Here is a 115,818-nt window from a genome sequence, read left to right on the forward strand (position 1 = left end):
AAAATTTCCCTAAAATGTTTATAGTTTGTTTAAAGTCATCTTCCATCCCCATTATCAAGGGATTCCCGAAGGAAGTCAGTGGCCCTAACTTCCTCATTGCCGGCTGCTGCACCAGTGTGGAGTGAACAGCTTGTTTCAGTCACGTAATCTAAATATTCACTGATTCTTTTCCTACTTGTTTTAGAAGGGAAGATTTTAGGGGAAAGAGACGTATTTGGTCACGAAATAATCACTTTTATTTAAGGATTGTCCTTTTTTTTTTAAAGTAGATCTTTCTAAAAACAAATAATTATGAATCTAAAAGTAAAACAGCAAATTGACTCACATTTTTTGCTGATGTGGGTTTAACCAATATTTGAGGAAGTAGATCTTGAAATTTAGGTTTAAAGAATGTTTAGTGCTGTAATCCTTAGCCTGTTTGTTTTCAGAGAGATCCAAACTCAATAAGAAGTTCCTCCTTCCTACCCCCTCCGCAAAGCTGAACTAACTGGGTATTTGGTTTTATTCACCAAACATTTTGCTTACTGGGTGCCTCTTATGACTCTGGCCCGAGGGCAGTCCTTGGATTCCGTGAAGAATAAAACATGACCCTGAGCCCCCGGGCTTCCAGGTTGGTAGGGAAGGAAGACCCATCAACGGAGACATTCAATGCAATCTGGCAAGGGTGGGAAGGACAGAGGGTGTCCTGGGTGTTGTGGGAGCCTCGGAGAGGGTCCCCCGGCCCTGGGGGATGGGGCAGGATGGGGCTGGCTGGAGGAATCCAGCAGCTGGCTGTATCTCTCTGTGGTAGCTGGAAGGATGATGAACTGACGAGTTAGAGCATTTCCATTGGGTATTTACGACTCTTCTCTATCCACCCAACTGCTAAATGCTGTGTTTTCTTAACAACGACAGAAGAGTTTCTGTCCTACAGCCCTGGCTATCTCTGGACCTCCCCCTAACCGTCTAATGTAGGCATCATATACTTAAATTTCTCTCCACGTCTACCACCGACATGTGTTTCAGAAGCACCAGGTTTTGTGAAATCTGATCTAACAAAAACCACACACACATACTCACAAATACCAATTCCTCATCCTCTTCCTAACCTTATGGATCCAGCCTCCTACTTGGTCAGAAATAATCAAATCTCTGGTTTTTTTTTTTTTTTTTTTCTTCCACAGCAAATTGGTTTTCCTGAAAGCGTTTTCCATTTCCAGGATTTTAGGGGTTTTTTTTTCCTTTTAAGAGAAGAGTAAAATAAATCGAATGACCAGTTGAACTCCCCCCCGATTTCTCACCCCCACATTATAGCAAATTATCCCTCCTGGTGGAGATAATGTTTGAAAATGAGCGTTTAGGCATGTTCCTGATGGAAAGTTGTGGCACGTCAAGCAGGTTTCCTCAGCCACGAGAGAGGGGCATTTCGAGAACCTCCTGAGGCTGTGATAATCTGTGGCTCCCTATGGCTCACGCAGCTGACACAGCCGCTTCTGCTGGCCCGCAGCCAGCGCCCGGGCTGTCTGTGATTTTTCGACCATGGGGACTGCTCTCCGCTCATAAGGATTATTTGTTTCATGGACTGAACACAGGACAGAACCTGGATTTCCTTTATTAAAAAAAAAAAAAAAGGCAAAACAAAGCCAACCTGGAAAATTTTCTTCTTGCTGTTCATGGAAAACCAGGGGCGGTAAACTTTCTGTAAAGTGCCAGACAGAAAAGGTTTTAGGCTTTGTGGCTACACAATCTCGATTACAGCTACTCACCTCTGTCATTGCCAACAAAAACAGCCAGACGCAATACGTAAAGGAACGAGCGAGGCTGAGCGCCAATAAAACTTTATTTGTGGACACTAAAGCTTCGATTTCATGTAATTTTCATGTGTCATAAAAGATTGTTCACTTTTTAATTTTTTTCAACTATTAAAAAGTGTACACACCGTTCTTAGCTCGTGGTGTACAAAAGTAGAGGTGGGCTGGGGTTGGCCGACCCTTGATTTAGAGGAATACAAGGATGCATCACCCAGCTGGTCTCCGAGCACCCCAGGCCTCCATCCAGCACAGGAGCTGCTCTGTGTTCTGTGGGCTGTGTGATGGTATGTGACCGAGGACTCTGAAAGGCAATCCTAGAATCCTCAAGAGGGAAGGGGGCTTGGAGAACACTGAAATAAAACAGCCCGTTTTTACGGATGAACAAAGGGAGTCTGGGAGAGGTTAACTGGCTGATCTGTGCTTAGGTGAGTAGTTGGCACCAGAATACTGGTGTTCTGACTCTCTAATCGAGGAGTTTTCCTACTAATCCACATTTTTGAGAATGAAAGATAATTGATAGGAAAATAACATTTGAGTGGCGCTGTCACCCTCCATGCGTCACAGTGACCAACAGGATGAATGTGCATCATAGCCTCATTTATTACTGTGACAAGACTCAGGATTTGGCGGTATAAGCTATGAAATCAAAAGCCCCACGGACACTGCAAAGGCTTGGGCCCCTTCACTTGCCTCCACCCCACAGGGGAAGGGAAGAAAAATAGCAATAATAGTAATAATAGCTACCATTTACTAAATACATTTCCTAGAGGCAATATAGCATAGATGTTAAAAGCATGATCTCCAAAGTCAAACTGCCTGGATTCACGTGCCGTTCCTACCACGTGCTCCCTGCTGGGACCCTGGCGAGTTCTTTATCCTCTCCGTACATCATGAGTTCCTACTGTAAGGTGCTTAAGCTAGTACTTGGCACACTGTAGGTTTGTGCTCTCTCCATCCTCCTCGGAATGACTCTTAAAGGCAGGTGTCACATGTAAGGACACCAAGGCTCGGGACAGTTCCCTTCCATGGGAACTGAAGCCCGGTCTGTGCATTCTCTTAACTGTGATGTTGCCCTGTGTCTTCAGAAGGGAAAGACAGGGGGAGATGCAGAGGGACGCCATGGAATAATACCCCCTCTGCTCTCCTGTGCTCTGTTATGGCTCCTCTCTTAATGATTACTGTTTTAGCAACGATACTGACAAGGCTACTTCCTGTGCTTGATAAAATGTGGAGAGCCCTTCTTGGACTCTGTCCTGGCACTGAGAGTCCAGCTTTGGATGCTGTGATTCCATTTTATCTACTTTCCTTTATTTTGATGGGCTATATATGATGGCAACAAAATGCAGCAGGAGTGGCCCGTGATTATAGGACTCTCACCCTCTGATGCCTCATCTTCACACAAACAATACACTAAAGAGCCCACAGCAAGTCCATTGTTCACACCAAGAACTGAACACAAAGCCCAAGCAGGTGGCGCTCCAACAAGCTCAGGGGGGCCTCCTGGGGAGAAGAGGTGCCAGGCAGCCACGTCCTGCCTCAGACCCTCGAAGATGAGATGTCCTGGGAGGCAGATCCTGTGGTCTGAGTTAAAAGAAGCTAATGAAGAAAGGAGAGCCAGGAGGAATTAAAGGAACAGTTTGCCCCTGGTTGGCTGGCTTGTCGAGGCCGGGCTGGGCAGGCTGTCTGCACTGGCCAAGAGGGCTCTGTCTCAGGGCTCAGGTGTGTCCCGTGGGGAGCCTTGGGAAGGTCAAGGTGTCCCTCCTGATCCCTAAAAGAAGCAAGTTTCCATATTAGGAAGAGTCATCCAGGTGAAGTCAATACCACCTGGAAATGAGATAACTCATATGTGCTGGGGTGGCCGGCACCATGCCTGGCTCCTTGGGAAGGCTGCTTCTGTCCCTTGCACTGGGTCAGTAGTCATCTATCACGTCGGACCCCCCACCACTTCTCTGTAACAGATATTTTTAAAACCCCCTCCCCCTTACTGGCCTGAAGTGAAGCAGTATAACCTTCCTTTGCACATAATTTCTTAAGAAATAATCAATATAATCTCTCAATTATACCATCAAGGAGAAATAAAAGGAAGATAACGGATAAGAAAAAACCCACTTATTTCCACCTGGAAATGCCCGAGCATGACTATTCTAAAAGACTAGAAAGCGGTCTGATTTTCGTACCTACAGGTAGAATCTGAATCCCACAGAGATTACGCTATTAGTAGCATGATCCAGGAGCATGAGATGAGCGAGGTAAACATCCCCAGCAGCATTTGGATAGGAGGCTTTCTCAAAGTCATGAAAACTCTTGGCAAATCTGGTGGCAGATCTGAACAAACCAAAGCTCAGTCCTCCCTTGATGTCAACATTGAGTTTTCACATCCTGGAAAACTCAGTGTGTATTAATTCTGTACAAAAAAAATTATTTGGATTGATTGGCTTTCAGTTTATCTGTTCAGATCATTATAAAAAGGGTTTACCTGAATGTGGTTGCCTGGCGGGACATTGGAGAGTCCAGCTGAATCAGAGCGGTCTTCGTTGTGCGAGGCTGGCCCCCATGTTGGAGGACATCAGCTTCTCTGTCCCTCCCCTGTTATTCTATGGAATAGGAAGGAGTTCTTTCGAAACACGGCCATTTGGAGTGCCCCATAGATATTTCTGCTTGAGCAACTTCAAAACGGTTCTATCTCTTTGCTTAAAAACACCCACTAAAAGTCACCCCGCTCCTTGTGCCTCGGTGTTTTATGTACTTCCCTCCCTCGTCAGGATGAGCCATAGCCCCGGCGTGTTTCCTACGATCATCCCACAAGTACGAACGCTCATAAAGAGAACATCAGGCAGATCAAAACTGGCACCAGTTAGTGTCCCAGCCCTGAAATTCCAGCTCAGGTGGGTGTAGAACGGGCATGTGATTTTATTTTATCTTCTTTCCATTATCTTTGATGGACTCTACGGCGATAACAAAATCACAGTCCATCTGGCACATGAGTCCGTGACTTTCACACTCTGTTGCCACATCTCCCTATGCACACAACACATAAAAACACGGCATATTATCTCAGAGGCTGAAATCAAGAAAGTCACCAAGAGCTCATGCTTCTCTGGAATTAGTATACTTTAAGGAGAAGCCCAGCATCGCTATAGGATACACCTGAAGGATCAACGTCAGTAACCCCTTCTATTCAAACTCTACTCACCAGCGAGCCCTATGTTAATCACTTTGTTTGAAGACCTGACAGTTGGACAAAGGGTGTAGGCAGAATAAACCCCTTATTAGGACTAAATTAAATAATGAAAAAAAATCTGACAAGAGGAATTGGAGTGTTATCAGATGGCTAGATGGTTAATAGTATGTGCTTAATTAAACTTTATAAATTGCATGCAAAGTCACAGATAGTCTTTTTATCAGTTGGGAATATTATTTTACAGGGGAAATCCTGCAAATGACAGAAAGTTCCTGGGATTCTTCCTGTGTCAGACTGATCACAAATTGGACTTTCACAGGATACTCAGTGACAGGAAACTATGTGGGGCTCCTTGCTGCCGCCCCAGGGCCTGGCTCATGTCTTGCTCAGAAGGGGCACTCCGTGGCATATTCAACACATAAATGAGTCAATTGGGGCACTCAAAGGGTATGGACACTACAGAAAATGACACTTGTGTATTTGAAGAACAGAGAATCCAGGAGCCCAACTGGGTTTTTCTACAATAAAAATTTTCAAAATAGACTTTATTTTTTCAGAGAAGGTTTTGGTTCACGCAGAAGGTACACAGATTTCTCATATACCTCCTGCCCCCAATCATGCAGAGACCCCACGCCATTATCATCCTCCTCCACCAGAATGGTATGTTTGCTGCAACTGATGAACCTACACTAACACAGCATTATCATTGTTCATAGTTTACATTAGGGTTCACTCTATTTTTTAGGGTTTGCTCTTGATGTTGTACATTCTAAGGATTTGGACAGATTTACAATGACATATATCCACCATTAGAGTATCATACAGAGTACTTCTGCTGCCCCTAAAAGTCCTCTGTATTCATCTCTTGCTTCTTCCTAACCCCTGACAACTATTGATATCTTTCCTGTCTCCCCAGTTTTGCCTTTTCCAGAATGTCATGTAATTGGAATCATATAGCATATAGTCTTTTCAGATTGGCTTCTTTCTTTTTTAAGATTTTATTTATTTATTCATGAGAGAGAGAGAGAGAGGCAGAGGCAGAGGGAGAAGCAGGTTCCCCACGGAGCAGGGAGCCTGATGCGGGGCTTGATCCCAGGATCCCAGGATCACAACCTGAGCCGAAGGCAGATGCTTAACCAAGTGAGCCACCCAGGTGTCCCAAGGTTGGCTTGTTTCACTTAGTAATATGTGTGTAGTTTCTCTGATGTATTTTCATGGCTTGGTAGCTCATTTCTTTTTAGCCCTGAATAACATTCCATTGTCTGGATAGACCACGGTTTATCCATTCACTTGCTGAAGGACATCTTGGTTGCTTCCAGTACAATACAATTTTTTTCTCTTTCTTATTTCCATCCTCTTTATACACTGTTACCCACCTCTCATTGTTGGCCTACTTCTTTAGTTTTCTATACTTCTGCCATTTTACTCTCTGGTTATGCTATTCAAGCAAGCACACCACCCCCTGCACCCACCAGGATAATTCTTGGTCATGAAAATAATAAACCACAAGGCAGCTTGCGTTCAAAAAATGGACTCTTTCACCTCAAACTGACTACACGAAATGCAAGGGCCAAAACCAAGAACTGGGTTGAGGGCGATTCCTAAAGGCCAGATGAACAGTGTGGATGAGCAGGGCCTGAATGGTGTCCCTCTGTGATTTCCTGGGGAAATCAGCTCGCCCAGGAGCAATTTGCTGAAAACCTATTACATCTTTGCGATCTGGGGCAAAATCATGTCTGATGACCTTGAACCCTTCTTCCTGGTCAACACGGGCTTTTATCTGCCCATGCTCACGTGGATTCCCCCTGCCTGCCCCCAATTAAAGTTGTCTTTTGGACCCTTTTGAACTATTAAAACTTGATTAAAGTCTCCGTGGATCTTTGCCAAGGGAACTCAACTAGTGGGTCCAACACAAACCTAGGCAGATTTCAGTCCATGAAAAGGGCTGAAGAATTCCAGTGTCTTCAAGGGAGCTCTTCCTTCCCAGGGAGGTGAGATGCTTTGATACATCTGAAAACCCACACTTGGAAGGAGAAGGCAGACCAACTTTTCTCTCCCCGTTATTACCTGATATTTTAACAATTAGAAAATATACGGACTTTGAACAGGAAGGGTTAAACAGACTTTAACTGATAAGGGAGAATTCTTCCTGGAAACTCCTTGGAGACACTTGTAATTAATTTGATCTTCTTCAGTCATTAACTCAGACCCATAGTGAGTCCTCTGCACACTGCTCTATTAATTCACTGGAGATCACTTCCTAGGATTCATTTAGTTAAGCAGCACTGCTGGATTACATTTTAAAACCCTTAAAACTGGTTGTAATTGATGTCTGTTTATAGAAGCTTACTTTAATGGAGTCAAAGTGAGATGGAAATGTCGCCTGCCAGCCTGAGATGCTGCCTTACTACATAAAGCCCGGCTCTGGGAGCCCCAAGCGAAATAAAAATCACTGCTGATTAAAATAAATTATTATTTTAACCTGGATAATAGGTTCTAAAATAGGGAGTACTTCAACTGCAACAATATGAATAAGTTATTTAAAACTGCATGCGCCTCTTGAAATGCACATGTAAATGTATATACTTGCCTTGGACTAAACTTTCAAACAGACTAAACGTAAGTGATAACAACATGGGTTAGATTTTATGGGTCTGAGATTCTGTGGGACTCTGGTTTTCTCCCTGAAGGAAGTCGGGGTGGAATGGCAGTAACACCCCATTAAACCTTCCCTGAAGCCAGCCACCCACCCACATCACCCAACAGGCCTGGCTGGCTCTGGGGGTCCAAGCACCCTGACCCCAATCCTGGAGCATACCCCATGGGCCTGGATTTCCCATCCCGAATGCTCAGAGCCAGAGGGTCCCAGTGTTTCCACGAGGCTGCTGAGGGGGTGTCTTTAATTTTTCGATGAAACAGTAAATCACAAACTGCCTGAGGTACACATTCTGACCTTTTTCATGTATTTCACTGGGCCAGCTTTTCTCTGCTTGGCCGACCTTTACCTTTCCTTCAAAGCTCACCTCCAGGCCTAATGACCACTCTCATAACACTTCTCTGGCCACACCTGACAATACGAGCCAATGCTTTTTCGTTGTTGTTGTCTAGACATTTGTAGTTTTTCCAGTCAATTTTGGAAGACCCTCTTGGACTTACTCTTTAGAACCATTCTGCGCGGTATAGACAGAATGTATGTATGTATGTGTATCCACATACACATATCTGTACACAGACACACATACATATACGTACATATACACCCGTACTCTGAACATTGAGACGATTTATTGAACGTATTATTTACTTACTTACTCATTCATTCCACATATATTGAATACTAAATCGGTGGGGGGCACTAGCTAGGTACCAGGGATGCAGACTTATAACACGGAGTGGGGAGCAGATGCGTAAGCGATGGATGACCTTATGGCCGGCCCCCGCATGAGCCCCGCGTGGCCAGGCGAGGCAGAACCAAAGGGTGTGCAGCATTTAGGCACAAACTGGGACTCTCACCACATCCGAAACAACACACTCTGGGAATAATCTTATGGGCCACAAGCCCAGTTTTGGAGTCAGAGAGGCACCCTTCAATCTTCATTATAATGCAGGGATTGAATTTTCTAACCAGGCAATTTACTTTCTTTGAAAATTGCCCAGTTTCCCATGTCCAGGCCTCAATGTCCCATTTGTTACTTACTCTCCAGGGGACGCACACTCCCGTTTGCCTTTCTAGTCCAATGACATTTTCCCAGAAGAGACAGGTTACACAGGGAGTGGAGGTGAGGACAAAAGCCGGGACCAGTCATGGTTGGGTGTCCAAGCCCATGGGAAAAGTGTATCCACCTCTTACTTCTTAACTTCCTCTCTGATTTCCTTTAATAACAGCTGATGCTAATGGAGTCCTTACTACCTGCCAGCCCTTATTCTAAGAGTCTTACGGATATTAAATCACTGAATGGGCCTGGCAGCTGAGAGGCTGCACAGGTAGGACCGGGGAAGTCAGGTCCGGGGCCCGAGCTCCTGACCCTGACACAGAGTGGCCCGCACTTCAGTTCTGGTTTCGATCTCCTAGAGACCTTGGGATTATCGAGCCGTATCTGCCACTGTCAGCCCTTCTGCTAGTGGGCAGAAAATCAGTGAATTGGCCCCAGATCCCAGACCGAGGGGTGGAATGCAGGGCAGGAAGGGACCCTGTCTGTATACCACAAGCACTTGTTGAGGACTTACTATGTGCCAGGCACTGTTTAGGATCCGGAGATGCGGGAGGGAAGGAAACAAGGCCCCTGCCTTCATGCAGGTTACCTTCGGGGGGGGGAGGTGGTGGCAATAGAGGGCAGGGAGGAGGGCTGTAAACAGTGGTATTCGGCATCCTGTCGAGTTGTAATAAGGGCAAATAGGAAATGGGCAGCAGGGCAGATGACATGTGGTTTAGGAATGGAGGACAAGGCCTTTCTGAGGAGGTGACGCTTGACCTGAAGAAACTAAGGCAGGAGCCATGTGAATATGCATGGGAAGAAACTTCCAGGTGGGGGAATAATGAGTACGAAGTCACCAGCATACGTGTGTGTGTGTGTGTGTGTGTGTGATCATGGGCATAGTTAGCAGGTTTCACAACTCAAAAACCAATATAGGGGCACCTGGGTGGCTCAGTCCATTAAGCATCTGACTCTTGGTTTCAGCTCCGGTCATGATCTCAGGGTCCTAGGATCGAGCCCCTCATCGGGCTCCCCACTTGGTGGGGACTCTGCTTGTCTCCCTCTCTCTCTCTCTGCCCCTCCCCCCACTCATGTGCACTCTCTCCAAAATAAATAAATAAATCCTTAAAAAAAAAGACAAATATACATTATATCAGAATTTCTGCTTTTGGCTCTATTTTTCTTTATCCAGTATACTATAGCCAAGAGGTAGCCACATTATACAACCATGGTTATTTTAATGAAACAAATATATCAATCCTCTGATCTATACAGGTCCACTTAAGCTCAAAGCTAAAGGCACAGCTTGAAGAATACATTTAAAATATCATGCTAAATGAAAAAACCCTGGCTCCTATAGAGAGTGGGATTTAAAAATTTTAAGACATAGACTATATAGGTGTGATGAGATAAAACAGCGGAAGGAAAAACACCAAAACATTACTAGTAGTTAACTGAATTCTAAGACTCTGAGTGATTTTAAAACAAATTTTTTATTTTAATAATACTGGAAAGAGAAAGAAGGAAATAAAATCTTCCTTAATCTCATGACAAGTTAGGGGTGATTTTAGTTTCTTTTTTAATATTTTTCTGCATTTTTTGAATTTTCAAATTGTGCATCTATGTCTTTATAATGATGAAAAGCACACAAAAGAGGTCTCTAAAAATGTGATTGAATTTCTGGGGACAGCATGTGGTTTCACAACAAGAAGAAACAAATTGCCACAATCATCTTTAACGTGATCTCATATCAGATGAGCTGAACACCGTACCTTAGGAAACCCATAGAAACTCGGCTGTTTTCAGTCAAATAAAAGTGAAGGGAAATGGTGATTTTCTGAACAATAGCACTCTTGTTGTCAGAAGGGAAGGTAAAAGGAGTTGGGTGCTATTCACAGAAAATGCACTGGGTAATTTTGTTAAGTACATGTTATAGGTGCCAATGCATTTTATATTAAAAAAAAAAGTCTGACTTCATGATTCATGGAGGTTGGGGGAAAAAAAAACGACAACTCTACTATAAATAAAATGCATACTATAAGACTTAAAAGTCAAGAAGTTTATATGTTCTGATCTGAGAATTCTATACCTTTCTGAGCTGATAACTTTAAAGTTTTCCCAGTGTGATGTTGATCAGTGTAATATGATGCTTTTCTTAAGTATTAAAAAAAGTCCTAGTTATTTATAAAAAGGAGCACAAGTTGCTCCCACAAAAAGATGGGTTTGGCATTTGTAGATTAAATAGTTGAATAATGATCCGACATGGATTCCATTAACGACCTCTTATTAATATCCGTGCACACTGAGAAAAGGAATTGGGGTCTAAAGCTGAGTCTAAACAAGCACGTGATAGGACTTGAGCCTATTGTCTCCAGACAACGTGATCCTGGGCACAAGTGCATGGGGGTGGTTCAGAGGCCCCTCGTTCCTGTCCTGCTAAGCTGTGCCTTCCCCAAATCTGACAGTTGGTAGTCGAGTCTCTCCCTCTTGGTGTCCTACTGAGGCCTAAAAACAACCTTATTTTTCTAAGACAAACAGGAATCTTTTGAGCCACCATTTTCAACTCAGTTCTGTCATGTATGAAGCTCATCTTTGGCTTTAAATGTATTTAAGGTGAAAGATTTTGAACCTCGAGAGGTCTCCCCAAACTGATGCCGTTGAGCAGCACTTTCTTGTGTCCAGACCCCCCTTCCATGGTTACTCCACACTTCTGCATTGCTACCTGCAGCAGTCAACTCAGAAAACACATTTCGAGGTCTCCCTCTCACACCGATTCCCATGGGGCCTAAAATCAAGACAAGAGAAAATATTGAATGTGTTTTAAATTTACTGGCTCATTTCCTTTACATCTACTATGTCTTCTTAAAGACGTAAGTACTAGTGTATTTTCTGGTTAAGCCAATCTGCATAAATATGACAAAAATAAAAACTTATTTACCTGACTGGCATAGTATGGAAACATCACAGAACTATACAGATGAACAGGACCTTGGGGATTGCTAGCTCATTTTGCCATTTCTTAGTGGAGACATGGCAGCAGAGGGGAATGTGGTCAGGTCCACGTTCAAATTCTGCCTCTGCCACTTGCCAGTTGAGCGGTCTTGAACAAATTAAAGTTCTGAGCCTCCGTGTTCTCATTGGGAACAAACGCTCCCACCTGAGCAAATCACATCAAGCAAACTGATGAGACCAATGCCTTCTACAAGTGGGTTCCAGACAAGCTCAATTCTCAAGCTAGCCAGAAATCGGAAGTTGGTGCCAAGCAAATAGAGAAATACATATCATGGCTTGGAAAAGTACTAGAAGGTAATCATTAATATTATCTACTTCATAAAGCTACATAAGGAGTTAGCAGAAGTGCTGGGGAGGAATTTGACATTTTGGAGATGCCTGGCTGAATGAAGAAGATAATATGTGTGTGTGTGTGTGTATGTGTGCAAGTGCACGAGCGTGCACGCATTCACGTGCACATGCATGCACCAGGCTCCCAACCCCACTGGCATCCCACCGGGCCTGAGGCTGTAGTTATGCTCATAGGCTGGGGAAGCCCTGGGTATCCAAGCTCTGCACAAGTTATAACAAAGCTGGGAGCTGGGGGTGGGCACACGGCTGAAATGAGTTCTCCACAAATTTCCCTAAGGAGCAGGGGAGGCTGTTAGAGAGTACAAGGAGACAAATAAAGAGCGAGAATCTGAACAGTCTGGTGAAGGGCAGAAAGTTTTAGTACATGCACAAGTATGCGCTTGGCAGGGAAATGCCAGAGGGGGTCGGCGTTGAGGTGGAGGGATGGGGATGTAGTGGTTGGGGAGGAGAAAATCTTTATTCAGAGAAACCCTGGGCAAGCAGAGGAACTCGGGTGGTGCTGAGATGGGCTTTTCCAGGTCTCACACTTCTGCTCTCAGGGCCTGGGAAAATTGGGAATGCACTTGCCACACCACCTGATCATCAGTGACTTCAAAGGAGCAACTTTGCCCTTGGGAGTCCTCAAGGCCGAATTTGGCCCCGACATGGTCAGGGCTGGGCACGTCCCCCAAGCTTGTTGCACACCACTGGGCCATGTCCAGGCTTGCTTCTTGCCTTTGACCTTGCCCACAATCTGAAGGGCCCTGACACCTCCCTACAAGGGCCAGATAGGCCACTGTCTTTCTCCTCAAGGGCAAGTTAGGATGGTCTATTTTCAAGGGCCAGGAAACTTCTCAACAGAGTCAGGCTAAAGAACTCATCTAAGATTACATCCAAAGAAATAGTTAATTGGCTTAAAAAACTGTCCACTGTTAATTTAGATTTTTTTCTCATTACAGGACAATATTGAGACTGGAAAACCAAAATCAGCTGCTCCGAAGTTCATAGACTATACTGTTATGAAGGCATAGTTGGCCGGATTTTTTTTTTCTTTTTAATCCATCTGTGGTCTTTAAATGTCTCTGCTTAACATGGCTTCTAGATAATCATCCAACTTTTGATGGAGTGATTACCAGGTAATGCTATCAAATAACAATCATGATTAAACAAGTTACATGAACCCTCAGGCCCCGAAGCAATTTCTGTGAAGAATGAGTTTGGCCTTCAAATGGCATAATAAGAAAAAAATTAGGTGCAATTCACCCTGAACGATATGTTATGTTGGGAGAAGGATAATGTTTACCCATTCTTAGCAGTTACAAATGGCCTACAATTAGCTTGCTTTCTTTTCAGCTTCCCTTCTTTCCATTTATGTTTTACATTCTTTGTCATATGAAAAGAGCGAGGTAGTTTATGGCTGCCACTGGCAGTTTGTGCCTACCTGGACCCCTTTAGAACATCACAAATTCTGCCCCATTCCTGACCCTCCACCCACCCTAGCCCCCCACCCCCTGCTTTTTACCATCTAGAGTAAATATACACAAAGCAGGCAGAAAACAATTTGTGGCTCTGGGTGATTTTTATACTTGAGATGTCAAAAAGCTGTTAAACATAATTGAGCTCAGTAAGAAATTAGCAAGCAACAATTGTGTTACCACACTACAGATTGTCCTAGATGAGTCTCTATGGATTGAAACGAACAGAAGAAGGATGGGTTGATTGGTTCATTATATGCAAGGTTTAGGCATAAGATTCTTAAAATGTGGAATTTGGGGCTCACGCCAGCTAGCAAAGAGAGAACAGAAAGATGGGAAGCCCAGTGTAAAACCCATATGGAAATCTGATGAAAATCCAAAGCTCCAGAATAAAGGTATTGTTAATATTCCTTTGCATTTTTCTCCTCTGCACCTGGGAAATGTTTTCAAAAAGTAGAAGGCAAATCAGCGCCTGCTGTTGCCTCTGCATGTTTGTTTCTGTTTGGGGAGGCAAACAAATGAAAACAGAAAAATATGTAACTATTGTTTCTGTGAGTTACCGTCATAACCAAGTTGTCCATGCGGAATCCTTTGGAAGTGAATCCCGCCATCCAAGGATAGGAGCAGGGAGAACCTTTGATATCCTCACCTCTGTGCAGTCTCCATTTAAGTGTCCTTTCCACAGCAAATCTGGCACTGGTACCAAACTAGAGGGGGGCGGGGGGGTACATCGGTGGACCCAATAATTTAGTTTCAAAATTGTGCATGTAAATAGCATTCGGCACCGATATTTTCCTTTCAGAATTTTTTTGTTGCCTTTACATAAAAGTTACAGATGTCTGAATGCTGTTATATGCGTGAAAACATGTCTATGGAAGAGAATAAAAACAGAATCAGCGTGGGGGTGCGGGGCACATAGACATTTCCCCTGTTCTCATTCTGCCTCCTAGGCACACAAAGTTTCAGGAATGTGTATTTTCTGAGTGGAATGTGTGATGCTGCATGTGATTTTTATTCCAATGCATAAACATTATCTTTTTATTTGAGGTGTTTAAGCCTTGGGCTTGCAGTTTCAGGTTCTCTTTTAAGCCCATTTCTGCGGCCTTCTTAATTTTGCTCTTTATTTCCCAGGAGGCGTCTTCTCGAAATTCGCTAGGTATACACGGAGTCCAAGGGCATGCCTTTCACACCCACCCGCGGCTGGCTTGGTGGTGCCTGTCATGTGGAGACACTGGGTAGGCAGTTTCAGGAAGGTTGATGATGGTTTTTGTTACTGGATAACGCGTAATGATTTTCAGATGGGCAGCGGGGAGAGGAAAGCCAGTCCAAACAGTAATTTAGAATTTCACTGTGTTAGTAAGATGTTGTCTCCCCTTCAAAAATTGAAAATTCTATCTACGTGTATTAAATTATTTGAAAGTCTAGCTAGGCTTACCAGTGGCTGATATTATCTAGGTCTTTTAGAACTCAAGTTACTCCTGACTCCGGGCATATGCGTTTGCCCTAAAGCATTAGGAGGGATGTCCGTCAGGATATGAGGAAGCGGAAAATCTGCACCTGTACCTTCCCTCGAGAACCCACTCGCCTTTGTTATCTAGGCAACGTTTCCCAAAATATAAATATATGTGGTTGCTGAGCTTAGCTCTGGCTTGGAAACCACCCGATGTGACCGCCTGCATTTGAGGGGATCTGATGGGAGTTCTTCATGAGAGAACCGCTGACCTTTTATGTGCATACGTGCCATTTTGTGATAGACTCCCAGGCATGTATAAGTTTCGCATTTGCTGCTATAACAGATGATGCAAACTTAGCAGTAGAAACAACATGAATTTTGTTATCTTAGATTTCTAGAGGTCAAAAGTCCGAAGTGGGTTTTACTGAGCTAGAATCGTGGTGTTGGCAGAACTGCATTCTTTCTGGAGGCTCGAGGGGAATATCTGCTTATGAGCCTTTTTCCAGCTTCCAGGGAAGCCCAACATTCCTTGGCTCACAGTCCCCTTCCTCCAGCTTCAAAGCCAGCAGCGGTGGGGCAAGTCATCTCTGATCACATTCCCTTCTTTAACTCTGGCTCTGCTTCCACCTTCCTCTTCTGCTTTTGAGGGTCCTCTTGATTGGGTCCACCCAGTAATCCAGTAATCTGCTGTCTTAAAAGTCAGCAGATTAACAACCTTGATTCCATCTGCAACCTTATTTCCTCTTTGCCATGTAACATAACATATTCACAGGTTCCAGGGACTAGGACATACACACCTTTGCAGGGCAGGAGGCATTCTTCTGCCTATTACATGGAGACATAATGTGGAATACATTTGATTCTGGTCTTTCCGGCTCATCTCTTTCCCCTAAAGAATTAGTAACCTCTCTCTTTTTTTCCCTAGTCATATGCCATCCTCTCTGGGGGATTTCTTTTCTTTTCTTTTAAGATTTTATTTTTGAGTAATCTCTACACCCAACATGGGGCCCAAACTCACAACGCTGAGGTCAAGAGCTGCATGCTGTACTGACTGAGCCAGCCAGGTGCTCCCTCTCTTGGGGATTTCAATACCCAGGTCTTCCTTTGCTCTCTGGCCTTTGAGCACATTGTTCTTTGGCTCCATCAGATTCCATCCTTTTTGCTCCTTGTTACTACGTAACTAGTACTTTGGTACTAGGTACTCTTGGTACTTGATACTAGGTATTTGTTGAGGGCCTACTGTGTGCAAGGCCATGTGCTTTATGAAACAGAAGTAGACAATAAGCTGATAGTGATGAAAGTTATGAAAGAGGAAAATGACAGAGACCAGGAAAGAGGAGTACAGCAGATGATCTCAGCGTGGACTGAAGAAGCATCAAAGGGGACTTGAGAGACCTAGTTGGGAAGTGCAGAAATCTTTCTTGTACTTGTAACCCTCTTGAATCCCTCAACCCATTGAAACCCTATTTCATATTCCTAGGTGATTTCTGATCTTGTCCACGTATGGGGCAATCCATTCATTCAGCAAACATGTACTAGGCACTGCACTACAAGGCAGAAAAGCAGAAGGATATACTTGCTCCCCCAAAGGAGCTCACAGTCCAAAAATTGGGGGGGCAGGGAGGGACTGTTTTGAAAGGGGAAGAAGAGGAGGAGACAGATAAACACACACCACCTTCTTCAAATGAAGTCATCTGGAGTCTCCCCGAGCGCCCCCAACTTTAGATGGACACCGGCCTGAAATGTCACTCTTTGCCCAGGAAGATTCTGTCACTTCTAAAGCTAGACAGGTTCCAGACTAACAATGATTTGTCTGGTGATTGGTGAATCTAAACCAGGCATTTAGCTGGTTTAATTTTTAAATAACTTGAGCTAAAACCTTTTTACTTCCCTAAGTAGTTTACATTCTGCTCCATTTCCCAAAATATTAAGACCAGAGTCATTTATTATTAATTTCCCAAACATTTATTGACCACCAAATAAGTGTCAGATTCTGAGCTTCACACCAGACACACAAAGTTGAAAAAGGCTTGCTTCTTTGTCCTGAATTGTAACCCAGAGAATAAAGTGTTTTCTTTCCATTAGGCATGTCTGTTAATTTAGTGCACTGTGTTCTCATCCACTTGGTGAAGATATACTTTTATAATTTAGCTTTTCTATCTAGGCTTTGTAAGACTTTCTTCTAATCTAATAGTTGTGACTTTCTGATTCCCAATGAAAATAAATTTTAACAATAGTAAATGTTTATAATTAAGTGGGAAGGCCACTTGTACTTTTTTAAAAACTACTATTCATTGTCAAAAGTTGTAATAATTTCTTTAAAACCAAAGTCTCATTTCTTAAAGGGTTTCAAACTATTTTTTCTAATTTGTATGCTCAACTGTTAATCAAAGGATGCATTCACACCCTCAACATTTGTCTAGATGTTTTATAAATCTACCATAGTATTGAACTGCTCCATAGATTAATCTGTGCAGTTGTTCTTGGGCTGCAAAATGACCTGGATGGGTCAGGTAGAATTACAACAGGATTTTGAAATGTTCTAGATTTTGAAATGTCTAGAACTTATCCCTCTGCTGGAGCCATGAAGCCTCCACAGTATCCCAGCTCACAATTAAATCTCTCTTAGAAGATGCCTGTGTTGTGGCTCAAATGAATGAGCAGGAGCAACCATATTTCTCTCTGAAATTTGACATTAGGAACTGAAAGAGCTTTAGTGATGGGCACTGAAGCTGAAGTTACCAAAAGGAGTCAGAAAGCAGACGAGGGTGATCTACACGGCCCCAGAAGCTGAAGGTATAGGGGAATTATAAATCACTGGAGTTCTACAGTTTGGAGAGGGACGGCAAGGGCAGCGTGGAGAGAAGCCAGAACGCTGTGAGAAAGAACATACAGGCCACCGGAAGCACACCATGGGCTCCAGACGACTTCTCAAAGTTGGTTCCCAGCGATTCAACTGTTCTGCTGTGTCATGCCTAGATTTGCAAGAGATCCTCGTTCATATTGATATTAGAGTCCCTCTTACTTGAAGCAACTTGAGTGAGCCTCTGCTTCTCACACTAGCATGGAAGTCAGGGGTGAACCTATTCAAGCTCTTTCATTTTAAGTATCTTGATTCTCCCATTTGACAACATTTGGTATGCAAGAGCTGCCCTCTTTTTGGAAGGAATGGTGCAAAGAAGATTATAGCATGGTGGATATTAGGCTGTTGGAAATACCTTAGCCAAAAAAAAAAAAAAAGGAAAGCAAATTTCGTTGTCATTGGCTTCATTCCTCAGTGTTTCATCTTTTCTGCAAATATTTTTGCAAGGGTCTGTGTCAGGGGTCACAAATCCAGAGAGGAACGAGCCAGTGCCCACCCTGGAGATGTCCAGCCTCTGGGAAGGAGGTGGGGAGATTGCACAATGAGGAAATTATGACCCAAAGCAGCACGTGCAACGATGAAGGGAAGCCTAGATTCATGAACACTTCCTTTGTGCCGATTTTCCACTGACCCTAAAGTGTGTCCTGCCTTTGCAATGGGCTCACGGCAACTCCTTGTAGTTCACTGTCAGGTACTTACAAGTGCATTCCAGGCAAGATCAATGTTAGCAAAGCAGTGGGGATGAACCCAGATATAAAGAGGCAGAATTCTGATAACGAGTAAACACTGGGAGAAGAAAACTATGGTTTGGGGACCTCAGTGGAGAAGCATAGTAGGAAACAATTAACTTCATCCTCCACTTAGAAGGGAAAGGAAGTGCGGGTTGCTTCCTAGTGTCCCATTTTCCAAGGTTGCTCTAGGCATCTCTGTGCCTCCTCTCCTCCCTGCTCTGAGCCTCCCTCTACCGGCTCCACCACTTTGCATGAGACTGGGGGCCCCAGCTTCCCAATCCTGAGACCTACATTACATGCTTCTCACTCGGGTGGCTGGCAGTAGTGATGGGCCGTTGTTCTGGGCTGGGTAGCAATTCTGTAATTTCATTCCCTCATTAGAAGGTGTGTGTTTATTTATTAAAGCTGCACACTGCCCAAAGGCAATGAACAAAAACTATAGAAATACCGAAATTAAATAAAGGCTATTATTGCTGTTATTTTATAAAGCTTGTCTATCACAAGCCACTGTGTACCTTTATAGAATAGAGGCTCTGTTAACCAGGCACTCCCTGGCACCTCACTCAGCCAACTTTGCTCCTACCCTGCTTCCTGCCTCTGTCTGTACACAGGCCCTCTTTATCTGACGCTCTCTCGAGAGGCCAAGGGGGCGGCAGACACGTCGAGAGTCTCGCACCTTCTAGGAAATTCTGCAGCCTCCAAACCTCCGTGCCAAGCGGTGTCTCCATGGGGTCTTTCTGCTGAGCTCAAACACCCCGGAGCAGCATCCTAGGGACTGAAGGGACATTTCTGTTCATAAATGGGTCTTTCCTCCGTTGGGTAAAGAAACGCAGGGAACTACTGAGTCTCCTTTTGGTGCACGGCTGTTGATGGAATGCTCATAGAGGGCACCTTCTCTGAAACCGGGAGACCAGAAGACAGCACACACGGTCACGGACCTGCTGGAGCTTACGTGTCATGGGGGAGGCAGAAAATGGACAAATACTCAGGGAAATATATGGCCTGTCACATGGTGTTAGAGCTATGTCTAAGAATAAACCATGGAGAGGGCATCAGGCGTGCCCGTGGGGTTAGAGGGTGCTCTATTCTATACGGTGGCTCAAGAAGGCCTCACTGGGTGGCTCAGTCATTAAGCGTCTGCCTTCGGCTTGGGTCATGATTCCAGGGTCCTGGGATCGAGCCCTGCATCAGGCCCCCTGCTCGGTGGGAGGCCTGCTTCTCCCTCTCCCACTCCCCCTGCTGTATTCCCTCTCTCGCTGTCTCTCTCTCTCTGTCAAATAAATAAATAAAATCTTTAAAAAAAAAAAAAAAGGCCTCACTGAAAAGATGCCATCAGCATATCCCTGGAGGCAGTGAGTAAGAGAGTCATGTGGACATTGGAGGGAAAAGCATTCCAAGGGAAGGGAATAACAAACACAAAGACTCTGAGTACATGCAAACAAAAGCATAGATTTTATGCTTTTCCCAACACCAGTGTTAGCATTTGTAAATATCTAGCTTCCTGTTGGCACTCAATAAACAGTAGTCCCCCCCACCCCACCCCTTTGTCTCTCTCTCTTTTTCTTTCTCTCCTAACACACACACCCCACATCTGGTTGGATCTGGGATCAAAAGAGGCTCTGGGAAGCTGTTTTGGCAGCATCCCATAATGCTCATTCCTAAATACCCATAAAAGCAAGAAAAGTTCTAGGGCTGCTCAAAAGTGTGTGTGTGTGTGTGTGTGTGTTCCTGGTGACTGTGGAGAGCCTATAAAACCTATGGATGCAAACTTTACAACTGGCCTATAGGAGAATCCCAGCCTCCCCCTCTTCGGCTCAGTGGGGCTGGGCCTGCTTTCAGGTAACAGGTAAGGGAAGCCCATTGGCGTATTTGCCCCGGGACGAGAAGCACTGAGAAACCCGCGGAGGGCGGGGCTCATGGGACAGACTCTAGCCACTGGGTCATTTCGTTTCCTTCCCTATTAGGTGCTGATCTCTCTACAGAGACTCAAGGAGAATGAGAGGGGCACAAGGACAGCCAGGCGCTCAGAAGGATGTAGGGCTGGCCATCACATTTCAGACAGGCCACTGAACAGAGGGGAACGATTTTTAGACGCAGGCATGGATTCGAGGCAACAGGCGCTGAAGGGAACCACTGTAGATTTGGCTACCAGACCTTTGATGTCTCTGAGTGTGCTTATTTTTTTCCCTTGGTTATAATCAATTTCTCTGTGGGGGGGGAGAGGGGGGAACAGTGAAAGGAGGGGGAAAAAAGAGAGATGGGAAAGAAAACAAGAAAGAAAAAGACAAGAGGAAGGAGACTTCTTCCTCCCCAGGCTGGTGATCTGGGAAGCAGATTCTGGTTTCTGGGGGGGCACAGTCCTAGACTCTGTCCTGGCCCCCAGGCCTTTGGGACATATCTCCCAGGATCCAGAGTTGAGACTGCATTTTCTAAATTTCCTCCTCGAGAGACGCCCCTCAGAGCGGGAGCTCGGCTGGGCCCAGGAACCATCTTTTCCTTTTTATTTCCTTTTAACGTTAAAACAGCCTCATTTTGACCACTAGGTACTTGAGCCAATTTTCAGGGTAGGAGGCCATCAAATAAAGCATTAGCAAGAAAGTTTAGGATATTCTGCACGGATTTCTAGTTGCCTATAAAGAAGAGACAAGCCTGGCCTTCCTTCCCCCTCACTCTCCAGCCTGAGAACAAACTCTTCTCCAAGCTTGGCTCACCAGTGTCATTTTGCTCATTCTCCTCAGCCAAAACTCATTTCAGAGAACACTGCTCGCTATAATAACTTTGCTTTTAAGTAGAAATATCTCCTGCGATGCCATCAACTGGAAATAAAAAGAATAATTTTCAAAACTCTTTTCAAACAACCAGTAGCACTGATGAAGCCGATCACAGAAAGCAGGTAGCTGCCACGGGCAGGTGGGTAGTAAAAGAATTAAGAATGGTGGAGTCTGTGTCCCATTTCTGAGCAATGGACAAATTCCAGATGAACGCAGGTCCAGTTCTCTTAAAAAAAAAAAAAAATCAGACTGTGCTTACGTTCACCATAAGCTAATGCCTCCTATGTGTGAAGTTGGGAGCCTTTGTAAGATACTGGAGTTTGAAGTGCTTGCTTCCAGCTTTAGCTCCTCTCTTCCCCCAGGTTAGCAAGCTTCAAGGTGAATGTTATTATTGCTATTCCAAATGGTTACACAAAAGGAAAAAGCTAATGCATTTGCAATTATTCATTAGAGCAATTCTGTTTTGCACCGGAATTTTTATTTAACATAAAATGGTGTTCTCCTGGTTGACTCTATCTGGCCCCAACAGGGACTTTTTTTTTTCTTTTAACAGATAATTTCCCTTCCCAGGCCAATTCAACTTGAGAATTCTTCCCATGAGAGAAGTTAATTACATCAAATCGCCGAAGTTCGTGGGAGGGGGCGGGGTAGCTGGGACTACTCTGGGCTAAGGGCTGCTGGGATGAGGGGGCATCAGACCCTTGGTGGGGGGGGGGGGAGATTATACTCGCTTCTTGCTTCCACTGGCACAATCCCCTAACAGAAAGACTGCACTTCACACGGAATGTTTTAAATCATAAGGACACAAGATAGAGAACTATTAATGAATAAGGAGCGCTCCAAGAGGGCCCCGGCAGGTTAAATGGAATGTGGCTATTAAGGAGGTTGGTTTTTTCTTGTACCTGCCTATCAGTGAGCCACATCTTTCGATAAGGTTTTTTTCAGCCCGATACCAGATCTTATCAAATGTTGTTACACACTGTTTAGTCTCCGGGGCCGACACAAAAGAAATGACATCAAGGTCGGATCGCCACCCAGCAACGTGGAGAAAACCGGAGGGAGGTGCGGCAAGCGGGCTGGGTGGCTCTCGCAGGGGTGCTCTCTCCATAAAGCCTAGCGTTCCCCCCCCCCCCAGTGGGTGGAGACCGCCAGACCCGTGTGAGTGAGTGTGCGCGTGTGTGTTGGTTGGGGGGGGGGGGCCGAGGGGGACGCTTGCAGAGAAGGGGATCTGTGAAAAGGCAGGAAGGGAAGGAGAAAATAAAATGGCACGCGGGCTGCCAAGATGGAGATGGGATTTTTTTTCCCTGGCGCAGCCCCCCTGGCCGGGCAGCCCCCACCCCAGCCAGCTTTTGTCCTTCAGAGCCGCGAGAGCCCCCGCTTTAATGCCTGCAGGTTGACCATGCATTGTTATTATACAGTCTTCATGTTCACATCATGTGTCATCTGACCAAAGGAGAGTCTACAAAGTGAAAGGCTCATGCAAAATTTATGCTTATATGGCTGTTTCAGTCAGTGGAAAAATCAATAGTGCAGGCTCGATGCACAGAAATGACTGAGTGCTCTCTGACTGACACTAAAAGCACCGGGAGATTGAGAGCTGCATTTGCTGTCCAAGGAATCGAGTGTATTAGAGCTCTTCTAATAGTCTGCTCACCTTATATTAGCCTTTCCTTGGGATTATTTTTTGATAACAATTATGATTGTGGGGTTTAAGGCAATTACACTATTACAAAGAAAAAGCCGCTTTTTATGTCCTCTAAAGCTGTCATATATTTCACACCGCAACTGCCTTCCAATTATTTTGCTACAATGCACTTTGGAAGCAAAATGTCCTAACTGATATATATTAGTCCTTTATGTTTTATAAATAAAAATCAAAGCCGTAATGTAATCCTTCAAAAGGAGCTTCTCAGTTTCCCCAGACATGATTTTAGAGAGAGCAGAAACGGAGTGGGTGCCGCATGTTTTGAAAGAGACACATTAGACGCACGCTCCGGGGGTGCCGCCGAAGCTAAAGAGAGACACCCCATCCGGACCTGGGTGAAAAATGCTAATAGCATCTGTTAAGAGTAGGTTGGGGGGAGGGTCGCTTACAAGTTGGAATTTAATGATGAAGCCAAAAAACAATCCTTGAAATTAATTCAGTCAGAAAGGACCTCAAAGCCATGTGACAGAACATTCAGGAGCCGGCAACGACACGAATGAGATTTTTCTATTCTCCAAGCCCTTCTGTGATGAAGTTTTTACAGCTACACGGGAGCCCCCCCCACCCCGCCCCGTGTCAGAGGGGTGGGCGCGGGGAGGTGCAGTGACTGGCACCCGGAGACCCAGGTAGAAAAATCATGGACCACAGTGAGTCATGGTAACGAGGATCTGGAGGTTAAACTGTGGCAGGAGAGAGCTCCTTGTTGGTGAGCCATGAAAAACCGTGCTTATGCGTTCTTGTCCCAGGGGAGGGTGGGAAAGGCTATTGTTTCCCATCTCTGAAAACCCTCCAGCAAGCTGGGCAGTCCGCTCAGTGCGGGACAGGAGAGCCCCCTGCGTGGTGACTGACGGAGCTCGCCTGTCTCTTTCACCACGTGACCCATGACTCACCGCGGCTGCCAAGGCAAGTGAGTTCAGCCTCTAAATGAATGGGAGGTATGAAGGCTGCTTTATGTCTGCCTTCCAAAAAATAAACAACAGCATTGCTGAAAACAGGTGGAAGCACACGGGTTATTCTGATGATAAGGATTAAAAATGTGGATGCAACATACACTCTGAATGCATTTCACAAAACTGATCCACCAAAAACCAAAAATTTTACCCACACGCGCATGGAGGAGGCTCTTTGAGGCTTAAAACAGTCAGTTCGGGAAGGATTTCCATGATCCCTCGGCCGCCATGTAGCAGCAGAGAGGCACAGACCCCTGGCAGGCCTGGGAGCATCCTCTCGCTGGAGGTCTGTGATTGGCCGAGGACAGGAAAGCCAAGAGAAGCAGCATGGATCATCTTTCATCCTGTGAGCTGTCCTGAACACATGTCGCCATTTTGAAATACGTTTCTATTGGCTCCCTGGTAAGGATTGTTTCCTCAGGACTCTTTTATTTTTAACCGGGAAGATCCCATTTCCCTTTGCTGAAGCTTAGTCCCAAAGTGAGCTCATTGGCCAGAACTATTTCATCCCATATCCTGTTAAACATCTTGCTGGCACTTGAAATGTCAACAGTATCTTAGTAAGTCAATATGGCCACTTCCCCCGGAGTGGTAACGCCACTGTGCGTTTTGTCCTCAGAAAGAGCACACTTACTGTGAGATCTATCAGAATCAGCACACCACATCTTACCTTTAATTTTTAGTATATTCTGAGGCTTCCATCTGTGACACATGCTAAGGGATTATATGTAGTTTATAATCTCTTAGGAAAACGATCCATCTCAGACTTTGAGGAAATATTTAACCTCTACCCAGAAATAGCAGTGGAAAATAAAAAGATCTAGGGATGCTCAGAAAATTGCAGAGGACTTCCACGCTCTGACAGGGAAACCACCTACTAGATGCCCTGGAATGTTGTGTCAGAAGTGACCTTTAATCTGAAAGTCTGGAACCTCTTGATTTCGGTTGAAGCCAATGGTAGCCCAGGGAAGTGGGTGATTTCTGAAATACCTTCATGGTCTCTTCTGGGAATGAGGCTGGTCATTAAGTAGGTGTTAATGAGTACCTGGTATGTCAGTGAACAGACCGATGCGTGCATGACCACATGAGAGAAGACAGGGCATTGGACTTGAGGTCGGATAGCCTCAGTCTAAATCCTTCTCTGTCATTTATTAGCTGTGTGACACTAAGCAAGCATCTTGAGCTTCTGTGAGCTTCCATTTCCCCATCTGTACAGAAGAAATAATAACCCCTGTTCAACAATGGCTATGAATGAAATCCTAGTGCTCAATGAGGGGGTGCCTGACACAGAGCGTGGACAACTAGCAGGCAGTGAAGAAATGTTTGTTCTTTAACTTGTTCCTCAATCAAAGTGACTCCTGGCTCAAAAAAAAAAAAAAAAGCCATTCTGGATCTGGGGTGAGCTGGAATGTGTCTCAAAACTGAACAGAAAGACCACTTTCAATCTCTCTCTTTCTGGCTAGAAACATCCATGGAACAAATGGCTATAGAAAAACTGAGTGACAAAGACTGTCCTGATGCATGAGATTCTCCGGGTCTCAGCTTCCGACTACTTTTACTACTGGCAAAAACACCAATGATGATGATGATGATGATGATGATGATGATGATGATAGCTGGTATTTATTAAACCATTTATAAAAATTAGCCTTTCTCAGAGAATCATCCCAGCAATTTCATCAGATAAATAGGTTATTTTGCCATCCCAATTTTATGTGAAGGAACCAAGGGTCAGATAGGTTAAGTAACTTACCCAAGGTCAAATAACTAGGACTGGAATTAAGACCCAATACCAGCCAGCCTGGCTTAACCACTCCATCACAATGCCTTCCCAGAATGTTCCCTACATGTCACTTTCAGGAGGTGGTAAACCTGAACTGTTTTAATCTAAATTACACACCCCCTGTTTTCTCTATCCTGAGTGTTTTCCCTCTTCATACTACCGATAGGTAGTACGCTGACCATTCACTTCTTTGGCTAAATGACTGCCCTTTAGTAGAAGGTCCCTGGGGCACCACTGTTTTTTGGGTCCCCCATTATGGTTTCAGTGTCTACCTCATGTCTGGACATAGAAGGGACTCAGTACATATTCTCTGATGGAAGGAAAACATGATTTCATTGATTGTGTTTCTAAAGGTTGACCAACAGCCATCCAATGAGACAATTTTTGAAGGGTGGTGATATCAAGTGGCAAAAAAAGCCTTGGGTTCAGTTTCAATCATGTCAAAATCTTGTTTCTTTCTCTCTTAGCAGTTACCCAAGACTCAGGAATACGCAGTTCCCTGAAACATCGGGGGGGAAAGGGAAGAAGCTGAAACAGGCATCATATTGAAGTTCCTCCTCTGTATCCCCACCTCTTATCTCCAAATGCCATCTTTGTTCCCTTCACCATGTTGGTAGAAAAGGGTTGGAAATGGTGGTGAAGGGAGCAACAAAGACCATCAGGCAAGCTTGGTCAAATCGTTTGGTCTTCCTCCTGATTTTTAAGGATTCTTTCCCCATCAGTGCCCTGTACTGAAAATCTAGCTGGTGCCACGGACAGTCCCTTATGTTACATTGGAGACAACCGAGGATTTTTACTGGGATTGACAACATGATTTCCTGCAAAAACTAAGCTCTTCCTTAGATAGAGGCTTGCATTCATGTTCAATCCGACTCAGCATGTAGAGTTAAGAGACTGCCAGACTTGTGGCAGAGACAGCAGTCTCTTGCTAATAGGTTTAAGGGAGAGGTGAAAAATTGATCAAAAACCAAGTGATAAAGAAAAATTTTCTTTCAAATTGGTAGATACTGCTCCTGAGGCATTATATGGGGCTCATGACTTTGCTAATATTTTCCCAGTGGGTCTGAATAACAAACAGAATGGGGAGACCTTGATGACTTGGTGCAGAAGTGGAGGGGTAGAGGATCACACATCATTTACACCTTTCAGAATCTAAAACTAGAGGAGAACTGGGCAGTCCTCATGAAAATTCTACATGGATCAAGTTTTATGAAGCTGTCTGCTTGCTTTTGAATAAATTAATTTTGATATTATCTTCAGCTCAAGATCTTAAAGGAGGGTCAGATATTTTTCCCCAAGCAAGCTTACCCTTTAAAGATATTTATTTCCATGATTTATAGAACCAAAGTAGACTTTAGCTTTGCTTGATAGTAATTCACTCAACAAAATTCTAATTTCAGTAATTCATTATCTAAGCCCCACATTATTTCTATGAAATACCTGCAAGGTTATAGAATTTGGACATCTTCAGGACACCTTTTCTTTTTTTCCTCATGAGCTGCTGTGAAGTTCAGAGATTCCCAATATTTCTTTGGAAATATTAAAGGCTATTTGGAGTTTTTGTGGCTGCTACTGACTCCTGGCTCATTAAAGCATTTTGATAACCAAATTGTCTACAATGGAAGAATCATTTCTGTGCGAGGACAGCTGTAAAGTAATACTGAGGAAGAACTGATGGCAGATGTCAATCCTCTGAGCTGGAGATGGTGATTCTGTTCATGGTAAGTATAAATGGGAATCATGATTTTAAACACCTGGTTTGGGGGTGCCTGGGTGGCTCAGTCGGTTAAACATCTGCCTTCAGCTCAGGTCATGATCTCAGGGTCCTGGGATCGAGCCCTGCATTGGGCTCCCTGCTCAGCGGGGTGTCTGCTTCTCCCTCTCCCTCTCCCCCTGCTCATGCTCTCTCTCTCTCTCTCAAATAAATAAAATCTTTAAAAAAAATAAATACCTGGCTTGGATTTGGGGTCTTCACATGATAGATAATCTTAGGCTATGATCTTTCTTATATTAACCCTATACAGCTTGTCTGAAACGTATGTGTGTGTGTGTGATGTGTGTGTGTGTGTGTGCGTACAGAATGGATGATTAGTGTTTATGGGATTCTTTGGGATTTCATAATATTAAAATTTTAGGAAAAATAAACTATGAGTAAGTCATTATGAGTAAATCAGTGACTACTGTGTTCAAGGTTCACACACACTAATGTAATTAATCCTCACAACAACCCTAAGTATAAATATTCTTATGTTACTTTACTGATGAAGAAATATGGTCTCAGAGAAGGAAATTCATCGTGGCTCATAGGCAGTGAGTGGGGTAGTACCAAAACCCAGTTCTTGCCCCTAAATCAGACTTCCCACAGTTAACCAAATGTGTATGTGTGGGATTTTTCATAGTACGGGCATATACTGAGGGGTAAGATATTGTTTTCTGTCTTCCTTTTAGAAGCAATTTTAAATATGACTATGCCTTAGAAAGACACAGCACAATTTAAAGATAGCAGTCAAGATTTATTATAAAATCTCACCACAAAATTGTTTTTATTTAGGTTTTAGAGGGTTTTGTTTTTCTACTTCATCTGGAAATCTTACTTAGGAAAGGTTAAGTCAATTAATGGAAATCTATCAAATGTTGTTACCATTTTGATTAAAAAATTTCCTTTCTCAACAAGCATCTTGTTTTAAGAAATTGAAGACCAGCATTGTTAGTCTTGAATTGTCAATGGCCTGAAAACTTTCTGGCCCCCCAAATAGGTCTGACACTCCTACACAACCTCCTACCCCTTCGCTGTCCACAGAGGAATCTTTGCTAGAGCACAGTATCTTGTACCTGTTTCAAAGAAGTTTCCCCGTTAAAAAAAAAAGCAAATTCTCAATTTCCTGACTGACTGAGAGACAAATCAGATAGATTCCAGGGACTTCATTTCTGGGGATTAATGTACTATCCTGACAAAGCTGGGCTTTTCACACTCTTACAATATACAATCTCTAAAAATGTATCCATTTTGATCTAGTAGCACAACCTGCCCAGGTCCCTAGACTAAATTATTGATACTACAATTAGCACCTCTTATCTCTTCTTGGGGAACTCAGCGGAATAACTCTCCTATAGCTGAGCCAAGAAATGAGAAAGGATAAATGGGCTTTTTGTTGTGTTTTTTTGTTTGTTTTCCCTTATCCTTCTGGCTCCATAGAAGTGGTTTCAGAGATGGGTGCTGCCATGCCCTTAAAGGGTGTAAGTGCTCCAAAGAGTGATGCTGGTCTTCCACGGAAACATGGCGTGGAGAGAGTGAGGAAACAGCTTAAATATGCACTGGCTAAGCGAGGAGGGGATGAAGCGGGGCAGGTATGTCTCCTTTCTGTCAGCAGAAGAAGGAATTTGAGACAGAATCACCAAAAATTGATAAAGAACCCTACAGTCTGCCAAGTTTGGGGACCCTGGTCTTGATCCAGTTGGAGAAATAAGAAAGAATATCATCATTATTATTGTCCAAACAATATGGTGTATGTGCTGTACATTGTCGAGAAGAGTTACATTTGATGTCTTTGTCAGACCAGTGTTGATTCTCAGTAGGGATGACTGATGATTTCCTATTGTTTATTAATTTGGTTAATTCACCAACTATTAATGGAGGTGCTTCTAGGAGGGCAGTATTGTGTGGTGGGCAGAGACAGATTACCAGCATTCAAATCCCCCAGCAGCCACTTACTAGCTATATGACTCTAAGTGAGTGATTTTGCTCTCCGTACCTCAGTTTCCCCAGATACAAAACAGGGGAGAGAACTAGAACCCCACAGTGTGATGTGAAGACTAAATAAGTTCATACCTATGAAGGGTGTATGTGTGCCTACATGTGTCTGGGGCATCATAAAATGGTAGAAATCATTGTTTTCACTATGCTGGCAGGCCCAGTGCCAGGTGCTTTCATGTTCATGTCTGTTTGTTAGGACAAATATACCAGCTAGAGATATGCTGCCCATCTCATCGCCTCCTACCTGGCTTGTGTCGTAGCCTCTATCCGATCTTTGCCTCACCAAACACCCTTGTTCCAGACCCAGACTCAACTTTCTAAAGCTTTGCTTTTACCATGTCATGATACAAAAAGAAAAACAAATTAAAACCGTCTCATTAGACACTTTACCAAGGAAAATAAATGGAAGGCGAAGAAGCACATGAAAATGTGCTCAATATTCCTAGCCTTTAGAGAAATGAAAATTAAGGCCACAGTGAGACCCCACTAGACACCTGTCAATAGCTAAACTGAAAAAAGAAAAAAGAAAAAAATAAATAAACCCAAATTGACCATTCCAAATGCTATAAAGATGTGGAGTAATTGGGTCCCTCACACAATGCTGATGGGGATTATAAAATGGTAAAGCCATTTTAGAAGATAATTTAGCAGTTTCTTATACAGTGAAATATATACTTGCCATATGACCCAGTGGTCTCATTCCTAAATATTTACCGAAGAGAAACGAACACTCATGTTCCTAGAAAAACTTGTATGCAAATGTAGTGGCTTTATTTATAATTGCCAGGAAATGAGAAACCATCCAAATACCTTTCAACTGGTAAATGGGTACCCAAACTGTGGTATATCCATATAATAAAATCCCATTCAAATAAAAAGGAACCACTGCTATACACAGCATGGATGAATCTCAGAGGTATGTACTAAGTGGAAGGAGCCACACTCAAAAGACCACATATGACATGCAGAAAACGTCAAAATTATTGGCACAGAAAACAGAGCAGTAGTTGCCAGGGGCTGGGGGCCAGGGAGGAGTTAATTACAAATGGACATGAAGGAAAGTTCTGGAAACTATTCTCTACCTTGATTGTGGTAGTAGTTACACTGGCTGGACGCATTTGTCAAAATTTGTGGAATATATACTAGAAAGGGTGAATTTTACTTTACGTAAAGTACAGCTCAATAAACTTGACCAAAAACCAGTTCTTTCCCATTACCAATAGAATAAAGGCTATTCCAATGGGCCGAGGGTTAAAATCTACTCTTCCAGATTGATCCTTAGTTATTGTCCCCCACCTGAATCTTCCTCTCTTCAGTCTGTCCTCCTTGTCATAACACATGTTTTATGTGTTTCTACTTCCCTACGTTGGATCAAATGGTCCCGACAAATAAAATGACTTCACCAGCCCTTGAGCCATACCAAACCATCCAAGTTCAGGCCATATGCTATGATCTCAGTGGTCTCTTCCTGCTCACACCAACCCCCAGTGACATCTCCAGAAAATTCATTTGGCATTTATTCTTTGGATCACTCATTTGGTTTTTTGTTTGTTTGTTTTTTATCTTGATGCCATTGGTTTCCCTTTTGTTCATTTATTATTTTATTTATTGATCAGATATTTATTAAACAGGTATTTAATACAGGGGTGATCACTATTGGTTGATCACTATGATCAATCTTTTCCTATGTAAACCAATTCCTTTGCTTCCTTCTGTGTAAGACCATCCTGTTTTTGTTTCAGGAGGATAACCATCCCTCCTAAATTATCTAAGACAGCAGGGGTCCCAGACCTCTTGCCAGTGACGGATTAAGGGTGGGCATGTGACCTAATTCTGGTCAATAAGGAATGAGACAAAGTCGGCTGGAATCTTCTGGAAACGGGGACACCTGGAAAGGCTACAACTATTTTGCAACAACAGGTGAGTCAGCTGCGAGAAAGCTAATATGCCAAAGACAATGGAGTACAACGTGGAAGAACACTGGGTCTTTGGTGAGCCTCTTGAGCCCTGACTGAGCCAATACAGATGCTGTCTACCTCTCTAATTCTTATTACATGTAATTTTCCATATGGCTGAAAGTATCTTACCCGTTATTTACAAGAGTCATGAAATAACATAAACGTCATTAGTCTCTATCAAACTATTGCCGCCTCAATACAGATCTAGCATGAAAATCACCGTTCATTCATTCATTCAACAATACTTTTGGAGCACCTACTTTGTGCCACGCACTGTTTTAGATACTGGGAACGCCACAGGACACAAAGCAAAGTCATGTTTTCAAACAACTGTTTTACAAGCTTCCTCACATCTGTCGATCCTTAAGTCATGTCCTATGTAGGATTTTGAAGTGATTGGTAGGAACTGGTTTCTGGCCTTCCAAAATTGAGACCATCGGAAATTCACAGAACTGGGAAAATGTGAGAAATTCATTTCAATCTACAAGATCCCTTCGATTCACAAGTGAGGAAGCTGGGGCACAAAGAGTTTAAGTGGCTCGTCCAACACTGCCCAGCTGGTAGTGTTAGAAGCCAGAGCGGGATTTGGTCCCCAGAGCCAAATACTTCAGTACCCTTTCCGCTAAATCAGGGGCCTCTTCTTTTGATTACTTCTAGGTACGTCCTGACAATCTTTGTGCGGGATCATTTCTGCAATTTGCTTCTCTGGGGAACTTTTCTTTCCCTTGTTCTGACTTGGGGGAATTTCCCGGCTCACTACCCGAGCAAGCAGAGATGTCAGGGACCGTGGAGCCCTTTCAGTGGAATACTTCAAATACACACAGCACAGCAGGAATGCTGGAAATGGTGTGGTTTTAAAACTCAGGCGGAATTAGCACTAGATAAAACCCCTTGCCTAGTCCTTCAGAGAAACCCTCCTACCCTGTTCAAGGACACTTAGCAATTTCTGTCTTAGTGGAAGAAGTCGCCACTTTCAGATGTGGTGGAAAACAGCCTCTCTTAAGAGAGTCCCATTTGTGAAGTTTTCCTGGTGATAATTCAGGGCTTTGCCCCTCTATGAGCTTTCTACCTCTCTCCCATCAAGCTTGCTTCAAGGAAAGTTTATAGGCTATGGGCACTGGAGATTGGGATCATGATGGTTTTCACAGCTGGTATCAACTAGGTCTATGGAAAACAACAGTTACTAGCTTTCCTGGAATGGGAGCAGAGACCACAACTAATATTATTTTTTTTTGTTGGGTGTTTGCATGGTGCTCCTTAGGTGTTACTTTATTTCATTCTCCTAAACTCCATGAAGCAGCTATAACCCCACAATCCCTTACATGAAACCCTTGTGGCAGATGTTTTAGAATTCAGAATTTTTTATAGTTTAAAAAGTTATTATGGAAAAGACGCACTATACATCACTTAACAGCCTCATATGATCTAGGGCAGGATTCCATAATCAAACACATCAATGTTTCTGTAACAAAACCTATTTACTCTTCATACTAAGCAGGATTGTAAGAACTCCAAATATCCTGATACTAGTTCAGCTCAGTTTTGCTGCTACGTGAATTATGAAAACACTTTTGCTTTTCAGAGATGTTTGGGATTTTGGAATTGTAGATGAGGATATTTAGGGCTATACAACTATTTGGCCATTTCACAGTAGAGGAAATTGAGGTTGCCTCAAGTTCCATAACTGGGGCGGTGGTCAGGATTCGGACCCGACAGCCTCCACTCAGAGCATTCTCCCCTCTCTGCTTTATCGCTCTCCTGTCGCCTGCCTCTTTAGTCTCATTGCATTCAGGTACAACATACCAAGTACAGGAAGTGCACTAACTCTAAACATACAGCTCAACAAAGCCTGGCCTACGTCACTACCCACTACCGTCCTGAGCTAAGTGATCAAGGTATTTAGCAGAAGGTTTCCCTTGCACCCCTTTCCAGGGACCTCCCTTTCCTCCATGACTCTGACTTGTATCACCATGAATTAGTTTTGCACGTTCTAGAACTTTATGAAAGGTCGCGGAACTGAATGTGCTCCTTTACACCCAGCCCCCTCTGCCGGACCCATGTTTCTGTGTGTAGCACTAGTCCATCCTTCTCATTGCCGTGTGCCATGTCCCTGTACCAGGGTCTCATGATGTACTCATCCACTTCTCTCTTGATGCACATTTCAGTCCGTTCCAATTTGGAGCCAGAGTCTCAACTATCAGACCTTCCTGCCACCAACTGCCAACATCCAGAGCATCTAATAACTCCAGAGAACTTTTTCTGTAAAGAGCCCAAATAGTAGATACTTTTGGTTTTGCGAGCCATGTAATCTTTATTACAACCCCTCAGCTCTGACATTATAGCCCGAAAGCAGCCACAGACAATCTGTAAACAAATAGGCGTGGTCGTGTGCCAATAAAGCTTTATTTAGAAACGCGGGTGAGGGATCAGCGGGCCCCGCCCTGCTCTGCACTGGCTGACTCTGCTTCCCGGTTAAGGAAGGCAAGCGAACAGGCACAGATGGAACGGTACCACGTGCCAGGTGGAGCCTGTCCTTGTACACATATTGTCTTGTTTCCTCTCCACAACAACCCACTCGGGCGAATACCACCTCCGTGCCCATTTCACAGATGCCCAAACTGAGTTCTGAGAGGCCAAATCACCTGTCCCAGTCTGCGGCTAGTGATCTGAATGCAGTGCTCCTCCCCCTGCATTCAGGGATCCTCAGCTGAAGCTCAGAGCCTCTGTATTATATGCAGACCTCTGCGTGTCCCCGGCGCGTGCATTTTTCTATGGAGAAGATCCATAGCTTTCGTTAGCATCTCAAAGACTTTGCGATCCAAAAAGCAGGAAGAAACAAGGACTAGGGACAGTTTTGTTAACACAAAGAAGGGAGAAAACCAAGTGGCTTGTTGCCTTCTATCTAGTCAAGGTGTTTTCTCAGTGGCCAGAAGTGATGTTCCATTTAAATTCTGTGTCCTAATCCTATGTTCCAGACAGGGACGTTGTTTTTTTTATATATAAAACAATAAGTGAGTTTTCAGTGGAGAGGCATCTCCCCTTTTATGTGAGCACCTCCTGCCAGGCAGACCGGGCTCAGCCGTATTTAGATGCAAATAAGGGTGTCGGATTGAAACCCACTGAAGAACAGTGGTCCTATATAAATAAGAATGCTGGGGCCTCTGTCTATATTTACATCTTTATTTTTATTATTATTTTTTCTTTTGCTTCCAACTGTTTTTATTCGAGCACTTCTAAAACTCTAGGAAAATCCTCTATCTTCCTAAACTATTGCATACTTTTCATAATTTTTTTTTTTTTCCAGAGTAGATTTTTACATCTTTAAATAAGCGCCTGTAACCCTCATCTGTCCACCTGGGTTCCATTCAGCCAAGCTCGTTCCTAGACTAAAGAACAGGGAGACAAGCAACTGTGTAATTGTGAGCTGTATTTCATGGCCACAATTCCTTTGAGAAAGGCCCTAATTAGTCTAAGCCGTGTTTAATGTAAATCAAGTTTCACTTTCAAAATTCCAAGGGCCCCATTCTGACAGAATGTAGATTTTTTTATGCTCCGCATAAAACACGGGTGCTAGTAAAACATGGTAATGACAGGCGGGGAAGAGCAGAAATCAATATATGAAAAGTCACTGAAATTAGGTAGGCCTGACCTCCTGGAGCCGCCTCAGAAAATCATCCTTTAAAAAAAAGACTCTCAAAGGGAGACGCTTGAGCTTTGGTTTTTGTTGTTGTTGTTGTTTGTTTTTTCCCTTTTGTTGTTGTTTATTGTATTGTATTTAAATTCATTAATTAATATATAGTGTGTTACTAGTTTCAGAGGTAGAGTTCGGTGATTCATCAGTTGCATATAACACCCAGTGCTCATTATATCATGTGCCCTTCTTATGCCTATCCCCCAGGTACCCCATCCCCCCACCCACCTCCCCTCCAGCAACCCTCAGTTTGTTTTCTATAGTTAAGAGTCTCTTATGGTTTGTCTCCCTCTCTGATTTGTTTTTCTTGCTCTCCCTTCACAGATGCCTACCTTCTTTCTCCAGCTTAATTCAAACTTCTCAACATGTTGGTTCTGACTCATGGCAGCATTCACAGTAAGGTAACAAAAGGAAAATATTGTAACACTTCCCCTGGTGAGAAGGGCAGCTCCCCAGAACCCTTAAAGCACTGTGGAGATTCCCGACATCCCGATTTATTTCACAGTGTAATTCAATTATTGAAAATAGCATTTTTATATCTTCCAACTTTTTCTTATAGACCAAATCACAAAAGCCAGATCCTTTCTATGAGTGTTTGATAGCATGTGGTTAGCAGGGTTATAAAATAAATAAATAAAGGGTACTTACAGATTTAGTATAAACTATGATTAATATTTATTAAGAGGATACATTTATACATCATAAACCGACAATTTATTTGAAGATCTTTTTTTTTTTTTTTTTCCCTGTGAGTTGGGTACTTCCCCTGGGTGCAGAATGCAGAATTGTATATGAGATATTTGAGTGTCTAAAACGATGTATGATAAATGAAGTAGCATGCTACTTATACGCTTATCATGTTCCCTGACTAGCAACAGGTTCAGCAAAGGGCACAGCCAGTAAATGAAATTTTCCACCAGGACAATATATCATCACAAGAAATAGATGCGCTGGAAACTTACAAGCTTGCTCAAGATGCGGACAAGGTGTGAAATGGTAAAAAATGAAAAACAGAAGCATCATACAGTAAATTTCAAATTCGGCTGCATATTGGTCGGGGCTGATGCTTTAATTGTTTCAAACCACAGGAATGAGGGGGAAAATGCAAATGCCATCTGAAGGTGGAAATAAGTTTCCACTATTACTGAATTTATAAATTATTTTTATCATAGGCACCACTGAAGCAGAGAAAAGTAAGTGGTATGGAAATGTATGTGACTGCCACGGTATTAATTTGAGGGAGAGAGAGACACTTTAGTTATATTTGAGGAGTCTTCACCATGTTTAACCTTGAGCGAATCCCTTAGTCTTTCTGCACCTCGATTTCTTAACTTGCTAAACAGAAGGTGGGAACAAGTAATTTCTAAAGTCTCTCCCACTTAACAAAAGCTCTTTGGTTCTCCGATGAAGCATCAGATAAGATCTTTGAGCGCGCAAAAGGAAATGGTCAGTACAGTCACCGCATTTGCCTGGGTAAAAGATCTATTGAGGGAAGTTCCAGAAAATGCAGATGCTCCTGTCCAGTATTTCATTTCAGTAGTGATCATATCTCAGGAGTTAATCCTCTCTTCTGGCTCCCAAGTCGTCAAAGGATGCTCTTATTGGTGATCCAAGAGGTACAGGCTCATCTTTCCCCACGTAAGGTCGGCTGCATCAGGGGACACCAAGGCCCTCTCCTGATAGGCACCATGCATACAATTTCCCTTTGCTAGCTACTTCTGGTGACAGTGCAAAGTGACAGTTTGCAAGGGTGAATTACCTGCAGCATAGTGTCAATAGGTATAAATTACAATAGACCCAGGTGACAGCTATTCTAAGAAAGGGCTCCCTGTATGTTAAAAAGCTCAGTGGAGACAATGCAAGGGGAATAAAGGGCTAAAACTAATCTGATCTAGACTGAGGTCTTGTCAACACCGAAGACCTCCGAGAGGAGACAGGCTGAAACTTTGACTCCTGGGGGAGAAAACCCAGAGAACTGGAAGGAGGAAGGGCAGTGCGGCAGAGTGGTTAAGGCAGGGAGTCTTTGTTGTGTGTGTGTGTGTGTGTGTGTTTAAGTAACCTCTGTGCCCAACATGGAGCTCAAACTCACGACCCCGAGATCAAGAGTTGCATGCTCTATCAACTGAGCCAGCCAGGCGCCCCGAGACCTTGGTTTTGAATCTCAGCACCACCACTTACTGTGTGACCTTGAACAACTAAGATGACAATAGCTACCTCGCAAATCATGATGTGTATAAATGAGATAATAGGTGGAAAGTCGTGCGCATAGTACCTGATACTTGGGAGCTATTTTTATTACCGATCTGCTTAGATACATCTATTACACTGCTTTTGTCGCTACCTTTATCTTTTATAAAAACGAGTGGCTATAGATCCGGGTTGGATAAAGGTAGGCTGCTAAGAGAGGTGAGCATGTGAGCAGTAGGTATGTATACAGTGAGGAAAGGGAAAGGTGGTATAATATTAATTAGGAAGGTAAGGGTAGCAATCATAGAATGTGAGAGGTTGAACCAGAATCACCACCTTGGTGGTATAGAGTGTAACATCAAAAAGAGAGCAGAGTAGGGATCTACAAGGCATCAGAAATGCAGGAACTAAAAAAAGGAAGATAGATGTTTTTGTTGGATTAGCATGAAAGGATAGGTTTCTGAACACAGCAAGAAAGCCAAGCCCAGGGAGTAATGCGCAAGACAGCTTATATTCACTTAGCAGGCTGGCAAAAAAAAAAAAAAAAAGTTATTTTGTTGGCTGATGCCTTATCTGGATAGTTTTAACTCTGGAAAAAAATGCTGTGTAACAGAAATAGATGGGCCCAATGGCATTAATGATGCGTAGAAAATGCAATGTGTTGGCAAGAAAATTGACATTAGTAGAGAACAAATTTCTTGATAAGTCTCGATTAAGTAGCAGTTTTGCTCATGCGAAAAAGCGGTGAGTGGATTGCAACCAAAGATGTTTTGCACCGAGAGAGAGGTTGTGTATGAGGCGGCCAAAAGACAAGCCAGAACACAAAGAAAAGAGTTTCCAAAGCATCACACTGTGATCTCATTCCTTTACTGTTGGCTTCCTTCCCAGAGATGAACACACAGCAACGTTGCTGCATTTTGTGTTCACCTGAAAATATCACTAAATCCAATAACTGATGGAAATGAATCTTCTGCACATCAAAACTCCTAGAGGCAAAGGCTTCGGAGGACCCGGGCTATAGCATCGCACAACAGCAGGGGGTGCAATTTACACTGTGTTCTACGGGATGAGGGGCCTTCATTGGAACACAGTGAGCACGGTGCTCGCTGATGAGAGGCCCACAAAATTATTCCCATTCAGACTCTTTCCTCCCTCAATAATTTAATTTTAATCATGAGGAATCCTGAGAGTACCATGCTATTTGATATTTGAGCGAACCAATTTCATCATTAAAAGGGAGGCATGCGTTTTGTCCAACAGAAATTTCAACATCCTTGGATTACTTTCCACAGGGTGGAGCTCCCATGGCGCTGTATGCTTAGCATACCCGAAAGATGCAGTTTCCATAAAATTTATACCCAAACAAGCAGGACAGGAGGCCCACATTATATGGGTAGTGGAACATTAAAGATTCAACACTGCCTTTCTCTGTGCTGAATACCATTTAATGAAAAGTCTCTGAGGAAATATCCACATGCCCTGATTTCACAACTGGGAGCCAGGAAAACACAAGAGGGGGACAACTGAGCAGATGGATTGATATAATTAAAGTTATCGGGTTTTATGTGTTTTTTCAAGACCCAGCTACGAAGGAGAAAATGAGTCATCAGGAGGTTCAGTAATGTGACCATATTGTGTGGGGCGATACTCACTTGTCCTCTTTCTTCTGGGGGATTGACTCATGTTCGCAGAACCCTGGCCACTGGCTTTCGTAGTGCGGTCACATGGAGGGGGCGCAGCAAGGAACAAAGAGCCCCAGGTCCTCAGCCTATAACCCAGCTCATCATCCAACCCCTGGACACGCTTTTGTCTCCATGTAATCAGGGAAGGGCAAGGATCATCCTTGGGACAGACCCTCCCTACAACCCCCGAGAATGAGAACAAATAGCATGAGAAGCTTTGCAGTCACAGATTTCTAAAAATAATTATTAGATTGCTGACAATATTGGCAACTCAGGAAGAGCGTTAATGATAATTTTGAGAAAAACTGAATGCTAATTGAGATCGGATACCGCTTAACATGAATACATTTTGGGTAAGACAGAGGAGACCACCATTTATTTAGTTCTCATTTTGTCTCCATAGTCTACTTTTTTTGTTCGTTTGTTTTGAGAGAGAGAGAGAGAGAAAGAGAGAACATGTGCGTGCATGCGCACGTGACCATGAGTTTTGGGGGGGCAGAGGGAGAGGGAGAGAGAGAATCTTGAGCAGGCTCCACGCTCGGCAAGGAGCCCAATGCAGGGCCCAATCCCTCAACCCTGAGAGCATGACCTGAGCCTAAATCAAGAGTCGGAGGCTTAACCGACTGAGTCACCCAGGCGTCCCTATCTCCATATTCTATTAAATTATTTTGTAAATTGCCTGTTTATATGTCTACTTTTCCCGCTAAACTACGAGCTCTGTCTTATTTGTGTTAGAATATCACAACAGTGAGAATTGGGTGAGGTGCTGGGTAACTAGTATCTCCTGAGCACAGCATGGGGTAGTTAATAAAATGTCAGATGCATAAATGAATGAATGAATCAATAGCAAATCATTTGTAAGAAAACATCTTAAACATACAGTGAGGTACAGTGTGATCCACAATAAGCTAAAATATTGTTGCCAATAAGCTTCAAAGCTTAAAGACCAAAAAATCGTCCCCTAAAGAATGAAAATATTTACATGCAAGAGTCAAGAAAATTTGTAGCTGTTCCCGAGAGAGCACAAAACTTCATTTCCTGGGTGAGTCCTCAGATTAATGCCATGGAAATTGATGCCACACTAGAAGTTTCCTCCCTTTTTAGCACATATTTCATTTCAGGCAAATGGCATGAACTGTACCTGCTTCTGATTTTAGCATATCATGGCAACATAAAATGATCGCTGCTGCAACAGTATTTGCTCGATATGTTGAGTTCAGTGAAATCATTGGTAGCAAGAAGTGAAAGGAAACCTACCAACAAAATCAGTATGGGTTTATTGTGTTTAGATCTTAGAATTTTAATAATAGACTACTATTCAGATTCATTCGATACGTATTTGAGTACCTCCTATATGCTTGAGGAAGCTATACATATTCTTATGAAATTGCATCTTTTCTGTTTAGGAGTTCTCAACCTGGCGACCATGGTCAGAGTCTTAGAGACTCTCTTCTTGGTTCCTCAGTTTGGAAATGCAGGGTTTGTCTTCCTACCTGATGGCCTCTACCATTCATCAAGAGTCAGCATTTTAATTTGATTTGGAATAGGAACTGGTAAGCAGCACTTGGTTCTTCCAGTCTAGAAACCTTTTTTCTCTTCTCTCCATGTTTTTTTCTGAAATCTTTGTAACCTATTTACCTGCATTTCGTGCTTGGAAAGTGGAACTTGTAGGTATCTAGTTAACATCTGAGGAACATGTGAACAATAGTGTTTATTCATATGGTAATCATAAAATCATACATTTTTATCTGCTTCTAAAATTGTTGAATATTTATACACTCCATGGCTATATTTGTATCAATTTATGAAATTGTCATAATGAGAAAATTTCAATGATAGCTATATACTTTGAATTTTCTATACAGAAGAAGCACAGAGAAAATTATAGACATCTTTCTCTATCTGTTGCTTGAAAATAATTTGTACTTGTCTTGAAAAGGTTAATAATCATTTATTTGTGGCATAATGTAGTAGACATGAATGGGGGCTTTGGGAACTGAAAAACACAGGTTCAAATTCCAGCTTACTTAATAGCTACTTGTATTAATCAGGGCACATCAATTGCTTCAAGAAACAATCCCAGTTTCTTAATGGCTACATGCAATAGAAGTTTTTTTCTCTGTCACATTAAGGTCCCTTGAGGGGGAGGGGGAGCTCTGCTCCACACAGTCATTCAGGATCCAGGCCATTCCCCAGGACCCCTGGAGTCTTCTACGGATCCTCTGTATCTGGCCAGCAGCTGAGGGAAGAGAGATCACACAAGGGATTACATGGGAGAGATTTTTAGGAGCCAGTCCTGGAAGCTATCTCACTTCACCCATTCCTTTTGCCAGGATCAGTCACAGAGCCCTCCTAAGTGCAAGAAAGGATGGAAAATATGGTCCAGGAGGAAAAGGAAAGAGGGTTTGGTGGACACAGGACTAAATATCTCTGCTATACCACTCCATCTCTCACAAGCCAAAATTTCATCATATATAAAAGGGTAAAATTCTACACATTTCATAGAGTTGTGAGTGTTCAATAAGATGTTTGTAAAGCATGAAGTAAATGCCTGGCATATGGCAGGTGGTCAAAACATACTACTTCTTATCATGGCTGTTTTCCAGGAATTTGACTCCACGGCTGATTGAAATTTCTTATGAGGCTAATCCCATTAAACTATGAAAGATACTGAAATAATTTTTCAATCAAACTAACAATATTAAGACTCTTTTCTTATCTCAAATTCTAGCCAGAACACACTTTCACTTTGAGATCATAAATTCAACCACGTTTCTTTACCCTTTGTCATTTTTTTCCCCTCTAAAATTAATTCTCTAACTCAGGGTTTCTCAATCTTAGCACAATTGATATTTTGGGTCCGATAATCCTTCCTTGTGGGGGCTGTTCTGGGCATTATAGGATGTTGAGCAACATCCTTGGGCTCTACCCTCCGGATGCCCCACCCTCAGTGATAACAAAACTGGTTCCAGAAATTGCCAAATATCTCCTGCTAGGGGTTAGGGGATCTCTCTCAGTAGAGGACCATTGCTTTAATCCTTCATTTAGCATCTTCCTACTCTATTAGCACACTGACTTATTGTGGGGAGGTTTGAATTCTCATTCTAAAATTTCAGCATTAGGGGCGCCTGGGTGGCTCAGTTGTTAAGCATCTGCCTTTGGCTCAGGTCATGATCCCAGGGTCCTGGGATCAAGCCCCGCATCGGGCTCCCTGCTCAGCAGGAAGCCTGCTTCTCCCTCTCCCACTCCCCCTGCTTGTGTTCCTGCTCTCGCTGTCTCTCTCTCTGTCAAATAAATAAATAAAATCTTTAAAAATAAATAAAATAAAATAAATAAAATAAAATTTTAGCAATAATATTCATCAGATACGCACAAAAAGCCACATTAAGAATACTGACCAGTACTGACTGACATTCTTCCTTTGCTTATTTATTTTCAGAATGGCAGAAATTATCTGAATCAGTTCAGATACTTCTGTTGGACCCCTAAGAATTTCCTCCCTTTCTGGATTGACTTAGAAATTCTTCCATTGCTGTGGGAAGAAGAAATGCTGTATTAAGAGGTATGAGGTTGCTCCAGTTAATCAATTCAATTCATTGTTTTACTGAGCACCTACTGCTAGCTCAGCATACTGGGATTATGCAATCCAACCATGCCATCTTGAACTTTTTATAGAGCTTGTGGGAGCCATTTTAAATCTTCCAAACCAATGGCAGGTAAAGACTCCCCAAGTCACGGTAGCATTACAGTGGAAGGAGCAAGGGAGGAGTGGTCAGAGACTTCAAGTTCAAACTTAGACGGGGCTGCTTCCTAGTTGTATTGTTGTGGGAAAATCCCTGAAGCATATCTGTTCCTCAGTTAACTACTGTGCACAGTGAGGAGAATAATGCCCACTCAGAGTGTCTGTGGGAGGGAAGCGAGATGAGTTTTGACAACACTTAGCATTTAGCATATGCTCAATAAATGTGAATCGGATCTGAATCGGAACACCGTCATTAACATCCTCACGATGTTTGCATTAACTCCCCCCTTCCCTCACCATGTCCAGGATCACACCGGCTGCTTAGGGCAAAGATTGCAAGGTAAATAGAGATATAACACGGCTCTTAGAATAACACCCACCTGCTTCCCTAACACATACACTTGGAAAGTGTGGATGAGGATGACATCTTTTGTGTAGATAGTATTTGGATTGTTGTGGAGAAGACTTTGATCAGCAGCAGGTCTTCATATGTCTTACGTATATCAGCTTACACAGTGAGTAATTCAATAAATCAATGATTATAGCAGGTCCTCAATATCTAATATCTCCTTAGTGACGTCAATCAGGCCACAGGATGAGGATATAAGGCGAAGTTGGGTTTTTTTTTTTCCCTCTTCCAAAATAATTCCCAAACCCAGGTGACTGATGCCTGGCTTGTGATTTTGCTGTCTTGTAAGTATTTCTGGAAGCATTATTGGGAAATAATACCTCAAACGTGCAAGTTCATTGGAACCTTTTCCAAGAGGAGGTTTGGTTTGGCCCAGAAGAGAAGGCAGAAGCACCTACCAGCCTGGACAGTAGGAGGAGGGTGAGGAGGGGAGAAAAAAAAAAGAGCATCACTGAAGAGAGCAAAGGAAAATGGAGGGCGCAGAAACAAACTTGGCCTGGTTCACGGTTTGGCCTAGACAAGAGTTGGTTTTCATCTCTTAAAGATGGTGCACTGAAGTAGGCCTCGGGGGTCCCAAACAAAAGCCCTCCTGTGTTCTGTCTTTCGAGTTCTTTATAGGTTCACAGGCAAATGTCAAGAGGGTTGCTGTCTTCCCTCCAGAGCGACCAATCCCCCGGATCAGCGAACATCCAAGTCTCTCTTTCCCAAACAGGAACTGAGGGCCCAAATGGATCATCTCACCCTATTCCGCAGCTACCACTCACCACTTTGTGGTCTGCGATAAGAGAGCTATCTGATCACCAGGGATGTTCTTGTGGTTAGGAAAAGATGGGGGCCAGGAGGCCTTCCCCAGGGTCTGTTTACCTCACTGACACTTTTGGCAGAGCCCAAAGACCCTCCCAGGACCGCGATGGCAAACTCATGCATGTGCCCAGCAGCCAGGGTCCCGGGTTTAACAGCTATTAATTAGGGTAATGATTCCCAGGGCTGCAATTACAAACCCAAAGATCCACTTAGCATCTCCTCTTGAATCTCTTGTTTCTGTAATGCTGATGTCCCTAAAAGATTCATTTGCAACCACTTACTGATTGCATTTACTCCAGTATATTGTTTCGGATGGACGGACAGAAAGCCGATACGGAATATTGACCTCGGCAGCATCCTGTGATTACTCGGGCTGCCCCAGCTATCATTAACCACCCCACTTTATTTTCTGAGTGCCACAAACACTGCTGGTGACAGATCTGTGGCCTTTCCCCTAGAAATGTTATGAACCAAATGCGCCGTAGAAATGACAGGAGGGACGAATGTCAAATGGCTGTTTAAATGCTACGTCAGCACCCACAGCTACGGTCTTGGATTCTGACGTTGGAGGACATTTCGGTGGGGGGGGGGGGGGCTGTTTGCTTTCCACTTGAAGGAAACAACTAAAAACCAAGCAAGAAGAATGGAAACTTTGGGCCATGCTCTGGAAAACAGACACTTCAAGCTAGCTCTCAGGAGGAAGTCATAAGTTTTTTACTCTTTTATTTTAAATCAGAACAGAAATCTCCATTTAAGTCATCAAAAAAACAAAACAAGACCAGATTCAAAGTGTATTTTGAGCATAGGATTGAAAATGCAATTCAATAAATAATGCAGAGGTCTCTTAGAATCTGACTGTATGTATATTTAGGTCAAAATGTACACATCCAAATATTGTGGGTCACATAATGGTTCCTGGACCATAAGAACTGCATGCAGAGGGAAGAGGTGGAGCTGTGTCCCTGGGTAAAGCAAGGGAATCCAGCTCCCTCCTCTTGCCCCACACCTGTGATAGAGTAACCTCACAAGGAGTGTCCCTAGGGCCTGTTCTTACAGACTGTAGGCTGAATGCTGGCTGTGCATTAAGCTCTACTAGGGAGTTTTTAAAAGGTACCAATGTCATCACTGACCCTGGACCCACTAAATCAGAACCTTTCAATGGGACCTAGACATTGACATTTTCTGCAAGGCTTCTGGGTGATTCCGAGCAGCAACCCCGCGTGAGTGCCACCACTCTAGTTACAGGGATAGAAGGTTGCCACTCTGGTTGAAATGAGGATGGTCCAGTTTAATCTACTGAAATAACTAGCTGTTTTCTTATTGAGAAAACAGTGAGGGAAAAAATGAGAAACTTCACAAATGAAAAATACTGGATGAAAATAATTTAAAATAACAGAGGACAATCCAAACTGCCAATCCTAAAAGTAAGATTCCCCACATGTAGTGGATTTATTTAAATACAGTAAAAATAGGCACCAATTTAGCCAAAGACCTTAATCTTTAGAATTTGTAGAAGTTCTACCTACATTCAGCTGTGGTTCCTGGAGCAAGAGATGAAAGGAAAGAAAATAAGAGAGATAGAAATTGGATTTTGAAATTCTAAGGCAAATAATTTCATGGCTTATGCTTTAGTACAGGGTCAACATATTTAAATGATATCAAATGTTTAAGTTACAGTAATCCAGAAACTGTATACTTTCAAAAAGTTATGGCCATCTGTCAAATAGAGTAAATGCAAGGAGAAAAAAAGATTAGCATATGGACTTAAACCCACTAGGTATTCTCCCTTTTAAAATTTATATCCACTAATTAATACTGAAATCTGATGGATGTTTCCTACCCAACAGAAAAAGAAAAGAGTCTTCACCTTTTTGTACCAGAACATACTTCTCTGACCACAGAAACAACAGGGATTGTTTTTACAAAATTGGAAGAGAAAAGGAGGAAATGGACAATTTCTGAATGATTCATTTCTAGGAAGGTATGAATTTCCCATTCTGCTAACAAGCTCTAGGTTTTGGTGAGGTGTTAATTGGAGTTTTGAATCCGCCCCTCACACCTCCCCCCCCCCCCCAAATACCCAGTGTAGGGTGAAAGCTTCACATTCAGTGTCCTTGCTTCTTTTGTGTACATCTTGGAGGTTCTTTCCTGGACGTGACCTAGACAATGCAGAACTAAGCGGAAGTTGCAAGGCTGCTTTGAAATGTGTGGTTAGATTGTATTTGTGAGCGTTTGATGTTCTTCTTTAATAACCTCAAGTAAAAGGCTGAATGCATTCAACAACAGTAGCTGAAAAAAGTGCAATGAGTCATATTATAGGAAAATGGAGAAAAGGATACAGGACTCTCCACTGAACACAATCCTATATTGTAGGCAATCTGTGATAACACCCTTTTCATTTCAGTTCAGTCCCATAAAATTACCACTAACATTACAACTCATGCAGAACACAGATAAATGTAAAAATGTCACAGAATTCTTCCAGATGGGACTTTTAGTTCCACTAGATCACCATCTACTTTTTTACTTGTCTAATATTTCATTACAACCTTCCATAAGTTAATTTTCTTTCCACTGACCATGTAAATCACAAATCAATTTTCATTTAAAATGCCTGACTACAGATTGCTCCTGAAAGCTCAGAGCATATGCTTCAGTGAACTTCTCCAACATCCTTAATGTACATTAGAAAAATGTTGTGTTTTTAAAAGTCTTTTTTAAAAAGAATTAATTTTACATTAAAATCTGCAAGAGACCTGAGGCATCCTATTTTCCTCCTAAAATGCAGATGTATTTCTAAGGCATGAAATCCATGTGGTCAAATATTTGTCATGACAAAATTGGCACATATGGGAATATTTTACACCGGCAAAAAAATACAGAACATTTGCTAAGGAACACACATGTACACACATATGTATTACATACAGAGGCAGTGGCTAGATAGTCTAGTTTTTAAAAATACAATTATAGGGACACCTGGGTGGCTCAGTCGGTGAAGGATCTGCCTTCGGCTCAGGTCATGATCTCGGGGTCCTGGGATCGAGCCCCGCATCGGGCTCCCTGCTCAGTGGGGAGTCTGCTTCTCAGTCTCCCTCTGCCTGCCCCTTCCCCTGCTTGTGCTCTCTCTCTCTCTCTTACTCACTCTCTCTCAAATAAATAAAGAATAAAAAATAAAATCTTTAAAATATAAAATAAAATTATAGATCAGATTTTCGATAAAGTCTTTGTATCTTTCATACCTGATAATTCCACGAATGTTTGGATGCGGAAATTTTGCCTGGATGGGAACGTGCTTTGGAATCTGGGTTTCTCATTAATGGAGAAGAAGGAGTTGAAACTCAGTGCACTGAGATTTTCTCAGAAATATTCAGACCAAACAGGCCACCATACACTTTTGTTATGAGAATATAAAATATCTCGATTACAACAATAATGTGGGAGGGAGTTGGGCAGTTATGGACAAAAACATCATTATGAAACAGGCCTCTTTTCAAGTTTTAGTTCCTTAATTAAATGTTTATTACTTTAATGGTATTCTGAATTGAAGAGATTTTTTTTACATTTGGTAATATTCCTAATTTCTCCCAAGAGCCTGTGAAAGTCAAAGTGCTTTAAAGTTGTTTTTTCATTTAAATTCATAAATGGTATTTCTATGTGAAGACAGTATTGAAATATTTCAGGTGAAAAGTGCTTCAAGTTCTCATTTTTTAAAATACAGTTGACAGATGACTGTAAATAAGTAAATTCACAAGGTCACATAATATTCTGGAACATTCAGGAGGCAAGAACCAACATGGAAGGCTGTCCCAGGTCTCACAGAGAAAACTGCACTTATAGACACAGTCACATTTACTGAGAGACACCCAGAATTTCTGAAAAGCTGTGATGGTGGGTGAGCCCGTCCTTTTTCTGTACCATGTGAGTAAAAGTATGTACTCCGTGACAGAATCTGGGGACTGATCTGGGGACAGATACAGTAAGGCATGTATCTGTGGGTCTAAGATATGTGTGCTGGGGACTCCTGTTAGCATTCTCCTCTAGCATCCTCATCCTCCTCCCCATGAAGGGGGTACTTTACACCTGAGCACACACCTGGCCAGGAACACTGGATAGCTTGATGATTTCATATTTTTATTTCTTTTTCAAGTGGAAAAATGCAATAGCATTAGTGTTTTCAACTGCAAATATTCTCAGAGCAAGCCTCTGGCAGTTGGAAAAGCACTACCTAGGAAACCCGCAACTTTCTGACTGGAATTTGGCCAAAAAATTAATGCTATTTTATGACCCACTCATTAATCTCCTGAAAAAGCGTGCAATACAGTTTTATGAGCACCAGTGACTTGATGATTTTGAGGGGCTTTGGTACACCTGCGCTTTTCTCTGAGGCGAGCTGCCTACCTTATTCCTGTACTCTGTTCTCTGCCAGAGGAGAAGGCAGACTGTGTAGATTATGAAAATGATAAACAGAACAAAACTTGCTGGTGAAGTGTAGCTCTGCTAAGTGTAGTTCACACCTTTTTAAAAAGATTTTTTATTTATTCATTTGGGAGAGAGAGCACAAGCAGGGGGAGAGGCAGAGGGAAAAGCAGACTCCCTGCTGAGCTGGGAGCCTGAAGTGGGGCTTGATCCGGACCCAGAGACCATGATCTGAGGCAAAAGCAGACGCTTCACCAACAGAGCCACCCAGATGCCCCAAGTGTAGATCACACTTGACAAACAATGCCATTTATTGCACATGAAGAGGCACCAGAAATGTCTCAGGAATATATTAGGCATATAAGACTGGACAGAAATGGTAAAGTGGGGAACAAGCTTACTTCTTAAAATAGAACTTGAAGCCTTCAATGATAAAAATTTAGGCTAGAATAGAACAAGAACTAGAGCACAGCATTTACTAGAAAAATAAACATCATCCTCCAAAGGATCTGAGAATGGTTTCTACCAGGCCAAAGCATGAACACGGTAGAAACATTTGTGGCATTCAAAACAGAAAATAAAGCAATGCCCTGGCATGGAAGAGATTCTTATGATTCAGAAAGGTGCTTAGAGAGCTCTCCAAGGTAGGGAACATTTCAAGATTGAAAAAAATGCCACAAAGGAAAAGAGAACTATTGTCTAGGTCCTGAATCTCTTCACAGAGTCCTTCCATCGGATTCCAGCAGTCAGCATCCCAGTGAGTGAGCCACTGCCTGAAAATCTTCAAGGAAAGTTTTCATTCTATCTATAGGTAAATATATTTTTTATTTAATTGTAATGGAAGTCAATAGGCAAAGAACATCTGCACTGAAAGAATTTCTTTCATGACAAATGTTGCTCGTGTTCACCTGCATATGAAATACATGTATATGTACTTGAAAATGTAAATCCAACTGCAATTATACCTATGACTGTACCTATAATATTTACCGTTTGCAGGCCATGAAGCAGAAATAAGGCAACTTCTAAAGTGTACATTCTCTCCTTAGGGTTATTTTCTCCTTAGGTTATTAGGTTATTTGGAATATACCCAAATGTGATTAAGCAGTATAAGGAGAAGTCAGTAGGTAATTAATTATTGTCTCAAAAAGGCTCCTTCAACAACGAGATACCTCTTCATCCCTGTTAGTAGAGCTACTATCAAAACAATACAAGAAAAAAAGCCCCAGAATTTAACAGGTATTAGAGAAGATGTGGAAAATTGTAATGCTGCGCGTCATTGGTGGGAATGTAAAATGGTGCAGTTGCTAAGAAACATGGTATGGCGACTCCTCAAGCAGCTTAAGCATAGAATTACCATATGATCCAGCAGCTCTACTTCTGGCTATGTACCCCAAAGCACTGAAAGCAGGGACAAACAGATTATTTGTACACCCACATTCATGGCAGCATTATTCGCTGTAGTCAAAAGGTGAAAGCAACCCAAGTATCTATTGACAGATGAGTGAATAAATAAAATGTGGCATATACTTACAATGGAAGCTTATTCAGTCTTAGGAAGGAAATTCTGACACGTGTTACAACATGGATGAATCTTGAAGACATTATGTTAAGTGAAATGAGCCAGTCACAAAAGGACAAATGCTGTCTGATTCCAATTAATGAAATATTCAGAGTACTCAAATTCATAGAGCCAGAAAATAGTAGGGTGGTTGCCAGGGGCAGGGAGTAATGGAGTTATTGTTTAATGGGGACAGAGTTTCAATTGCTAAAAATGAAAAAGTTCTAGAGATGATGGTGATGATGATTGCATGATAATGTGAATGTATTTAATGCCCCTGAATAGTGGTTAAAGTGGTAAATTTTATGTTATGTATATTTTAACCATAATAAAAAAAGAAAAAAAAACAACCCACAAAAAACAAAAATGACGGAGGAACATGGGATCTGGGAGTGTTACAAAGACTACTTCAACTGTATTTGTAATATTTTAAAGAAGCAATATGAAGCAAGAAGGGAAAAATGTTAGAATTTGATATAACACTGGGTAGGCACATAGGTATTCACTGTATTCCTCTGTTATGGTTTGAATATTTCAGAATAAAATAAAATGCAGAATCAGTTCAGAATTAATTTCTACATCCTTAATAGATACAAAATTAATTCAATTAATAAATTAAAATTTATTTTAAAATCAAAATCAAAATTTAGAAATATCCTAAAAATAAAAACTAAAGAATACCTTTTATGTTTTTCTGAAACTGAGAAATTTCTTAACTTATTTGTGATCCCTGCTGGTTACTTATTTTGAGACCAAAGTTTAGCTGAATAATCTTGGGAATCCACACAGAATTTGGTTTATTTAATAAGAACCACAGATAGATCTATCACTCAAGAATATCCCAGAGGATTGCAATATTAATATGTGTAATGGTCTTGTTGCTTTCTTTCTCAAAGTTTCCAATAATTCCACAAAGAATATTTACAAATTTCTGGAAGTTCCAGAAAAAATTCAATTTAAATTGCTACCAAGTTTAATAGAATGCTTGAAATGTTTAGGAATTATGTATCTGCTAAGGATTAGTTATCCAGACTTGACCCACCTAGAGAAATTGACAAAAGGGGGAGGAAGAGACTTTTCATGGAAAAATATTTGACCTAGCATGGACAATTTTTCTGCTTCCAATATATAGAAGTTATGCCTAAAATATGTCAAAAATTGGGATACACGGGCAGAAAGGGAAACCCTCAGGCATCAGAAATCAAGAAGAGCAAGAACACTAACTGACACCTTTGCCCTCTGAGGACAGACATGAGTTAGACCTGGCTAGCATGAGGCTGATGTTTGGCCACCAACATAGGGACGGGATCTGGGGACTTGGGCCCGTGTGAGAAGAGCTGTTTGAACTGATACCCTTCTAAAAATCCAGAACCCTGAAAGGGCTGCCCCAACAGTGAAAAGAGATGAGATGAATCCCATTCACTAGCCCAGGGAATTAACAGAGATGTTTGTTTCTGTTAAAGGCCTTGGGTAGGGAAAACTGTATGTGAGAATACTTCATAATGTAGTCCAAATTTATGCTATGTATATGGTGCAGATATCTCCAAACAGAGAGATCATTTATGAAATTTGTTGGGCATTTGGCACAAGCAAATAAATATTTAGCAATACTTATACAACCCAAAGTTTAAAGGAATTCATAGAAAAACTATCTCTGTTTAAAGTGAGTTCAAAATAAAAAATTTCTTACCACATATTGACATATTCCACTATGAATAAGGGAGAGACAGCAATCTTTAATTAGCTCCTCAAGTACTTAAGCTAAAAGGCAGTCTGAAGACGATTATAAAACCAGCATATTTAAAGTGATTAAAAAGAATCTAGAAAAAAACAGAAACCATAAAGGAAAAAAATATGTAACTTCTAGTAGTGAAAAATACAGTCTTTAAAATGAAAAATTTAAAGTGAAACATAATATTAAACATAACTACAGAGAGAATTAGAAAACTGGATGATCGATCTAAGGAAATCACAAAAAAATGCAGGACAAAATATAATGAGAGAGAAAGTATGAAAGGCTCAGAGACATGGAAGACAGTGGACATGTAATAGGAGTTCCTGGAGGAAAGAAGTGAGAGACTGGGAGAGAAGAATGATTGAAATGTGAGGAATCCTAAGTGCCAAGCAGGATAAATAAGAATAAATCCATACCAAAGTCTTTCACAGTACAATTGGTGAATCCCAAAGACAAACATCAGCCATGATTTAAAAAGGCATTTTATCTGTGAAGGAATGACAATTAAACTGACAATATATTTATTATCAGCAAAAAATAGAGCCCAGAAGATAATTTCTTCATCTGCTGAAAATATTAACTATTAACCCGGAATTCTAAATCCAGCTAAATAATAGAAAATAAGGACAGAAGGAGCATTTTTAAAAAGATTTTATTTATTTATTTATTTGAGAGAGAGAGAGAGCATGCACAAGCAGGGGGGAGGGGTAGAGGGGTAGAGGGAGAAGGAGAAGCAGACTCCCCACTGAGCAGGGAGCCTGACACGGGACTTGATCCCAGGACCCTGGGATCATGACCTGAGCCGAAGGCAGATGCTTAAAAGACTGAGCCACCCAGGCGCCCCCAGAAGGAGCATTTTAAACAAATGAAACTCAGTTTATCATTCAAATATAATAAACTTCTATATTCACCAAGCACCTCAGAATCAGAAAGCTCTGAAAGGAAGAAATGGGATATAAGACATAATGAAGGGTAAAGAATTTTGCAAATTTAATGAAAGCTAAGAGAGATTGTAAACACAACAGTATGAAGAATAACTAATGCTGGAGAGTAATAGTATAGAAGATGAGAGGAGGTGATCAAAAAGTTGCAATGTTATTTGGGAGGAAAGATGAAAATACTGATGTGACACCTTGAAACACATTTCCAAATATATGGATAACAACTAAAAGAATAAAAATAGATGTTTAACTTCCAATCCAGTAGGTGGAAAAAAAGAAAACTCAACAAATCCATTAGAATGCAAGAAAGGAGAAAAAGGGCAGAAAAAGCATGATGAAAAAACCCACAAAATAAGATGATCAAAATAAATTCTAATAATTTCTATCTACATGTATCAACATGGACAAACCTCAAAAGCAAAATGCAAGATATAAAAATATATCTAGAGTGTGCTACCGTCATGTAAAATTTTAATACATCCAAAATAATACCATATAATTACAATATACTATATACTGTATAGGTCATGTGTATATATGTGTATATATATATTATATATATATATACAACCATATATATTTAGTAAATTTATAAACACATGCACTGGAGGGGTAGTGGTTACTTCTAGGAGTGGGGAATACTGTGGAATGACTGGAGAGAGGTAGAGGAGGATTTTAGCATTATTTATGATGTTTCATTTTTTTAAGATAAAAGATCTCAGGCAAAGGTGGGAAAATGTTAATAATTGTTAATTCTAGATCATTTTATTATGTATATATATATATTCTCTATAGTTCAAAGTACAAAGTATAATAATTTTTATTTTATTTTATTTTTTTTTTTAAAGATTTTATTTATTTATTCATGAGAGACAGAGAGAGAGAGAGAGAAGCAGGCTCCCAAGGGGCAGGGAGCCTAATGCGGGACTCGATCCCAGGACCCTGGGATCATCACCTGAGCCGAAGGCAGACGCTTAACCATCTGAGCCACCCAGGCGCCCCAAAGTATAATAATTTTTAAAAAGGAAAGAGAACTTTAGATTCTAATCACTGGAAGTTGTTAATAAAAATTATATCCTTGATAGATAGATAGATATAGATAAAAATCCCAAACAGTCCCTAAACTACAGCAGAGAACCTACAAAATTTATTCTAATTTTTGTCACCAAAGCAGATTCTTTGTGATTTTTCTGCTTGAGGTTCCCAAATTTAAATGATGCTAATTATTTTCATTTTTAATGAACACAACTTTTAATTAGTGCCACATGTATATGGGATTTAGGGAGATCCTCCAGACCAGGCAATTGCCATCCAATAGAAACATAATGGGAGCCCCAAATGTGAACCACATAATTTAAAATTTTCTAGTATCTATATTTAAAAACATAAAAAGGAACAGGTGAAATTAATTTTGACAATATATTCTATTTGACCTAATAGGTCCAAAACATCTTTTCAACATGGTATCAAGATAAAAATATTAATGAGGTATTTGCAACCATGTGGATTTTATATCTATAGCATATGTCAATTTGGACTAGCCACCTTTCTTTCTTTCTTCCTTTCTTTCTATTTTTATTTCTTTATTTGACAGAGATTGAGAGAAAGTACAAGCAGGGGGAGCGGTAGGCAGAGGGAGAGGAAGAAGCAGGTTCCCCACTGAGCAGGGAGCTCGATGTGGGGCTCGATCCCAGGACCCCGGGATCATGGCCTGAGCCGAAGGCAGATGCTTAACCGACTGAGCCACACAGGCATCCCTGCACTAGCCACATTTCTAAGGCCTGATAGCCACGTGTGGCTCTTGGGTATCATTTTGGACTTTGCAACTCTAAGTAATAAAAGTATGGTAATCCCCTTTTATTTGCAGTTTTGCTTTCCACAGTTTCTGTTACCCATGGTCAACTGTGGTCTGGAAGCAGATGACCCTCCTTCTGACATGTCATCACAAGGTCAAAAGTGGTCTAATCCTACGTCACAGTGCCTACGTCACAGTGTCTACGTCGTTCACCTCACTTCATCTCATCACACAGTATTTTAACATCTCCTATCAGCACAAGGACAAGTCCTTCAATAAGTAGATACAGTAGATAAAGACAGTACAATACAATAAGATATTTTGAGAGAGAGACCACATTCACACAATTTTTATTACAGTATATTGTTATAATTGTTCTATTTTATAATACTATTGTTAATCCCTTACTGTGCCTAATTTATATATTAAACTTTACCATAGCTAAGTATATATAGGAAAAAGCACTGAATATATAGCATTCAGTACCATCCATGGTTTCAGGCATGCAGTGAGGGGCTTGGAACATACTCCCCATGTATAACGGAGGCCACTGAGTCTGTCATTCGTGTTGCACTTACTAAGTGTCGGGCGCTATGCGAGACATGAGCCACACAGTATCGCACTGAATCATTAAACGACTCTATAAAATATCTGAGGACAGCGGGTCTCCAAGATCACAGTACCCTGCCCAGGTCACGCCACGAGCAAGCTTGTCACCACTGCGCTCAACAGTTGCCTAAGGGCAGAGACTTTCTCCTGATCAAGCCTCCCTTGGCCATTTAGCTTCTATATTCACTCAAATCTTGCTGTCCACCAGGCACGAGGGTTTTCAGTTGGGTCACCTCCCTCCCCCATCTGCTGGGCCCAGAAATGGTGCCAAGGACACCCCTCTTTTTTGCCCATCTCCTGACAAGGGGCAGAAAAATGGGATCTAATATTTGCCCTGACTCAGAATCTCTTCCAAATGAGCCATAACGCAGGAGAGCTGCAACTTGCAAAAGCAAGGGACAGGCAGATAGCATTCAGCTCGGGATGCTCCAGCCATTTCCCATCCTTTTGTCTATATTTGTTGTTCAACTATTTGACAAACTTCTATTTCTAGCCTCTCCATAAAAGTCTCCCTAGCTGGGGAAGTCGTGCACCTTTCATGGTTTCATAATAAACTGGAGGTGAGTACCAGTATGGAATCAAAAGAAATAAAACTCTGGTTGCAGCTGCTGCTAGGCTTGCCTTTTGAACGTGGCTTAGACAATATTTCATCTGTGCTGACACCTTTCACTCTCAATTATTTGGCTGTTGTCAAAACAAATCAATCAAATTATAGCACCGTGTCTTCATGTTACCATTCTATTGTAAGTTAGCAACATTAGCTTTGAAATATATAGAATTATAAATTTTATGTCTATTATTTATTTAATGCAACTTTCTCCCACGTGAGTTATTTTCCAAACACAGCAAACGCAAATTATCTTATGTCAAGTGTTGAATATATGTGTGTTCTGCTAAGAATTTCTAAAATAATGGCACACAGGGGAATGGAGATGCATAAGAATGTTTTAATGGACCTGCAAATTTGTGCTAATCCTAATCCGGTGACAAATGGCAAATGGACTAAGTTTTTCGGGTTTTTTTTTTTTTTTTTGAGCGTTTTGGCCAGAAACTTGGTGAGCATGGTTGATTAATATAATTGGGGTAATGATGACACTAATATCAAAGGAAAGGTTAACGTGGAACCAAAGGATGTTCAGAGAGTAATTTTGCTAGCAACAAGACATAATTTCCCAAGAGAAATAATTTCCAAAAATTAAAATTACATTATCTAAACTGCAGTTTTTCCCAGGCACAGATATCCTCTTCTATCCAAACCCAGCACCCTAGAGCTAAGCCCAACTTGTTCCTTCCTCTGCCCTGAGTGGCTACAATGGACATGACCCAAAGTGCTTTAAAAAGAAGAATGGCAGGGGAGAAACATTTTCATTTTGAGATTTTAAGACTACAACGACGTTTTTAAATAATAGATTTAAATCAATGGAGTTACTTTTCAGCAAAAGAGCAACACTGTTGAAGCTTTTATGTACACACTCTCAAAATAGCTTCTTTATACATGGAAACTTGGCGTGTCTTCAGAAGATAAAGAGCAGACTGACAGATACAATTTGTTGGCTCCTTCTTGTGGCACTCTGGCTATAAAAGGGGTAAGCGACAACCAAAAGCTCCAATGTGAATGTGTAGATTATGTCCAATGAAAGAGTCCAAACATGAAGAATCGCAGAGCTGGTGCAGAACAATCTCATGTGTTGGGACCTCTCTCCTGGGTCTGTTTCTGCGCCTGCATCTTCCTCTTCCAATGGCTTGAACTGTGTTCCTTCCCTAACCTCTTCTTCCCCACAAATTTCTTCCCTCCCTGACTTCAGTCACATACGTTGACAGTCTCTACATCAGGGTCTCCAGTGCCAATCCCATTCTGAGTTTTAGATCCATATATTTCCAACTAGCTCCTGGTCTCTCCATTTAAAATGTCCACAGGAAATGAACTTACATGTCCAACTAAACTACTCATCTCCCTCTCTTGCCTCTTACCCCTCTACATTTAATCCACCACCAAGTCTTACCAAACGCACCTCGTTAATGTTGCCTAAATCAGTCCTCTGTTCTTCCTGTCACCAGGACCCTTTCTCTCCTGGATTGCTACCGTAGCCTCTTTCCTAACTAGACTGGAGTGCTTACCAAAGTGCCTGGCAAAGAGCAGGTGCTTAGTGAGTATTTGTGAAATCGATCAATCAATCTTTGTGCACAGCTCAGGACAGGAAATGAGGTTTAGCTTTGCCCTGGAGGGGCTGAGAAATAATATCTGTGACCTCTCACTGGAAATCTGCCCTGCAAGAATCACACACGTAAGAGAAGACAGGACTTGCCTGGCGAACCTTACCTCTTCATTCTCTGAACGGTGGGCAGAGGGGAACAGCGGACCAGTTCCCATCTCCTTATTCTCAATACCTCCCTCCTCCCTACCTGCCCCTTCCTCACTTCCCTCAGATACAGAAGACTTCTTTATTTTGGTTCCAGAGGAAATTTGAATACATCATCCCAGTTCCCTCTCATCCTTGGTAACGGAGTGAGACTGAGAAGCATTTCGAGCACAGTCTTTTCCTTTGTTTGTGTTCAGTGCCATTCTAGCAGCAGCCATCTTGGAACAGAGCTCTGATGGCTGCCTTGGAATCTAATCCAGTTTGCACATCCTAGTGTAGACACATCGCTGCATACCATCAAGAGCCCTGATGGATTTACAGCCTTATTATGTACAAACGGGGGATCACATTACTTCCCTGCCTTTTGCTTTGAAAATAAATGCTTTGGCTTTGCTTTGACATTTATGTGGCAGCTGGAAACCATTATCCTTTGACAATGCTTTATTCCATTGACAGTATCTCTTAAATACACAGTATACTAGTCGTATTCCTCATTCATGTGCTTCCAGTTTAATCCATACCCCAGTGCCTCAGTGACGCCGGCTTGAAGGATAATGTACTGCAGAACGGGCTCTCCAGGTATTTTAAACAAAAAGTCTGAAGCCTCGGAGATACGGAGGTTTGAAAAACTGCCCAAGTTAAGACACATGCAACAACTTTCATAACTTCTTTATGGTGGATTGGGTATCATTGTACAGTGTGTCATGTGGGTCTCTTCTGAATAACACTGCAAATATGAATTTATGCACTAGGTATTTTTAATATTGGACTTTGTGACAGCAAGCCACCTATCAGAGGCTGAGAAATCATTGCATACTAAAAGCCAGGGTCCATTCTTCTTGTTTCTGTGGCAGGGGCTGCACTGCCCTTTCTGTGGGTGGTATTAGACCCCCGCTCTCATGTTCACGATGCCCCTGGGGATGCAACTTTCTGAGTGGGGGCATCACTCGAATAGCACAAAAGTAAATCATTAGGAAAAGCAGCGCACATGGCCACCTACTGTTTTCTTCTTCAAGAACGCTACCAGCATGCTCAGCACACGCTTCTGCCCCTCACCCACTCCCTGACAATAAATCCTCCTTTGATCAATAAAATCAGGCACATTTAAAGGCAATTTTACTGGTATTAAAGATTGCTCATACATAATGAATGCATAGAGTTGCTTTGTGGTTGTATTGTTAATTTGAGAATTAATCCACTTTGAGTTGAGGGATGCTTTTTTAAAAAGGTGGTTAGAAGGTCAAGACGGCAGACCTATATAGACCTAACCTCGTCAATGCTAATAATGACACTTTGGATATGACTTCTAACCTGAATGAATACAAAGTATTCTGATTTTGGAATAATATTTATTAATGAAGAAATTTTAAGAAGGAAAGCATTCACCCATAATTTCTTACTGTCTAGAGTCTACCAGTAACCCTTTGTCATACGTAGTATTTTTCTTTTCCTCTCTCTGTGGGGTATGCATGTGTTTGGGTTTCTTTCAAACAACTGGGATCGAATTGTGTGCCAGTGAAATCTTTACTATTTTGGGGTTCATTTGTGCATCTGAGGAATAGAGCCATTAACAGTTTAATGGGAGAACCTGAGTCTCTCATCTCCATGAAGCTTTCCCCTGCTTTCACTTCATTAACAGTTTTGTACTTGCATATTCTTTTTTATGTTTTAACATAAGTTGGTATTTTATTGGTATTTTATAAGCACCACACCACCTGCTTCCCTTTTTTTTTTTTAATTGAGGTACATTTTACATAAAGTAAAATTTACCCTTTCCAGCATCCAGTTTTACAAGTTTGACAAACACACAGAGTCACATAACCACCACCATGATCAAGACAAGAGAACGGTTGCATCAGCCCCCCAAATTCCCCTGCACTGCCTTATAGTCAACTCCTTCCCCAAGCCCCCATCCCTGGTCACCACTGATCTCTTTCTGTCCCTATAATTTTGCCTTTTCCTGAATGTTACATAAATGGAGTCATGCTTTTACATGTGTTCACGTGCTATTTTTAAAAGCCCCTAATTGTTCCATCTATTTGTAATCTATTTTTATATTTATCATTTGAATGCCACTACTTTAAGAAATTGTTCATATGTTGTGTTCAAAGGAACCACATGGATAGCCCATGCTACCTCATGGGTTCACCTAATGGAATTGTAGAGTCTCGGTGTTGGAAGGAATCTTCAAGGGGACCTAAGTCAAATATTCAGCCGTGTAACTTCAGTTGAACAATGTAGCACCTTGTAATACAGTTTCTAATTATGTGCTGGAGAAACGCCCTCCCCTTAGGAGTATCCTCATTCCCATTGGCAGGAGGCTTGCGCAGGACCTGAGGGCAAGTGACGTGGGCCACTTCCGAGCCAAAGCTTTGAAAGCCATTGCTGTTCTGTTCTGCTGTTCTTTCTTCCCTCTGTGAAGAGAAAGGCCTATCCCAGGAGGAGGCTGCTTCTTTAGCCTGATCCTAGAATGAATGTGTACAGCAGGGTCACTGTTGACTGTAGCCAACACGTATTATGAAATAAACAAAGACATAAACCTTGGTTGTACCTCACTGAGATTTTGTGCTTGTCTGTTACTATAGTATAACCTAATGAAAGGTCAAAGAGAACCAGTGTCCTGTCCATCGGGTGGTTCCATGTTTCTTCATTGGGAATCTGTGTGATTAACTTTTCTTAGCACCTCCAACTTCAACCCGGGACACTCTTCCTCTAGATATTGTATGGCTTTGTCGCTCATGTCCTTTGGTCTCTGTCCATGTCCCCATCCCTGCCACCCTTCATCCTGTCCGTTTCCTTTACGCCCTACACGAGCACAGAAGTGCCGAGATTCTCTTTATTCTATTTACTGCTATACCTCGAGCTGGTATCATGACCTAATATGCTATGAAAGCTCAGTAAGTATGTGTTGAGTAAATAAATAAAATTAGTGAAAAGCGAAAACAAAAATAAATAAGGCTGTTTCTTGTTAAGCTGGTATTTTCCATTTACTGTCAGATAATTAAAAGTATGGAATGTGATGTGTCTCCCCTTTGACTTGTCCCATTGTTCCAAATCTCCATCTAGGTTTCTTCTTTTTCTAATAACAGTGTTTGGCCTTTCATGCTTCTTATATTACAAGCTGCTTTGAGTCCTTGGAATTACACAGGCATAACATATAAATGCAAACATATATACATGAGAATATCATAGCATAATTGCATCGTCTTTAAGTTTGTTCATTTCTGACACATTGGCCCTACAATGGCCACTCCGCACGCACAGGCAAGGTGTACAAGGCCTTCCAGTATCACCCCTTCCTGTTCCTCTGGTCTGATTTCTTGCCGCCTCTGACTCCTAACCTTCACTTGAACAACAGCCAAAATTGTTCAGAGGACTCTAGATTCCATGCTCCTCATGCCTTCCCTACACTGAATGTTCTCTTTACTTCTTTTCACTTGACTGACTCCTACTTTAAAATCCATCCAATCATCCATCCATCCATCCACCCTTGAGCACTTATTATGAGCCAGTTCTTGGGCCATATCACCAAACCAAGCAAAGATGCCTATTGTAGGGCTTACATTCTAAGGGCAGGACCAGAAAAACACTACGTATTATCAACACACTGTACACAGATATCGTCCCCTAGACCATCAGGGCCAAGCATCACAATGTTGCCACCACTGCCCAATGTGGCTGCAGGAAGCATGACCCAAAGTGCTTATAGAGAAAGAACAAAAAAAGTCTCAGATATTTCTGAGATTTTAAGGCTCTGTAGAAGGTAGTAAGTGTTATGGACAAAGGAAATAAAGGAAAGGAGGTAGGGGGGGAACACCAGTGTTGGAGAGCCATTGCGGGGGAGAAGTAGGCTGATGCTTTCCGGGGAAAAAGTCCTTCAGGCAGAGGAAATGTCCTGTGCAAAGGCCCTTCGGTAGGAGGTCAGAGTGCCCGCACCCCGAGGCCGATTGAGTTGAAAGAGACAAGAGTGGGAGTGACAATGCAAAAATAAATTAGACTGAAGATGTATGCCTCGGAAAAAACTGTGGCACCTGGAACTGACTGAAAGCAAAAAGATCAGGAGCATTCTCGGTTTCTGAGAGAACCACATTTCCAAGGAAGCTACAAATCTTTAACTGTTGGAAATGTCAAGCAACCCTTCGGCCCCCAGAGCTTCCATAAGCCATACATGGACTGAGGAAGTGCTCAAATAAAGGTGTATTTCTCAACTTTCTCTTCAGATGTAGCCAAGAAAGATAATGGACAGGGAAGAATCTTCCAGGGCTAGAGCAAAGGGTCAAGGTGAACTGTGGCCAAGGGTGCTTCCCAAGGGATGTCCAATGGAGGAACCTCTCCCTACCCCCAGGGGAGGGATCTTCACCATGTCTGCCTGCTAAGACATCGGACTGGCTATGGATAAACCAACTGTGGCATATTCTTACAATAGAATGCTGCTCAGAAATGAAAAGAAAGGATCCCCTGACATACACAATGACATGGATGAATCTCAAAAACATGATGCTTAGTGAAAAAAGCCAGACATGAAATCATACATACTGTAGAAATCCATTTATATGAAGTTCTACAACAAACAAAACCAATCAATAGTGATAGAAAGCAGATCAGGGCTGCATGGTTGGAGGGACGGGACTGACCACAAAGGGACACAAGCGAAACTTTTGGGGAAAATGAAATATTTTCTGTATTGGCTGTGGTGGACGGAGGTCGCATGAGTATACACAATTATCAAGACCCATTGAGCTGCGCCCCTAAGATCCATGCATTTTACTGTATGTAAATGATGCCTCAATTCAAACAACAAATACCAACAAAACAAATAAAAAGGAAATGTGATGTGGCTCACATAAGAAATCCCTAAAACCTAAGGCATTCTCACCTACTTTACCCTGTACAGACTTTAATTTGGAGAATGAGAGAAAACCAGGGCAGGTTTCCTGCCAGCATGAAAGGCAGCAAAACCACCCTTGGCCTTGATTTTTCAACTTGCCTTGAACCTAATTGCTTTTCCATGTTCAGGTTAAGCAGCACTCTCTAATGTATTTTTGGTCATTAATTTAAATGTTATGCTTGACTGAACTGGAATGTTCACACTTTGATATAAATCTCCTATGTAGCACATTTATATTCTCCATTTATGTGGCCCACAGTGATTAGTGGGTTATGTCTCAGCCTATGCAATGAGAACAAGTCACTAACTTGAATCATCTGTCCTAGACGTAGGCCCACCTCTGCTGTCCCATTAACCCCTTTGCTGCTTGTTGTCACTTGTTTTGGGGTTCTATTTGTCTACATTTTCTGCCTCAGTCTAAAAAAAAAGCAGAAAACACAACCCATTTGCACGAGTTCCATAATGGGGACTTTATTCTGCCACGTCAAATAATAATCTAGTTCCCACACTAGGACAAATGCAAATTATATTTTTGGCACAGCTATCGGTGTTTCAAAATAGTAAGTAAATGGAAGACTGAATTTTAAAGGAGTTTATAAAGTATGTGACAGAGCACCCTGAGTCATTTTCCTTCTTTAAGCTTCATGGTCATCGTGAGTCTCCTCTCACAGGGTGTGGGTTCGCTGACAATCACCTGAGACCAAATCCCTGTGAGCAAGGGACAGACAAAGGACACAGGAATGGAAGGACCAAGAGTAGTGATGGTGGGAGGTGCTTGGCAGGGGGCAGTGCTCTCAAAGGAGAGAGAAGGGAGAATGCAAAACTGTATCTACTTCATGTAGGAATATAGAGTGTTAAGGAGTAGGTCATTCCTAGATCTCATCTGAGTTTAGAGCACTTCTGGGCTTGAATCCCAGCCAGAACTTCCATAGGCTTCCCCTAAAATATTCAGAACCTAGACCCCACCCATGGCATCTCTGAGTTCAGAGTTGGTCTCCATCTCTGCCCATAGGAGGGCCTCCTGGTCTGTATGGCAATCCCAGTGGACAGGCCAATACCCAGCCTGCTCGTTTGGCGCCCCTTCTACAGACGAGGGAGGCCCTAGCATGTCTCTCAAGCATGTTGCTCATGCTCCGTTCCTCGTCATCCCGGCTCCCCCTTCCACCCACATTACAGCTGACTGGACAGGGATGCATACTTCCACATGGGGCAGTCCATCTCTAGTCTGGCCAGCAACCTACAAGTTAGCCTAGAATGCAAAGTCTCAGCCCATCAGGAATTGGAAATGTTGGGGAGGTTGAGTTTTTGTTGTCATGGAGATGGGGATAAAAATAGAGATGGTAGAGAGAGCAATGGAGTATTCCTAAGAGGTACATGGGTTGGGAAGATGCACAGACTCCAAGAGACAGAGTGAGCTAAAATTAGGGGCTAGTCAAAAGTCAACCAACACAGTAGAGAAGAGTCACGAGGAGGAGCAGGGGAAGACAGGAGACAGGTTAGAAGTGGGACACAGGCCTGCCTCCACAGATGGAACGAGACAGCCCGCAGCTTGGTGGTTCACTGGATTCTCCAATCCCCAAACTCTAATCCCCATTGTCTAATCTCTAATCTCACTGGATTCTCTGATCCCCAAACCTCATGTCCAGGGCCCCTGAGGCTGGTGTTCCTGGGATTCTGCAAGATTTCTAACTCTTAATTCCCAGCTGTTTCCTTACAAGAAGACCCCTTCCTTGACGGCATAGGAGTGCTCTCTTTCCTGCATGGAAGGACCTGAGGAGAAAGGGAAAACAATCCCCAGGCTGTGCAAATGGGTTTTCTGCAGGGCCACATGGTCTCTTTTTCAGCAATGCAAAGCTTCTGCTGGATAAAATCTCAGAGCAAGGGCTTTAATCATGCTTTCATTGTGTAAGAGAATGCCTCTCGGTCTTGGGGACGTGAATGTCCTAAAGGAAGCAGTAAGTTAATTCCTAAATAAGTTACTCCTTTCAGTCCTTATCCTCATTAGAGGCCTGGTTTGGTGAGTTGGAGCAGGAAAGTTAACAAGGGGACTCTCACAGTCACATGGCTCCCCATCACCCTAGGATGCTCAGGATCTGGGGAAGCTGCTGGAGATAGTAGAGGAGTGGCCAAATGGACTTTGGAAAAGCTCCCTAGACCAGGCTTCCTTAAACTTTAGTGTACTATAGGAATCTCCTGGAAATCTTTTAAAATGCAGATTCTGGGGTGGGGCCGAGAGCCTGCATTTCTAACAAGCCCCCAAGCTGGTCTGGGAATGAGGCTCAGAGGAGGAGACAGTGATAGGACCCCTGCTGCCTGAGCGGAGAAAAGCCGCTTAGTGTAACATCATGTCATTAGCACTCATTAAAATACATGCATGAATCATGGCCTCTGAGGGTCTGAGAGCAATTCCGTGTTACTTGATAGTGAACGTAAAGGAACGAGCTACCAATCCCTTCAGTAAAGAAGAAGATACTTGAAAACTTATCCCTGAATTCCAAACCAGTAAGAAACCAATGTCAGTATTTTTCTTTCTTAGCAAATTTGTAGCTTTTGAGCTACGAGGATGGACAGGCTGAAGGGCCGGACAGGAAGGCTGGAGGAGAGTCAGAAATAATGCCAGCTGGGAGGCTTATTTCATGAATAAACCTTAACGGTTCACAATGAGGAAAGGGGGAACCATCCAGAGCTAAGTGCATCATATGGAAACAGGTTCCATTTCACTAGGCGTTTAACACTTAAATCCCTCCCCCTCACGCTGACGGATCACACCTGTTTTATAAAACCATCCAAGAAGTGCTGGGCAGATGTACTGGTGGTTTCAAGATTCTTAAAAGCCTTGGAAGCTACTGTGCTCCTTGTCTAGGGTGGACCATGGGGAGGGGCAGATCATTCTACCCTGTTGACCGCACAAATGTGTGTAAGGACTTCTTCTGGGGTATCGTAGCCCATGAGCCAAATTGTCATCCTCGAAAGAGGATGAGACTGGATTATGTCTAGGATTGGCTCAGTCTCAAAGTCGACCAGGACCCCTGCAGATGGACTGCCAGCTAGCCACCCACCATCCCCGGAGTCTCACCACCTTCTGTCATATAACCTGGAAAACCACACAAGCCATAGACACTGCCTACGGATTGTCAAGGGCTGCAGTAGGCCCCCTAAAAGGGATGAGATCACCCTTGGGTCAGATGCTGGCTGACAAGGTGACCAACTGGCACTGCCCTTCTGGTGGTAAACCCTCATCTTGGGCACCATGGAGATTCAAGACATTTACCTGATTCTCATTGTTATTGCCCCTGGACTTCTGGCAGATGACCAACTCCTTGTTTGCCCGGGACTATCCTGGTTCCAAGAGTGAAAGTCACACATCCCCAGAAAACCCCCAGTCACAAGCAAACTGGGATGGTTGGTTACTTCTCAAACTAGTGAGGTCTGGGTGGTCAAGAAATCACATGGGAAGATATGAAAGGAAGAGAAAAGCCCAAGGGAACTTCTCTGGATCCTAACAGTGACTTAGGAACTAGGATTCGTTCACAAAGTTATTAGAGAACAAAGTGTTGGAGGAGGGGTGTGAGTGTTAAGACTGATGAGGAAGGTTTCCCTATGACAGGCTGACTTGCAACCGGGAGGTGTTTTATTTTAATGCCCTCACCACCTGCCCTCCAACTTAACTGAGATGACAAAGGGAGACAGGGTTCCTTGTGTTTGTGCAGTAGACAAGCGCTTGACCATCAACTCTGATCAATACATTCTGAAGATTAGGCTGTTAAGAAAATGGTGTAAGAAGCCCCAAGGGGTAGGAGGAGCAAGATGGCGGTGGAGTAGGAGAGCTAAATTTCGTCTGGTCCCAGGAATTCAGCTAGATAGGGATCAAACCATTCTGAACACCTACAAACTCAACAGGAAATCGAAGAAAAGAATAGCAGCAACTCTCTGAACAGAAAAGCGACCACTTTCTGGAAGGTAGGATGTGTGGAGAAGTGAATCCAAGGCGATATTCGGGAGGATAGACGGTGGGGGAGGGGGCCTCCATTGGCCGCTTCTGGCAAGTGATAGAGCCGCAGAGCACAAAATCGGAACTTTCAGAAGTCTGCTCCGCTGAGGGATGTCGCTCCAGTGGCTTAGTGGGGGATGGAACCCTCGTGGGACAGTGTGGTCTCAGGACCCTCAGGGTCACAGAAAGACCGGGGGTGCCTGAGTGTGGGAGAGCTCCCAGGTATTGAAGCGGGGAAGCCGGCTGCAGAGACGGAGCTGAGGTGTGGGCTCTCAGCTCGGGGTTGCCATAAACCGTGATCCGCGGCACAGTCGGGCCACTGCTCCTCCAGCAGGGACCCAACAAGCGGCAGATCCAGGGAGACTCCCCTTCCTCCCCGGGGAGGAGCGGCGCAGGAGCACACCACAGGGATCTGCTGGGTTTGGAGACTCCACACAGGGTCGGGAGCCAGAGACAGAAACGCGCGGTCACAGCCCGGGTGAGCACGGAGTGCGGCTGGAGACCGGGGAGACGGGAGTGACTGACTGCTTTTCTCTGGGGGCGCACTGAGGAGCAGGGCCCCGAGTTCTCGGCTCCTCTGGGGCGGAGATTGGGAGGCCGCCATTTTCACTCTCCACCTCCAAAGCTGTAGGGAAAGCTTGCAGGGAACAAAAGCTCCCGAGAGCAAACCCGAGCAGATTACTTAGCCCTGACCGGCAAGGGCGGGGCAATTCCACCTCCACCAAAGACATTTGGGAACCACGGCAACAGGCCCCTCCCCCAAAAGATCAGCGAGAACAGCCAGCCAAGACCAAGTTTACCGATCAATGAGAACGGCAGAACTCCCAGCATTAGGGGAATACAGCACATAGAATTCATGGGTTTTTTACCATGATTCTTTAGTCTTTCAAAGTTAATTTTTTTTAACTTTCTTTTTCTTTTCCTTTTTTTTAAATTTTTCTTTTTCCCATTGTCAACCAACATCTTATCAATCCCTTTTTTAAAAAATCTTTTTTATTTTTCATTTTTAGAGTCATATTCTATCCCTTCGTAGTAGTTAACCTTATTTTTGGTATATATATATAAGTTGTTCTCTCTTTAAAATTTTGGGATACAGTTTCTTCTTACAGACCAAAATATACCCTAAATCTCTAGTGTATGGCTTGGTCAAGTCTCCTGCCTGATCACATTCTCTCCCTTTTTTTTAAAAATCTTCTTCTTTCTTTTTTCAACCAACTTCTTATCTTATCAATTCCTTTTATAAAATCTTTTATAATTTTCATCTTTACAGTCATATTCCATCCCTTCATTGTATTAACCCTTATTTTTCTACATATATAAGTTTTTCTTTCTTTAAAATTTTGGGAGGCACTTACTTCTAACAGACCAAAATACACCCAAAATCTAGTGTGTGGCACTGATCTATGCACCATCCTGATCATCTTTGATCATATTCTGTTTTGTTTTTTTGTTTTTTGTTTTTGTTTTTATCTTTCTCCTTTTCTTTTTTTTTTTCTTTTTTCTTTCTTTCCCTTTCTTTTCTCCCGGTTTTAGGTCTCTTCTGATTTGTTTAGTGTATATTTTCTGGGGACGTTGTTACCCTGTTAGCATTTTGTTTTCTCATTCATCTACTCTCCTCTGGACAAAGTGACAAGATGGAAAAAATCACCTCAAAAAAGAGAACAAGAGGCAGTACCGACTGCCAGGGACCTAATCAATACGGACATTAGTAAGATGTCGGAACTAGAGTTCAAAATGATGATTTTAAAGATACTAGCTGGGCTTGAAAAAAACATGGAAGATATTAGAGAAACCCTTTCTGGAGAAATAAAAGAACTAAAAATCTAACCAAGTCGAAATCAAAAAGACTATTAATGAGGTGCAATAAAAAATGGAGGCTCTCACCACTAGGATAAATGAGGCAAAAGAGAGAATTAGGGATATAGAAGACCAAATGATGGAAAATAAAGAAGCTGAGAAAAAGAGAGAGAAACAACTACTGGATCACAAGGGCAGAATTCTAGAGATAAGTGATACCATAAGACAAAACAATATTAGAATAATTGGGATCCCAGAAGAAGAAGAAAGAGAGAGAGGGGCTGGAGCAAATTATAGCAGAGAACTTCCCTAATCTGGGGAAGGAAACAGGCATCAAAATCCAGGAGGCACAGAGAAACCCCCTTCAAAATCAATAAAAATAGGTCAACACCCTGACATCTAATAGTAAAACTTATGAGTCTCAGAGACAAAAAGAAAATCCTGAAAGCAGCTCAGGAGAAGAAATCTGTAACCTACAATGGTAGAAACATTAGATTGGCAACAGACCTATCCACAGAGACCTGGCAGGCCAGAAAGGACTGGCATGATATATTCAGAGCACTAAATGAGAAAAATATGCAGCCAAGAATACTATATCCAGCTAGGCTGTCATTGAAAATAGAAGGAGAGATAAAGAGCTTCCAGGACAAACAAAAACTAAAGGAATTTGCAAACATGAAACCAGCCCTACAAGAAATCTTGAAAGGGGTCCTCTAAGCAAAGAGAGAGCCTAAAAGCAACATAGACCAGAAAGGAACACAGACAATATACAGTAACAGTCACCTTACAGGCAGTACAATGGCACTAAATTCCTATCTTTCAGTAGTTACCGTGAATGTAAATGGGCTAAATGCCCCAATCAAAAGACACAGGCTATCAGATTGGATAAAAAAACAAGACCCATCGATATGCTGTCTGCAACAGGCTCATTTTAGACCCAAAGACACTCCCAGATTGAAAGTGAGGGGGTGGAAAACCATTTACCATGCTAATGGACACCAAAAGAAAGCTGGGGTGGCAATCCTTATATCAGACAAATTAGATTTTAAACCAAAGACTGTAATAAGAGATGAGGAAGGACACTATATCCTACTTAAAGGGTCTATTGAACAAGAAGATCTAACAATTGTAAATATCTATGCCCCTAACATGGGAGTAGCCAATTATATAAGCCAATTAATAACAAAAACAAAGAAACACATCGACAACAATACAATAATAGTGGGGGACTTTAACACCCCCCTCACTGAAATGGACAGATCATCTAAGCAAAAGATCAACAAGGAAATAAAGACTTTAAATGACATACTGGACCAAATGGACTTCTCAGATATATTCAGAACATTCCATCTCAAAGCAACAGAATATACATTCTTCTCTAGTGCCCATGGAACATTCTCCAGAATAGTTAACATCCTAGGTCATAAATCAGGTCTCAACCGGTACCAAAAGATTGGGATCATTCCCTGCCTATTTTCAGACCACAATGCTTTGAAACTAGAACTCAATCACAAGAAGAAAGTCAGAAAGAACTCAAATACATGGAGGCTAAAGAGCATCCTACTAAAGAATGAATGGGTCAACCAGGAAATTAAAGAAGAATTAAAAAATTCATGGAAACCAATGAAAATGAAAACACAACTGTTCAAAATCTTTGGGATGCAGCAAAGGCTGTCCTAAGAGGAAAGCATATAGCAATACAAGCCTTTCTCAAGAAACAAGAAAGGTCTCAAATACACAACCTAACCCTACACCTAAAGAAGCTGGAGAAAGAACAGTAAATAAAGCCTAAACGCAGCAGGACAAGAGAACTAATAAAGATCAGAGCAGAAATCAATGAAATAGAAACCAAAAGAACAGTAGAACAGATCAATGAAACTAGGAGCTGGTTCTTTGAAAGAATTAAAAAGATTGATAAACCCCTGGCCAGACTTATCAAAAAGAAAAGAGAAATGACCCAAATCAACAAAATCATGAATGAAAGAGGAGAGATCACAACCAACACCAAAGTAATACAAACAATTATAAGAACATATTATGAGCAACTCTATGCCAGCAAATTAGATAATCTGGAAGAAATGGATGCATTCCTAGAGATGTATCAACTACCAAAACTGAACCAGGAAGAAATAGAAAACCTGAACAGACCTATAACCACTAAGGAAATTGAAGCAGTCGTCAAAAATCTCCCAACAAACAAAAGCCCAAGGCCAGATGGCTACGAGGGGAATTCTACCAAACATTTCAAGAAGAATTAATACCTATTCTTCTGAAACTGTTCCAAAAAATAGAAATGGAAGGAAAACTTCCAAACTCATTTTATGAGGCCACCATTACCTTGATCCCCAAACCAGACAAAGACCCCATCAAAAAGGAGAATTACAGACCAATATCCTTGATGAACATGGATGCAAAAATTCTCACCAAACTACTAGCCAATAGGATCCAACAGTACATTCAAAGGATTATTCACCACGACCAAGCGGGATTTATCCCTGCGCTGCAAGTTTGGTTCAACATCCGCAAATCAATCAATATGATACAATACATTAATAAAAGAAAGAACAAGAACCATATGATCCTCTCAATAGATGCAGAAAAAGCATTTGACAAAGTACAGCATCCTTTAAACTCTTCAGAGTATAGGGATAGAGGGTACATACCTCAATATCATAAAAGCCATCTATGAAAAACCCACAGCGAATATCATTCTCAATGGGGAAAAACTGAGAGCTTTCCCCCTAAGGTCAGGAACGTGGCAGGGATGTCCACTATCACCACTGCTATTCAACATAGTATTAGAAGTCCTAGCCACAGCAATCAGACAACAAAAAGAAATCAAAGGCATCCAAATTGGCAAAGAAGAAGTCAAACTCTCACTGTTTGCAGATGATATGAAACTTTATGTGGAAAACCCAAAAGACTCCACCCCAAAACTGCTAGAACTCATACAGGAATTCAGTAAAGTGGCAGGATATAAAATCAATGCACAGAAATCAGTGGCATTCCTATACACCAACAACAAGACAGAAGAAAGAGAAATTAAGGAGTCGATCCCAGTTACAATTGCACCCAAAACCATAAGATACCTAGGAATAAATCTAACCAAAGAGGCAAAGAATCTGTACTCAGAAAACTATAAAATATTCGTGAAAGAAATTGAGGAAGACACAAAGAAATGGAAAAACATCCCATGCTCATGGATTGGAAGAATAAATATTGTGAAGATGTCAATGCTACCTAGAGCAATCTACACATGTAATGCAATCCCTATCAAAATACCATCCACTTTTTTCAAAGAAATGGAGCAAATAATCCTAAAATTTGTATGGAACCGGAAAAGACCCCAAATAGCCAGAGGAATGTTGAAAAAGAAAAGCAAAGCTGGTGGCGTCACAATTCCAGACTTCAAGCTCTATTACAAAGCTGTAATCATCAAGACAGTATTGTACTGGCACAAAAACAGACACATAGATCAATGGAACAGAATAGAGAGCCCAGAAATGGCCCCTCAATTCTATGGTCAACTAATCTTCAACAAAGCAGGAAAGAATGTCCAATGGAAAAAAGACAGTCTCTTCAACAAATGGGTGTTGGGAAAATTGGACAGCCACATGCAGAAGAATGAAACTGGACCATTTCCTTACACCACACACAAAAATAGACTCCAAATGGTTGAAAGACCTCAATGTGAGACAGGAGTCCATCAAAATCCTAAAGGAGAACACAGGCAGCAGCTTCTTTGACCTCAGCCGCAGCAACTTCTTCCTAGAAACCTCGCCAAAGGCAAGGGAAGCAAGGACAAAAATGAACTATTGGGACTTCATCAAGATAAAAAGCTCTTGCACAGCAAAGAAACAGTCAACAAAACCAAAAGACAACCGACATAATGGGAGAAGATATTTGCAAATGATATATCAGATAAAGGGCTAGTATCCAAAATCTATAAAGAACTTCTTAAACTCAACACCCAAAGAACAAATGATCCAATCAAGAAATGGACAGAAGACATGAACAGACATTTTTCCAAAGAAGACATCCAAATGTCCAACAGACACATGAAAAAGTGCTCAGTATCAGTCGGCATCAGAGAAATCCAAATCAAAACCTCAATGAGATACCACCTCACACCAGTCAGAATGACTAAAATTGACAAGTCAGGAAACGACAGATGTTGGCGGGGATGTGGAGAAAGGGGAACCCTCTTACACTGTTGGTGGGAATGCAAGCTGGTGCAACCACTCTGGAAAACAGTATGGAGGTTCCTCAAAAAGTTGAAAATAGAGCTACCATACGATCCAGCAATTGCACTACTGGGTATTTACCCCAAAGATACAAATGTAGGGATCCAAAGGGGTACGTGCACCCCGTTGTTTATAGCAGCAATGTCCACAATAGTCAAACTGTGGAAAGAGCCAAGATGTCCATCAACAGATGAATGGATAAAGAAGAGGTGGTATATATATACAATGGAATATTATGCAGCCATCAAAAGGAATGAGATCTTGCCATTTGCAACGACGTGGAGGGAACTGGAGGGTATTATGCTGAGCGAAATAAGTCAATCAGAGAAAGACATGTATCATGTGACCTCACTGATATGAGGAATTCTTAATCTCAGGAAACAAACTGAGGGTTGCTGGAGTGGTGGGGGGTGGGAAGGATGGGGTGGCTGTGTGATAGACATTGGGGAGGGTATGTGCTACGATGAGTGCTGTGAATTGTGTAAGACTGTTGAATCACAGACCTGTACATCTGAAACAAATAATACATAATATGTTAAAAAGAAGAAGAAGAAGAAGAAGAAGATAGCAGGAAGGGAAGAATGAAAGGGGGGGAATCAGAGGGGGAGATGAACCATGAGAGACTACGGACTCTGAGAAACAAACTGAGGGTTCTAGAGGGGAGCGGGGTGGGTATTAAAGAGGGCACGTACTGCATAGAGCCCTGGGTGTTATACGCAAACAATGAATCATGGAATACTATATCAAAAACTAATGATGTAATGTATGGTGATTAAGATACCATAAAAAAAAAAAAAAAAAGAAGCACCAAGGGGTAAAAAGAGTTAGCACTCTTACTGAACCGAGTTACTCAGGACACAAATCTTAGGATTTCTTTTCTGAAACCAAAGGTGCCAAAAAGAACAAAATTCCAAACTATAAGCTAATCCAAAATTTGATCTTTAAAGAAAAGAGAAAATCTTGATGGAAGTCCACATTCCACATTAGTCCACAGTTGCTAACTTTGAGCCCTTAGAATAACCAGGTACTAAAATCCTAAGAATACCAAACCATAATAAGATACAACAAGCCTGATTTTTTGGACTCTGACTTTGGCATCTATTTTAATGAAGCAAGATTAATTCATGACCTAGGAGCTCTGTGAGCTTATGTTTATTTATAATAGTCAATACTCCCATAAGCACAAAATGTTGCAAATGGAAGGTTGCATTTTGATAATGCCCATTTCTTCATTAAGATTTCATCATCCACCTACATTAGAAAGCCTCTCCCCACACTTTGTTGCTTCTGCTTTCACCTTGTTTATTCCTGCCTTATTTGCTTAATCTTGAGATCCTGGCTACCAGGCACTCTCAAATTTGAAACAAGTAAAGTTTGTGCATTAGTGTGTCCTGGGCATGCATGATTTATGAATGGCAGGTTTCTTGGCACAATTTAATGGTATGAGAGAGACTTCGTTTTAAACATTAAAGAGAAAGTCAAGAAGTGGCAACAATAGGTGGGATATTAGAACATATGGTGTGTAAAATGTTTGGGTCAAGAGTTAACTAGTTTTTATGTGGTTTATTTCTTAATCTTTGGTCTGATGCTCTGACCGTAAGGAGCTCTAACATCTGACCAACTACAGAAAGTACTTTAAATTGTTACTCTGATAACTTACCCCATCAAACTCTCACTCTGCAAAAAAAAAAAAAAAAAAAAAAAATTTTCTTTCTAATTGCTAACATTCATATCAATGGGGAAAACAAACACCTTTGAGCAGCCCAAAACAAATTTGTTTTCTCTTTGTTAGGCATCCTAATCATATCATATTCAGGCCATTTTTCACCATAAAATTCTTCCTTCAACAGAGTCTTTTGTAAATCAGTATTAGCAAATCTTTCCCAGAAAAGTGAAAACCTTTGTAGAACCAGAAGAACTACGCTTCCAGAGTTAAATGAATCCAGCTCTTGTTAAATGCCCACGTAATATAAAGGCTCAATCTACAAGTCTGTTTTTCTCATTACGAAGTATGATCCCAAATAATATACTTTCTGTTTAATAATTATAACTAAAAATACTTAGCAAGAAAACAATAATTAAATTAAGACTTCCGAAGTCTACCTTGTACTGGAGATGTTCCAACCACTTGCCACACAAACAAATCATGTATAACCTTTCTTTGCAGATGGCTACACTGAAGAAGTCATGAGATCATAACCCAGGTCCTCAAATAACAACACAATAATTTTACATCTAAGTTTTCGATGTGTTGTGCAATGAGTGCTCACGGGTGCCTCTAAAAGACCTGAAAGGTTGCAAATCAATGCCAGGACACAAGGACTGATAAAGCCCATGGCTTGAGTAAGGTTGGGATTCACACACAACGTGGAACTTGGCTTCCTATGCAAGCCTTCCATCTCCCTTGCTAGCGGGAGCAGCTCTGAACCACATTCACCATCGGGGGCATGGGAGCAACACAGAGAACACCGGCCATGGATAGAGCCCTACATGGCACACAGAAACAATGGGTTACCTTGTAGATTTTGCAATGGCAGAGTCATAATGCCTCCGGCTGCAGCAGCTGCTACCAGCCCTTGGATGTTGGTGAGATTCGCGGTAGGCAGAGTGAGGACCAGTCCTTGTTGTCCTCCTAGCTGTCCGGCCATGTTGAAGGGGATGAGGATGGGCTGGTTGAGGGCCGGCGTGCCTCCCGGCATGACGCCAGCGACAGCCGAGGCTAACTGTTGTGCTGTCAGAAGTGGCTGCAAGGAAACAGATAATCCTAGCTCACTTTCTAGTGGAACCAAGACATGGCCCTTCAGAGCATTTTCTTCTAGCGGTCTAGTTCTTCTAGCAGGGTCAGAAATTTCCTGAACAAGGAGCAAACACACATGCTCTGTTCCAGAATGAACCAGTAGGGGAAAAAAAATTGAAATCACATTTCATTTATTTCTTTGGAAAATTTCACTGGGTTTGGATTTCTTTTGAGGAACTCAAATACCTTTAAAAGTAATACCTTACACTTATATATTATTCTTCCAATGAATTTCCATTTGATCTTAACCTTACGTATTTGAAATTCTTTGCTAATTTGTTCTCTGTTGTTCCAGAAAGAACTCACTGGCATCAGAGGTGGTTTTTTTTTTGTTGTTTTTGGGGTTTTTTGTTTGTTTTGTTTTGGCTCAAAAGTAGCAATAAAATACTATTTTTATTTATTAGCAGCAAAAATAATGTAAAAGAGTTACAGCACACTGGTAGGTCTTTAGTGACACCATTATGTGGATTTAGGACATATGCACAATCATAAGCCTTTTGGAAAGCAATTTGGAAATCTATATCAAGAGCTGCAGAAATATTCAACCCCTTTTGACTCAGAATATACTCCTGGGATAGAGCCTGAAGATACCATTCAAAAAGACAAAAGATAAATGCATGAAAACATGCATTACATTTAAAAATATATAAATGTTGAAAAATATTTTGTTATAGTACTAAACTCGACAAGGTATTACACAGTCTTTAAAGTGGATCATTATGGCGCATCTTTCAGAAAAATAGAAAATGTTTATAGTACGAGAATACCTAAAATAAACTGGATAATCATTAAGCAATGACAATGAAATCATTAAAATGGTAAAATTGTGTGTGTACATTAAGAGTTCTGAAAAAAGTATAGGAAAACAAAGACATTTGAGGTGGGTAAGTTGGCAAATCTTTTAAAGATGTCTTTTGCTATTACTCTAACATTCTTTGCTCAGTTCATACAAGATTAGAAACAAGGGTTTGTGTCCACTGTTTATCCATTAGCCATTGTTTGATGTGGACAGGCAGCCTCATCGGTGTGCGCTTTGGGCAGTAGGCGGATTTGAGCCCAGATGTGGGCTCTTCACCAGGATGACCTAGGAAGGATTCCTGCGCTGGCCAGGCCACGTGACCGGAAGGGTCATGGGTCTTACAGACCTCGATGCAATGCCTTCATTGCACCCTTTTGGGAACCACGTGACACATAATGCCATGTCCATTTTTCTTCTGGAGGAACCAAGACAAAACTCTCATGGAGGGGTTTCAACTTTTTTGTTTTTGATGCAGCATGATCCTATAAAATAAAAGGTAAGTAAATAGAGGCAGAGCGCAAACCCAGTAAATTATAGGCAGGCACTATTCTAATATTGCCATGGGCGTATGAATGCAGTTGTCCTACCAACAAGATACAGAAGGATTAGTAAGTTGCCCAAAGCCCCATATCTGGTGGGCGTGGGGGGATCATGTCAAGGCAGGCTGCTCCAGAGCCCATGGCTCACCCCTTTCTGGCCATGCCCTCTCATGCACGAACTGATTCAGAGAAGTGGGGCTGCTGTATTTGCAGAATGAGGGGAGGAGGGCTGACCCCGCTCTCGCCGCTGCCTACAGCCTCCCATCACAGCTCCTTCTGGGGAGGCCTTGCAGAAGCCCTGGGACAACAGATGCAGCCTGGTTCTAGACTACTCCAGATTCCACGGGCTTCACTCCTAATCTGTTTGTTAGAGTCTACTAAATTCACATGAAGTAACTGCCTCTCTTTAAAAAAAATAATAAAGCTACTCTAAAGCACAAAACAAACATTTTTTAAGAGTAAGTACAAAATGATAAACTGGTCCTCAGATCACTGATGTTATATCACTGCCCACAGTAATATCATGATAAGGGGGAAGCAAATGGCTGGTTCTCAGACTACGCAGGTCAGAGATTTGGGGGGTTTGGCATGTAGTATTTTTTTTATGGCATGTAGTATTTTTTTAAATTGAATTCTTTGGGTTGAAGCAGGGCATGCACTCTCCAGCTTGTCAAGGTGCCCACCACGTCTCACTGTCTGGGTCTGTCCCGCACTTATCTGACCCAGAGGCATGAGTTCGTCACCCCTGGTATGTTCACACACACACACACACACACACACACACACGCACATGCATGCACTCAAGCGCGCGCGTGCACACACACACAATGTCACAAGCATGAAAGTTTTAGAAAAGGCATAGCCGGGAGATTCCAGCTTCCGAGATTCCCAGTAGAACCCTCTCTGGGCTTCCATAAATGAGCAGACACCTCCCCAGGCTTTCTGTCCTTGAGCACCAAAGACCTGAGACCACAGGGAGACTTGGTTGCTGCAGGAACAAAAGTGAGGACCAACCCAAGCCCTACACTTGGGTTCCCAAGTCTTGAATTGGTGTGCCCTCAAAGTGCTGAAAGTGATTAATTTGCAGGAACAATGACGGCAAAGGGGAGAGACGGGCTCCCATAGTCGCCTCTTCTCCCAGAAAAGCAGGTCAACTCCGAAAGCGTCCCACTAAATGCCAGAGCTAAAACAACCGCAGCCAAGAGCCCAGCTCTTATAATCGTGTTCTACACCTCCGTATAACCACACCAGGCTGCAAAAAACAAATACTGGACTTTAAAAAATAATGAATGTATTTCTTTATTAATGCAAGAGCTGTATGTGATGTACGGTATTGTCAAACCCAATAAGCTGAACTTGCATTAAAATTGCATTAACTTTTTTATATTAAATCACATCCTGTATTTCAAAAATGGCTACAGTAAGGTTGAAATAACTTAATTTTCTTCACACTCCAGTCATTAAAGTTTTACTTTCTAGAAAACTGCATGGTAACCAATGGCACAATGGTAAGTGGGTTTTAAGAAGGGAAAAAAAAAAAGTTTCCTAATGATTAAAACCAACATTGCCTTTAAAAAGAGAGGAGTTCTGCAAACACTTTTTTTTTTCCTTGATGGCATTTAATAAATAATGCAGTCATGCAGTTTCCCACACAAAAATTTATCACCGTGTTTGCTCTGCTGGAGTTGATTGGATTTAACTCATTACTATTTATTTGGTTATTTATATGGTTAAACCATCCTAAATGCAGCCTAATGGAAAAGCAGTTGAGAGATACTGACCTGCGGCCCAACCGGGAAAGGGGGGTGGGTCTGACTGGCCTGGTGTTGGTCAGGAGTGCCTGGGTCTGACAGAGCCGGCTTTCCTCTGGCCCCTGGAATTCAAAAGAGAAGTGCTCCCTTTAATAGAAGATCCAGCCCGGGAACTGCCCATGACCCCATTTTCCTGTGATGTCACATAACATTAAGGTACAGATGACATGCCAGAGTGGTTTATCAATAGCTGCAGTGCTCAAATCACTTGTCAACTGCATAAATTATGCTAACGGATATTCAGGATGGCCAGTCATTCCGGGAGGGAGAAGGCTGTGACGGGGGAAAGTGACACCATCATCAGTCGCGCTAATAGGCTTGCGTGATCCATCAGTTCGCACGGCGTATGCCAATGCGTTGCGCGGGTGGGAAGCCGCATCCTTTATGCACAGGCGGGCAACAGCTAATCTAATTTCCCAAAGCCAGAGAACGCGTGATCTCAGACATGACCAAGTACATCTATATTATCCCTTAATATGGTTGTAGACCCTTAAGCCTTTTCTCCATACCCACTGCAGACACCAACTCGTATGAATGTGTTTTCCTAGAGACAGCTTTTTTCAATGTCACCTTAGGGGATACCCTGGACAGCACAGGGATCTCCTGAAGCAAGTTTCCTGGGCGCTAACGGAAATGGTAGGAATAACACACTAACTCCAGGGAGCCCCGCTGTGCTATGCAGGGGGAACGCAGCTTCCTTCCTGTGCCGGAATCCTGTTGGATGCCAAAGCACGAGAAATGAAATCCTACCAAAACAGCAAGTCTTTCACATCTTCTTAAAACAGTGTAGTTTCTCTGTGTGCGTTTGTGTGCTTTGTTTCAGGACAGACTGGAGCAGGTAGGATAGCGGCAGGAACCATAAACAGATGAATAGGCAAACAAAAAATAACTAAATAGACCCGGCTGCAATTTTTGAGGGGTTTGACTCAGTAGCTTTTGTTTTCTTGGTGGTTGAAATCCAATTCCAAGCCACCCTTAACAAGATCCTCTTTCCTGATGTTTGTCCTATGAATAGCAAGTGGGTGACAATTCAAACCCTGTTTACTGGCATGCCATGGACGACCAAGAAAAAAAGATATGATCCTGTCATGCTTATAAATTTTAAAGAAGGTATTATTGGCTCATTTAAAACAAATTCTTCTATATATTCTCCAAAGGGACAGACTTATAAATAATGGAAATGCGGAAAAAAATATTTCAGCACATTAAGCTACAAATAAAATTGACTGCTACATATTATTCAATTGGCTTCTATCTCCACTGCGATGTGTCAATCATAACAGCATTTTATAATAAGATTAAGCAATAAATGTGCAAAGCCATTATGCAGAAATCTGGAAATCTGATTAATTTGTAATATTTTTTTGTGCAGAAAGTCAGGAATGGACATTGCTTGGGGAATACTTACAAGCATTCTATTGAAATTTCTAAATTGATTTGGAACAAACTAATAAAAACACAGACTTGCTGACATTTTATAAAGTGAATTCTGTCAAAATATGTTTGGCATTTTAATGATTGCTGTCATTTAATAACAAGGGTAAGATGACCCATCATGAGATGCCAACAATTTCCTCATAATGTGCACGAGACCTGTCTTCTAAATTTTTTATATGCAATGTACTCATTATGCTTGAGTAGTAGGGCACTTTAAATGGTGCGCTTTGCTGGGTGAATGTCGTATTTTCTGCTCTTGTATAATCAAGTCCAATTTTGCCTTAAAATTCTCATTAGAGCTTTGTGTACTTTTATAGAGCAAATCCAGGTCCCCAAGGGATGCTTTTGGTCACTTAGATATATTCTGAAATAGCTAAAAACCCACTTTGGTTTAGTTTTTGTAGACAATTTAAAATTTGGGGTGGCTGCCCCATCCCCACTGGGCATGGATTTTGACACTGGACTGCAAAAAGAGAGTTTTACAGAGGGAAACCCCTTCTGCACCATTAAAACACATATATGTCTTAATTTCAAAACACTTCTATACTGTGCCAGGCCCTCCGGGCTCAAATTTTTTTCATGCGCACCAGGCCCACTTTTGGACCTTGTCCTTAAGGATATACCATTGTAACGTTCAGGATCTGTATCAACGAGAAGTTGTTGGTTGCCCCTAACTTTACACAGATTGCATTTGCTTACAATTTATTCTTTGTTGCCGGAGGCCCTCCCCAACACAGGGCAGCTCGTCTTGAGGCTGGTGATTCTCAAAAACCATGTTCAGTGCAGTACAGGGCAAGTCCACACAATTTCATGTGTAAAATGAAGTCTTTCACAGGCTTTAGAGGAGATTATGTATGCTCTCCTGCCTGGATCAAAAAGTAATGTTTCTTCTTAATGCACATCTCCATTTTCCCCCAAACACATGTATCATGCTTAACTTTGTAGGACCATAAAATAATCTGTCTGGTCGGAAGGCAGCTCCCAAGTCAGGGGCCTTCTCGGAGCCAGAGGGGGGAAGCCAGTAGTCAGAATGAATAAATGACGTTGGCTAAGGGTTGCTGAGAGATTCGAAGCAGCATGTAGCTGTGTGTTAGCAGACTCTGAGGTCACCTATTTCCACGACCACAGACGTGAAAACATGAACTTAAACAGGCTGGGCAGGTTCCTCCTGATCAGGATCCTAGGAAACACGTTACCTCTCTGAGATCAGGGATGCCCAGAGAGTTCTCTGGGGCCTGTTGTGAATGTAATAGGCTGCACTTTTCAGGCGCGCCTTTGAGCTTTCATAGAGCAGGACGGTCTCCGCTCTGCACACCCACGCCCTAATGCAAGCAGGGCATTTGCACCGATTGAAATCTTCACTCAATGGAAAGAGAGGTCTGGCTTTTAATCTGGGGGCAGTAGAATTCACAGAAGACAGGTATTGCCATCCACTTGACTCTTTACTCTTGTTTAGTATAAGCCTTGGAAATATCTTTAAATTATTAGCTTATTGGCAAATTCTACCTCGATTCCAATTTAGAGACGAAAGGCGGTTTGGTGTCTGGGTTAAAAGCAAGGGCTCTTTTAAACTTTAAGCTCTGCTTGGGTCTCAGTTTATGCCACTTAACTAGGTATGTGAACTTGGACTTGTTTTCCAACTTCTTTATGCATCAGCTTCCTCCTCTAGAAGTCCAGGATGATAATAGTGCCTCCCTCATAGGGTTGCTGTTTGTAAGGATTAAATGAGCCCAGAGATTTGCAGATTTCATGGGACAGTACAGGTTTGTGCTAATTCTGTTGACTACTTTTATAAGATTTTATTTGTTTTTAATGTATTTAATATTATTTAATTTTTAAAAGATTTATTTATTTGAGAGAGAGAGAACAGAGGGAGAGGGAGCAGCAGACTCCCCACTGAGCAGAGACCTGAAGCAGGGCTCAATCCCAGGACCCTGAGATCAGGACCCAAGCCGGAGGCAGAGGCTTAACTGACTGAGCCATGCAGGTGCCCCAATATTATTTAGTTTGCCCATGACATTCGCCTGCCCCAAGTCAACTTAATATATACTCCCGTCCCTATGTGTGCGGTCCATGTTCCCTCCCATGCTACCCTAACTGTGTATTCCGTATCATTTGATGAATGTATGAAACTGAACCGTAAGAGTCCACAAAGCTAGAGGTTTACACAGAAGGCTTCCTTTAGTCCATGGTAACGTGATCAGGAAATACGACAAAATGATACCGGCAAACAGTTTCCAATTCTCACAGACCAGGGCTTGGACCACGTAGTTCCTACTCAGGATGGAGAATCAGAATCGCTCAGGGAGCCTCTTGAACACAGAGGTTCTCATCACTCATGAGGCTACTGATGGGACCGCATAGGGATGGCGGTGGCTCACATGCATGTTTTCTAAAACCCGCAGTGATTGAGGACCACAGAGGGGACAAGTGGTGTAGATGCTGCCCCCACAAATCCGGATTTCCTTTGTGCTGAGGAACCACGCATGAGTAGTTCCATGAATAGCAGGTGGGGCATGAGCTGGTCTGCCAAGTGCCTGCACCCTAGAGCGTTCTTCCGTCTTATCCTGGTTGACTTCCAGCTTCACAAGGGGAAGAACCATCTCAAATACGTCAATTTTGTAATTAGGATTTGTTCCCAGGTAATTCAAGGGTTGTGAAAACGGATTTTAAAGGGGTTATAATATAAAAATTTCAATAGCTATATAATAGGAGTCAATTCTTAGGAGATACTGGGACCCCTAGTGTAAGTCTGTTACGGAAAGGATGGGTCCCTAAGTGGTGAGACATTGAAAGACTGAGTAGGAGTTATGCTCAGATAAAACTTATTTTGGGGGCGCCTGGGTGGCTCAGATGGTTAAGTGTCTGCCTTCAGCTCAGGTCATGATCCCAGGGTCCTGGGATCGAGTCCCGCATCGGGCTCCCTGCTAGGCGGAGAGCCTGCTTCTCCCTCTGCCTCTGCCTCTCTCTCTCTCTCTCTCTCTGACTCTCATGAATAAATAAATAAAACATTAAAAAAAACCCAAAAACTTATTTTTAATTGTTAAGATGCCTGCTTGTCAGAGCATGGGGTCATTCCACACCATCTTTCCGGTGTTGATCTCATATCTGAAACCTGCCAAGCTGCCTGCAGATCTCTCTGCTCCAGAGAGATAGGACTGTTTGCAGAAATGAGAGACTCTGCAGACTCTGTTCTTCTCCCTTCAGTGCCTTCCTCAAGTAGCCTGGAAAGTTCCACCCTCCCACCCAGCTCAAGGTGGGAGCTCCTGAATGACCTCACTGTGTTCCTTATATCAGGTTCGTTTTCTTTTGCAAATTCTTCTTCTTCTTCTTCCTCTTCCTCTTCCTCTTCTTCTTCTTCTTCTTCTTCTTCTTCTTCTTCTTCTTCTTCTTCTTCTCCTCCTTCCTCTTCCTCTTCCTCTCCCTCCCCTCCCCCCTTCTTCCTCTTCTTCTGCTTCCTCTTCTTCATACAATGTGTTTTCATTAACTAAGGCAAACCCAGGCTTGGCACCTCCCAGTTACTCTACAAGTAACAAAGGTATACAATCTAGTAGAGTATTAAATGCTCCCCGCCACTCCCCACCCCCCCGCAGCCGTTTTGGCGTTTTGGGAGTTGACTTTTCCAAATAAGTAATTTTAAGAAGCAAATATCACATCTTTAATCCTGAGAGGTTATACTCTTTTCTGGAGCCTTATCCTGTTCCTTTGAGAAGGAACCAGAATTGCAAATATGAATTGCTCATCCAGAATAAACCAGTTTCACTTTCTCTCCGGTGCTGGGCATCCCTCCCAGGTTCAATGCCTAAGATTCCCTTGTTAGCGACCGATACATTTTTAACAAACTGGTTTCTTCAGAGAGAGAGAGAGAGTTTGGGTTTCTGTCCTCTATGCGTTAGCACGGATATAATCACATGAAGGTCACAGGGATCGCTCAGCTTTTTCTGGTATTTGGACCTTGCATCCCCACTGTTTGCGGTTTTCACCGGCCAAAGAGGTGATGTCAAGGTTTCTTATTATAAGATGGACAGTTGAAGGCATTATTATTTCATGTTGGGATGTGAACCCAGCTAAGCAGGGCAGAGGCCTCTCTCAATTACACCTCCCTTTCTTCCAATTTCTTCAAGATTACAAAATGCCAAGGAGGGAGTGGGTGTGTCTATAAAAATCTCTTTAGAGCCACTGCCACCGTTTGCCACTGCTTTGGCCAGTTGGCATTTCTTTAGGATGCTGGCCACACACATATTTATGTACAGAACACTACCCAGACCCCTGGTGGAATTGGAGACTTTAGAATAAGAAGCTGCACTTGGAAATTAAACGTTCATTCATTCACGTAAGGGTTTGTGTGTTTTTGCAAGTCCTGTTGACAAGTACTTATAACTTCACTCATCGAAGCCTGGAGAACAGAGGTCTGATGACATTCATGTGAAAAATGAACTTCTTGGTTCTTCTGGCAGGTGAATTCCCCAGCCTTTAGTGGAGGGAAATCCAGTTTTCTCTGAGGGCTGGTCTAGGTGCTCAGTGGTCCTCAAGGCTGATATTTATTTAAAGGCTGCACATATGCATGAGAAGTCAAGGGGAGATTTGAGATATCTCGATAAAGTATAACAAGAAATCCTACAAATCCCTTTTTGGACTTGATTATCTGCAGACTTTTTTGTAATATCTACCAGAATTATTCCAAAGTCGCTTCTGTTCTACCAGCAGACTTAGTCTATGCGTGCTGGAGCATAAAGACATTTTTTTTTCCTTTCTCAGAATTTACTAAATCTCTCTCCAGTCTCCCTGCAACAATTTTTTATCATTTGTTTTCACATCCATCTAATAAAAGCAGAGCTGAACTCCTGTGATATCTAGGCCAGTAAAGGTCTCCACTTCGGTAAATGCTTCCTCTCAGAAAAGAGATGAAAAAAGAGAGAGTCATCAAACACACTTAAGCAAAATTCCACAACATACTATTGGCATATAGGGAGCTTTGGGGTATGGATTATTCCTTGAGTACTGCTATCTCCACAAGAACATAAGTTCTTCCAGGGCAAAGACTCTAACTCACCTTCGCATCTCCTGCAGGCCAGCTCTTTAGTGTGTACATATGTACGACCATATGTAAGCATTTATGTGTGGATGTGAAGATATGCATGCATGTTGGTGTTTATGTATGCTGTAGTGAGTTGGTATCTTTTTAAAGATTTTATTTGACAGAGAGAGAGAGAGAGCACAAGCAGGGGCAGCTGCAGGCAGAGGGAGAAACAGACTCCCCGCTGAGCAGGGAGCCTGATGCGGGACTCGATCCCAGGATCCTGGGATCATGACCCAAGGGGAAGGCAGATGCTTAACTGACGGAGCCACCCAGGTGCCCCATGAATTGGTATTCTTAAAACGATGGAGATATGTATCTAAGTGAACTGAAACCATTTAGACACAGATTTTAAACCACCTGAAAATGGCTTGTCTAATTTTTACAAGGCCTTTTTAAATCAACCCAGGGATGTTTCCAACCCAGGGATGAAGTCTTTGCTCTCAGCCCAGCCCATGGAGAAGGTCGAGTATACCCTGTGCTTTTATGCCTATCTGTGGAGCCTCCTCCTTTCATGCTTCATCCATGCTTCACCCTGACCAGGGTCTGCTAACATAATTTGCAGGGCTCAGTGCAAAATAAAAATGCAGGTCCCTGGTATGAGACTGGGAAGTCAGTCTCCTCTTTCCCGAGGGTGCTGTTTCAAACCATGGCACATGGGTGGACCCACGGGACTGCAACCGCCCTGCTGGGCTGAGCTAAACACCTGGTAGGTGGGAGGCGTCTGCTGAGTTGTACACTGACCAGATGACCTTCTCTGCACCTGACCCAGGCCCCCAGGGGAGGCAGAATGGGGAGAGCCACAGCCATAGCCAGGCTCCCAGGGGTCCTGGGGCACCAGGGGCAGGGAGCAGACCCTGGGGAGGTGAGGAGACAGCGGTTGGACTGCCAGAGGTGCCAAGCCCTCACCCACTCACTCACTCACATGCTTTTGCTGTCCCGTCAGACTTTACTTACAAGACACTATTTCAAAGGTAAATTATTAAGAATTGCAAGACAGGGGCGCCTGGGTGGCTCAGTCGTTAAGCGTCTGCCTTCGGCTCAGGTCATGATTCCAGGTCCTGGGATCGAGCCCTGCATCGGGCTCCCTGCTCCGCGGGAAGCCTGCTTCTCCCTCTCCCATTTCCCCTGCTTGTATTCCCTCTCTCGCTTGTCTCTCTCTGTCAAATAAATAAATAAAATCTTTAAAAAAAAAAAAAAAAAAGAATTGCAAGACAATGGCTTCAGAGCACTAGTCCCCACACATCGGGGGGGGGGGCAGCTGGGTGGGGAGTCCCGTGTGCCTTCAGAGGCTGCCAGGCCCATGAAGTGGGCCCTGCCCTTGGCTCACTGTCGGCTCCCATTGACGATTTTGGGTTACTAGTTTTCTGCCAAGGGACTTCCTTATAAAGGGTCCTCAAATTTTGAAAGTTGCACCTAAACCTATATTGGGAAGCCATTTTTTCAAATCAATACAAATTTTGAAAATAATGTTTGTGTCCACAGAGGAATTTAGATACGGTCTTTTTCCCCAGCAAGAAATTGAACTTACAAATCATCAGCGCATTTATTAGACATCACTACCAATGACCACATAAAGACATCATTTGGTAGAAAAGATAAAACATTGCTTTGTTTCCTATGACTTCTCAGTTACCTATGCCTGAACTGGGAAGCCAGGGCATGCATCCCTCAAAAGGGAAATCATATAGAACATGTCACATATCTTTCCTCAGTTGTAGACCTAACTTTTGAACAGTGTGCTTTCACTAAAAAACCCCCACAACCTTTCTCTTCTGACCAGCTGGCTACTGGACCATCACCAAGCTTGCCGACAGGGAGACATGATCTAAATACTCCAGGGCAATATAATTGGCCTATTGTTAAAGTTCTCCCAGTTGTACCCACGGTACAACGTGCAAGAATGACTGAAAACTGACCTTAAATGTGTTTAAAAAATGGTCAGAGCGGTTAAATAATCTGCTTTAAAAGCTTAGGTGAAAATGCATGCATGTGTGTGTGTGCGTGAGCGTGCATGTGTGTTTTGGAGTGGGAAGATGAGGCCAAAGCTTTAGAAGCTTAGGTGAAAATGCATGCGTGTGTGTGTGTGTGCACACGTGCATGTGTGTTTTGGAGTGGGAAGATGAGGCCAAAGCCAGGGAAGCTAGTCCGCGTTCTCCCACCTAACACCCATGCTTGTGGTGCTGTGGCGTTCAAATGGTATGAGGTAGAGGTCGTTGTAGTCCTTCTAATATTCCATCCTCCAGCCTCTTCTAGGAACATTCAGGTTTGTTTTCGAATATCAGCAAGCCTGTCTTTGTGGCCCTACAGACCAAGAGGGCTGCCCCATCAAAAGTCTCATCAGGAGATGTTAGACTGTTTTGGTGTATCGAGGCTCTTAGCTGAGCAGCCCAATGTAGATACCCAGAAACCCAAGCCTGAAAGGGAGAGGGGGATGTCAAACAGAATTGCTATGTCATGGTAATGTGAGCCCCAGATCCTGGCTCGGACCAAAGTGTCATGGAAACCACAGTGGTGGATCATCGCCCTCTGCTCCTCCGGGACCCTAGATGCCTTCCAGAGGCCTGAACTTGGCACCACCCTTCAGCTGCAAGGAGGCTGCTGATCTGATGTCCTGAACATGATTTAACCATGAGTGACAACAGAATAAATCATTATTTCAATTGGAAATGATGGCCTCGGGGTACAGTCACTTCTGATAAAATACACAAAGTACAAGATCTCAGAGACCACTCCCCACCCCGGTGCAGAAACTTGGGGTCCTCCATCTGCAGTGGTTGCATTTCTGACGCAAAGATCAGGTGGTTGGATCATCACAGACCACGGACTTTTCCAGACTCTGGGATGTCACAGAGCAGTCAGATTAAAGGAGCACGCTAATAATCATGTGAATAAGAAGATCTTAGCATTTAATTTTGCCAAGCAAAAATATCTTTAAAAACTGCCAGGAACTGTCATTATCAGACAATAAAGGCATTTTAATGCCCCTCTCTTACCCCAAAAGGTGCGTTTACATTTATTTATTTTTATTTTTTTAAAGATTTCATTTATTTATTTGAGGGAGAGAGCACGAGCAGAGGGGAAAGGCAGAGGGAGAGGGAGAAGCAGACTCCCCGCTGAGCAGGGAACCCGATGTGGGACTCGATCCCAGCACCCTGGGATCATGACCTGAGCCAAAGGCAGACGCTTAACCGACTGAGCCACCCAGACGCCCCATGGGTGTGTTTAAGATAATCCTTTAAATAGAAAAAAATTTAGGCTAACGAAAAACTCATGACATTGGACTTTTTTTTTTTTTTTTTCATTTTCCGTTTGAACAGTGTCTGTTTAGTGTTAGGGGACTCTGGTGTGTCACAGAGCACTGGGGAGCTTCTTGTGGGCATGGTAGGATTTAAGGAATTGGTATGCCTCTCCCTATCCTCCTTCAGAAACAAAATATGTCTGACAAACACTCTGAAAATGTTTCTTCCTGAAATAACTAATCCCTCTTTTCCCTCAATCTTTATTTTTAGAGATAGTGATATATTTTCTTTATATAAAGTTCTATGTGTTAAGTAATACATTGATTTCTTTATATATATTATTTTATCAACCCTCACAATACCCCTGTAGTGTAAGTTTATGATTATTATGTCCACTTATACAGGAAACTAAACTTTATAGCGGTTAACTCACTCACGTAACAAGTAAGTGACAGTAAGTAAGTGACAGAAAGGAGACCTCATCCGTCTGATCAATGGAAGGCCCATGTCTTTATCAATTAGACTATCTACTGCTCAAATATCTTATAATAGCTACCATTTACTGAATACTTACTGAGAGCCAGACACTTTGCTCAGTATTTTGTGTACATTTTCTCATTTAATCTCCATAGAATCCCCGTGTTATCAGGATTATCATTCCCATTTTACAGATGTGTAAGCTAAGGTTTAGACAGGTTAAATAACTCACCTATGGTCACATACTGAGTGATAGCATCAGGATTTGAACCCAGTTCTATTAGACTCCAAGGCTACACTACCTCATACATCAAACGCCAATGTTTTAGGGAGACAGAACAAATAAACCCCCAATGCCATGATAGAAATGATGTTTTTCAGGTATTTTCCTAGTGGAACTTGGCTCCAGAGACCTCTAGGTTCCAGGTCTAGGAAAGTGGGTCATGGAGGAGTGGAAATGGGGCACACACAACGAGAAGAGGGTGAAGGGCAGGTCCCACCAGGCATAAGCTTTTTCTGTGCCCCATTTTTTTCCCAGACAGACTCTGACAAATTCCTAAGAGATAAACGCCCCCATCTTCCTTAAAATAATGTTCACAATGCACTAGCTACAAAACAGCTGCATTCTTAGGGTCTCCATTCCCAAGGCGTGATCTCTGGGCCAGCAGTGACAGCATCACCAGGGACCTTGTTAGAAAGGCACACCTGCAGGTCCCGGCCCATCCGGGTGTGAGATCCACTGAATCAAAACCCGCATTGTGACAAAATCGCAAGGTAATTCACACCCACAGTAAAGTGTGAGAAGTACTGAGTTTATAAGTAAGTCCTTCTTTCCCGCCCACCCCCTTCCTTCTTTTCTTCTTCCTTTCTCCTCCCCTCATCCCTTCCTTGTTTCCCTTCTCTTTCCTCCCTTCCTCCCTTCCTCCCTTCCTTCCTTTCTTCCTCCCTTCCTTCCTTCCATCCTTCCTTCCTCCCTTTGCTTGGGTGGCATTTAAGCACAAATATACCGGAAACCCCTAACTTTGATCCTCACAGGAGACTGTTGTATCCTGTCTCACAGAAGTCAGGGCAGGGGTGCGTGGAAATGCCGGAGAACACATTCAAGAGGAATACTCTGTCACAGTAATAACCCTCAACAACTCCTCACCCCCCCACAACTTGTGGGAGGACTCCCAGCAAAGAGGTTCACAGCAGGCAGAGCGGGTCCTACATTCTTAAAGGGAAGCATATTTATCCTTTTTAAAACACAACAAAACTGATGTGCAGCCCCATATTCTTGCTCTGTGATTTATGGCAATTTTCCTGACACTTTCTCCTTCCGTATCCACATCTTCGCTTTTCCATTTGTGAGGATCCGTGAAGATAAGAGTCTGGCCTATCCATTTCAGTTATTTGCTCTCAGAACAGCACATTCTTTGCAAAAGTAGCCAGAGCACCACTTTAAAAAAGGGGAATAAGCATTTTAAGTCTCTTAAAGCTGAGATAAAACCGCATTTCTACAGATCCTCCGAAAGGGTAGCATTTGCGATCACTCTTGCGTGCAACTCAAGATTGGTGGAAGAGGGGTCATGCAGAACCCAGCAAAGGACAGGAAGGAAAACCTCCCAGAGGAACCCCATCACATGGGATTGCAGCGTCACCCCTAGTTAGCAACCCCTTATGGTCACGGAGCCTCTGTAACAAAACTGTGTGGGAAGAGGCGGAAGGATGCTGAACAGCGCCCCAGGAACAAGTTACCAAGTGCCACCAAACCTTCTTCAGAGAAGTGGTAACAACACGTTGCAACTGTAATATGTTGCAACTGTAATACGATTAAGTGATTAAGTGGATCCAGAATAGAAAATGCAAATTCATGTCCCGTCCGTAGATCGTTGGTTAGATGTTTTTTTTCCCGACAGTTGGTTATAAAAAACCAAACAGCCAAACATCTAGTCGGATTTCTGTGTCTGTGACCATTTTTCTCTCACTTAGTCTATTTATCTCTTAGCATTCCTGTAATTGAAAAAGTATCTATTGCTAAAAGATGCTATTAACTTGAGTGCATTCATAGAGTGTTCTATCACTAATAGACTTAGGTCATATTCTTTTATCCTTTTAGCAAAGCATTATTTTGTTGTCCTCTTGTTCTTAAGGCTTTGTTCCACTTAAAGTCAAATAGAACAAAAGCTTCGCAGAACTTGTTCGTACTGTTTTTTATCATTATTTTCACTCCATTACATGACAGTATCAAATGTGTCACAATTTCTATTTGTTATATTATTTTTGGATCTGTGTCAGAGCCCATAATGTAAAAATGTGCCTCCCAAACATGACTTGGACTCAGATGATAACTGTAAGGTTTTAAGTCCAAACACTTTTAAGATCTACTTGTTGAGTTTACATTTGACTTGAGAACGGTAAGGTCGGAACTGAAATAAGAAAGAGAGCAAACCGCTAACTACAATTGTGAAAAGGTGAAATAGTGAAAGAAAACATATGCCATCATTTAAAAATATATACAGATTTCTTCAAATCTCGGATGCCATTGATATATATAACTCATGAACATTTTATGTTTCACTAAGAAAGAAAAAAAGGCTCCCGATTAAATCATGACATGTTGCTGATTATAGTACACATCCCAATTTTTATCCCTAGATCTTCCTTTTAAGATATCACATTAAAATACGGGGGAGAAGCTGTTTTTCTCACAATGAATAAAATACATTAGTACTCATTGTCTTTATTATATCTGGGCACAGAAAACATCCAATAGAATAAACTGGAAATTTTACATACAGTCTTTAAATATCCTCAAAATTTGGTGGGTTAGAATTTATGAGTGGAATATGGTGGTTGGATAAAATTCCTTATTTAGAATGAACCAATCCAATCAAGAAGGGATCCCAGAAAGACCCCAGAGAAAGATAACAGTCACAGAGCTTCAGGCCAGAGTCTGGCAATGTACTAGAATATTCTACATAGGTCACCTCCTTCAGTCCTCATACCAACCCCATGACATTAGAATTCAGGCTCTGAAAATTTAAGTAACTGACCCAAATTCACAGCTTATTTAAAAAAAAAAAAAAAAGAAGAAGAAGAAGGAGGAGGAGGAGGAGAAGATGGGATTCAAACTCACCTCCGGTCAAATTCTTGTGTTCTTTCGACCCCATCCTGCATTGTAAGCAAATCTTTGATTATATGCTAATCTAAGAATGTGTATAATGAGGAGTGTCTAGGTAGGTCAGTGCTTCAGCAAGGACCACCACGTAGTTGAACTAATTTTGATTTATAGACTCATTGGAAGGAGGGAGAATGCTCACCACGGAAGCCAAGAGGCATCGCGGTAGGAAGGTGTTGGAAGGAATGGCTCAGAGGGTTTGGGCTTAGGTCAGGTGATTTGGGGAGGTTCAGGGAAGTGGGACTTTGCTCCAGATTGGTAGTGGCAGCAATTTGTTTTAACAAGTCTCGTGAAGAAGACGGGAAGGGCCAAGTGAAACTAAAGCTGTCATTGGTGAGAGCACAGTATTCACTCACTGTAGCCAGGATGGGTGAATATTTGGCCATTTTGTAGTCTGGACAATGTTCTTGTGTTTGTCTGTCTTTGGACATGATTATGGAGTGAACTCGGTTTTGTCCCGACCCATCACGGGCAGAGTGGTCCTGTTTGATGTTGATGTTCTGTAAGATTGTGTGTGGTCAGGAGGTGAGGGCCAGGCCAGCTCCTGGATGTTGGGGACTGCTTTTCCCTTCCCCAGTTAAAAAGTATCATTTCCATTTTGAGGGTATCCGATGGATCCCAAATCAGATGGAGGATGTGGATGATGCTATCTAATGCAAATTATAAAATTTTTGTTCGGGAGAAGTATTTGGTGATGAAGGGTTTCTCCTGGAAGTGTCTGCTAAAAGCGGAACATCTGATAAGTTTCCGGTTGGCCTGTCTGACAGTTTCATCTCCCGGGAGGTTTAGCAAGCAGGAAGCGGTATTCTTAGTCTAGACTTAATTCCCAGCAACAGGGCCACGCTGAAGTAACAGGATCCTTGGGATAATATGACTGTATTGCTAGACGGTTTATTTGTCAAGAACAGAAATGTGGAGCAGAATCAGATGTGTAGAAAGTCAGATTCTGAAAAATGCAAGAAAATCATCTTCGTGAGCCCATAAAAAGAACTCATAAAAAGAAGCAAACAGGAGACTTTAAAAATAATATTCTGACAACATGGTGTGGCGTCAGAATGACTTGTGCTTTTAGCTTGCTTCACGGGTGCCATCTGTGTGACTTTGGGTAAGTTACTCAACCTCTCTGATCTTAAGTTTCCCCAACTGTAAAACAGAGGTAGTTGTAGCAGTTGCCTTATAGTTGTGAAGGTGAAACAGAACACTGAATAGAAAGAGCCCAGCATTGTGCCCGGCACATAATAAATGCTCAACGGTGTTGGCTGTCGTGATCAATGATGATTGGAGTATTGTTGCAAAGGATCTAGAGAAAGAAGGAAAGGAAAACGGGTGGCCACAGAAGACACCCTGTAATGAGGGGACGCTTCAGAGGAGCATGTAAAATCAGACACATGCAGCCAATATCCAAGAATGAATTCAGGAAGGGGAAGACAGTGCCGGAAGACTGGAGAATGAGGACCCTTTCTAAATCTAAATGGTTACATCTAAAAACTCCTCTGAGATCCTGTCTAGTATTTCTCAACAGCACACCTCCCACAGGTCCAAAAAAACTCAGCATCTCCTCTCTCAAAAGCTCTAATGCCTCCTAACTGCACGATTTCCACTCATGTTTGCCCTTCTAATCGCACATGCTCCAAAAACAAATCTCTAAATTCCCTTTGCCTGGTCAGCCCCAGGGAGGGATCCAACGAGACCAGGAGAGCCTTTGGATGAGGAGCACAGACTCCGAAATCAGGTTGCTCAGTCTCGACCACTTACAAGACGTGGGACCTCAAGCAAGTTGCTTAATCTTGCCCAGCTCAGTTTCATCATCTGTAAAATTGAAATAAGAAAGGTACCTTCTTCAGCAAGTGAGGATTAAGTACACTAATCCACACAAGTAAGTTGCATCATCACACATTCTGACATCTAGTAAACACTCAGTAAATGGGAGCTCGCTCATCATCACCATTAGGGTTGGGGGGAGAGAGAAGCTCAGCCTGGGGCGCACATTGCATCCTGGGGCTCCCGAACACAGAACACAGAGCAGGCAACACTCCAGGCAACACCTGGGAAACCCGGCCACAGCTGTTGGGCTTTGACAACAGGCTGAGCGTTCGCCCCCCACGATGTCAATGCCTCCAGGGCAGGGCAGAGCCCACAGGTGTGTCAGGAAAAGAACACAGAGGCAGGAAGGAGCCGCACGGGACAGCAACCTCCCCGAGCGGTTTGCAAAGGCTCCCTGGGTACCAGGATGACAGGCACCGCTCGCTGCGCAGACACCAAGGGAGAGAGAACTCCGGACAGAAGTACCTGTGGTCACGTGGGACCTGTTGTGCAAAAGAAGGAAGGACATTATACTCCTGGAGCGGGAGGTATGATTTTCAGGGCAACATCTGCCAGGGATGGCTTTGGCCAAAAACAGCTCCATTGTGCCTAGGAATCCATACATAGGCTGGGCTGCTGTCTGCATGTGAGTCCAAAACAGAACTTGGCTCCACGGTAGGCATAGAAGCGTAGATGTGTGTAAAGGTGGACTCGGGAAATTAAAGACCAAATGAATACATAAGGACCAGGTAGACCAAGCCACAAAGGAGGTGGTGCCAGCCCGCATGGGTAAGCAAGTGGCAGATGATTGCTTAGAGCCCAGACTGGATTCTGTTTGCACTTTCTACTTTATTTAATTACTTGATTTTATCGTGGTAAGAACACAACGTGAGATCTATCCTCTTAACAAAATTTTAAGTGCGCAATATAGTATTGTTAACTATGGGCACAGTGCTGTGCTTCGAAAATTTATTCATCTTATGTAACTAGAACATTATACCCATCCAACAGCAACTCCCCTCTTCTCCCCCCCACTCCCCACCCCTCCAGCTCCTGGCAACCACCATTCTACTGTCTGTTTCTATGAGTTTGACTATTTTAGGTACTTCATATAAGTGGAATCATGCCCTATTTGTTTTTCTGGGACTGGATTATTTCACTTAGCATAATGTCCTTCAGGTTCATCCATGTTGCATATGGCAGGATTTCCTTCTTTTTCAAGGCTGAAAACTATTCCATTTTACGGATCCACCACATTTTCTTTATCCATTCATCCATGGCTGGACACTTCGGTTGTTTCCATACCTTGGCTATGGTGGACAATGGACTATCATCTGACACCTGTTAGTATAGCTATTAACCCTTCACCAAAAAGTTAAAAAAATTGTTGGAGGGGATGTGGAGAAACTGGAACCCTTGTACGCTACTGGTGTGAATGTAAAATGGTACAGCTTCTGGGAAAACAGTAAAAAAATTCCTCCCCCCCAAATTAAAAATAGAACTGCCATCTGATCCAACAATCTCAATTCTGGGTATATATAAGAAAGAACTGAAATCAGGATCTCAAAGAGACTGTGTCTTATGTTGACTGGGCTATCCTTCACAATAGCCAAGATAGACTCGCATTGTCTTGCAGGTGCCCTTGATCTGTACTTGCTCTCCGGTTCTTGCTCTCTGGGGCAGCCCAAGACCTGTGTCCGAGTTCTAGGATCACAACCAACTCTGAATGTTAACCACCTCATCCGTGAAATGGTGATGCTAAACAACGCTTGGATCATTCATTGTTCACATTAGGTGGGGGGTATTTTGCAAGATGCTAGGGACACATAAAAACAATACTGTGTGGTCCCACTTCTCCTCATTATTTAATTAATCCACTCATTCCCAACAAATATTTACTGAATGATGACCACGCATGATCCCTGGGCCTTTGGGGCCTTCCAGCTAGCAGGGAAGCTATGCATTAGACTAACAGTGAAACAAATAATTATTTCAGGAGACCCCCCTGTACAAGGCTCCAGGGAACTGTAGGCAATCGGGAACAGCCCCCAGGATATTCCTCTCCATTTCCACTAGTTGCCTCATCAAGAGAAGACATTTGGGAATCCTTGATCCTATTCCTATCAGACTTCCTTTGAGACATACCCTTCATGTTTAAAAATCTAAAGCCTGGAAGAAAAAAAAATACAAAACCTGGAATATAATCGAATGGCTTGTACGATTGAAAAGGAAGTTTAAAGACTTGGATCCTTTAAGCCAACCATCTCCAATGACAGTTTTCCCATGCTGGCCAAAGGAGTAACAGTTCCACGGCTCTGTATGCTATCTGATTACCCCCAAGATTATTTACTGTATATCTTAGCTGCGCCAAGACCCCCTCCTTAGTCCACTCTTGCTCCTTTGCCTGCAATCCTTTCTTCTCCGTAGCCTATTGTAATGCTGGTCTAATGACCACAGGCAGGTGTATGCGTGCCCATCTGCAACTTCCTTAGGTAACAATGGATAAACATCAGCTCTAGAAATCCCAGGTCTATATTATTTATGAAGCAGCAATTCTCCTGTAAATAACCCAGTTGTTAAAATGATATGTATCTATGTAATTGAGTCTTCTGTATACAAATAAATAAGACTTTATTGCAATGTCAGAAGTTAACAGACCAGTCAATAAAATCAATAACTCACTTTTTCTTGCTTATATATCTAACTTTTCTCCACCTTTCCTATGTCCTCTGTTTGTTCTGGGTTACATATTACTGCTCGCAAGAAAATACAGCTCTGTGCTCTGCTTATTACACAGTAGGTGAGGGGTGAGGAGTAGGTGAGCAGACAAAGGGAAAAAGAAAACCGTGGAACCTTCTACCCGGGCGGTGTTTCAAGTTTCATGTCTATTTATTTAAGGAAACTAAAGAGTGCAGATAGTTCTACTAGGAGTGCCCTACCTCGGGGCACAGGGTCACAGGCTGGGTGAGCGTCCAGGCGTCCAGACTGGTATTGCTTTGTCCCCTAAGTGCTGTCAGAACAATGCTGTGGAATCAGAGCTGCACTCTTTTGCAACCAGGGCTGAAGTTCCTGTCAGCATTTCCCTTGTAAATCCCCAGGTTTGAGAAGTTGGTATTCAGCTGGAAAAATCTGTTCTGCATAAACCTTAGCAGGTACTATCTCTGAAGTAGGGAAGAGGTTATTTGGAGTGGGTAGGTTATTTTTTAAAGCAATTTGCTTAATTGATTTGGCCCTTGTTGAGCTCACTGAAAGAGCTTAGAAGGGCGGCCTGGTATTTTTTATGTGCTTATTTTTAAAAATCCAATTAAACAAATAGGCATTGATCCAAATTTTCTGCACCTGAGGGGGGAAAGATAACCAAAAGAGAGAAAGAGAAAAATTAATGGATGGGGGGTCACTCTAATATTCATGAAGGTTCTGTCACTGTGCAAATAAGTCCATGATTTAATGGTTCATTTGCATGGACCAGTTTGTCCTCTCCCATGGACTAGAGAGATACATGAAATTGTCCCTCGTTATTATCTATCAGGACAGGACTGGGACTCTGGGGAAAAGAGGCCCCTGGCATTTATAAGACGGGGATGGGGAATGCAGGTATCATCCTGGACTTATGCAGCCTTTAATCAGGCTGGGTGGAATCCTAGATTCTTAGTGGTTTTATATTAAGAACATGGTAGTGTTCATACTTGGGCTTGGAGCATGAAATACTAATTCAGATTTGCATAGCGTATTCTGTATTATAATAATAAAGAATTACCTTCATCATGGTGGATCATGACTAGCAATGCCAAGTTTTAAATTTATTCTTTGGCAAGGTAGGAGAAGGTAGTTATAGGAGAAGGTAGTCTACAGAACTCTTGGCATCATCAGGGCTAAGGAAATGCGGAATTATCGGTCTAGAGAATACTCTCAGTTGCTGCCAAGCCAGGTTACAGAACCCATGATTTTCCTCACTGCATTTCTCCCAGAATAAAAAGTTCAGGTTTGAGTATAATGCATCTAAAGTGCCCGTGGACATGTTGATACTGCCAGATGCTCAAGGAAGAGGGGCTAAGTGCCGACACGGACTCGGGAGCCATCAACAAACAGGTGGTACATAAAACCATAGAGTGGATAACTCCCACGACAAGTGTGTTAGAAGAGCAATGACTTAAAGATGAATTTTTGGGGAACAGCAACAGTTTGTGATTGCAGCAGGAAAGAGGAGCCCAGGAGTTCACTGAGGGGAGAATTCAGGGTTCAAAGTCGTTCAGTGGCCAAGGAAGGAAAGATTCAGCCAGAGGATGGTACCATTGGTCATCCCAAATGCTTTGAGGGGTCAAGTAGGAGAAGAGAAAGACATCTACTAGACTCGTAAATATGGTGTTTTTTTTTTTTTTGTAAATACGTTAACACATACCAGCTACTTAAAATATTATTTAGAGGGATGAAGGCTAACGTGAGCACTTTCATTGGAATAATGGAGACTTAAAGCCACATTTCAGTGAGTGGAGGGATGCACAAGAAGTGAAGTATAGACTGTGTGTTTAAACAGACAGGACAGGTTAGATCAGTGAGTTTCAAAATGTGGGGTATAGTCTTTAGCGGGGTGTGAAATAAATTTAGTGAGTTGCAACCAGCATTTAAAAAAAAAATAGTAAAGAATATAATAGAATATAGTAGAATACGATAGAAATAAAATGTTTGGCACATATTAAGGGCAAGTATAATTTTAAGAAATTTTAGTTTCAGTTACATTTATGTGTACACGAAGTCCCAATATGAAATGTGTTTGGTACTGTAAATCAAAGTTAAAAAGTTTGAAATCTCCTGGATTAAAAAGCAAAAAAGATAGTTTGGAGTAAAGTGTTTTGTTTGTTTAAAGAAGGTAAAAACTAAAGCCTGTTACAATCTGAGTAGAAGGGGCACCTGAGTGGCTCAGTCATTAAAGCGTCTGCCTTCGGCTCAGGTCACGATCCCAGGGTCCTGGGATGGAGGCCCGCATTGGGCTCCCTGCTCGGCACTCTCCCACTCCCCCTGCTTGTGTTCCCTCTCTCGCTGTCTCTCTCTGTCAAATAAATAAATAAATAAATAAATAAATAAGTAAATAAATAAAATCTTTATAAAAAAATAAAATAATCTGAGTAGAAGGAGATAGTTAAGAAGGAAAGGTTAAAAAAAATTAGTACGAAAGTTGGTGCTCCTCATGGAATAAGGACCTCAAAGAAGTGGGAGGGATGGGCTCAGAGCTTCACACCAGGTGCTGGCTTTGAACAAGAGGAAGGAAAAGTCACTCTTGGGACCAGAAGGAAAGAGAATGATTGTGTTTGGATGAAGCAGGTAGAGAAGCAACCTGATTACTTCCATTTTCTAAGTGAAGGAGGACATCAGCTCATCTGCTGTGAGAGAGGTAGGAATGGCTTCATTTCTGGGGTGACTGGTGATGTTCTGGACAACCCCTGAAAGCAGTGGGGATGTGAGCTCTTCTGAGGGTGGGGCCTCGTGCAGCGGCCCAGACCACATACGTGTGCGGCCGGCCTTGTCCCAAGTAGAAGGCACATGACCAAGACGGCAAAGACAGAAGGCGGAGTTTCCCGTACAGTCTGGGATCCATCCTTTGACGCAGGCCCGAGCTAATCGCTAGCAGCACGGGGGCCTAACAGAGCCAGGCATCAGTGGGCAGGTGCGTGGAGGGCCCTGTCTGCTAAATGAGCAACTGGAAAGTGCTTGGTCCCATAATTCCTCCTTTTGTCTTTGCATCAACTCAAAAGGTTTCAGTGGAGATTTCAGATGCAGCGTTCTACCTTCCCTTTTACGCTTTTATCCTTTGACTACTTTTTATTTTATTTTAAAGATTTTATTTATTTGACAGAGAGAGACAGTGAGAGAGGGAACACAAGCAGGGGGAGAAGGAGAAGCAGGCTTCCCACGGAGCAGGGAGCCCGAGGTGGGGCTCGATCCCAGGACCCCGGGATCATGACCGGAGCTGAAGGCAGACGCTGAACTGACTGAGCCACCCAGGTGCCCCAACTCTGACTACTTTTTAAAAAACCTACTGGCTCATTAATTCCTCAGGACGGACCCTCCATGGAGGACCCCGTGAGCTTGTTGCCGTCCTCCTGTGTGCCTGGGCACATGCAGCTGGACTTCAATGCTGCTGTCTTTGTGCCGTTTTCTGCATCAGTAGTTACTTCTCAGTTGTAATAACAGTGAATCGGCCTCTCTTGCCGCCGCCTTCCGACACCAGCTCAGAATTTACTCTTCTGGGGAGCTCTCCATTACCAGCCAAACATCACTCAGCCAGCCCCTCCTTCTGCTACTATTGATCCTTTTTACAATTGGGCAGCACTTTTAATTTTTCAAAGAGCTTTCACATACATTTTCTCATTTGACCCTTACAACAATCCCGTGAAGTAGGTAGAGCAAGTATTATTATCCCCATTTGGAAGACGGGGAAAATGAAATACGATGCACTTAAGTGGCAGGCCCTGAGTGATGTGACATGCAGCTGGTCCATGGCGGTGTCGGGCCAGAACCGGATCCTCCCCGCTCCCCGCCAGCGCGGGGAACCTGCCAGTGGATGGGGAGCGATTGTAACGGGGTCCACATTAATTTTCCAGTCTTTGTATTTGCTGTAAACACTGTTCTTCATTTGCTCCAGGTTCCTACAACTCAGAGCGTGGTCCATGGGCAGGCAGCGACTGCAGAATCTCAGATCACCCTGGACCTACTGGATCACAATCTGTCGTCCCCAGATTTAAGATCCCCAGGTATTTGCGACAACATGGATGGACCTCGAAGGTGTTGTAGGAAGTGAAATAAGTCAGAGAAAGACATATACTATATGAGCTCACTTATATGGGGAAATCCAAAAAAAGAAAAAAAAAAACCCTAAACTCATAGGAAAAGCGATCCGATTTGTGGTCATCAGAAACGGAGGGTGGTAGGAGGGGAAACTGGAGGAAGGTAGACGAAAGATACAAACTGCCAGTCACTGGAGAAATAAGTACTGGGGATGTAAGGATGACGTGATGACTACAATTCACACTGCTGTATGGTACATTTGCAAGTTGCTAAGAGAGTGGATCCTAAGAATCCTCATCACAGAAAAAAATTTTTCTTCTTTTTTTCTGTATTATATGAAATGATAAACTTATTGTGGTAATCATTTCGTGTACATGTAAGGTACATCTTGATGTCGTACACCTTAAACTTACATAGGGCTGTATATGTGCCAATTATACCTCAATATAACCAAGGGGAAGAAAGATCCCCAGGTGGTTTCAAGGACTGAGATCCACTGCTGCAGATCGTGTGTGTGTGTGGGGGGGGTCTCTCTGAGTCCCACGAACAACAATACCAATAGCAAAGCCTCACGTTGGGTTTACACATAATCTATACGAATTCAGTTACTCCCCATGCCAGCCCCAGCTGGAGAAGGAGAGGGCGCCGCTGTGATCTCCCTTTTACAAACAGCCAACGCAAGGCATGGGGAGGTTAAGTGACTTTGCCCAACCCAAGTAAAAGTGACAGAACTAGGACTTGAACCCACGTGGTGTGGCATTGGTATGCATGTTTTCGAGCACGATGCTATTCCGCCTCCTAGGGCAAGAAATGTGTGCCCTCCCTAGTCTTTGGGGACTGTTCCACAGCACTTCAGACACCAGTCTCAACATAGTAGTGGTGATGTAGGTTTTCTTCACTGACCAATAATCCTATAATAAAGTGGAATACAATCACATTATCATAATGCAACTGTCTCTCCAGTTATCTGGAGGCCAGAACCCTGGAAACTCGGGCTTCCAGAAGACCTTCAGAGCTGACTCTGAGGCAATTTAATTAGAAAAAGGTAGCTTTCGCTCCCCTAATGAAACTCCACTCAGAATGCCCCTCCCCCAGACACGGTCATTATCAGTTAGACATCCGTAGAGCATGTTTTGGGAAGGGAAAGCTTTCCTGCCTCCCCTAGTCTTGCCTCATGGGTCCAATCTATGGAGCAGATGCTAAGTCACCAGATAAAACATGACAACAGGGGGGGCTCAGCGATGGTGTTGAGTAACCCTCCGGGCAGGCAACACCCAGCACTCTAGAGAATTCTCATTCTCGTTATCCATCCCATTAAAGATAAAATCAACATTCCCTACAGCTGCAATTTCTCTCAAAATCAAACATAAGGAATAATCTAGAAAAATGTGAGGCTGCTTTGGTGATTAAGCCATACTTGTTCTCTCTGACAAAGAATTTATAGGCTGAGGGAGGAGCCCTCCAGACCCAAACATCATCGCATGGATCTTGAGGTGGGAGACGCTCCTCCCTCACTTCCTATGGGAGAGATGAGGTGGGGTCCTGCATGGGGAGGGGGCTGCAGGTCAGTGGCAGAGGTAAGCATGTCACTGCTGGCCAAGAGAAGGATGCTGACAGCTGTGAAGGAGGGAGGGGAGGAAAGATCAAGAAAAATGGGAACAAGTTTGGCAAAAGTATGCTCTTTGACTTGCTGAATGACCTCAGATAAAAGACACCCATGGGACAGAATTGCTACGTCACAGGGATCCTTCTGGTAAATTCTATGGGGACAGAAAGGATAGAGGTAGAGGGCAGGCAAGGGTGAAACCCAGGTGTCCAGTTTGGGGTCTTTGGAGTGGATGATGAGGATGCCAGTCTGCGAGATGAAGAAACCAGCAAAGGAAGCAATGATTTTTGTGCCCCTTAGATTTTGGAGCTTCTTCCATCATTTAAAAAAAAAAATCAAAATTATATTTTAAGATTGCCTTGGTATAAAGACAGATATAATCCAGGCTGGATTTATTATTATATTTATTAGTATATGTGTTGTTTATTATTATTATTATTATATGTTATATGTGGAAGTTGCAAATATCTTTATTATGTTTGTTTTTCTTCTGATATTAAACACAGTTGAAATTAAAAGATCGTCATGATACGAGTATCATGGTCACTGGGCTTCACCTGTTGTGTCCCTTCACCTGCCAGCCCTAGACACGTGTCCTGACTTACCTGGAACAGTTTTGGTTTATGTCTGTTACTATAGCTTCACTGTTAGTGCTGTGCTATTTTCACATCCAAAAGTGACCTAGTTTGGACAGGCAAACATACAGTCACCTTACAGGGATGCCCTATGTTTTGGACATGCTTAGTTTGAGGTGCCTATTGGGACATCCGATTGGAAGGTACGATTGGAAGTCAGAAGAAAGACTTGGAGTCGAAATAGAGGGTGTGAGCTATTGGTATTTAAATTCCATTAAAGCCATGGGACTGAATGTATGAGAAAAACAGAGGAGGAAAACAGCACCCCAGGAAAGCACATTCCAGGGAGAGACAAAAGAAGGACTAATGAAAAAAAAAAAAAGGAGGTAAGAGGAGAAAACTCCACAAAACAGTGTGGTGTCGCAAACCCAGGGAGAAATAATTTGATGGAGGATGGAAGAGAAAACAGCATGAAACACTGAAGAGAGGTCACGTGAGAAGGGGGGGTCAAGTATTTCTGGCTTCGGCTATAAGGAGCACGTTGCCACTTGGGTGAGAGGAATGTAACTGCAGTGGTTGGAGGGGGTCCAGAAGACAGTGACGAGCAGCGCTTCAGGGGGAACACGGAGGGACACAGCCAGTAAGGCCAGTTCCTCAAGTGTCCGGGCCCTGATAGGGAAGACAGAGACCAGGCGGTAACTGGAGAGGATGTGGGGTCCAGCAAGACTTTGTCTTTCTTAAGATGAGAAGGACTTGAGTAGAGAAAACAATAGATATGAAGGAGCCAGTCGAGAGCGATCAGCATTGAAGACTGAGGAGAGAGGAGCAATCACCTGAGGAGATGTGACCAGAACAGGAACACCTTTTCTACATGAACAAAGGACAGGTGTGACTGCAGAGAAGTTTATAGGTGTTTTCAGCACCAAGTACAATGACAATAAAGAGATCACAGTAATATATGAATGCAATGAAAATCAGATAGTGCTGGTCATGATTTTCTAATTTCAATTACCTTTAAAAATAGGACTCTTTAGGGGTGCCTGGGTGGCTCAGTCAGTTAAGTGTCTGCCTTTGGCTCAGGTCATGGTCCCAGGGTCCTGGGATCGAGCCCGGCATCGGGCTCCCTGCTCGGTGGGAAGCCTGCTTCTCCCTCTCCCACTCCCACTGCTTGTGTTCCCCCTCTTGCTGTGTCTCTCTCTGTCAAATAAATAAATAAAACCTTAAAAAAAAATAGGACTCTTTACATACATGATATAAAAATATTGGGGGCTAACACCCAATTTTCAACACTCCAGAGCTGATAGAGAGAAGTGGCAACCATTAGGAATTCATACTTTATTGTGACCTCTGAATTCAACAATGGGTTCCAAGTTATGCCTTTTAAGTGCAGTCTGTCTGGAGATGTCTGTTGGTCAGCAAGAGTGTCTGCCTTTAATATAGCATTTCCATCAGCCTCCGGCACATTCTCTAAGAGCAAAGGCTATGTGTGCAGCCAGGGTCCTTCTGCTTTAAGGTATCCAATCCACCTCCAGGGTCAACCCAAGGGAGCCTTCTTCATTCAGATCCCCTACATGGGCCCTCCCAGTGGGTCTCTCCCTTCATCTGGCAGAAGCACTGATGCACCCACACTTGAACTAGCATGAGGACCAAGCCCTGTGGCTCCAAAATTTCTGCCAAACTCTTCAGTTGTCTCTGTTTCAGGCTGGAATATTGGAAATTGAGAAGAGAGGCAGAATAGGCTTAAATCTTTCCTATATAACCCATGCAAACCATCATGGCAGCCAGCAGGCAGAGAAGGTAGCTATGCTAAGAACCTGTGATTCCCTCTACTACATTTGGAACATATTATCCAACAGGCCACAGGGAAATAGTGCAGACCTTTGCTAGAAGAGGCCCGACATGGGGCATAGAAAAGGACCATCATCGATTTATAAAAATAACAAGGAGATACATGATTCCATGTTGCTTTGGTTGTCTAGGCAATGGCCTCCACGAGAGGCCGTAGCATGAGAGCAGTGATCATCTTCTAAATAATTCATTCTTAGGGAAAATAGTGACAAGATTAGGGGGGAAGATCATGGACACTGAAACTAATTGGTTAAATTAGAGTCAGGTCACTAGCTACACTTTTTCGGGATTTCCTATATAAAATGTTTATGGAGTACTTCATGGATTGTCTCATGAATCCCTACATCAACTCTACACAGTAGTTACTGTTATTGTTCCAATTTAACAGATACATAAAACTCATAAAGAAAGTTAAGTAATTTGCCTGAGGTTAGTTAATCAGTGACAGAACTAGCTCAAACTCCAAATGGAATCCACCTTTTTATCGATTGCCCATCCTTTCTCTCTCTACAGCTCTGCTCTCCAGTATGGTAACCACCAGCTACACATAAATACTGAGCTCCTGAAATGTAGCTAGACTAAATAGAGATGTGCTGTTAGGATAAAATACACAGCAGATTTCTAACACTTAGTATGAAAAATATTTATAAAATATCCCATTCTTAAGATTTTAGGTTGATTGCATTTGAAATGATCATATATTGGGTTTTCTGGGACTGAGTAAATTAAATTAATTTCCTCTGTTTCTACTTTTTCAATGTGGCTACTAGAAAATTTAAAATTACATCTGTGGCTTGCATTTGTGGCTCATGTCATATTTCTATGGGACAGTATCTCTATAGTTTTGAAGAGGGATCTGAAGGGATAAACCTTTGGCAAGTCTCATCTTCAATTTTCTGAAACATGGGGGAGAAATATGAAGTAACTGATTCTCAAGTATTTTCCCATGCTTCCTGGGTTACACATGTCTTGAAAATAATAACATTCTAGTTAAGAATCACCTTCCATGTATTAAGTTCTATAAAGTAATCCTAAATTCTGTAGAGTAAGCTGTTTACGGCTATGCAAGCAAGGAACTAAACTGATGTAGGAGTTCAGTCTGAAACAACATTTCATAAATAAAACAAGATGAAATCAGAGAGGGAGACAAACCATAAGAGACTCTTAATCATAGGAAACAAACTGAGGGTTGCTAGAGGGGAAGGAGGTGGGGGGATGGGGTAACTGGATGATGGACATTAAGGAGGGCATGTGATGTAATGAACACTGGGTGTTATATGAGACTGATGAATCACTGACCTCTACCTCTGAAACCAATAATACATTATATGTTAATTTAATTGAATTTAAATTAAAAAAAACATTTCATGAACAATCGGTAACAGTCTACGTGTCCAACAGTATAGAATGGTTGTGGAAATTATGGAATAGATGCAAGGTGAAATGTTAAATAAAATATTAAACATGATGCTTCTAAGATTTTACAATACTGGGAAATGTTTGTGATCTAATGTTAAAAGTATAGTATTATCTTAACTATGGAAACATACATGTACAACGACAAAGTAGAAAATCGTGCACTGAAATGTTAACAGTAACCTTCTCTTGGGAAGAACGAGGTTTGGGGAGATTTTTCTAAGAAAACTAATCTCTTTATACCTTTCTGATTTTTCTGATTTCTCTACCAGGAGCAAATATTTCTTTTCAAGAAATGATGCTTTAGCAAAGCCAACAACCTTTCCTTTTCCAGACTCTGCTCTCCTTCCCCACTGCCATTAAAAAAAATAAAAATAAAATAAACAAACAAAGAAAAAACAATTGCAAAAATTGTCTGTGGTAATCTTTAACTCTTCAACAATCACAAAACGGTGGAGCATGAAGGAAGTTAAGTTAAATAAAGTCCTGTCTCGTTTTATTGTGCTTCACAGATGTTGCATTTTTTTACAGATGGAAGGTTTGTGGCAACCTGGTTTCAAGCAAGTCCATTGGTGCCATTTTCCCAACAGCATTTGCTCACTCTATGTCTCTAGGTCCCATTTTGGTCATTCTTGCCATATTTCAAACTTTTTCATTATTATTATTATTATTTATGGTGATCTGTGATCAGTGATCATTGATGTTACTACTGTAATTGTTTTGGGGCACGACAAACATAAGATGACAAACTTAATGATAAATGTTGGTGTGTCTGACCACTCTACCAATAGGCCATTTCCCCATCTCCCTCCCCCTCCTTGGGCTTCCTTGTTCTCTGAGACACAATACTACTAAAATTTGGTCAATTAATAGTGGTCTCTAAGTGTTCAAGTGAAAAGAGTCGCACGTCTCTCACTTTACATAAAAAACTAGAAATGATTAAGCCTAGTGAGGAAGGCATGTTGAAAGCTGAGACAGGCCAAAAGCTAGGGCTGTCAAGCCAAAAAACCAAGATGTGAATACAAAGGAAAAGTTCTTGAAGGAAATTAAAAGTGCTACTCCAGTGAACACATGAATAAGAAAGCAGAACAGGCTTATTGCTGATATGGAGAAAGTTTGAGTTGTCTGGATAGAAGATCAAACCAGCCACAACATTCCCTTAAGCCAAAGCCTGATCCAGAACGAGGCCCTAACTCTCTTCAATTCTATGAAGGCTGAGAGAGATGAGGAAGCTATAGAAAAAAAGTGTGAAGCTAGCAGAGGTTGGTTCGTGAGGTTTAAGGAAAGAAGCCATCTCCATGATATAAAAGTACAAGGTGACACAGCAGATCCTGATGTAGAAGCTGCAGCAAGTTCTCCAGAAGATCTAGCTGAGATACTAAGTGATGGTGGCTACACTAAACAACAGATTTTCACTGTAGATGGGACAGGCTTCTATCGGAAGATGATGCCGTTTAGGACTTCCATAGCTAGAGAGGAGAAGTCAATGCCTGGCTTCAAGGTTTCAAAGGACAGGCTGACTCTCCTAGAGGCTAATGCAGCTGCTGACTTTATGTAGAATCCAATGCTCATTTGCCATTCTGAAAACCCAAGGGCCCTTAAGAATTTGCTAAATCTACTCTGCCTGTGCTCTCTCAGTGGAACAATAAAGCCTGGATGACAGCACATCTGTTTCAAACATGGTTTACTGAATATTTTAAGCCCACTGTTAGACCTACTGCTCAAAATATGACTGTTCATTGGCAATGTACCTGCTCACCCAAGAGCTCTGATGGAGATGGACAATAAGATTATTGTTGCTTTCATGCCTGTTAATGCAATATCCGTTCTACTACTCACGGATCAAGGAGTAATTTCGACTCTTATGTCGTATTACTGAAGAAATACATTTCATAAGCCTATTGCCGCCATTGATAGTGATTTATCTGATAGATCTGAGCAAAATAAATTGAATATTTTCTAGAAGGGATTCACCATTCTAGATGCTGTTAAGAACATTCATGATTCGTGGGAAGAGATCAAAATACCAAAATTAACAGGAATTTGGGCGAAGCTGATTCCAACCCTCATGGATGACTTTGAGAGGTTCAAGACTACAGTGGAGGAAGTCACTAGAATCAGAAGTAGAGCCTGAAGATGTGGCTGAATTGCTACAATTTCACGATAAAACTTGAACAAATGAAGAGTTGCTTCTGATGGATGAACAAAGAAAGTGTTTCCTTGAGAAGGAATCTACTCCTAATGCAGATGCTGTGAAGATTATTGAAATGACCACAAAGGAGTTAGAATATTACCTAAACTTAGTTGATAACGTAGAGCAGGATTTGAGAAGACTGACTCCAATTTTGAAAAAGCCTTACTATGGGTAAAATGCAATCAAACAGCATCTCATGTTACAGAGAAATTGTTCGAGGAAGCAGCAGACTTCATTGTTATCTTATTTTAAGAAACTGCCACAGCCAGCCCAAACTTCAGCAACCCCCACCCTGATCAGCCAGCAACCATCAACTTCGAGACAAGACCCTCCACCAGCAATAAGATTACAACTCACTGAAAACTCAGATGATAGCATTTTTTGCCAATAAAGTATTTTTTAATTAAGGTATGAATGATTTTTTAAGATGTAATGCTATCGCACACTTAATAGACTCCAGTATAATGTAAACATAACTTTTAAGGAAACCGGGAGATCAAAAAATTCATTTGACTGGCTTTATTGCACAATTCACTTTATTGTATGGTCTGGAACTGAACCCACAATGTCTCTGAAGTATGCCTGTATAAGGATGTCTTTCCTGACTTTAAAAATTGTTAACACTTGGACATGTTAAAGGCTGAAGTGATTTTCAAAGAGGAGATTGAGTAGATGTGCTGCTGCCGAAGACAGGGCCAAGGACAGGCTACCATGTCTTCCTATCTGAGACCACATGGAAAGAAACAATGGTGGGTGTCCTAGGGCTAAGTACTTGGAATTTGGATTTCTTGCTGGAGTCTACTAAGGATGGCCATTAACCAATTGAAGGATTATTTTTGTTTTATAGTTGAACATCTTTTTTTTTAATCCGACAGCCTCCTCTTCTTTTTGATTCAATTTTTTTATAACATAGACAGCACTGAAAGATGCTTGCTAAAACTGTCTAAGAAAAATCTAAATCTAAGTAATGGAAATATTATAACTTACAGATTATTTGTTTTCCAAATTAAAATGTGCCCTGATACTTAAAAGTCAGGTATTCTGTCTTTAAATATAGCTACTAAAACATTTTGACTAAAGAACATTATTTAATTTCTAGCTAATAATTTTATAGCAGAACTCATGGCAGTATTATATCGCAGAACTTATAGGATGAATATATACTATGAAATACATCTAAGATATACGTGAGCTCCATTTTAATTCTGATGGTATTCGATATTTATTCCATATTTGCTAAAAAGTAATTTAAAATGGCTAATCATTCTAAGGAGATATGTAGGTTCTTGGGTTAAATGAAGATTAGGTAGGTCTTAATATGTCTTCTGTCTCTATTATTCCTAGTTTACGATTAAATACATATAAGGATTTTGCAACATTGAAATTGCATGGTTATGCTGTTCAAAGCCAGGAAATTGGAAATTTTCAGCTCTCTTGGCCATATGAACTCATCCATAGTACACAGATTGCATTGTACATAGTACACGCATAACAATTCTGTCCAAAACTTTCATTCTCAAAGCATAGTGACTTTTAAAAATTAAGTAATAAAGGAGAGAAATTAAAGGGGGGGTTCTAGTCATTTCTTTTAAGAAAGGAATTTTCTCTGAGAATAAAAATCAGAAGGCATTAAGATAATGGTGTAAAATTTAGATGCTGGTTGTAATCAGATCTTAAGAACAGTTGTCCGAACAAAATAAAACTCTTTTCTGCTGTTCAAATTTCCTCTCCCCTGATCTGCATTCTCTTCATGGTGCAGACTTTCTTTGTGTGTGTGTGTGTGTGGGGGGGGGGCTACTGAAATGTACACCTCCGCTAATTCCACGATGCAGGATTGTTAAACATAAAATAATGTACTGAGGTAGAGCATCACGCCATCCATCACAACAGACAAGTTGGGAAACAGAAAGGCACTGCATTTTCAGAGTAAAATGCAATATAATGACCATTGCTTTGAAATAGATCAATCTGGCCACCCCAGCGCAGCTGCGCGGCATTCAAAGCAGCAATCACGGCCGGCTCTGGTGTGGTACTTTTCTTCCCAATGTCATCTCATTTTATCCCCTCGGAAAATGGCAGTGGGGACAAAAAGATGCAGGAAACACACATCAGGTTTTCCTCCAGAGTCCTTTCTATTGTGTTAACAACTCTCAATTGTGCTAGCAATTTTCTCCTGGCTTGTATTAGGAATTACACGGGCACAATTTGTGCCTCTCCAGGTAAGCGTGCACCTGCACCCAGCCTCATCCCATTTCCAGCAAGTTTGTAACTCAGTCATGGCCATTTATGTTAGGCCAGAGATGGGCAGAAAGGCCTCATGACCAATGGTTTTAACAAATCTATATTGCTTAACCTAAGTCTTTCACTTTTATTATAGTCAAGACTTTCTGCCTTGGGAGTTTCTTTCTAATGCAGAAAGGAGGGAAGACGTCTAATGCAGACGAGGGAAGACATCTATATTGTTTGACTCTGCTACCTGGTGTGCAGGTGTAACTGCTGGAATAGTAGAAAGAGTACTGGATTTAAAGAGAGCTGATTTTGGCTTCCGGGAGCAAGATGGCGGAGGAGTAGGAGACCTGGATTTCGTCTCCTCTCAGGAATTCAGCTGGATAGGGATCAAACCATTCTGAACACCTCCAAACTCAACAGGAGATCAAAGAAAAGAAGAGCAACAACTCTCTGAACAGAAAAGCGACCACTTTCTGGAAGGTAGGACGTGCGGAGAAGTGAATCCGAGGCGATATTCGGGAGGATAGACGGCGGGGGAGGGGCCTCCGTCGGCCGCTTCTGGCAAGTGATAGAGCTGCGGAGCACAAAGTCGGAACTTTTAGAAGTCTGCTCCGCTGAGGGACGTCACTCTGGTGGCGAAGTGGGGGGTGGAACCCTCGCGGGACAGTGTGGTCTCAGGACCCTCGGGGTCACAGAAAGACCGGGGGTGCCTGAGTGCGGCAGAGCTCCCAAGTATCGGAGCAGGGAAGCCGGCTGCAGAGACGGAGCCGAGGCGCGGGCTCTCAGCTCGGGGTTGCTATAAACCGTGATCCGCGGCACAGTCGGGCCACTGCTCCTCCAGCAGGGACCCAACAAGCGGCAGATCCGGGGAGACTCACCTTCTTCCCCCGGGAGGAGAGGTGCGGGAGTGCACCGCGGGGATCTGCTGGGTTTGGAGACTCCACCCGGGGTCGGGTGCCAGATAGAAAGGCGCGGTCACAGGCCGGGTGAGCGCGGAGTGCGGCCGGAGACCGGGGAGACGGGAGTGACTGACGGCTTTTCTCTGGGGGCTCGCTGAGGAGCGGGACCCCGAGTTCTCGGCTCCGCCGGGGCGGAGACTGGGAGGCCACCATTTTCACTCTCCGCCTCCAAAGCTGTACGGAGAGCTTGCAGGGAACAAAAGCTCCGGAGAGCAAACCCGAGCAGATTACTTAGCCCGGACCGGCAAGGGCGGGGCAATTTTGCCTCCGGCAAAGACATTTGGGAACCACGGCAACAGGCCCCTCCCCCAGAAGATCAGCGAGAAGAACCAGCCAAGACCAAGTTTACCGATCAATGAGAACGGCAGAACTCCAGCGCTAGGGGAATACTGCACATAGAATTCATGGCTTTTTTCCCATGATTCTTTAGTCTTTCAAAGTTAATTATTTTTTTTAACTGTCCTTTTTTCTTTTTTCCTTTTTTCTTTTTTTTTGAATTTTTCTTTTTCCCTTTTTCAACCAACATCTTATCAATCCCTTTTTTAAAAAAAAACATTTTTATTTTTCATTTTTAAAGTCATATTCTATCCCTTCATAGTAGTTACCCGTATTTTTGGCATATATATATAAGTTGTTCTCTCTTTAAAATCTTGAGATAGTTTCTTCTAACAGATCAAAATATACTCTAAATCTCTAGTGTATGGTGTTTTTCTACTCCCCTGCCTGATCACATTCTCTCCCTTTTTTCTTTCTTTCTTTTTTTTTTTTTAATCCTCTTCTTTCTTTTTTCAAACAACTTATCAAATCCTTTTTTAAAATTTTTTATAATTTCCATCTTTACAGTCATATTCCATCCCTTCATCATATCAACCCTTATTTTTGTACATATATAAGTTTTTCTTTCTTTAAAATTTTGGGAGGGACTTTCTTTTAACAGACCAAAATACACCCAAAATCTAGTGTGTGGCACTGATCTATAATCCAGCCTGATCATATTTGATCACATTCTGTTTTTGTTTTGTTTTGTTTTGTTCTGCTTTTGTTTGTTTTTATCTTTATCTTTTTCTTTTTTCTTTTTTTCTTTCCTTTTCTTTTTTCTCTCTTTCCCTTTCTTTTCCCACTGCTTCAGGTCTTTTCTGATTTGTTTAGAGTATATTTTCTGGGGACGTTGTTACCCTGTTAGCATTTTGTTCTCTCATTAATCTATTCTCCTCTGCACAAAATGACAAGACGGAAAAAATCACCTCAACAAAAAGAACAAGAGGTAGTACCGACTGCCAGGGACCTACTCAATACGGACATTAGTACGATGTCAGATCTAGAGTTCAGAATCATCACTTTAAAGATACTAGCTGGGCTTGAAAAAAACATGGAAGTTATTAGAGAAACCCTTTCTGGAGAGGTAAAAGAACTAAAATCGAACCAAGTAGAAATCAAAAAGGCTATTAATGAGGTGCAATCAAATATGGGGGCGCTAACTGCTAGGATAAATGAGGCAGAAGAAAGAATCAGTGAGATAGAAGACCAAATGATGGAAAATAAAGAAGCTGAGAAAAAGAGAGATAAACAACTACTGGATCACGAGGGCAGAATTCGAGAGATAAACGATACCATAAGACGAAACAACATTAGAATAATTGGGATCCCAGAAGAAGAAGAAAGAGAGAGAGGTGCAGAAGGTATAATGGAGCAAATTATAGCAGAGAACTTCCCTAATTTGGGGAAGGAAACAGGCATCAAAATCCAGGAAGCACAGAGAACCCCTCTCAAAATCAATAAAAATAGGTCAACACCCCGACATCTAATAGTAAAACTTACGAGTCTCAGAGACAAAGAGAAAATCCTGAAAGCAGCTCGGGAGAAGAGATATGTAACCTACAATGGTAGAAACATTAGATTGGCAACAGACTTATCCACAGAGACCTGGCAGGCCAGAAAGGACTGGCAGGACATATTCAGAGCACTAAATGAGAAAAATATGCAGCCAAGAATACTATATCCAGCTAGGCTGTCATTGAAAATTGAAGGAGAGATAAAAAGCTTCCAGGACAAACAAAAACTAAAGGAATTTGCAAACACGAAACCAGCCCTACAACAAATATTGAAAGGGGTCCTCTAAGCAAAGAGAGAGCCTAAAAGCAACATAGACCAGAAAGGAACACAAACAATATACAGTAACAGTCACTTTACAGGCAATACAATGGCACTGAACTCCTATCTTTCAATAGTTACCCTGAATGTAAATGGGCTAAATGCCCCAATCAAAAGACACAGGCTATCAGATTGGATTAAAAAACAAGACCCATCGATATGCTGTCTGCAAGAGACTCATTTTAGACCCAAAGACACCCCCAGATTGAAAGTGAGGGGGTGGAAAACCATTTACCATGCTAATAGACACCAAAAGAAAGCTGGGGTGGCAATCCTTATATCAGACAAATTAGATTTTAAACCAAAGACTGTAATAAGAGATGAGGAAGGACACTATATCATACTTAAAGGGTCTATCCAACAAGAAGATCTAACAATTGTAAATATCTATGCCCCTAACATGGGAGCAGCCAATTATATAAGGCAATTAATAACAAAAGCAAAGAAACACATCGACAACAATACAATAATAGTGGGGGACTTTAACACCCCCCTCACTGAAATGGACAGATCGTCTAAGCAAAAGATCAACAAGGAAATAAAGACTTTAAATGACACACTGGACCAAATGGACTTCACAGACATATTCAGAACATTCCATCCCAAAGCAATGGAATACACATTCTTCTCTAGTGCCCATGGAACATTCTCCAGAATAGATCACATCCTAGGTCATAAATCAGGTCTCAACCGGTACCAGAAGATCGGGATCATCCCCTGCCTATTTTCAGACCACAATGCTTTGAAACTAGAACTCAATCACAAGAGGAAAGTCAGAAAGAACTCAAATACATGGAGGCTAAAGAGCATCCTACTGAAGAATGAATGGGTCAACCAGGAAATTAAAGAAGAATTAAAAAAATTCATGGAAACCAATGAAAATGAAAACACAACTATTCAAAATCTTTGGGATACAGCAAAGGCAGTCCTAAGAGGAAAGTATATAGCAATACAAGCCTTTCTCAAGAAACAAGAAAGGTCTCAAGTACACAACCTAACCCTACACCTAAAGGAGCTGGAGAAAGAACAGCAAATAAAGCCTAAACCCAGCAGGAGAAGAGAAATAATAAAGATCAGAGCAGAAATCAATGAAATAGAAACCAAAAGAACAGTAGAACAGATCAACAAAACTAGGAGCTGGTTCTTTGAAAGAATTAACAAGATTGATAAGCCCCTGGCCAGACTTATCAAAAAGAAAAGAGAAATGACCCAAATCAACAAACTCATGAATGAAAGAGGAGAAATCACAACCAACACCAAAGAAATACAAACAATTATAAGAACATATTATGAGCAACTCTATGCCAACAAATTAGATAACCTGGAAGTAATGGATGCATTCCTAGAGATGTATCAACTACCAAAACTGAACCAGGAAGAAATAGAACACCTGAACAGACCTATAACCACTAAGGAAATAGAAGCAGTCATCAAAAATCTCCCAAAACACAAAAGCCCAGGGCCAGATGGCTTCCCAGGGGAATTCTACCAAACATTTCAAGAAGAATTAATACCTATCCTTCTGAGACTGTTCCAAAAAATAGAAATGGAAGGAAAACTTCCAAACTCATTTTATGAGGCCAGCATTACCTTGATCCCAAAACCAGACAAAGACCCCATCAAAAAGGAGAATTACAGACCAATATCCCTGATGAACATGGATGCAAAAATTCTCACCAAAATACTAGCCAATAGGATCCAACAGTACATTAAAAGGATTATTCACCACGACCAAGTCGGATTTATCCCTGGGCTGCAAGGTTGGTTCAACATCCGCAAATCAATCAATGTGATACAATACATTAACAAAAGAAAAAACAAGAATCACATGATCCTCTCAATAGATGCAGAAAAAGCATTTGACAAAGTACAGCATCCTTTCTTGATCAAAACTCTTCAGAGTATAGGGATAGAGGGTACATACCTCAATATCATAAAAGCCATCTATGAAAAACCTACAGCGAATATCATTCTCAATGGGGAAAAACTGAGAGCTTTCCCCCTAAGGTCAGGAACGCGGCAGGGATGTCCACTATCACCACTGCTATTCAACATAGTATTGGAAGTCCTAGCCACAGCAATCAGACAACAAAAAGAAATCAAAGGCATCCAAATTGGCAAAGAAGAAGTCAAACTCTCACTCTTTGCAGATGATATGATACTTTATGTGGAAAATCCCAAAGACTCCACCCCAAAACTGCTAGAACTCATACAGGAATTCAGTCAAGTGGCAGGATATAAAATCAATGCACAGAAGTCAGTGGCATTCCTATACACCAACAACAAGTCAGAAGAAAGAGAAATTAAGGAGTCGATCCCATTTACAATTGCACCCAAAACCATAAGATACCTAGGAATAAATCTAACCAAAGAGGCAAAGGATCTGTACTCAGAAAACTATAAAATACTCATGAAAGAAATTGAGGAAGACACAAAGAAATGGAAAAACGTTCCATGCTCATGGATTGGAAGAACAAATATTGTGAAGATGTCAATCCTACCTAGAGCAATCTACACATTCAATGCAATCCCCATCAAAATACCATCCACTTTCTTCAAAGAAATGGAACAAATAATCCTAAAATTTGTATGGAACCAGAAAAGACCCC

The 115,818-nt window shown here is 42.3% G+C and overlaps 1 protein-coding gene across 1 annotated transcript; it reads right to left on the bottom strand.

Annotated features, from left to right (window-relative positions):
* Nucleotides 1–9,844: 9,844 nt before the first annotated feature.
* LOC116648525 lies at nucleotides 9,845–78,309 on the bottom strand. Its single transcript, XM_032430532.1, has 3 exons — nucleotides 78,223–78,309; nucleotides 74,822–75,050; nucleotides 9,845–11,451 (listed from the first exon to the last, which is right to left on the bottom strand). Exons 2-3 carry the CDS (start codon nucleotides 75,003–75,005, stop codon nucleotides 11,240–11,242), a joined length of 396 nt encoding a protein of 131 aa, XP_032286423.1. The 5' UTR covers nucleotides 75,006–75,050; nucleotides 78,223–78,309; the 3' UTR covers nucleotides 9,845–11,239.
* Between the last annotated feature and the right edge of the window lie 37,509 nt (nucleotides 78,310–115,818).

The sequence above is a fragment of the Phoca vitulina genome, unplaced genomic scaffold (genome assembly GCF_004348235.1).
Source record: "Phoca vitulina isolate PV1807 unplaced genomic scaffold, GSC_HSeal_1.0 scaffold44, whole genome shotgun sequence".
In the NCBI taxonomy this organism is placed as follows: Eukaryota; Metazoa; Chordata; class Mammalia; order Carnivora; family Phocidae; genus Phoca; species Phoca vitulina.

Excerpts from the sequence above, each read along its gene's own strand:
- LOC116648525 (XM_032430532.1), bottom strand. The coding sequence starts at position 75,005 with ATGCCGGGAGGCACGCCGGCCCTCAACCAGCCCATCCTCATCCCCTTC. Across the intron at positions 11,452-74,821 it reads GCCATTGCAAAATCTACAAG|GCCCCATGGGAATCGGTGTG; the intron begins GTAACCCATTGT and ends TCTTGATTTTAG.